Source organism: Sapajus apella, unplaced genomic scaffold, assembly GCF_009761245.1.
Source record: "Sapajus apella isolate SASKATOON/1434 unplaced genomic scaffold, GSC_monkey_1.0 scaffold1, whole genome shotgun sequence".
NCBI lineage: Eukaryota > Metazoa > Chordata > Mammalia > Primates > Cebidae > Sapajus > Sapajus apella.
The window spans coordinates 63,257,418-63,383,151 of NW_022436941.1; the positions used below are offsets into that span (position 1 = coordinate 63,257,418).

Sequence of the window (125,734 nt, forward strand, 5' to 3'; positions counted from 1 at the left end):
GCCTGTAATCCCAGCTACTCAGGAGGCTGAGGCAGGAGAATTGCCTGCACCCAGGAGGCGGAGGTGGCAGTGAGCCGAGATTGCGCCATTGCACTCCAGCCTGGGTAACATGAGTGAAACTCCGTCTCAAAAAAAAAAAAAAGAAAGAAAGGAACAACCAGTATCAGCCTTTCTAAAAAATACCAAAAAGTAAAGAGCATCAACATAATCAAGAATTTACATCAACTAATGGGCAAAACAGCCAGCTAACATTAAATGGCAGTATCAAACTCACATATATTATTATTAATTCTAAATTTAAATCGACTAAATCCCCCAATCCAAAGACACAGACAGGCAAATAAGGCCAAAACCCATCGGTATGTTGCATCCAGACACATCTCACATACAAGGATACACAAAGACTCAAAACAAAGGGATGGAGAAAGATTTACCAACTAAATGGAGAGCAAAAATAAATAAATAAATAAAAAGCAGGAGTTGCTTTAAAGCAACAAAGATCAAAAGAAGCAAAGAAGGATATTACATAATGATAAAAGGATCAATGCAACAAGAAGAGCTAAAGATCCTAAATATATACGCACCCAATACAGGAATACCCAGATATATAAGACTTAGAAAGAGACTTAGACGCCCACACAATAATAGTGGGAGACTTCAACATCAATATTAGACAGATCAATGAGACAGAAAATTAACAACGATATCCAGGATTTGAACTCCGATCCGATCCGATCCGGAACAAGTAAACTTAATTAACATTTATAGAACTCTCCACTTTAAATACAGAAAATATACACTCTTATCAGTACCACATCACATCTATTTACAGGTTTCAATGAAATATTGGTTGGCTGCTTGTTTGTTATTTTCTTCCCTCATTTTTTTTTTCATGTCCCTATTATTAAGCACAATTATAGGCATCCCCTTTTTTTTTTTTTTTTGAGACGGAGTTTCACTCATGTTACCCAGGCTGGAGTGCAATGGCGCAATCTCGGCTCACCACAACCTCCGCCTCCCGGGTTCAGGCAATTCTCCTGCCTCAGCCTCCTGAGTCGCTGGGATTACAGGCACGCGCCACCATGCCCAGCTAATTTTTTGTAGTTTTAGTAGAGACGGGGTTTCACCATGTTGACCAGGATGGTCTCGATCTCTTGACCTCGTGATCCACCCGCCTCGGCCTCCCAAAGTGCTGGGATTACAGGCTTGAGCCACCGCGCCGGGCCCAGGCATACCCATTTTTAGACTGCATTCTAGCCCGGGCAATAAAGCAATACCCCCGTTCTCTCTCCCTCTTCCTCTTTCTCTTTCTTCCTCTCCTTCATTCTTTTTTTATTATTATTATTCTTTTTCTTTCTTTCTTTCTTCCTTTTTCTTTTAGAAAAAATAAAATAAACATAATTTTTTGTTAAGCAAATCCACCTATCCCTTGAAATATTTCTTCCTATTCTGATTAAGTTATTGCTAAATTAAATTTAAAAAGCAGTCTGAGACTTAGTATCTATTATAAAATTAAAAATTAAATGAAAATTAAAAAGAAAATTTGCATAAAATTTCTTTGGAAACCTTAAAAGCACAACACAAATGCAGGCAATTATTATTACTGCTGTTATTAAACACGGTGAAGATCAGATTATAGTAGCCAATCTTAAATATACCATGTATATATTTTTAAAATTTTTTTGAGCTAGGTCTTGCTCTGTTGCTCAGGCTGGAGTCCAGTGGTGTGATCTCAGCTCACTGCAACCCCACCTCCCAGGTTCAAGCAATTCTTGTGCCTCCGCCTCCCAACTAGCTGGGACAACAGGTGCGTGCAATCACACCTGGCTAATTCTTTGTATTTTTAGTAGAGGTGGGGTTTTACCATGATGGCCAGGCTGGTCTTCAACTCCTGACCTCAAGTGATCTGCCCGCTTCAGCCTCCCAAACTGCTGGCATTACAGGCGTGAGCCACCATGCTCCGCCAACCATATAGTATTTAAACAAATCATCTTGTTTAAAGGTCTTCTCTCTGCAACCTGGCAGGACCCTGTTAGGCTATCATCCTGACAGAATATCACAGTGAGAGAGACAAAGCTCAGAGCCACTTCCTAAAAGCCCAGGATCTTAGAGTTTAACACAATAATGACTCCAGGTACGTGAGACAGATGCACCTATGAAAACCAGTCCTGGATGTCAAAGGAGAAACTGAGACCAGGGCGTGCTCTCAATCCTGCGTGTGAAAGCTACATGTGGTTAGCATCAAGGACAAGTCTCAGCAAGATTTTGCTGGGGAGTGAAACTAGGGTGAGAACCTGTGGCCCAGCAGGGCCAGATTTGCGGATTCCAGGAAGTTGTTCTGCATCTTGGGCCTCTCATGAACGCTGCTCTCCTTCAGACTTTAGAGTTGCCTGATTCCTCCAATTAGAAATGTGTGATTAGGAGGAAGGGCTTGGGCAGAGTGGCCAATTAGATTGAATGTTGGCTCTGTCACTTATGATCCTACTTAAGTTACTTCATTTCTTTGGGTGCCTGTTTTCTTTTTCTTTCTTTTTTTCTTTTGTTGTTTTGTTTTTGAGACAGAATCTCACTCTGTCACCCAGGCTAGAGTGCAATGGCACGATCTAAGCTCACTGCAACCTCTGCCTCCCAGGTTCAAGGGATTCTCCTGCCTCAGCCTCCTGAGTAGCCAGGAATACAGGCATGCGCCACCACACCCGGCTATTTTATTTTATTTTTTTTAGTAAAGATGGGGTTTCACCATATTGCCCAGGCTGGTCTTGAACTCCTGAGCTCAGGCAATCCACCTGCCTTGGCCTCCCAAAGTGCTAGGATTACAGGCAGGAACCACCGAGCCTGGCCCAGTTTTCTCTTATAAAATGGGGAACATTGTGAATACTCAAAGGGCTAAAGGGCATGGGCTTTGCCACTGGGACCCCCTCAAGGGTGCTTAGTACTGATGGGGCTGGTCAGAAGCTGTTGTTTACCTGGAATCCCTGGGGCACCTACAGGGAAACACAAAGGCCTGTGGGAAGCTGGTAAGGAGAGGAAGCAAGAGTCAGAGGAACTTGGAGAACTGAAAGTGTCTGGATTTGATAAGAAAGGTAACCAAGGGCCACACAGGCTGAGAGAGAAGAGTTATGACAGGTGGGTTCCTGGCAGTTTAAGGACAGCTGGTGGGAATGTGGAAGAAGGAGGGTCTGGGAAATCTCTGGGAAGAAGAGTAGGGCAGTAATTCCCAGCTGCTCGGGTCACAGAAACCAGTTTGGCCCTGCTGTTCAGCTTTAGTAACTGTTCATTAGCATATGAAGGAACTGCCTGCAGAAGGCACTCAGGGTCTTTGAGCTGTGCTGTGCGTGCTGGGCCAGGGGTGGGGGCGGGGGAGAAATGGCTCCGAGATCAGTCTGATTTCCCGAATCCAGATCCACCACCGATTCCGGACTCAAGAAGAAGGGATTGAATCTCGGTTCCTTTCCCAGCTAAAGCCAAAATTTGTTCTATTTACAAAACTTCCCGAGTCCTCAGCTGCTTCTATAATTTGTCTAACATAGAGAGCATAATAATTTTGGAAGGAAAAAAATTATCATAACAGGTATGAAGAACACGATGAATGTATTAACTCTAACTTAATCTTCACTCTATCTTATGAAATATAGACAATTCATATCTTCTTGTTAGAAATAACATGATTCAGGCCGGGCACGGTGGCTCACACCTGTAATCCCAGCACTTTGGGAGGCCGAGGTGGGCAGATCATGAGGTCAAGAGATCAGAACCATCTTGGCCAACATGGTGAAACCTCATCTCTACTAAAAACTACAAGAATTAGCTGGACGTGGTGGCGTGCACCTGTAGTCCCAGCTACTCAGGAGGCTGAGGCAGGGGAATTGCTTGAACCCAAGAGGTGGAGGTTGCAGTGAGCTGAGATCGCGCCCCTGCACTCTAGCCTGGTGCCTGGCAACAGAGCAAGACTGTCTCAAAAGAAAAGAAATGAAATAACATGACTCAGAAGGGGCTTCAGGAAACAGATGCCAAACTTTTGACCTTAAAACACAAGCATTTCTTGCCGGTAGCACTAAATGCTTGTGTTATCAGAAGCTTCCCTGAATTTTCAGCATACAAAGAAAAATATTAGGTGCTTATTTCTTTGGGGGGAAACTTCAGGCCACTTTTTGGCGTTAGAGCCTAATGATGGCAGGCATTCAAGTTTTAGTTCTCAAAACATTGCAGCCAGGCACTGCCTGTGAAACTGTCCCACCCACCTTGTCTGAGAGCTAGAAAGAGGCCGTGGAAGAGTGGAGAGTTGAAAGTGCAGAGAATCTCAGCTTGGCTCTGCCAGCTCTAACGCCCAGTCTCTTACAACCACACTTCAGCCCAGCTACTCTGAAAGGAAACTCACTTTAGAAATGCAAATGACTCACCAAGGAGTGAGGAATTTTAGTGGACAACTGAAGCGTGTAGCTTTGAAGACTGTTTGGGAGACCTCTGTGTTCTTCCGGGAATACCTCCCAGGGCTGTTGCTGGAGCCAAAGGAGACCAGAACTCTAAATGGGCTTGGTAAAGTGTAAAGTACTAAAGGAACTTTTATTTTTATTGCAAAACTGTTGAGTCCTGAACAACTTGGGGTCCACTGAACTAGTCTATGGAAAAGAAGAGGTTGTGCCAGGGGTAGTGGCTCACGCCTGTAATCCCAGCATTTTGGGAGGCCGAGGCTGGCAGAGCACGAGGTCTGGAGTTCAAGACCAGTCTGACCAACATGGCCAAACCCCATCTCTACTAAAAATACAAAAATTAGCCAGGCATGGTGGCGCACGCCTGTAATCCCAGCTACTCGGGAGGCTGAGGCAGGAGAATCGCCTGAACTCAGGAGGAGGAGGTTGCAGTGAGCTGAGATCACACCACTGCACTCTAGCCTGGGCTAGAGTGGGCGACAGCAATAGAGCAAGACTCCGGTCTCAAAAAACAACAACAACAAAAAAAAGCAAGACGAGGTTGTGTTAAGACTCTATTTCATTGGCCAGGATAGACAATCTTGGTCTAGTGCTACTCCTATTCTTTTTTTTTTTTCAATTGTTAGTTTTTATTTTTTTATTTTTTATTTTTAATTTAATTTTATTTTTTTGAGACAGAATTTCACTCTTGTTACCCAGGCTGGAGTGCAATGGCGCGATCTCGGCTCACCGCAACCTCCGCCTCCTGGGTTCAGGCAATTCTCCTGCCTCAGCCTCCTGAGTAGCTGGGATTACAGGCACGCGCCACCATGCCCGGCTAATTGTTTGTAGTTTTAGTAGAGACGGGGTTTCACCATGTTGACCAGGATGGTCTCGATCTCTTGACCTCGTGATCCACCCGCCTCGGCCTCCCAAAGTGCTGAGATTACAGGCGTGAGCCACCTCGCCCGGCCTAGTTTTTATTTTTAATAGAGTATAGTGGCATGATCATAGCCCACTGCAGCCTTGACCTCCTGGACTCAAGTGAATCCCCCACCTCAGTCTTGAGGTACGCACCACAATACCCAGCTAAACCTTCTATTCTTAAAATCTGATTTTCAATCTCTGTTCTCCATCACTCCTCCACTCTCCACCCATATTGAGCAGGTCGTTTCTTGGGAGTGGTCCTGTGCAGGATTGAGTTTAGCCAAGGACACTGCGGCTGCACAGCTCAAAGAAAATAGACCTGCTCACTCCAACAGGAAAGTCCAGGAGGTCAGAGTAAAAGCATCAAAGACCAAGTGAGTAGTGGATGAGCCAAAAGAGGAGAGAGCCATGAGGAGGAGGATGGGAAGAGAAACCTAGATGCGAGATACTACAGAAGCACAATGCAAATTGCGTATTACTCAGTGCCCAGCAGGCTCCCCAGACAGTCCTCAGAGCTACAGCTGGCTTGTCAGATGCTAAAATCACTTTTTCGTTGATGAGTCATATGTGACAAAGTAGCAAACATAAGAATCATGTTTGCTCATTTCTGCTTGCTGGTGTAATTTCACAAAGCCCCTGACTCTTGTCTACACACAGCTCTCTGGAAAGATGCTTTGAAGACAAAACAGGACGCCTCTTGCCTGAGTCATTATATTCCTTAAAAGATAAATGACCCCAGTGTTTGCCTTTGCCTACACATAAGATAACCTCTGACAAGGTCAGTGATGATGCCTCTGTAATCTATAACCAGTTGTGCTCTGACACCCAGACCTCAATGTGATTCTGCTTTAATGCACCCTCTGAGCAAGTCTGATGTGACTTTGAACACAGTGAACCCCTACTGCCTGTATACGAGCCACAGGCTGTGAGACTGCGCCCCAGTAGCCTCGCAGAACTTGCTCCCGGACCACAGGCCTTGGTTTATAGGCCTCCACAAGACTTCTGAATAAAACTAACTTCAAATCTTTAAAAGCTTAATTTTTTTTTTCATCGACAGTCATTTACATCCTCCAAGGGAGTTTTACATTAGAATAACTGAGTTGGACAGAATAAAATAGGCAATTTAGCCACACTGGCAAAGAGCTGGGACTCCTGGGCAAAACTGCTTAGGGTGGAATCTCAACTCCACTGTTTATGAGCTGCGTGACCTTGGGCAAATTCACCTCTTTGTGCCTCACATTTTATTGTCTGTAAATCAGGATTGATAATAATAGTACCTAGTTCTTAGATTTTTTTTTTTTTTTTCAAGACAGAGTCTTGCTCTGTTGCCCAGGCTGGAGTGTAATGGTGCAATCTCGGCTAACTGCAACCTCCACCTCCCGGGCTCAAGCGATTCTCCCGCCTCAGCCTCCTGAGTACCTGGGATTACAGGCATACGCCAGCATGCCTGGCTAATTTTTTTTTTTTTGTAGAGATGGTGTTTCTCCATTGCCCAGGCTGGTATTGAACTCCTGACCTCAGATGACCCACTTGCCTTGGCCTCCCAGACTGCTGGGATTACAGGCGTGAGCCACTGTGCCCAGCAGTTCTTAGATTATTATACAAATGATGGGAGTTAATATTTGTAGGGTGCTTAAAACAGGGTCTGGCACACAGTTTCATTAAAGCAGGTTTTTTTAAAAAAAAATTAATTAATTATTATTATTATTATTATTTTAAAGATGGGGTTTCACCATGTTGGTCAGGCTGGTCTTGAACTCCTGACCTCAGGTGATCCGCCCGTCTTGGCCTCCAAAGTGCTTGGATTACAGGCATGAGCCACCGCGTCCAGCCTAAAGTAGGTTTTTAAAACCTATTATTGTGGCCAGGCATGATGGCTCACACCTGTAATCCCAGCACTTTGGGAGGCTGAGGCAGGAGGATCACCTGAGGTCAGGAGTTTGAGACCAGCCTGACCAATGTGGAGAAACCCTGTCTCTAGTAAAAATACAAAATTAGCCAGGCATGGTGATGAATGCCTGTAATCCCAGTTACTCAGGAGACTGAGACAGGAGAATTGCTTGAACCCAGGAGGCAGAGATTTCGGTAAACTGAGATTGCGCCATTGCACCATTGCACTCCAGCCTGGGCAACAAGAGTGAAACTCCGTCTCAAAAAAACAAAAACAAAAAACCTATTCCTGTTATTATTTCATTAATACATCTCCACGACTAGATAAAAGCTTGGAGAGCAGAGGCTCGGTCTGGGTTTGCTCATAATTGTGTATCCAGTGCTCAGCACAGTGTGTGGTAAGTATCCAACTATTTGTTGTATAAACAAAATGGGCAAAGGGAACCTCCCGAACCATTCCCAGACTCATACCACAGAAATGGAGGATGGGAGCTCCATCCCCATGCACCCAAAAAACTAAAAAGTCACACCTGCTAACAGTCAACAATGCTGGAGAAGTAACCTCACCAAGCAATGCCGTGACACCGTTCCCGTCCTCAGACCCTTGAACTTCTCCTTGTCGTCACCACACAGGATGTGTTCACCACACAGGGGCCCAGCTCTTACTGGCTTGCAGGGAGGCTTGGCCTCTGCCCGGGTCCAGGTGCGGGCCAAGTGTCGCCTTGTCCTTGGTCTCCACACTCTGCTGAGGGAGAACCAGCAGCAGTGGGGAGAGCTCCCAAGCTGGTGGGCAGAGGGCCAGCTTCCCCAGACACCTGGATCCTGTCCTTCCAGGCTTGGGCTGAATGGATGTGTAACAAAGAGAGCACTGCAGCCCAAAGCTTGTTACTATTATAAAGATATCGGCTTCTCTAACCAACTGTCAAAGTGAACAGCATCTGCAGGGCCCCGCTTTGCCTTCTGCAACGGACGGCTCTAGTTGAAGCCAAAGTAATAACGTCCCACAGTTTGCCACATCCAAGTCACCTTTGACAAAAAGGCTTCTGCATTGTCTGTAGCACCTGGAAGAAATAAATACCAACAATTGGACATGCATTGATTTTAAGATTTACTCCAATTTCACCATGTTGATGTTAAAATATGAAAAAAATGCATCTTGAAGTGGATGAAAACAGCAGCATGACTACATACAGACAAAGCAGGAAGGAATGGGAAGCAGTCAGGAGAGAATGTCCACACGTTCCCCAACACATGTTCCCCCATGTACCCTCCCCTCCCTCTTTTGACAGTGAGGGAGCTGCCAGTGCACCCATCCAGCCCCTGTCATGCTACATGTGCACCTGCTGTCATCCCTTCTCAATGACCTCAGGACATGACTCTAGCAAGCCGCACCCCTCTCCTCTGCATGGCCAACTTTCTCCTCTACTGGTTTTCCATTTTCTATTGCCTAAAACTATGAAATAATGCCTTTCTTCTTGATCCCTCTCCAATCCCTTTCGTTTTTCTTTCTTTTTTTTTTTTTTTTGTTGTTTGTTTTTTTAAAGACAGGATCTCACTCTGTCACCCAGGGTGGAGTGCAGTGGCATGATCACAGCTTATTGCATTCATGACTTCCTGGGCTCAAGCAATCCTCCAACCTCAGTCCCTGGAGTAGCTGGAACTGCAGATGTGTCCCACCATGCCCAGCTAATTTTTATTATATTTTTTATTAATTAAAAAAATTTTTTTTTGTTGAGATGGAGTCTCCCTCTGTTGCCCAGGCTGGAGTGCAGTGGCACAATCTTGGCTCACTGCAACCTCCGCCTCCTGGATTCAAGCAATTCTCTACCTTAGCCTCCCGAGTAGCTGGGATTACAAGTGCCTGCCACCATGCCCAGTTACTTTTTGCATTTTTAGTACAGATGGGGTTTCACCATCTTGGCCAGGGTGGTCTTGAAGTCCTGACCTTGTGATCCACCTACCTCAGCCTCCCAAAGTACTGGGATTACAGACTTGAGACACCATGCCCAGCCAAAAATAATTAAAAAAAAAAAAATAGAGACAGGGTCTCACTATGTTGCCCAGGCTGGTATCGAACTCCTAGGCTCAAGCTATCCTCCTGCCTTGGCCTCCCAAAGTGCTGGGATTACAGGTATAAACCACTGTACCCAGCCTAATTTTTAATCTTTTGTAGAGATTGGGGGTCTTGCTATGTTTCCCGGGCTGGTTTCAAACTCCTGGTCTCAAGCAATCCTCCTGCCTTAGCCTTCTAAAGTGCTGAGATTACAGGCATGAGCCACCACACCCAGCCTCAATTCAATTTTTTTTTTTTTTTTTTGAGACAGAGTCTTGCTCTGTCACCCAGGATGGAGTGCAGTGGGGTGATCTCAGCTCACCGCAACCTCCGCCCCCTGGTTCAAGCAATTCTCCTGCCTCAGCCTCCCAAGTAGCTGGGACTACAGGCACACACCAACACACCCAGCTAATTTTTGTATTTTTAGTAGAGGCAGGGTTTCACCATGCTGGCCAGGCTGGTCTTGAACTCCTGACCTCATGCGATCCACCTTCCTCAGCCTCCCAAAGTGCTGAGATTACAGGCGTGAGCCACTGCAACTGGCCTTCAATTCCACTTCTTGACTACACTTTATACAAAATTCATTAAATGAGATGTCTGCTCTTGCTATCTCTTCATCCCTCCCATTTTTTTCCATCAAATGCTGATAGGGACACCAGGTTTTCTCCCCACTACTCTATGTGTCTTAGCAAATGGTTAACCTTCAGTCCTTATCTTGCTCCCCTCTCGGCAGCAGCTGACTTCCAGGATACTGCTTTCTCTGGGCTCTCCTCCTGCCTCCTTAGCTACTCCTTCTCAGTTGATTTCACAGCCTCCTCCCCCACACACTAGAGTGCCCTGAGGGTCACATCTCTTCTCTACCTGTGCTTACTCTCTAAGTGATCTCACCCAGTCCTGTGACTAAGTATGATTTTTTCCCTTTTCTTTTTTAATATTTATATTTTTTTATAGAGATGGGGTTTCACCATGTTGGTCAGGCTGGTCTCAAACTCCTGACCTCGTAATCCGTCTGCCTTGGCCTCCCAAAGTGCTGGGATTACAGGCGTGAGCCACCGGGCCCAGCCCTGTGACTAATTATTGTCTTTACTTTGTTAACTACTGTCCCCGGCTCTGACCATTCCCCTGAACTCAGCGCTTATATCTCCTAATAGGCATCTCAAACTAATGTCTCCAAAGCCAGGCTTTTGAATTCCAACCTCAAAGAGGTTCTTCTCAAGAAGTCTTCCAAGTCTTAACAAGTGGCAGCCATCCCAGCTTGTCTGGCCCAGAGCCTTGGAATGCAAGTCATCTTGACTACACACTTTGTCTCCCATCCAACCCATCAGCAAACACTTTGGGCTCAACCTTCAAAATAGCTCCAGAACAAGATCAACTTTTGCAATTTCCTCTTGCTCTCACCCTTGCCCAAAACACCAGCCTCTCTTTCCCAGATTTCAATAGCCTCCCAACTGGTTTCCTTTTGCCCACCCCTGTCTCCTGCCTTCCAGCCCTCACACAGAAGCCTGAGTGATCCTTAAGAAGACAAGCCAGACCTTGGCCCATTTCTGTGCAAACTCTTGAAGGCTCCCATCTCAGAGCAAAAGCCAAAGGCCTCCTGCTGGATTAACTTCTGGCCCTCTGTGCTCCCCTCCTCCTACTCTTCCCTAACTGCTCTCTCCAGCCACCTTGTAGCTTCTAAATTATATCAGGCACGCTCCCACTTTAATTTTTTTCTTCTTTGTTTCCATCTGTGCCTGTCTGCCCCGTCCTCACCAAACCTCTTAAGACCATGAAGCATTTGAAGTCAGGGGTTGTATCTTATTCATCTTTATATCCTTAATCCGTAACACAGTGCCTGGCACATTAGATGCTCAAAACTTGTTTGCGGAATGACTGAATGAACTCTCCACTGCTGACAAGCTGACTCCCCAGGACAGGCTAGGCTCATTATTGGCAAAGATGTGCTGCACCATGCCCTCCAACCAGCATGCCCTGCCCCTCATTTCTACACACATGAGACCACACTTCAATAGCTAACTCTTTTTTTTTTTTCTGAGACAGGGTTTTGTTCTTGTTGCCCAGGCTGGAGTGCAATGGCGCAATCTCAGCTCACCACAACCTCCGCCTCCCAGGTTCAAGCGATTCTCCTGCCTCAGCCTCCTGAGTAGCTAGGATTACAGGCATGTGCCACCATGCCTGGCTAATTGTACATTTTTAGTAGAGACAGGGTTTCTCCATGGTGGTCAAGCTGGTCTGGAACTCCTAACTTCAGGTAATCCACTTGCCTTAGCCAAAGTGCTGGGATTACAGATGTGAGCCACCGCGCCCGGCCATTCATTAGTTAACTCTTATTAATAAGATTATTTTGGCTCACTAAGCATTTATTGTCTCTGAGAGATGATAAAAGTACAGGCTTTAGAGTCAGGCTGAAGCTAGGTGGAAAACCTGGCATTGACCTTTCCCAGCAGGGTGATCTTGAGGCAAATGACCTAGACCTTCTAGCCTCTTACTTCCAAGAGGACCAGGCCTCACCCCAGACCTCCTGAATCAGCATCTGAATTTTAACAAGATCCACAGGTGATTCATACACACTTTAAAGTTTGAGAAGCTATAATCTAAGCCTCAGTCTTCTTGTTGGTAAAATTGGGTGAGCAGCAGCAGAGCAAGGCTAGGATTATGCCTGCAATCCTAGTACTTCGGAAGGCCGAGACAGGCGATCGCCCAAGGCTGAGAGTAGGAGACCAGCCTTGCCAACACGGTGAAACCCTGTCTTTACTAAAAATACAAAAATTAGCCAGGCATGGTGGTGCGGGCCTGTAATCCCAGCTACTTGGGAGGCTGAGGCAGGAGAATCACTTGAACCAGTGGGGCGGAGGCTGCTGTGCACTGAGATCGCACCACTGCACTCCAGCCTGTGAGACAGAGGGAGACTCCATCTCAAAAAAAAAAATTGGGTGAACTGTAAAATGAGAAAACAGTAACTTAGGACAGTATCCGTGGAGTTATGATCTGTGTCTCTTTGTTCATAGAACCCATCACTTTCCCTTTCATAACGTGCATTTTAATGTGTTATAATTGCCTTGTTTACCATCTCCCTCATCCGAATGGAAATTCTGTGAGATCAGGGACCATATTTATTATGTTCATTGTATATCCAGTGCCTGTCACTAGAGTCACATAGTAGGCATCTGACTGACTGAATAAACAAATGAACCAGGTCCAGGACTATTGCCTACTCATTCTCTGAGATGACCCAGGAGGCATACATTGCTTTATGTAATTTGCTCAATAAACCAATGACTTTATTCAGCCCTTTTGTTTTATAGATGAAGAAATTGATTCTCAAGGTCATTAAGCACTTTTTTTTTTTTTTTGAGACAGAGTCTTGCTCTGTCGCCCAGACTGGAGTGCGACAGCACGATCTCAGCTCACTGCAGCCTCTGCCTCCTGGATTTAAACGATTCTCCTGCCTCAGCCTTATGAGTAGCTGGGACTACAGGCACGTGCCACCACACCTGGCTAATTTTTTGTATTTTTAGTAGAGATGAGGTTTCACCATGTTGGTCAGGCTGGTCTTGAACTCCTGACCTCAAGTAACCCACCGGCCTCAGCCTCCCAAAGGGTTGGGATAACAGGTATGATCCACTGTGCCGGGCCACAACATGTTAATTTAATTTAATTTTTTTTTTTTTTGAGACAGAGTTTTGCTCTTGTTGCCCAGGTTAGAGTGCAATGGCACAATCTTGGCTCACTGCAACCTCCACCTCCCGCCAGGTTCAAGTGATTCTCCTGCCTCAGCCTCCCCAGTAGCTGGGATTACAGGCATGAGCCAACATGCCCAGCTAATTTTGTATTTTTAGTAGAGACGGGTTTCTCCATGTTGGTCAGACTAGTCTCGAACTCCCAACCTCAGGTGATCTGCCCACCTCAGCCTCCCAAAGTGCTGGGATCACAGGCATGAGCCACCACACCTGGCTGTTAATTTTAAGTGAAGACTCTAAAAGGCATCCTGTTTTTCTGTTCTCCGCTTTGCATTCCTGTGGTCTTCCATGAGAAAAAAATATCTCCCAGAAGCTACTGGTCTGAGAAAAATGAGAAAACATGTGCAGCAGACCTAACCCAACTCATAGCCTGAACACAAGCCCAACCCAGCCCAGCAAGGCTCTCAGAGTCCCAGCGGAGCCACGGGCCCAGGAAGGATCCACCAGGTGATCCACCCGCCTCAGCCTCCCAAAGTGCTGGGATTACAGACGTGAGCCACCATGCCCGGCCCATATCCACAAATTTCTAAGCACTTCAGCTTGAGCCTTGTGTCATGTTAGTGATATAATACTTTTCCTGTGTTTGATTCTCATCCTCTTTAATAGAGTTATGTCTCATGTACACATCTGGATTGTAAGCAGAGTTTCTGAGTCTTATTCTCCTCCGATTCAGCCTTCAGTGGCTCACCGGCATGATGGGAGCACACAGAAGCTCAGCCCAGTCCTGCCTGTGGGCTTCTGACTTTGAGTAAAGATTAGAGGCCATGCAGTGCTGGAGGTCCCTTGCACACTATAGTACAAGCCCTTCAAATTCCTCCTAGACTGAAAGAAGGGATTCTGATTTGCTGCTAGTGACGTCACCCTTCTGGGAACCTTCCCCTGCAGATGTGCCTCTGCTCTGTTTATCTTAGAGCCTCATTTCACAGTGGCAAGAAGACACAACAGGAAGCAAATGTCTGAAGCTGTTCCCATCCACTCCAGCTTCGCATAGCCTGTCTTTGACACACAGCAGCTCACAGTCAACTATGTGGGATTCATTCACAGGAACATTTTCCCACCAGAGTCCTTGCTGTAGGTGGAGCAGTCTTTTGTTCTAGCTGGTTTGCTGTCTGTGTGGAATTGCTATCAGAATGGCTATTTGCTGTTGGTGACTAAGAGCTGCACCATCGGTACGTTAGGAAGCAATTATCTGAAAACAAATTCATTTCCTGAGTCATCCAGCCAATTTAGCCTGTGTCCCTCTTTCCCCTTCCACTCCCTACATGTCACCCGTTAAACAGCCGAGACATCCTATTCATACCTCCTGCTCTGTTTGTCAGGAGATTATAAAACTGGTTTAGAGGGATCAACAGAGTTATTACCTTTGCCTGTGTCACTCAGTCTGTCCTATTCTAATCCTGGATTTATTTTCGAAAGACAAATGGTTTTCTGGATTTATTTATTTGGCTTTCACTCCTTTGTGTGCTAGGTGACTAATACTGCATTCATGAGCTCAGCATCCTTGCTTCCTTCTTTCTGCCTTGTTTTAAAGGTATGAAGACTTTCACATCTTCTTCGTATTCTGTATTCGTTTCCTGTGACTGCAGCAACAAATTACCATAAACTAGATGGATTAAAACAACAGAAATATATTCTCTCACTGTTCTGGAAGCCAGAAATCTGACGTCTGTATCACTGGGTGGAAGTGAGCTGTCAGCAGGGCTGTGGGCCTTTGGAAGGCTCTAGGGAGAATTTACTTCTTGTCCTTTCCAGCAACTCGTGGCTGCCGGCATTCCTTGGTATGTGGCTGTATTACTGTTTTTTTGGTTTTTTTTTTTTTGAGATGGAGTTTCACTGTTGTTGCCCAAACTGGAGTGCAATGGTGTGATGTTGGCTCACTGCAACCTCCGCCTCCCAGGTTCAAGAGCTTCTTCTGCCTCAGCCTCCCAAGTAGCTGGAATTACAGGCATGTGCCACCACGCCCGGCTAATTTTTTTGTATTTTTAGTAGAAACGGGGTTTCACCATGTTAGCCAGGCTTGTCTCGAACTCTTGACCTCAGGTGATCCGCCCGCCTCAGCCTCCCAAAGTGCTGGGATTACAGGCTTGAGCCACGGTGCCCACACTGTATTACTCTAATCTCTGCCTTGCTAGCCACCTCTCTCTTTCTGTGCATCTAATCTCCGTTTGCCTCACTTGTGCAAGGACACTTGTGATGTTCCAACCAGATAATCCAGGATAATCTCCCATGGCAAAATCCTTAAATTAGTCACATACACAAAGCCCATTTTTCCTTATACAGCAACATTTACAGGTGCTAGGGATTAGGGCCTGCTATCTCTGGATGACCGTTATTCAGCAACCACACTCTCCATTCCCTGCCCTCCATGACGCACAGAATATTTTGTGTGCAGATTAAAAAGTTGGTGAGGATACTGGGAGCGTTGGCTCATGCCTGTAATCCCATTACTTTGGGAGGCTGAGGTGGGCAGATTACCTGAGGTCGGGAGTTTGAGACCAACCTGACCAACATGGAGAAACCCCATCTCTACTAAAAATACAAAATTAGCTGGGCATGGTGGTGCATGCCTGTAATCCCAGCTACTGGGGAGGCCAAGGCAGGAGAATGGCTTGAACTCAGGAGGCAGAGGTTGCCGTGAGCCAAGATCGAGCCATGGCACTCCAGCCTGGGCAACAAGAGCAAAACTCTGGCTCAAAAAAAAAAAAAGTTGGTGAGGAAGATAAGGGAAGAAAGAACAAGATAAAGGAAGTAGAGGATAGTCGAAGAGAGGAATTTTTTTTGCCATTATTTCCTTTTGGCAATAGAGTGGCCCTCCTGGCATGGGCTCCTGCTTCCTGGGAAATATGGCCTGGCAGGAGGTACCCTGCTCTGGCAGCCAAAAGAGGCACAGACATTCTTTTCCCCTCCTCCTTGGTAGTTGGGGCACTGTCATATGACATCGGCTACACCAATCAGACATTCCTACCCAGGATTTTTGACTTTTGAGGGTGTTGGTACCTGTGTGTGAGGAGATTGACAGATTGTTTCCGGGGTGACAGGGTCAAGAGTCCAGGAGCAGCAATGGTCCGTGTCCAGTGGTAGTGGCAGTGGCAGTGGCAGTGGTAGTGGCGGTGGTAGTGGAGGTGGTAGTAGTGGTGGTGGCAGTGGTAGTGGCGGTGGCAGTTGCCTCCCACTTGGACTGTTGCAGCGGCAAGGTCTGCCTGGGTTCTTCCTCTGCTTTTTGGTCTCCCAGACCCCTGGTTCTCCCACATTCCTGCATATTCAGTGAGCTGCTGAATACCCCGCCAGGATTTTCCTTTTCTGTTTAAGTTAGCCCCCAATTTTGCCTCTGGTGTTTGTAACCAGGGACTCTCCTGACTTAGAAACTATCAGCAGAAAGGCTCTGTTTTTTATTATTTTTTGAAAGGCTTTACTTATTTATTTTTGAGACAGAGTCTCACTCTGTTGCCCAGGCTAGAGTACAGTGGTACAATCTTGGCTCACTGCAGCCTCTGCCTCCCGGGTGTAAGCATTCTCCTGCCTCAGCCTCCTGAGTAGTTGGGATTACAGGTGCGCGCCACCATACCCAGCTAATTTTTGTATTTTCAGTAGAGACGAAGTTTCATCAGATTGGTCACTTTGGTCTTGAACTCTTGGTTTCAAATGACCCGCCCCCCTCAGTCTCCCAAAGTGTTGGGATTACAGGCGTGAGCCATTGCACCTGGCTACTATTTATGTAATTTTAAAAGGTCAACTAATATAAGGGAAAATTAAAGGAAAACATTTGTATAAAATAATTATTTGGATACAAAATAATACTATACATAATTAAAGGAAATATTTATATAAAAATGTGTGCTCCAGCATGTAAATGCATGTGTGTGGCTATATTAGAGGACCCCACAAATTTACAGCAGGGCCTAACCATGTCTCATTGAATGGAAAACGCAGGTCACAGAACCAGGCATAAAGTTTGATTAAAGGCCTCTGACAAACGAAAGATACAGGTGCATATATTCCTACTCCTAGATGCATACACAGAGCAGGAAACAAGAAGAATGCTCTGTAATGTGCTGGCTGAGGTTACCTCTGAAAGAGAAAGTGGCTGGGAGTTGTGAGGAGGAAAGAAGGACTTTCACATTTTGCTCTTTTTCAATTTTTGCATCTTTTATTTTTACTTTCAGAGACAGGGTCTTGCTCCATCACCCAGGCTGGGATGCAGTGGCATTATAGTTCATCACAGCCTCAACCTCTTGGCCTCAAGCGATCCACTTGCCTCAGCCTCCCACAAAACTGGGACTACAAGCACGTGCCACCACACTTGGCTAATTTTTGTTTATTGATTTTTTTAAAATTTAATTTTATTTTTTTGAGATGGAGTTTCGCTCTTGTTACCCAGGCTGGAGTGCAATGGCGCGATCTCGGCTCACCGCAACCTCCGCCTCCTGGGTTCAGGCAATTCTCCTGCCTCAGCCTCCTGAGTAGCTGGGATTACGGGTACGCGCCACCATGCCCAGCTAATTTTTTGTATTTTTAGTAGAGACGAGGTTTCACCATGTTGACCAGGATGGTCTCAATCTCTTGACCTCGTGATCCACCCGCCTCAGCCTCCCAAAGTGCTGGGATTACAGGCTTGAGCCACCGCGCCCGGACTTGTTTATTGATTTTGTTGTAGAGATGGTATCTCACTATGCTGTCTGAGCTTCTCTCAAACTCCTGGCCTCAACCGATTCTCCCACCTCAGCCTCCCAAATTGCTGGGATTAGAGGCGTAAGCCACTGTGCCTGGCCCGATCTTTGCATCTTTAATGAAATCGATGCATTCCTTTTGTAATAAAAACTATGAAAGTGAAGAAGGAAAGCAGTTGGATTAGCATTGTGTGCCACAAGCATGTGGTAAGTAGAAGAGAAAAAGGGAAGAAAGGCAGGACTGGGCAAGTTTAATGATGAAGACAGCAACTCCACAGAGGAAAATACGCCGAGTGCTTCCACCATGGTCATTCAAATGAGTGGCAATTAGTGGCTGTGTGATCCTGAGCAAAGTCACCTGTCAGGTGTGTTATCCTGAAGCCATGGCGCTTATTTATAGCATCACACGGTTGTTTGTGTTAATACTACTACTGCACATGGGGTAGAAGTCCTTATCTATGGAGCGGGCAGCTGTCTCCAAATAGCCAAGTATCCAAGCCGTCCTGCCCATGTCATCCAGGGCTGTCTGATTGTAATTGGCTTGCAATGTGGTAATCTGCAAGCCAAATACCTGGAGGACTTTTATTCTTTGGTTTATTCAACTGACATTAATTGACTACAAAGCTAAATAGAATAATTATTTGCTCACCAAAATGCATGTTTTGAAAATGGCAGTGGATTTAAATTCCTGCTCTATGACTTAATAAATATTCTCTGAGTTTTTTTTCCTTATCTGTAAAATGATAATGTATATTTACCACATACTGTGTGTGAGGAGAAATAAATAAGATAATGTATTTCAAACACACGTTAGAGTCCCTATTACACTTTAGGTCCTTATTATTATGATTATTTTAGAGATAGGGTCTTGCCCTGTCACCCAGCTGGAGTGCAGTGGTATGATCTACAGGTGGGACTGTAAATGTGAGCCTCTGTGCCTGACTAATTTGGTGTTAATTAGTGTTGTGATCTCCAATTTTATAGCACAGGCATTGCTCTGATCTGAATGGTGATGTCCCCACAACATTCATCTGTTAAAATGGAACCCCCAATGCAATGGTATTGGAAGGCGGGTCCTTTCGGGAGGTGATTAGATCATGAGGACTATGCCCTTGTGATGGAGATAAGTGCCCTTATAAAAGAAGTGTGGCTGGGCGCAGTGGCTCAGGCCTGTAATCCCAGCACTTTGGGAGGCGGAGGTGGGTGGATCACCTGAAGTCAGGAGTTCAAGACCAGCGTGGCCAACATGGTGAAACCCGGTCTCTACAAAAATACAAAAATTAGCCAGGCATGATGGCGGGTACCTATAATCCCAGCTACTCAGGAGGCTGAGGTGGGAGAATCGCTTGAACCAAGGAGGTAAAGGCTGCAGTGAGCTGAGATCATGCCATTGCACTCCATCCTGGGTGACAGAGCAAGACTCCGTCTCCAAAAAAAAAAAAGTTATGAGGGAGCCTGCTTATCCCTTTTGCCATTTGAGGGCACATAGAAGGTGCTATCTATGACAAAGTGAGCCCTCACCAGATACCAGATCGGCCAGTGCCTTGATGTTGGACTTCCCAGCCTCCAGAGCTGTAAGAAATCAATTACCGTTGATTCTAATTTACCCAGTCTGTGGTATTTTATTATGGCAGCCAAGTTGACTAAGACAGACTTCAAAGTGCTGGGCACTGATATTATAGTTTTTTCTTTTTCCATCTGTCTTAGTTCAGGCTACTGTAACAAATTACCATAGATTGGATGGCTTATAAACAGATATAAATATATATATCTTATTCTCACCTATTATTCCTCAATAGATATATATCCTATTCGTTATATATCTCTGGAGAACCCAAATTAATACAATTATGAGTGACAGATTGAAAAGATTATGGATCTCTGTTATGGTCCACTGAAGATTCAAAATTATTTATTTTATTTTTATTATTATTTGGAGACAGGCACTCACTCTGTTGCCCAGGCTGGAGTGCAGGGGCATGATCTCAGCTCACTGGAACCTCTGCCTCTTAGGCTCAAGCGATCTTCCCGCCTCAGCCTCCCAAGTAACCGGGACTATAGGCGCACAGCACTATGCCCAGCTCATTTTTGTGGAGATGGGGTTTTGTCATATTGCCTAGGCTGGTCTTGAACTCCTAGGCTCAAGTCATCTGCCTGTCTCAACCTCCCAAAGTGCTGGGGTTACAGGCGTGAGCCACTGCACCTGGTTTATCCCAAGTTTTTGGTTTAGTAGGCAGTTAACTTGGCTGAAATCAAACTCCAAATTTTGTCTCCCCTGTGGTGAGCTGCAGCCTCTGTTAAGTTATTTTAGCCTTTGCTGGGCACTATGGCTCACGCCTGTAATCCCAGCACTTTGGGAGGCTGAGGCAGGTGAATCACAAGGTCAGACAATCGAGACCATCCTGGCCAACACAGTGAAACCCTGTCTCTAGTATTACCCGGGCATGGTGCACACCTGTAGTCCTAGCTACTCGGGAGGCTGAGGCAGAAGAATAGCTTGAACCCAGGAGGCGGAGGCTGCAGTGAGCTGAGATTGAGCTTCTGCAGTCCAGCCTGGTTGAAAGAGCGAGACTCTGTCTCAAAAACAAAACGAAAGAAAGTTATTTTAGCCTTATTTGAACTGCTTGTAGTCTACCCTATGCATACATAGTTGGAGGTCTGCCAGAGCCTTGGGTAGCCTCCCCCTAGAGCTGGGAACAGCGTTGTCAGGCGTGCTATCCTGAGCCAATATATACACACATATGAATGAATTGGCTCATGTGGTTATGGAGGTTGAGAAGTCCCAAGATCTTCTGTTGGCAAGCTGGAGACCCAGGGGACCAATGATGTAAATTCCAGCCCAAGTCCAAGCCCAAAGGCATAACACTAATGTTCCCAGCTCCAAAAGAGTCAGCCAGAGAGAACAAATGTTATATTCAGCCTTTTTGTTATATTCAGGCCTTTAACAATTGAATGAGGCCCATAGACTTGGGGAGGGCAATTCGCTTTACTCAGTTAACCTATAAAAATGTTTTGTTGTTGTTGTTGTTTTTCAGAGTTTCACTCTTGTCGCCCAGGCTGGAGTGCGATGGCGCGATCTTGGCTCACTGCAACCTCCGCCTCCTGGGTTCAAGTGATTCTCCTGCCTCAGCCTCCCGAGTAGCTGGGATTACAGTTGCCTGCCACCATGCCTGGCTAATTTTTGTATTTTTAGTAGAGATGGGGTTTCACTACATTGGCCAGGCTGGTCTCAAACTCCTGACCTTGTGATCTGCCTGCCTTGGCCTCTCAAAGTGCTGGGATTACAGCCATGAGTCACCATGCCTGGCCAGAAATGTTAATCTCATCCAGAAACATCCTCAGAGTTAGAGTCAGAATAATGTGTAACCAAATATCTGGGCATCCTGTGGTTCAGTCAAATTGACACATAAAGTTCACACATAAAAAAAATCCAGACTGCCCTGTAATCCCAACACCTTAGGGGGCCGAGGCAGGCGGATCAAGAGGTCAGAAGTTCAAGACCAGCTTGACCAACATGGTGAAACCCTGTCTCTACTAAAAATACAAAAATTAGCAGGGTGTGGTGGCGCATGCCTGTAATCCCAGCTACTTGGGAGGCTGAGGCAGGAGAATCGCTTAAACTTGTGAGGTGGAGATTGTGGTGAGCTGAGATCGCACCATTGCACTCCACCCTGGGCAATAAGAGCAAAACTCTGTCTCAAAAAAAAAAAAAAAAAAAAAGTCCAGACTGTAAGGCTCTTTGAACTGACTGCACCATGGACTACACCATGGTCAAGCCATGGTGACCCCTGTGACCTGTACGTACACTTTCAGAAAAGAAGAAGAATGACTATCTCCTACACTGGCTGATTAACAGACTTTGCAACATTCTGCCATTGTTCATGCTGCAAACGTTCCTGCCTCAACTGATAAGCCAACCTTGTGACACTGGATGTTGGACCTTGTGATATCTGCCCCCAGCGACACCCCCCTGGCTTGCAAAAACTGCCCCGAACTGTAACTTCTGTAATTTTACACTGCCTACCCCAAACCTATAAAACCAACTCCTATCTCAATGCCCTCTGCTGACTCTCTTTTTGGACTCAGCCTGCCCACACCCGGGTGAATAAACAGCCTTGTTGTTCACACAAAGCCTGTTCTCTAAGACCAAGTTAATTCCGTGGCTGCAGTTGTCCTCCAAAATCGCTGAGGCCTCGATCTATTGACTGCTGAGAAAGGAGGACTCTGCCTATTCCTAAATGAAGAATGCTGCTTTTATCTAAACCAATCCGGCCTTGTATATGACACCATCAAAGGATTTAAAGACAGGGCCCAAAAGCTCACTAGGTGGTCTCTTCATTCAGAGCATGCTTAACACAGACTCTTATGGCAGATGAGTGGAAAGGCAAGGGAAGCTGGCTAAAATGAAGATTCTTGAGTTCCACTGGTGACCAGCTCAATCAGAGTCTTTGCCCTTAGAAATCTGTGTTTTTAACAAGTTTCTCAGGCCATGCGTGGTGGCTCATGCCTGTAACCCCAGCACTTTGGGAGGCCAAGATGGGTGGATCGCCTGAGGTCAAGATTTGCAGATCAGCCTGACCAATATGGTGAAACCCTGTCTCTACTAAAAATATAAAAATTAGCCAGGCATGGTGGCGGGCGCCTGTCATTCGAGCTACTCAGGAGGCTGAGGCAGGAGAATTGTTTGAACTGGGGAGGTCGAGGTTGCAGTGAGCTGAGATTGCACCATTACACTCCAGCCTAGGTGACAGAACAAGACTTTGTCTCAAAAAAAAAGAAAAAAAAAGTTTCTCAAAGATTTCTGATTTACATTAAAATCATATTACTCTTGCTTGAGATTCTGGAAAGATTCATTAAGTTTATTAGATATGGACTTAACACTCAAGCTGAAGGATATTAGAATCACAGGAATAGCCATGGGAAATGGTCAGGGTCTTACTCCTGGGGCTACATGGGCCATTCTCAAGAGGAACATGTGTGATCTATGTGTTGATCTACTATAGGGCAGAAACCAATTTGACCAAGTAATGCTCCAGGGCACACCCCGTTACTCACCCACACCTCTAAATAATTTTACCAACTTTTTGTTCAAAGTCCAAGTGGTGGTTGGACTGCCAAAGGGCAGTGCTGGTTGTCATTGCTTTTGGGTGAGTCATGCTACACTGCTTACTAATTCCTCTTTCTCCTCAGACCGGCTTCCTTCCCATCTTCTAGGGGGTGAGGATTGTTTTTAATCACACTCCACAAATGTGAACCTCTTCTTTTCACCACACTTCCAGTATCTCTCTCTCTCTCTCTCTTATTGTGCATGTGTCTGTTTGCACATGTGTGTGTATGTGTGTTTCTGACTTTTGGACAATTTTTATAAAGTTCTATATGATGTCATGATTTGTGTGTGTGTGTGTGTGTGCATGCACAGTGAGGCCAGGTTTTAAAATATATACATTTATTATTTAAAATATATATAAAATTATTGAAGTATCACCTACCTACAAAAAGTGTACATTAGCCAGATGTGGTGGCTCATGCCTGTAATCCTAGGACTTTGGGAGGCTGAAGCAGGTGGATAACCTGAGGTCAGGAGTTTGAGACTAGCCTGGCCAACATGGCAAAACCCTGTCTGTACTAAAAATACAAAAATTAGGCAGGCATGGCGGTATACACCTGTAATCACAGCTACTCGGAAGGCTGAGGCACCAGAATCACTGGAATCTGGGAAACAGAGTTGCAGAGAGCCAAGATTGTGCCACTGCACTCCAGCCTGGGTAACAGACTCTGTCTCCAAAAAAAAAAAAAAAAAAAAAGAAAAAAAGAAAAAAATGTACATAAGTTTGCAGTTTCACAAATTTTTACAAAATTTATATCCATAGAACCACAATTCAAATCAAGAATCAGAATCTACCAGAATCTTGGAAGATTCCCTCTTGCTGTCTTCCAGTCATGAATTCCCACAAGGGTAATGTGAACCAAAAAGCAAATTATAAGCTCCCTGCCACATGGCTGAACAGACCCCACTCCTCTCCACCAAGGGGATTTCCAACGGGAGTCTGATATGCCTCATTATAATCTCCTCCCCTTGGAATTCAGGCACAGCTGACCAGCATTAATATTAAAACAGAGATCTTATGAGTGACAAAGCAGACTCTTTGTAGCAATAAAATACCACATTCCAACCTGATTCTAGTACAGCATCACATGACAGATAGCAGGCCCTGAGAGGAATAAAATTTTTTTACCCCAGAACATATTTCTTTGACACATTTTTATTTATTATTGATTTTCTTTTATGTCAGACAGGTAATGTGCCAACATCCTAACAAGGTTGGAGGGTGGCATATCTGACACATGCACGTGAACGCCCCATCAATTTACTCTTCAACTACAAAAGGACCAACTTTGATGACATATTTTTAAATGGCTCTGCAAAGCTGTATCCTGTGCTTGTGGGGAAAATTTACTTTCTTTTTTTTTTTTTTTGAGACAGACTCATGCACTGTCGCTCCAGCTGGAGTACAGTGGTGCAATCTCGGCTCACTGCAAACTCCACCTCCCAGGTTCAAGGGATTCTCCTGCCTCAGCCTCCCCCGTAGCTGGGATTATAGGCATGCACCACCACACCCAGGTAATTTTTTTTTTTTTTTAATTTTTAGTAGATACGGGGTTTCACTATGTTGGCCATGTTGGTCTCAAACGCCTGACCTCGTGATCCACCTGCCTCAAGTGCTGTGATTACAGGCGTGAGCCACTGCGCCCAGCCGAAATCTACTTTCTACAGAGAATCCCCTTCCCTTTCCGAGTCTTTTTCTGATCCTGAAGAGATTGGCTGAGAGACCAGCACCTTTTAAAGTTCTAAATAGAAAACATTTGCCATCTGTTGCCTCTAAGGGTGGCCACCTATGAGACTTCATCTACATAATAAGAACCTTGCAAGTCTCCACAATTCCTTATCTTAACCACTCCTTTCTATTGATTTCAGGTCTCTGGATAATAACTCTTTCAACAAATTGCCAATCAGAAAATCTTTCAATTGGCCAGGCACGGTGGCTCATGTCTGTAATCCCAGCACTTTGGGAGGCTGAGGCGGGGGTCGGGGGTGATCACGAAGTCAAGAGATGGAGATCATCTGGGCCAACATGGTAAAACCATGTCTCTACTAAAAAATACAAAAATTAGCTGAGTGTGGTGGTGTGTGTCTGTAGTCCCAGCTACTCGGGAGGCTGAGGCAGGAGAATTTTCTTGAACCTGGGAGGCAGAGGTTGCAGTGAGCCAAGATCGCGCCACCACACTCCAGCCTGGCGCCTGGTGACAGAGAGAGACTCTGTCTCCAAAAAATAAAAAAAAAATAAAAAGAAAATCTTTGTATCTACCTATCATCTAGAAGCACGCTTCCCCCCTCCCCCGCATTGAGTTGTGCTGCCTTTCTAGATTGAACCAATATATGCCTCACATGTATTGACTGATGTCTTATGTTTCCCTGAAACATATGAAACTAAGCTGTAACTGAACCACCTTGGACACATTTCTCAGGACCTCTTGAGACTGTCCCTCGGCCGATGGTCACTCATATTTGGCTCAAAGTAAACCTCTTTAAACATTTTAGAGAGTTTGACTTTGTTCGTCAACAGTAACAACTGTTCTAACTTCTAGAATAATAGGTTAGTTGTTAGCTGGTACAGCAGCTCACATCTGTAATCCCAGCATTTGGGAGGCTGGGGTGGAAGAACTCCTTGAGCCCAGGAGTTTGAGACAAGCCTGGGCAACATAGTGACATCTTAGCTCCACAAAATTTTTTTTTAATTAGTGGGGTGCGTCTGGGTGTGGTAGCTCACGCCTGTAATCCCAGCACTTTGGGAGGCTGAGGTGGGCAGATCACGAGGTCAGGAGATCTAGACCATCCTGCCCAACATGGTGTAACCCCGTCTCTACTAAAAATACATAAATTAGCTAAGCGTGGTGGTGAGTGCCTGTAATTCCGGGGAGACTGAGGCAGAAGAATTGCTTGAACCCAGGAGGCGGAGGTTGTAGTGAGCCGAGATCACTGCCACTGCACTCCAGCCTTGGCAACAGAGTAAGACTTCGGCTCAAAAAAAAAAAAAAAGTAGGCCAGGCATGGTGGCTCATGCCTGTAATTCCAGCATTTGGGAGGCCGAGGCAGGCAGATCACCTGAGGTCAGGAGTTTGAGACCAGCCTGACCAACATGGAGAAACCCTGTCTCTACAGGGTTTTGTATTTGTAAAAATACAAAATTAGCTGGGTGTGGTGTTGCATGCCTGTAATCCCAGCTACTCGGGAGGCCGAGGCAGGAGAATCACTTGAAGCCAGGAGGTGGGGGTTGCGGTGAGCAGAGATCTTGCCATTAAACTCCAGCCTGGGCAACAAGAGCAAAACTCCATCTCAAAAAAAAACAAAAACAAAAACAAAAAAATAGTGGGGTACGGTGGTATGTGCCTGTAGTCCCAGCTACTTGGGAGGCTGATATGTTAAACAAGGGGTGGATTATTCGTGCCTCTCGTTTTTCCACCATATAGGGTAACTTTGCCATGGCATTTGTAAACTGTCATGGTGCTAAAGGGAGTGTAGCAGTGAGGACGATCATCACCATCTTGGTTTTGGTGGATTTTGGCCAACTCCCTTACTGCAACCTGTTTTATCAGCAAGGTCTTTATGACCTGTATCCTGTGCTGATTTCCTATCTCATCCTGTGGCTTAGAATGCCTGACTGTCTGGGAATGTAGCCCAGTAGGTCTCAGCCTTATTTTACCCAGCCCCTACTCAAGATGGAGTTGCTCTGGTTCAAACGCCTCTGACGATCATAGCTCACTGGAATTTTAAACTCCTGGGCCTCAGGTGATCCTTCCACGGTGGTCTCCCAAAGCACTGGGATTATGAGTATGGGCCATCATGCCCAACCCTATCCATTTCTTTTTCTCTTAAAACAGGGTTTCACTCTGTTGCCCAGGCTGGAGTACAGTGGCACAATCTCAGCTCAATGCAGCCTCAATCTCCTGGGTCAAGCAATTCCCTCACCTCCTTCTACTGAGCAGCTGGGACTATAGGCACCTGCTACCATGCCCAGCTACTTTTTTGTAGATACGGGGTCTCCCTGTGGTGCCCAGGCTGGTCTTGAACTCCTTGCCTCTGGCCTCAGCCTCCTGGCCTCAGCCTCCCAAAGTGCTGGGATTATAGGCGTGAGTAACCACACCTGGAACCATTCTATTTTTGTTTGTTTTTGAGATAAGATCTTACTTTGATACCCAGGTTGGAGTGCAGTGATGTGATCATCGCTCACTTAGCCTCAACCTCCCTGGCTCAAGTGATTCTCCTGCCTCAGCCTCCTGAATAGCTGGGACTACAGGCACACGCTACCATGTCCAGCCAACTCACATATTTTTTTGTAGTGTTGGGGTTTTGCTGTGTTGCCCAGGCTGTTCTCCAGCTCCTGAGCTCGAGCAATCCACCCGTCTTGGCCTCCAAAAGCATTAGGATTACAGGCAAGAGCCACCGCACCCAGCCCCCATCCTATGTGTAATGGGCATCTGGGTGTCCAGTGTTTGGCTCTTGCAAACAGTGTGAAGCATAGTTTTCATTCTGAGTCTGGTTTTAAGAGGGAGTGTTAACTATTCAAGTTAAAAAAACAAAGACTGCTTGTGGTAAACAATAGAAACAAATGAACATTCCACAGACGCCTTTGTTCACCCTAAAAATGGCTCCCAGGGTTGGAAGCCCATATGCGAAAGAGGCAAAAAGAAAGGGAGCCCAGAGCAGAGAGTGATTGACAGCAGCCTGCGTCCCTGTTTGCTTCTCCAAGGCAACCCCTTGCCCCACCTCCTAATTGGGCCTAAATCAGTAGCTTTTCAAAACACCTGCTGGGTATCCAAATTGACCTGTTTAAGGGCTCTATGATGAACTCATTGTCATGTTGTCAATGAACCAAGATGCAGGTGGGTCATCTCCTTAGAACAGTTAAAGCCCTGTGAAGGCTCTCCAGAGTTCTGACCTTTCCTGCATGGGTCAGAAAACGTGCAGCTCCATAGAATCAGGGATTTCTGCTGAAAGGGGTCTAAGGGAGGATCTAGGCCCACTCCTTACTCTACAGATGAGGGAATTGAGTCCCTGAGAGCTGACGTGCTCAAAATTACATGTAGAGTCATGAGTGGGGCTGGATGTTGATTTAGAACCACATCTTCAACTTCAGGGGTTTTGCTTGTTTTTCTTTTACTAGGCTACATTGTAACATGACCTTACCTCTCCACAGCATTTTGCAATATGATGCAGATTGCCTTATTTTCTGACTTCTTCCATTTATAGTAGTTTTTCTCTGGCTAAAATGTTACTACCCTCTTCTGTGACCTCCTCATTTTTGTTACTGTTTTGCTTTCTATTTTGTCCATCAGTGTGCAATCAATGACATGTATATGGCCTGAATAACAGAGGTGGGAACTCATGTGCTGATATCCCTTAGAAACTAGGAGTTTTCAATAGTCAAACAATTAAAGAGTAATTACTTTTTTTGTTGTTGGTCAGGCTGGAGCGCAATGGCACGATCTCAGCTCACCACCACCTCTGCCTCCTGGGTTCAAGCAATTCTCCTGCCTCAGCCTCCTGAGTAGCTGGGATTACAGGCATACGCCACAACGCCTGACTAATTTTGTATTTTTATTAGAGACGGTTTTTCTCCATGTTGGTCAGGATGGTCTCAAACTCACAACCTCAGGTGATCCACCTGCCTCAGCCTCCCAAAGTGCTGGGATTATAGGCGTGGGCCACCACACCTGGTTTTATTTTCTTTTGAGACAGGGTTTCACTCTTGCTGTGCAGGCTGGAGTGCAATGGCACCATCTCAGCTCACTGCAACCTCCATCTCCCAGGTTCAAGTGATTCTCCTGCATTTGCCTCCCAAGTAGCTGGGAGTATAGGCCTGCGCCACCATGGCTGGCCAATTTTGTATTTTTAGTAGAAACAGAGTTTCACTATGTTGGTCAGGCTGGTCTCGGACGCCTGACTTCAAGTTTTTCTCCTGCCTTGGCCTCCCAAAGTGCTGGGATTACAGGAGTGAGCCACTGTGCCCAGGCTGAGTAATTACTTACATTTTTGTTTCATTTTGTCCTGTTTTGAGACAGAGTCTCACTCTGTTGCCCAGGTTGCAGTGCAATGGCACAATCTCGGCTCACTGCAACCTTCACCTCCCAGACTCAAGTGATCCTGCCACCTCAGCCTCCTGAGTAGCTGGGATTACAAGCGCCTGCCATCATGCCTGACAAATTTTTGTATTGTTAGTAGAGACAAGGTTTCACCATGTTGGCCAGGCTGGTCTCAAACTCCTGACATCAAGTGATTCACCTGCCTTGGCCTCCGAAAGTGCTAGGATTACAGGCGTGAGCTACCACGCTCAGCCTCTAATATATATATATTTTAAAAATTCACAGGAAATGAATGTTAACAGTGTTTTTTTAATGAGGTTGATAGAATTATGAATAGTTTTCCTTATTTAGAATTCTCTGAGTTTTTACAATCAGAAAAAAATCCTATAAAGAAAACAAGAGGAAAATAATACTTTTAAAATGGCACTCCCCAAATCTGAGCCTGATATCAACTTCTAGTGGGTCTGGGGTTAATTTTAGGGGCTAGATTGTCAAAACAAAGAAAGAAACACAAACACACACACCAGCTCTCTTATTAAAATGATAAGCAGCTGGAGTTTGGTTTTTGTGCCTCCATCTTATCACTATACCTAACCAATATGGCGCACACTAAATATTACGTATCCCATTCCATTTTCAGAGTCTACGTATTGCTCAACAAATGTGCACGTGCTGCTCAGGCTTCAGAACGTTTTGCCCATGAAGGCAGCAGGATGGTGACCAAATTATTCCAAATATGGGGCCAGATTCTTCTGAAGCCCATTCTCCTGGTTGTAAGAAAGGTAGCTAAGATTTTCTTTTTCATCTTGAATGTATTAAGAACTTACTGTTTGCCAAATGCTAGGCCAAACATAAAGGATAATGGGAAGAAGCGCATCCTGGGAGCTCACCATCCTGAGGGGGGACACAGGTAAGAAAAATTAAATTAGAGTCCAAAGGACGGTGTGCTGGGATGGATTTACAAACAGGATGCTGTGGGCACTCTTGTGGTAGAAGGACCCAGCCAAGCCAGACCTGTGGGAGACTCAGGGGAGATCCCCAAGGGTGGTGCCTGGTGTGCTTTGCTGCATGAGAAGAATCAGGTGCGCATCATCCTCAGGTCAGGGCATGCTGGCCAGGGCATAGTGCCAGATCCTACCCTCTGCTCCTGCTTTGTCTCTGCCCTAAAGTTACCCATTCAACCAAGTCTTTTTTTTTTTTTTTTTTTCAGAAAATTATTTTAATAGTTACAAAACTTTTTTTTTTTTTACAGAATCAGTATAAAATAGCAGTTGATTTCTCCATAATTATCAGAATTATTTATATTTGAGGTCTTGGCTAAGTGGGGCTGAAATCAACAAAAGGTCTTGGACTGTTGGCTCAGAAATCATCCTAGGAAGCCCGCCCTGTTGATACCTGTCATGCTTAGCTCTTATGAGATGACCCAGTCCTTTAAAAAAAAAAAAAGTATCTCTCTTTATTCATTCTTTGGAGGCTTGAAGTGAATTCGGCAGCGTTCATTAAACACCTTCCAGCTCCTGTCATTTACCACTTCTTCAACATTCAGTTCTGACTGCATCCATTTCAACTTTGTCTGCTCTTTTCTAAGTTGCTTTAATAACGTTAAATCGTCTAAATTCTTTTCTCTCTCTTCTCGGAGATTTTTTACTACTTCTGACGTCTGGGCTATACAATTTTTTATGACTTTGTCTCTACTGGCATGAGCTGCCATCAATGACTCATAAAGCTGTTTACAGGTTTGGCTGGCATCAATTTTCCCTACAAAGGAAGCTGTTGGAACTATAGTGTTTAATTCATGTACTATTCTGTCATCAATTGTCCTCATCACCTTGAGTAATTCCTGGAACTCGGCGAACTCCTCACAGTTCACACCGCCACTGGGCGCCGCCATATTGGACCTCAACCAAGTCTTTAAGCCCTTGTTGCCCAGGCTGGAGTACATTGGTGCGATCTCAACTCACTGCAACCTCCACCTCCCGGGTTCAGGTGATTCTCCTGCCTCAGCCTCCTGTAGGCACGCACCACCACACCTGGCTAATTTTTGCATTTTTAGTAGAGATGGAGTTTCACCATATTGGTCAGGCTGGTTTTGAACACCTGACCTCAGGTGATCCACGTCTCCTCTCACCCCCGGCCTCCCAAAGTGCTGGGATTACAGGTGTGAGCCACCATGGTTGGCTGCGAGATGCATTTTTTTTTTTTTTTGTCAGCATCCAGAGGTCCACATTGCCTTCTACCTGCTGCTGGGAATACTAGCCTAGTCTCTGATTTTAAAATAACCCAAGAGGCTATCTTTTAGGTAAATAAAGACATTAGAATTTTCATACTTTTTCAGACCTGTGCTCTATCCTACACAGCATTCAAATCCAGCAGGATTTATATGCCTGATTTTAAGAGGTGATCTCAAAGCTTAGGAATCAACCCCCATTCTACTTAACCCGTTATGGCTTTATCATCCCTGAACTTACCTAACATCCTACTCTCTTCTTTTTTGAGATGGGGTTTTGCTCTTGTCCCCCAGGCTGGAGTGCAATGGCACGATCTTGACTCACTGCAGCCACCACCTCCCAGGTTCAAGCAATTTTTCTGCTTGGCTTCTGAGTAGCTAGGATTACAGCCCACCAAGCTGGGCTAATTTTTATATTTTTAGTAGAGATGGGGTTTCACCTTGTTGGCCAGGCTGGTCTCGAACTCCTGAACTCAAGTGATCCGCCCACCACGGCCTCCCAAAGCGCTAGGATTACAGGCATGAGCCATCACGCCTACCCCTAATATCCTACTCTTATATTTATATTTGTTCTAGCAACAGTTTTGAGTGATATTTAATATTTACTAAAGACAGACAAAAATCACTCATAACCCGGCTACCCCATCTCAGGTGATGTACACCCATCACTGACCTTTGAATTTGTCATCACAGCCCTGGAAAGATGTCAGTCAAGATGTCAATAGTGCCTAAAGGGCACAGGATGGAATTTTTTTTTTTTTTTAAATTTAGAAAGGCTCAACTTAAAGCTTACATTGAAAAAAGTAAATTATTCTTAATTCAGAGCACAAACCAGTCAAATCTGCCAGTCATCAACAGATGGCATTTTTCACACATTATACATGCTGTAGTCTAAAACAAAATTTGCAAATTAACTATAGAGTAAAAATTTGAGCCCACGCACTGCTTTTTATTTTTTCACTCAATGTATATTAAATGACTTTCAAGTATATTCTGGTTACTAGTTTAGGTCCAGTGGACACAGCAGTGAACACAACCACCATCAAAGCTTTTATGTAAATTAATGTTTTGGACAACACAGACAATAAAAAAGATAAATGAAATTTTGGTGCATTAAATTGTAATAAGAGCTAAGGAAACAATGCAGGTAAATGGTGGGTTAAATTTTAGACTGTTGCTGGGCGCAGTGGCTCATGCCTGTAATCCCAGCACTTTGGGATGCTGAGGCAGGAGGATCACCTGAGGTCAGGAGTTTGAGACCAGCCTGACCAACGTGGAGAAACCCTGTCTCTACTAAAAATACAAAATTAGCTGGGTGTGGTGGTGCATGCCTGTAATCCCAGCTACTCCAGAGGCTGAGGCAGGGGAATCGCTTGAACCTGGGAAGCGGAGGATGGAGTGAGCGGAAATCACGCCACTGAACTCCAGCCTGGCAACAGAGCAAAACTCCATCTCAACAGCAACAACAACAACAACAACAATTTTAGTCTGTGGCCAGGAAAAGTGTCACTAAGGTGTCTTTTTTGGCCAGACAAGGTAGGTCACGCCCGTAATCCCAACACTTTGGGAGGGTGAATCGGGAAGATCGCTTGCCCAAAATTTTGAAACTGGCCTGGGCAACATGGGCAGATTCCACCTCCACAAAAAATAAAAACATTAGCCAGGCATGGTGGCATGTGCCTATAGTTCCCAACTACTTGGGACTCTAGTGAGAAGAGCATCTTGGGTCCTGGGAAGTGGGTGTGAAGAGGCCAGAATATGCAAATGACTGAAAAGGTCAGTGTGGCCAGAGCTGGGAGAAGGAGGGACTGGAGGAGGAGATGAGGACAGAGAAGGGGTTGGTGAAGATGACATGTGGCCTCGTAGGTCATTGTAGGGCTTTGGCTTTCACTCTAAGTAAGAGTGAAAGCCATTTGAGAGTTGGTTGCAGATATTATGACATTTTACCTATAAAAACTTCAATATGCATTTCTTAAAATAAGGACACTCTACATAGAGATTCATTAGGAGAACACTGCTTTTTAAAAATTATTATCATTGGCTGGGCACAGTGGTTCATGCCTGTAATCCCAGCACTTTGGGAGGCTGAGGTGGGTAGACCACTTGAGGTCAGGAGTTCAAGACCTGGCCAACATGGCAAAGCCCCGTCTGTACTAAAAATACAAAAATTAGCTGGGTGTGGTGGCACTGGCCTGTAATCTCAGCGACTCAGGAGGAGGCTGAGGTAGAAGAATTGCTTGAACCCGGGAGGCGGAGGTTGCAGTGACCTGAGAGTGTGTCACTGCACTCCAGCCTGGGGGACAGAGCAAGACTCTGTCACACACAAAAAATTATTGTTATTGTTTATTTAGAGATAGGGTCTCGCTCTGTTGCCCAGGCTGGAGTACAGTGGTGCAATCATCACTCACCACAGCCGTGGCCTCCAGGCTCTAGTAATCCTCCCACTTCAGCCTCCCAAGTAGCTGGGACCATAGGCATCCGTCACCACACCTGGCTAATTTTTTTCTTTTTAAAAATTTTGTAGAGATAGTCCCTCACTATGTTGTCTGGGCTGGTTTTGATCTCCTGACTTCAAGTGACTCTCCTGCCTCAGTTCCCATACAGGTGTTGGTCCCAATGCCAGGCCTGAACATTACTTAATAATATCCCTAAATCATCTAATATACATTTTACATTCAAATTTCCCAAGTTGTTATGTAAATAATTTTGGAAATCGCCAGACATGGTGGCTCACACCTGTAATCCTAACACTTTGGGAGGCCAAGGCGGGCAGATTGCTTGAGCTCAGGAGTTCATGACCAGCCTGGGCAACACGGTGAAACCCCGTCTCTACTAAAATACAAAAAATTAGCCGGGCGTGGCAGCGTGCGCCTATAATCCCAGCTACTTGAGAGGTTGAGGCAGAGCTGCTTGAACCTGGGAGGCAGAGGTTGCAGTGAGCCGAGATCACGCCACTGCACTCCAGTCTGGGTGACAGAGCGAAACTCCGCCCCCAAAAAGAAATTTGGAAATCATATCTGTTGATTAAAGAACGTAAATAAATATACATGCCTGCCACTGCCTTCATACAGACTTTCCAAGCTCAGATTTCTTTTTTAACTTCACCCTAGAACGCAGCTCAGGAAGGCGGTGCAGTTTGCCTAGTGAACATTAGGGGGCGCCACAAGCCCATTATGCTATTTGCCAGCGCTGGTGACTTCCCTAGCCGAGGAGGGGGTGCCCGGGGTTCTGGGCAATTTTCACGGCGTCACACAAGACCTGTGATTTCAGGGTGCACGCAGAACCGTACAATGTCACCACTTCTGTAAGGAAAAGTCATAAAGACTTCAAAGCAGAATTCAATTTTATTCCATTAAAAGCCAGCTCAAGCCACACAGTACTTTTTCAGGGTGATTTTCAAAACTGTGCTGTGAAATCAAATTAACAAAGAGTTATAATTCATCGAGCTAACCACTTAAAGAAAATGACCCTAATCATTTGTGGAAAGCAAACTGAGAAATGATTGAGAAATTTCTTTTCTTTAAAATTTTACTTTTTTGAGATGTAGTCTTACTCTGTTGCCTAGGCTTGAGTGCAATGGCGTGATCTCGATTCACTGCAACCTCTACCTCCCACTTCAAGTGATTCTCCTGCCTCAGCCTCCCGAGTAACTGGGATTACAGGTGTCCCCCCCAAAAATCATGCCCAGCTGATTTTTGTAGAGACAGAGTTGCACCATATCGGCCAGGTTGGTCTCAAACTTCCGGCCTCAGGTGATCCGCCTGCCTTGGCCTCCCAAAGTACAGGCCTGAGCCACTGTGCCCAGCTTAATTTTTTATTTAAATGAAACAGAGAGGGGGTCTCACTATGTTGCCCAGGCTGGTCTCCAACTCCTGGCTCAATGAATCCTCCCACCTTGGCCTCTAAAGTGCTGGGATTATAGGCTTTAGCCACCACACTGGCCTCAAATACTCTTTTTCAAAAATGGATTTACAAGTCAAATTGTCAGTAGACAACCATTATGCAACTATTAAAAACAAATTTTAAAAAAATCAAAGTAATATATGAACATGATTGAAAGAAAAAAAATTTGAGGAATTACAAAGGGTTTTAAGAAAAATAATTGTTGGCTGGGTGTGGGGGCTCATGCCTGTAATCCGAGTACTTGGGCAGGCCAAGGTGGGTGGATCATGAAGTCAGGAGATGGAGACCATCCTGGCTTAACATGGTGAAACCCTGTCTCTACTAAAAATACAAAAAAAAAAAAAAAAAATAGCTGGGCATGGTGGCAACTTCCTACAGTCCCAGCTACTTGGGAGGCTGAGGCAGGAGAATTGCTTGAACCCAGGAGGCTCGGGTTACAGTGAGCTGAGATCATGTCACTGCACTCCAGCCTGGGCAACAAGAGTGAGACTCCATCTCAAAAAAAAAAAAAAAAAAAGAAAAAGAAAAATAATTATTTTCCCTCATATTTTCCGGAAACACTTTTTAAATAATATCTGGTTTTATCTCGAGTTCTTTGGGACGTTACCACAGTAAGCATTTTTTTTTTTTTTAAATAAATAGAGTCTCGCTCTGTCATCCAGGGTGGAGTGCAGTGGTGTGATCTCTGCTTACCCCAACCTCCGCCTCCTGGGTTCAAGTGATTCTTCTGCCTCAGCCTCCCGAGTAGCAGGGAGTACAGGCTCTGCCACCACACCCAGCTAATTTTTTGTATTTTGTAGAGGTGGGGTTTCAACATGTTGGCCAGGATGGTCTTGATCTCTTAACCTAGTGATCTGCCTGCGTTGGCCTTCCAAAGTGTTGGGATTACAGGCATGAGCCACTGTGCCCAGCCACCATAGTAAGTTTTATTTCTACTTCTTGATTCTTAGATTTAGAAAGTATCTGTTGACTTTTAACAATGAGAGATTAGACGTTAGTTCACTTGAGCTGAATCTCACCTTTCCATCCCCTTTCTTCCCAATTTTGTTGACAGCCATATTGTTTCAAATTATTTTAAATGGTTATTTTCATTACTCTAAATAATATACTTTAATTTCTATTTCTTTGTTTGGTTTTTTTTTTTTTTTTTAATGAGTTTTGCTTTTATTGCCTAGGCTGGAGTGCAACGGTGCGATCTCGGCTCACTGCAACCTCTGCCTCCTGGGTTCAAGCAATTCTCCTGCCTCAGCCTCCCAAGTAGCTGGGATTACAGGCATCTGCCACCATGCCCGGCTAATTTTGTATTTTTATAGAGATGGGATTTCACCATGTTTGTCAGGCTGCTCTCGAACTCCTGATCTCAGGTGATCCACCCACCTTGGCCTCCCAAAGTGCTGGAATTACTGGTATGAGCCACCATGCCCAGCCTCTATTCTTATTCTACCAATTTTAGGTACCAACTGTAGACCCCATACAGTGTTGGATAAGAATATTAATATTTCCACCCCTCCTTTCACCTCCTCCCCCCCCTTCCAGCTTCCAGTCTTTGCCAGCTGTAGCTTTGCTTCATGATCAGAGTTGAAAACATGTTCATTTGTTCTATAATCAAGTCCTCCTTATTGAGTAGCATCTAAAAGCTAAAGTAAATGATAATACTGTTATGCCTATGTGTAGATATTGCTTTCAGAAAAGCCAAGTGGTGAGCTCCGATTATGTTTCCTTCTTCCTAGATACAATGTCATATTCCTTCTGCCACTACAAGAGAATATTTCTGGCATTAACTCTCTTTTCTTATACTCCCTCAATTGCTCAAAATCATAATTGCCATAATTTAGCTTGCTTTATACAAGGATTATGAATTTCTTGCAGATTTTTTTTCCTCTTGCAGATTTAAACTTCCTTCCTTCCCTCCTTCCTTCTTTCCTCCCTCCCTCCCTCCCTTCGTCCCTCCCTTTTCTTTTCTCTTTTCTTTGTTAATAGAGATGGAGTCTCAATATATTGCCCAGGGTGGTCCCAAACTCCTGGACTCAAGTGCTTCTCCGCCTCTGCCTCCCCAAATCCTGGGGTTACAGACACTATCCTTTTTTTTTTTTTTTTTTTTTTTTGAGACAGAGTCTCGCTCTGTCGCCCAGGCTAGAGTGAAGTGGCACGATCTTGGCTCACTGCAACCTCTGCCTCCTGGGTTCAAGCCATTCTCCTGCCTCACTCTCCCGAGTAACTGAGACTACAGGGTCGTGCCACCATACACAGCTCATTTTTTTGTATTTTTAGTAGAGATGGGTTTCACCATGTTAGCCAGGATGGTCTCGATCTCCTGATTTCGTGATCCACCCGCCTCGGCCTCCCAAAGTGCTGGGATTACAGGTGTGAGCCACTGCACCCGGCCAGGATTGCATTCTTGATTTGGCTCTCAGCTTGAACATTATTGGTGTATAGAAATGCTACTGATTTTTACACATTGATTTCGTATCCTGAGACTTTACTAAAGTTGCTTATCAGTTTCTTGGAGACTTTTAGCAGTCTTTAGGGTTCTCTAGTTATGAAATCATATCATCAATGAAGAGAGACAGTTTGACTTCTTTTCCTATTTGGATGCTTTTAATATTTATTTATTTTATTTTAAAAACAGGGGAAAGCGCGAACGCAGTCACCCACTACCACAAATTATGCAGTCGAGTTTCCCACATTTGGGGAAATCGCAGGGGTCAGCACATCCGGAGTGCAATGGATAAGCCTCGCCCTGGGAAAACCACCTTCGTGATCATGGTATCTCCCCTGCCAGTAATATTTATTTATATTTTGCTTGATTGCCCTGCATAGGTCCCTTTCATTGTCAATCTAATAATATGTTTATGTGAACAAAAGTCTGCCTTTTTCTTTTTTTTTTTTTTTTTGGAGACAGAGTCTTACACTGTTGCCAGGCTGGAGTGCAGTGGCACAATCTTGGCTCACTGCAACCTCCACCTCCCGGGTTCAAGCGATTCTCCTGCCTCAGCCTCCTGAGTAGCTGGGACTACAGGCGTGCACCACCACACCCAGTTTATTTTTGTATTTTTAGTAGAGACGGGGTTTCACCATGTTAGCCAGGATGGTCTTGAACTCTTGATCTCATGATCCACCCACCTCGGCCTCCCAAGGTGCTGGGATTACAGGCGTGAGCCACCGTGCCTGGCCAAAAGTCTGTCTTAATAATTATGACCATAAAAGAAGGACAATGTTACTCAGGAGGCTGAGGTAGGACAATTGCTTGAATCTGCGGGGCAGAGGTTTCAGTGAACTGAGATTGTGCCACTGCACTCCAGCCTGGGTGAAAGAGTGAGAATCTGTCTCCAAAAAAAGAAAAAGAATGACAATGTTTAGTTTTCCAGAGTTATGTATCAATTTTATGTATCTTACCTCCATTCAAAGATTGATGATTAGTTGGTGTTTTCATATTATTTAGGCATAGAATCTTATTTGAGATCAATGATAGTTGGTCTTTACATCACAGCTATAAGTAATATAAGAACTATAATTATTAAGATCTATAGTTAATAGGTCGTTTCTGATGCATTTTTTGATCAGTCATTACAGTCATTATCCAACTTTTGTAGGGTGCCTACTTTATGGTTTGCAGTTTTTGTTTTTTTGTGAGGTTTTTGTATTTTTTGTAGAGATGGGGTTTCACCATGTTGGCCAGGCTGATATCGAACTCCTGGCCTGAAGTGATCTGCCTGCCTCAGACTCCCAAAGTGCTGGGATTACAGGCATGAGCTACAGTGCCCAGCCTATGCTTTGCATTTTGATAGAATTATTAGAGGATATTAAACCAAATAGGACCCTGCCTTCAGGAGTTTACTTTGATCTCTTTAAATTTTTTCCTAATGTAATTTGTTTTTTTAAAAAATTGTTCATTATGACTCACAGAGCTGATTTCATGACTCACTAATGAATCATACATGTAGTGTGAAAAACATTGATAAACAGACATTTGTGCCTTCTGCTGTGTTGGTGACTTCAGTATGTCTGCTTGATCATGAAAGAAACTAACTGGTCAGTTAGATGGATTGTATAGAAACTTCCTGAAGTGGTAGGAATATATCTTACATTTTCATTTTTGATACTTTTGATGGCAAGAGCTTTTAAGAGTTCCAGTTATGATCTGAACTAGTAAAGATCCGATGAGGTTTTTCCTTGGCTAGCTCAACTGTCAGGTTAGTGTTGACAAAATATTTTTATGGAATTTTCTTGGAATGCATCTTTTTTTTTTTTTAATTAAAAACAAGTTTTTTTTCTTTTAGAGACGGGGTCTTACTATGTTGCCCAGGCTGGAGTGCAGTGGCTATTCACAAGCGCCATCCCAATACTGATCAGCACGGGAGTTTTGACCTGCTCCGTTTCCGACCTGGGCCAGTTAACCCCTCCTTAGGTAACCTGGTGGTCCCCCATTCCTGGGAGTTCACTATATTGATGTCGAACTTAGTGTGGACACCCAATCGGCATAGCCCACTACAGCCTAGAACTCCTGGGCTCAAGCGATCCTCCTACCTCAGCCTCCCAAGTAGCTGGGACTACAGGTACGCGCCACCGTGCCTAGCTGGAATGCATCTTTTACCTCCAGACCAACTGCCACAACCTGGTCAGGTCCAGCACTGCAAACCTCACATCTCACCTGTGGAGAGGCAGTTCCTCTCACCCCCTCATTCCCTCTGCAACACCGTTTCTGGCCTCTAATCTCTCCAATTATAGCGGTGGTCTATGGATGAACTAGCAGAGGTTTGCTACATTTCTGTAAGAATATCTTTTTTTTTTTTTTTTTTTTTTTTTTTGAGAGAGAGGAGAATCGCTTGAAGTGGGAGGTGGGGGTTGCAGTGAGCCGAGATTGCGACTGTGCACTCCAGCCTGGGCAACAAGAGCAAAACTGTCTCAAAAAAAAAAAGTACCTTGACCTGAGCTGGGCACCATGGCTCACACCTGTAATCCCAGCACTTTGGGAATCTGAGGCAGATGGATCATTTGAGGTCAGGAATTTGAAACCAGCCTGGCCAACATGGTGAGACCCCAGTCTCTACTAAAAATACAAAGATTAGCTGGGCGTGGTGAGCATGTACCTGTAATTGCAGCTACTCAGGAGGCTGAAGAAGGAGAATCGCTTGAACCCAGGAGATGAAGGTTGGAATGAGCTGAGATTGTGCCACAGCACTACAGCCTGGGGAACAGAGACTGTCTCAAAAGAAAAAAAAGTACCTTGGCCTGGAACATAATACTTGCTCAAAATGTATTAGCTATTATAATTATTGCTGGAAGTAGAAATTTAGTTTCAGTAAAATCAGCATCATCTGATGTGCCCAATTAAAATTGCTAAATTGGATTTTTGACTTTTTTGTATTTAATTTGCAGATTCATTTTTATATTTGTATAAGCATCAGGTAGTTATACCTATGATTTTGTAAGAGTATCCTTATAATAAAAAGGATCCAGTCAACATTTTTTTTTTTTTTTTTTTTTTGAGACAGAGTTTCACTCTTCTTGCCCAGGCTGGAGTGCAATGGCATGATCTCGGCTCACGGCAACCTCCACCTCCTGGGTTTAAGCGATTCTTCTGCCTCAGCCTCCCAGGTAGCTGAGACTACAGGCGTGCACCCCGCCTGGCTAATTTTTTGTATTTAATAGAGAGGGGCTTCACCATGTTGGCCAGGCTGGTCTTGAACTCCTGACCTCAGGTGATCCACCCACTTTGGCCTCCCAAAGTGCTGGGATTACAGGCATGAGCCACCACACCCTGCCTCCAGTCCACAATTTACATGCATGCCTTCCTCCAGATTTTCTTGAAAACCTGGTCTATAACATAGGTATTTTGGAAAAGAAGATACTTTGTTACTCTGTGCGGTTAAACAATATTTAGCAAATAATTAGCCTTTGCAGGGTTGCTCTTACAGAGGGTAAACTGTGGGCTTGCTTGCAGGGAACAGAAGTGGAGAGCGGGTTCTGGCTATAGCCTGTAGCTGATGCTCCAGGGCCTGATCCTTCCCCAGTGTGGATAGAGTGTCGAGCAGCGAGAGCAGTGAAAAACCGAGTCCTTGGGAGAAAAGCTTTGCGTTGACAGTGACTGGAGCTCCCCCTTAGGACTAAAGCCTGGGGATTTCTAGACCTAAGAAAGGGATCTGGGGAGGACAGACAGACATTCCCATTCAAAGAAGAGTGGGGTCACCAGGTTGTATTGAAGTTGGACATATAAATTATGCATCCACTAAATTTTCTATTGATTATTTCTCTTCCTTATAAAGCTGAGTTAGGCGGAGGAAGTAGAGTTGTCAGGAGACTTAACCTGGCAGCAGCCATAGCAGCAGCAAGAACCCCTTCTGTGCACTGTGTCAACCACTTGGTGATGGATATAGTGTCGGTCCAGGAGTGCAGGGGTGACACTGCGGTCTCAGCCCTTCTCTGACTCAGCAAGGGAAGCTATGTCCTATATCACTCCTATTGGCCAGATTCTCTCTCTCTTTTTTTTTTGAGAGGGAGTTTCGTTCTTGTTGCCCAGGCTGGAGTGTAATGGCACGATCTTGGCTCACTGCAACTTCGGCCTGCCAGGTTCAAGCCAATTCTCCTGCTTCAGCCTCCCAAATAGCTGGGATTACAGGTGCATGCCATGGCTAATTTTTGTATTTTTAGTAGAGACGGGGTTTCACCATGTGGGCCAGGCTGGTCTCCAACTCCTGACCTCGTGATTCTCCCACCTCAGCCTCCCAATGTGCTGGGATTACAGGTGTGAGCCACCACGCCCAGCCTATTGGCCAGATTCTCAAACCCTTATTGATCTCACCAACAAATCAAGACAAAACCAGGACAGGAACCCGCAGAGGGGTCACGTGAGATGGAAAAACACATTACTTTTTTTTTTTTTTTTTGAGATAGAGTCTTGCTCTGTTGCCCAGGCTAGAGTGCAGTGGTTTGAACTCAGCTCACTGCAATCTCAAGTGATTCCCCTGCTTCAGCCTCCCAAGTAGCTGAGATTACAGGCACCTGCCACCATGCTTGGCTAATTTTTTTGTATTCTTTAGTAGAGATGGGGTTTCACTATGTTGGTCAGGCTGGTCTCAAACTCCTGGCCCCATGATATTCCCGCCTCCGCCTCACAAAGTGCTGGGATTACAGGCATGAGCCACCATGCCCAGCGGCACATCACTTCTTTTTGTTTGTTTGTTTGAGACGGAGTTTCACTCATGTTACCCAGGCTGGAGTGCAATGGCGCAATCTCGGCTCACCGCAACCTCCGCCTCCTGGGTTCAGGCAATTCTCCTGCCTCAGCCTCCTGAGTAGCTGGGATTACAGGCACGCACCACCATGCCCAGCTAATTTTTTGTATTTTTAGTAGAGACGGGGTTTCACCATGTTGACCAGGATGGTCTCCATCTCTTGACCTCGTGATCCACCCGCCTCAGCCTCCCAAAGTGCTGGGATTACAGGCTTGAGCCACCGCGCCCGGCCAGCACATCACTTCTTCAGGAATGCAAGCATTGCGTTGTCTGGAGAGGAAAGGAAAATTCGGTTGAGTGATGAATAAATTATTTGAATTGTCTGGGAGGAAGACTCTTCCTGTTCTGGAAGGCACAAACCCTGTCAGATGCTGGTTAAGGAAGATAGCTGATGCCAGCTTCTGCCAAATCCTTCTGGACTCTGTTTGAGACGGGAAAACTGAAAATGACCTGTCCCTTCCCAGGTTTTAATACCTCTGGGATACACGTCTTTTTTCCTTTGGAGAATTATCTCTGCTCTGTGGAAGGGAGCTGATGTTTGGGTAGTCATTTTTCTATTTTGGTCATTTGTGTGATGTCTTCGGTACTGCTCATGTCTTAATATCTGAGTGAGTGGTAATTTTTAAAGCATACACACACACACATACATATATACTTTCCCCACTGAGGGAAATATATACTTTCCTCACTGAGGCTGGAGTTCAGTGGCACGATCTTGGCTCACTGCAACCCCTGCCTCCTGGGTTCAAGTGATTCTCCTGCCACAGCCTCCTGAACAGCTGGGACTACCCACATGTGCAACCAAGCCTGGCTGATTTTTAAAATTTTGTAGAGATGGGGTTTTTCCATGTTGCCCAAGCTGGTCTTGAAGTTCTGAGCTCAAGCAATTCACCTGCCTCAGGCTCAGAGTGCTGAGATACAGGCATAAGCCACCGTGCCTGGCCCCTTAGAGCCAATGTTAACTGCAGTCCTCCAATAAGAATCACCCCTTCCCCAAATGGCTCCAGGACACCTCTAACAGGTACTTTGTATGAGGAAAGAAAACCAAGTGAACATAAATCTCTCTCTTATCCTAGGCCCACAAAATGAGCAAATCCAGGTTCTGGCTAGTGGCCAACAGTTACAAATTTCACAGTTTGGATCCTTTGGTCATGAATTTTCTCTCCTGTCTTCTCTTTCTTTTTTTCTTTCTTTCTTTTTTTTTTTTTAGATGGAGTTTCCCTCTTGTTGCCCAGGATGGAGTGCAATGGCACATTCTTAGCTCACTGCAACCTCCACTTCCCGGTTCAAGCACTTCTCCTGTCTCAGACGCCACAGTAGCTGGGATTACAGGTGCCCACCACCAGGTCTGGTTAGTTAGTTTTTTTGTATTTTTAGTAGAGATGGGGTTTCACCGTGTTGGCCAGGCTAGTCTTGAACTCCTGATCTCAGGTGATCCATCTGCCTCAGCCTTCCAAAGTGTTGGGATTACAGGCCGTCTCCTGTCTTTTAAACTGGTAGTTGGATAGGGATGCAATCTGTGCTTGAGGGAGATAGAGACCCAGGACTCTGTCCACCCTTCTTGAGAACCTGACAGAGGCCTCCAAAAGGTTAGACTCACATGCTGCACAACCTGAAGTCCATGCCAGATCAGAGGCCAAAGTCAAACCACTGCTCCTCCAGAGCAAGCCAGCTAAGTAAATGTCCCCTAAAAGAAACTGACCCCAGGCATGAGATTCAAATGCTAAGTAAATGTCCCCTAAAAGAAACTGACCCCAGGCATGAGATTCTTTCCTAAGTTAGGTCATCTGAAAAGTGGTTTATTGAAAACCATGTGGACTCTGACTTGAACGAATAACCTTCTGAATAATATGCAGTTTGTGGGATGAAAACTCATTGCTTTAAAAATGAATCTTGGCAGAGTTTTCTGTGTTAGCACTATTTTTCTTGGCCTGAGTCTGTAATACGTGCAACTTGAAACATTCCTTATCCTGTTACAAATCAGGTAGAGAGTGACTGAGAACTCAAGAGATCAGTTCCAAATGAATGTGAACAATAGCTGGACACAGTACTCTTTGTGGATGTCACAAAGTGGATCTGATCTTACATTCTTTTGATGCTTTGTTATTCCTCTGTTATACAAAGAAATAGACACCACGAGAGTTTACCAAGTACAAAGTGCGTGAAGTGTTACATAAAACTACGCTTACAGAACAGACAAATAACGAGTAAGGAGATTGAATCAGTAATAAAAATCTATGTAGCATCACACACGGGACGCAGTTGGGGGGATAGGGGAGAGACAGCGGGGGTGGGGAGGGATATCATGGGGAGAAATGCCAGATATAGTATGCAGTTAAAATAAATAAATTAAAAGAAAAACAAATCTCCCATGAAAGTAAAGATCAGGACCTGGTGGCTCTACTGCTGAATTCTATCAAACATTTAGAGAATAACTAAAATCAATATTTCTCAAACTCTTCCAAAAAATTAAAGAGGAGGGAATATTTTCAAACTCATTTTATAGGCATTACGCTGATACCAAAGCCAAAGATACTAAAAGAAGAGAAAATTGTAGGTCAATATCCCTCATGAACACAGATGCAAAGATCCTCAGCAGAATACTGCAAATCAGATTCAACAGCACATTATAAGAATCATTTAGCCGGGTGCAGTGGCACTTGCCTGGAGTGCTAGCTAATTAGTAAGGCCGGCTAATCTGGAGGCTGAGGTAGGAGAATAGCTTAGCTCACGAGTTCAAGTCCAGCCTGGGCAACATAAGGAGACCCTCATCTCTAAAGAAAATAGTTCACTGGCCGGGCACAGTGGCTCACGCCTGTAACCCCACCACTTTGGGAGGCCAAGGCGGGCGGATCACGAGGTCAAAAGATTGAGACCATCCTGGCCAACAAGGTGAAACTCCGTCTCTACTAAAAATACAAAAATTAGCTGGGCATGGTGGTGCGTGCCTGTAGTCCCAGCTACTCGGGAGGCTGAGGCAGGAGAATTGCTTGAACCCAGGAGGCGGAGGTTGCGGTGAGCCGAGATCACACCATTGCACTCCAGCCTGGGTAACATGAGTGAAACTCCGTCTCAAAAAAAAAAGAAAAAAAAAAGAAAAATCTTCTCAATAGATGCAGAAACAGTGTTTGACAAAATCCAACGTCTTTTCATAATAAAAGTTCTCAGCAAATAAATATAGAAGGAATGTATTTCAATACAATAAAGTTCATATATGACAAGTTTACAGTTAACATCATATTCAGTGTCGAAAAGTTCAAAACTTTTCCTCTAAGATCAAAACCAGAGAAGGATGCCCATTTTTACCACTTTTATTCAACACAGCTGGAGATCCTAGCAAGAGCAATTAAATAAGAGAAAGAAATAAGAGGCATCAAAATCAGAAGGAAGAAGTAAAATTGTCTGTTTACAAACAACATGGTCTTATATATAGAAAACCCTAAAACATCATATTATACCCCATAATATAAAAAATGTTTGTCAATTAGAAAATCTATAGTAATAATTTTAAAAAGCCCAAATCACAAAACCTAAATCTACAGACCCAGGTCTTATGTGTTAGAAATTTATAGTTCCAACCCAACAGAAGTTGCTATCCTCCTTCCTTCCCTCTCTCATCCTGTTTTCTTTCCTTCCTCCCTTCAAGATAATTTTACTAAGTCTGAGTGGAAGCAGGAAGGAAGATGAAATAAGTCATATTCTTTATTGGGTTTTTTTTTTTTTTTTAATTGACAAGACCTCTCTCTGTTGCCCAGGATGGAATGTAGTGGTGTGATCTTGGCTCTCTGCAACCTCCACCTGCTGGGCTCAACCAATCCTCCCACATAGTTGAGACTACAGGCACATACCACCATGCCCAACTAATTTTTGTATTTTTTGTAGAGACAAGGTTTTGCCATGTTGCCCAGGCTGGTCTCAAACTCCTGAGCTCAGGTGATCCACCTGCTTTGGCCTCCCAAAGTGCTGGGATTACAGGCATGAGCCACCATGCCTGGCCGAAAGTGCCATTTTAAAACACCTTTTTTTTTTTTTTTGAGAGAGTTTCACTCTTGTTGCCTAGGATGGAGTGCAATGGTGAGATCTCGGCTCACCACAACCTCTACCTCCCAGGTTCAAGTGATTCTCCTGCCTCAGCCCCCCAAATACCTGGGATTACAGGCATGCACTACCATGCCCGGCTAATTTTTTTATTTTTTAGTAAAGATGGAGTTTTTCCATGTTGATCAGGCTGGTCTTGAACTCCTAACCTCAGGTTATTGGCCTGCCTCAGCCTCCCAAAGTGCTGGGATTACAGGCATGAGCCACCACGCCCAGCCTTTAAAATACCATTTAAAAAAGGCTTTGGAACAGTAATTCTGGTAGAAATCCTGTTGTCAGTGTGAAGGTGGGTTAGCTTCTTTGAACACAGGCCCAGTTTTATTTACAAGACAAACATGGAACAGAGCAAATGTCAGAACAAAGCCGGGAGACATGTCACCACTGGCCCTATCTCTCATTAATCAGATATTTGTGGCTTTGAGTTGTGAAACTCCACCCCCGCTGCTTCCTATCAAGGACTGTGCCCTAGATGGTGGCTGAAGTCACTCATCTCTCTACATCCTGCAAGTATGTGCAAGGCAGGATTCTGAAAGAGGCTGACTGCTGGCTCTCAGGTGGACACATTACTACCACTGCTGCCCTCAGTGGCTGCTGGAGAAGGCAGTCCGTGAGCTGCACAGGAGAGAAAGCAGAGAACTGAGGGCAGTGGTGATGCTTGCCACCAAGTACCCATGAAGCGGAAACCAGAGTTTTCACTCTGACCCTCACTCCTCACTTCTGTTTTTGTTTGGAATTAATGAAAATACCGCTTATGTCTTTTTTCAGCATAGCTCCTGTCTCTGTCTTCGGGTTTGTGGGGCACCAAGATATGGAAATCCTGGGCCTTGTTGTGCTTATTTAAAGCCATGAGGCTTGAAGACAATCATGACTGTAGCTGGATTCAATATTCTAAAAGATGAAACTGGAAAAAATCTGCAAAAGCACAGCCTTTACAGCCACACAATGCAACGTGTGGAGAAAAACAGGATACCTCTTTTTCTTAAAATAAGTGGGGGTCCTTCCCAGAAGCTTTTAGGACACCTCCCTGCTGTCTCTTTGGCCTGAATTAGGGCACATCCCCACTCCTGGATAACCAGGGGGCCCGGGGGTGGGATTACTCTCAGGTTTATCAGGCCCATTCTTGCATCTGGGGATGAGGTCAGCCCTCCTTGAAATACACAGGCTGTGTGGGGAGGCGGTGACTTCGAAATACTTGCTAAAGATTAGAGAACTGTTAGGAAGAGAAAAGAGAAGAATGGGTGTTGGCTTGGTAACCAAAAATATCCACTGTAACTTTCTTTGTTTCTTTCTTTTTCTTTGTCCTGCCTCAGCCTCCAAAGTGCTGGGATTACAGGCATGAGCTACCGCACTGGCTTTTTTTTTTTTTTTTTAAACAGTCTCACTTTGTCACCCAGGCTAGATTGCAGCAGCACAACCACAGCTCACTGCAGCCTCATCCTCTGGGGCTCAAGAGATCCTCCCATCTCAGCCTCTTGAGTTGGTGGAGCTATAGGTGTGCATCACCACACCCAGCTAATTAAAAATATTTTTAGTTTAGAAATACTAGTCAGGCTGTCATTATGTTGGCCAGATGGCCTCAAACTCCTGGGCTCAAGTGATCCTCCCACCTGAGCCTCCCAAAGCGCTGGGATTACACGCATGAGCCACCATGCCTGGCCCTTTTCAGGAAATTTTATCAGGTGTTCCTTATTCAATTATGCAAAATATTAGTCTGTTTTTATGCTGCTGATAAAGTTATACCCGAGACTGGGCAATTTACAAAGGAAAGAGGTTTAATTGGACTTACAGTTCCACGTGGCCGGGAAGCCTCACAGTCATGGCAGAAGGCAAGAAGCAAAAGTCACATCGTACGTGGATGGTGGCAGGCACAAAATGAGAGAGCTTGTGCAGGGAGACTCCTGTTTTCTTTTGTTTTTTTTTGAGATGAGTCTTACTCTGTCGCCCAGGATGGAGAGCAATGGCGTGATCTCGGCTCACTGCAACCTCCACCTCCCCTATTCAAGCGATTCCCCTGCCTCAGCCTCCCAAGTAACTGGGAATACAGGCACCTGCCACCACAGCCAGCTAATTTTTTGTAATTTTAGTAGAGACAGGTTTCACCATGTTGGCCAGGCTGGTCTCAAACACCTGACCTCGGGTGATCCACCCGCCTCGGCCTCCCAAAGTGCTGGGATTACAGGCACGAGGCACCACACCAGGTGAGACTCCTGTTTTTAAAACCATCAGATCTAAGACTTATTCGCTATCATGAGAACAGCATGGGAAAGACCTGCCCCCATGATTCAATTACCTCCCACTGGGTCCCTCCCACAACACTGGGAATTCAAATGAGATTCAGGTGGGGACACTAATCATTCACTAACAGTAATGATAGCAATAGTGATTGTATTTTACCATGTGGCAGGTGCTGTGCTAAGGATTTATGGCTATTTTCTCATTTTAGTTCTTAAAACAGTGTGGCAAGTGCAGGTAGTGTCCTTCTCATTTTACAAATTAGAAAACTAAGGGTCAAAGAAGATCAGTGGCTTGCCTGAAGACACAGAAGTAGTCAAGATGAAGATGAAATGAAGATGAAAGTCAAGAAGAAGAAGTGTGGACCCTGTGGATGCAATGAATGTTTAACCATGACTCTCACTGCCTCTCATGTGTACCGCACACCTATCGTGCCAGACAGCTTGTTGGCTTCTTCACTGCTGCTGACCTTTATATCAGCCCCTTTTTGTGGCCACAGTGGACCCTTGTCATAGCCTCAGACAGCTCCACTTCTGACACCTGGCACTCTTCCTTTTTTTTTTTTTTTTTCTGAGATGGATTCTTGCTCTGCCGCGCAGGCGGGAGTGCAATGGCGCGATCTCAGCTCACTGCAACTTTTGCCTCCTGGGTTCAAATAATTTTTCTGCCTTAGCCTCCTAAGCAGCTGGGATTATAGGCACCTGCCACCATGCCTGGCTAATTGTTTCATATTTTTAGTAGAGACTGGGTTTCACCACATTGGCCAGGCTGGTTTTGAACTCTTGACCTCAAGTGATCCACCCGCCTTGGCCTCCCAAAGTGCTAGGATTACAGGCGTGAGCCACCGTGCCCAGCCCCCTTTTGCCTTCTTTGTCCACAGCCCTCTCATCTTTTCTTTTTCCTCTCCTCCTTCCCATCAAAGCCTCTTTTCGACCCCTGCCTCCTGCCTCCCAGCTTCCTGGCCTGCCAGTATCTCTTGCTTCACTGCCTGTCTAACTTGCTTGGACTTCTTGGCCAACCATTTCACGTCCACTGTCACCCATCCCCACTATTTCCTCATGCCTGGACCACCTGGTGCCCTGACCTTGCTAACCCCCACCTGGGAGTCAAGCTGACCTGAAATTCCAGCACTGGAGTTTCTATCTTAATGCATGGGAAGAAGAGTCCTAAGTACCATTTCCAACCCCAGCGCGGTGCCTGGGGCTCTCTGTCAGTGATCCCTGGTCCAAGGTGCTCCACAGTCCCTCCCCTGCTGCTGTCACTCCCCATAGAGAAATGACTACTCTCTTGTGCTCTAGTGAGTAATAATGCCCTCAGGGGTGAATTCGCCATGAGCAACCTCCCTAGGGCTCTACAAGGCAGGAGCTGGGTGAGAGGCAGGCTGAGGAATGAGTGTTGCTCCCTTAGGAATGTGGCCAGCAGGTTCTGGGGTGTAGGGAGGCTAAAATTTTCAGGAGAAACAATAAAAGAGAAAATAATAACAAAATTAAATAATAAAAAAATTAAAATAAACAAATAAAAGCCAGGACAAGCGGCTCACACCAGTAATCCCAGCTCTTTGGGAGGCCAAGGCAGGTGGATCACTTGAGGTCAGGAGTTCAAGACCAGCCTGGCCAACATGGTGAAACCTTGTCTCTACTAAAAATACAAAAATTAGCTGGACTTGGTGGCTCGTGCCTGTAATCCCAGCTACTTGGGCGGCTGAAGAAGGAGAATTGCTTGAAGCCGGGAGGCAGAGGTTGCAGTGAGCTGAGATCGTGCCATTGCACTCCAGCCTGGGCGACAGAGTGAGACTTTGTCTCAAATAAATAAATTAAATACAGGTATTGATCGACCTACGACCTATGCAACTTACGACCATTCGACTTTACCACCACAATCGCTAGCCACGACTGCTCTGCATCTGGCAGCGCAAACGTTGCCCAGCTGGGAGTACGACAGTGCGGACCAGCTTCCGGCAGTACTACCATCTCCGCGTGCACCATTTCAACTGTACATATAGCCTACTCAACTTACGACCAAATCGTGTTATGACCGGTCTTCTGGTCCCAAAAGTGGTCATAAGTCGAGCACTGGCTGTAAACAGGATCGGCAAGGTTGTTCACATCTGTAATCCCAGCACTTTGGGAGGCAGAAGCAGGTTGATCACCTGAGGTTGGGAGTTCTAGATCAGCCTGACTAACCTGGAGAAATCCTGTCTCTACTAAAAGTACAAAATTAGCTGGGCATGGTGGCACATACCTGTAATCCCAGCTACTTGGGAGGCTGAGGCAGGAGAATCACTTGAACCTGGAAGGTGGCGATTGCAGTGAGCCGAGATCGTGCCACTGCACTTCAGCCTGGCAATAAGAGTGCAACTCTGTCAATCAATAAGCCAATCAATCAATGCCGGAGAGCAACTCCTACATGAGGTCGCTCATCCTTGCATCTGGGCTGATGGTGAGAGGTAAGTCTGGGAACCAAAAGGGGCATTGGGAGAGGTCACAGAACCTGAAAAGCTGCAAATGAAGATGATGGAAACCGGAGAGAGGGCTGGGAGCTGAGACACTTTCCAGGGCTCAGGCTTGTGTCGGCAGCTTCATGTGAGCACAGCAGCAAGGCAGATAATCCGTCCTCAGGCTGAAGCTGCATTTATTCTGGGTTTTTGTCTTTCAGCAGCAGTCCTTCTCCTTATTTTCTTACTTCTTCAACACTCCTTCCTTTTCTGGTCTTCATTCTTTTCCCCCTACAAAACTATTCAGAGCTTCTGCGCCCTAAGCTACACAGCAATCTGAACTCACCTCCATCCTTTCCCAGCACCTCCTCGCCATCCCTTCAGATCCAGCACCTGGAGCTGCTGACCTTCTTAGCTTCCTGTCAGCTACGCTGCTCCATTCCTCCTTCCCATGCCGCTGCTCTCAAAGGTGCTGATAATGTCACACCTGGTGTCCCCAGGTGCAATCCGATGCCCTTGCCTGGGTACATCCTGTCTGAGCCATCTAGAGCATGTGACAGCCTCTCTTGGAAATGTGTCTCCCTTGGTTCTTACCACACCCTTTCTTCTGGTTTTTCTCCTTCCTTACTGACTATGGGTTCCCTTTAGGACTCTCCTTTCTCTTCTACAGACCCTTAAATGCAAATGTCCCCCTACATTCTGGCCCTGATGTTCTGCTCATTTTGCTCTGTGTTTTTTCCCCGTTCAGTCTCATCACCTCCATGGTTTTAACTCATTCGTGTGCTGATGACCCTCCAAAATATTACCTTCAGCCCCAGGGTTGGGACCAGGTTGTAAGATTTAAGGGAGTGCTAAAAAGATTGCGTAATAACAATAATTAACATGTTAATATCATATTGGAAAAAATAAAAAGTAATGCAAGAAAAATCCATGATAAACAAAACATCAGAATTTTCAGTAAAGACAGAACCAATAAAAGTGCTGCACAGAGCCATATTGGAGCCTGCCCAAAAGGAAAAATCAAGATTTAAAAAAAAATTATTATACTTTAAGTTCTGGGATACATGTGCGGGGCGTGCAGTTTGGTACATAGGTATACACGTGCCACGGTGGTGTGCTGCACCCCTCAACCCGTCATCTACATTAGGTATTTCTTCTAATGCTATCCCTCCCCTAGTCCCCCACCTGCCCCCAAACAGGCCCAGTGTGGGATGTTCCCCTCCCTGTGTCCATGGGTTCTCATTGTTCAAGTCCCACTTATGAGTGAGAACATGTGGTGCATGTGGTGTTTGGTTTTCTGTTTCTGTGTTAGTTTGCTGAGAATGATGGTTTCCAGCTTCATCCATGTCCCTGCAAAGCACATAAAATTATTCTTTATGGTTGCATAGTATTCCGTGGTGTATATGCACCACATTTTTCTTTCTTTCTTTCTTTTTTTTTTTTTTTTTGAGACAGAGTCTCGCTCTATTGCCCAGGCTGGAGTGCAGTGGTGTGATCTTGGCTCACTGCAGCCTCTGCCTCCTGGGTTCAAGAGATTCTCCTGCCCCAGCCTCCTGAGTAGCTGGGACTACCGGCGCATGCCACCATGCCTGGCTAATTTTTGTATTTTTAGTAACGACGGGGTTTTACCATGTTGGCCAGGGTGGTCTTGAACCCCTTGACCTCAGGTGATCCGCCTGCCTCAGCCTTCCAAAGTGCTGGGATTACAGGCGTGAGCCACCACTCCTGGCCTAAAATCAAGACATATATGGAATGAAATCTCAGTGAACAGACTCTGGTCTAAAGGTGATTCCTATGTTTGTTCTTCTGTGAATGGGCTGGTGAGAGCTATGGATGTTCTTTTGACTTGAGGGATAGTAGCATTTTTGCACTTTTCTCACAAGTCATTGTAAAAGTCTGACTAGAGAGTAAAGAAACACGCTGCCTACATACTGACCCTGTACACACCTGCCTCTGCCTGTCCTGTGCAGAGACGGAGCTCCTGCAGGCAGCTGCATGGGCAGGTGGTGGTAACGGGACTCACCCTGCCCACAGGCAGCCGCCTCTTCCATCCTGTCCAGAGCGGATAACAGTGGCTTAGTGGCTCAGCAGCAGTTGGTAGCTTTGCCTCTTAACCTTCAATATCACAGATGACTTCGTTCCCACAGAAAATAGCCACCTAAATTATGTGAAAAAACATTACACATACCCTGTATTTCATTATTATAAAATAAAATCCTTTTCTGCTCTTTTTGTTTTGTTTTGTTTTGAGACAGAGTCTCACTCCGAAGTGAGGTGAAGTGCAGTGCCATCGATGTCAGCTCACCTCAACCTCCACCTCCCAGGTTCAAGCAGTTCTCCCTCAGCCTCCCAAGTAGCTGGGATTACAGGCCCGTGCCACCACACTTGGCCAAATTGTGTATTTTTAGTAAAGACAGGATTTCACCATGTTGGCCAGGGTGGTCTTGAACTTCTGACCTCAGGTAATTCACCCGCCTTGGCCTCCCAAAGTGCTGGGATTACAGGTGTGAGCTACCGTGCCCAGCCTTTTCTGCTTTCTTAATTTCTTCTAATAAAATGTGAGTCCCTCAAACTTGCTTTTTCTTATGGATTAATCTAATGACTTCTGTAGGCTTAAACTTTAAAATGTTAAATCTTCTTAAGTAACCTCCTGACCCCCTCCTCAAAAAAAGGAATCTCAGAAAGATCATAATGAGATGATATTATCTCTTTTTCACAGGCACAGAGAATGAGACATCAAGTCTACATCTTTAATTCCAAGAATATGATCCCACAAAATATCAAAATGACATCATTAACAAAGAATTTTTTTTTCTTTTTTGAAATAGGGTCTCCCTTTGTTGCCCAGACTGGGTTGCAGTGGCACAGTTATGACTCACTGCAGCCTCCACCTCCCAGACTCAAGTGATCCTCCTACCTGGGTCTCCGGAGTAGCTGGGAGCACAGGTGCACATTGCCTAGGCTGGTCTCGAACTCCTGGGCTCAAGTGGTTCTCCCCCCACCTCAGCTTTCCAAAGTGCTGGGACTACAGGTGTGAGCCACCACTCCCAGCCTCAATCTTTTTTTTTTTTTTGAAATGGAGTCTCGCTCTGCCGCCAGGCTGGAGTGCAATGGCGTATCTCACTCACTACAGCCTCTGCCTCCTCGTTTCAAGAGATTTTCCTGCCTCAGCCTCCCAAGTAGCTGAGACTACAGGCGCCCAACCACCATGCCCAGCTAATTTTGTAATTTTAGTAGAGACGGGGTTTCACCATCTTGGCCAGGCTGGTCTCAAACTCCTGACTTCAGGTGATCCACCTACCTCAGCCTCCCAAAGTTCTGGGATTATAGGCATGAGCCACCACACCTGGCCTAATAATATTATTAATTATATATTAACTCTAATTATTTATATCTATATTAACATCAATAATTGTTCATATTTATTTATATGTTTATGTATTTATTAATAAATTAACATTACTGATATATTATAATATTAATATAATTAATATTACTGATATAATAATGTTTATATATTAGGTATAAATATACATATATATTTCAGACAGACTCTTGCTCTGTCACCCAGGCTGGAGTGCTGGAGTGCAGTGGTATGATCACAGCTCACAGCAGCCTTGACCTCCCCAGCTCAAACGATCTTCCCACCTCAGCCTCCCAAGTAGCTGGGACTACCACCAGGCCCAGCTAATTATTTTTTTATTTCTAGTAGAAATGAGGTCTCCCTACATTGCCCTGGCTGGTCTCAAACTCCTGAGCTCAAGTGATCCCCCTGCCTTGGCCTCTCAAAGTGCTGGGATTACAGGCCTGAGTCACCACACCTGGCCTGAAAAGTATCTTTTTTTAATTTTTTTATTTTTATTTTATTTATTTTATTTATTTATTTTTTTTTTTTGAGACGGAGTTTCGCTCTTGTTACCCAGGCTGGAGTGCAATGGCGCGATCTCGGCTCACCGCAACCTCCGCCTCCTGGGTTCAGGCAATTCTCCTGCCTCAGCCTCCTGAGTAGCCGGGATTACAGGCACGTGCCACCATGCCCAGCTAATTTTTTGTATTTTTAATAGAGACGGGGTTTCACCATGTTGACCAGGATGGTCTCGATCTCTTGACCTCGTGATCCACCCTCCTCGGCCTCCCAAAGTGCTGGGATTACAGGCTTGAGCCACCGCGCCCGGCTTGAAAAGTATCTTTAACCTCTAAATAGAAGTTTGTAATACGCTGTCCTACTTGATAATTTGCCACTCTAGTAATGTTATCATTGATGTTAACATACTATTATAATGATAACATTGATAATGTTATTATATAGACCATTTTCCTAAATGGTCTGTATAACTGAGGCAGAATGGGGTCTGGAGGCAGGGAAACTAGGGCTGTTTCACTGAGACTTCCTGGAATGAAACTGAAAGAAAAAGCTAAGTAACCAAAGGACCAGAGGTTACTCCCTTTGCAAACCCCCACCTTTTTTTGTGCAGAGTTGTCGCAGATGGGAAACTGCCTGTAGGCAACAAATCAGAATGATTGCCTGTCTAGTCTTGGTTGCAACTTTGTAACTTCACTCCAGCCTCTGAATGGTTGCTGTCCCCAATCAATCAGACTGATTGTGGGCAGAGTCTTCGTTTGCATAGAAGTATAACTTTGTAACTTCACCCTAGCCTCTGACTAGCTGCTTTTTGCAACCAATCAGATGTTTGCACAGGTGTGAGCCCTTTGTAACTTCAGCCTCTGGTTGGCTGCTTTCTGCAACCGATCAGATTGATTGTGGGCTACCACTTCATTTACATGAGGCGAGCATGAAGTGGCCAATGGGAAACTTCTAGGGGGTATTTGGACCCAAGAAAATTCTATATCCAGCCACTTGAGCTGCTGCTTGCCCACTCTGCTCCCACACTGTGGAGTGTACTTTCATTTTCAGTAAATTCCTGCTTTTGTTCTTTTGGCGTTTCACTCCTTCTTTGCTTTACTGGGCATTTTGTTCAAGATGCTAGGAACCTGGACAACTTGCAGTCACAACCCTCTACCAGGGACATGAGCAGTGAGGCCACAGAGGGCTACCTGGGGCTCAGAGGACTGAGGCTGGTGGAGACTTGAAGGGTGCCCACCCACTGTAGCAGCTGCAACCCAGCCTCTCCTGAGGGGACTGAGTTCAGTAACAGAAGCCACCAGGTTCTGAGCACTGTCTAGCAGCACCCAAGGACCAGGATCCAAACAGCCAAGAACACAAAAACCACCTGGAAAGATTCACTAAGTCCTTCCAGTAATGGGGCCTTGGGGTGTTTAGGACATTTTGCAGAAACTTAGGTGACATCTGAATGCTGTGGACCTGGCTGTTGTGAGATTGCTCAATTCTGTGGTCTGAGAGAATTCAAAGGAAAATGCCTGGTTATCTCTAAGTAATCTCTGAGCTGAATTGCCAGAAAACAGGCTGGATGGGAAGAAAGGAGGTGGGTAGAGAGCTAGCCCAGAAAAGCATTGTGTGTGTGTGTGTGTGTGTCTGTGTGCATATAGTGACACATCATTTTTCAGTAGCATTAGAGAAAAAGTCTTGTTTCAAATACAGCAATGTTCACATAACTGAAGCTTACCCTTCTGTGCTGGTGTAGATGAAGACTGTCCAACCCACAGCCCAGGACACCTTTGAATGTGGCCCAACCCAATAAATTCTTAAACTTTCTTAAAACATTATGAGATTTTGGGATCGAGCCAAGATGGCCGTTTAGGAACAGCTCAGGATTGCAGCTCCCAGTGAAAGCGCAGAGGGTGAGTGGATGCCGCATTTTTATTGCCCACAGACTAGGAAATTCCCAGGCAGAGGAGCTCCACGGGTTGCCAGTGCGGCTGTTTCGGCCAGCGTGGCTGTGCCGGCCGGCGCTGCTGCTTTGCCCCGCGCGGCTGCTTTTTCGGCACCCCGGAGCAGCGGTTCTCCGTACAAAATACACCAGTCTGGGTGCCCTTTTGGCTAGCAATTGGAGCCACGGGAAGTCACCCATTTGCCTGTTTAAAAAGAGGACTGAGCAGGGAGCCAGGACAGTAGATTCCAGGGCAAAAAAAGCACCATGAATCTCAGTGCTGCTGTTTAAGCCAGCACAGTGAGTTGTCCCACGGGAAAAAACACACACCGCGGCACCTCTTCAACAGGCGACTGGAACACCAACTTAAAAAAAAAAAAAAGGCTCTGAGGCAGGGAGCCAGACGATCAGGCTCGGCTGGTCCCACCCCCACAAAATAACAGCAACCAGAAACTCTGGATTGAGAGTTTCACAGCAAGTGCAGCTGAACCCGGGATGGTCCAGCTCTGTGGGGGAGGGGCGTCCGCCATTACCGAGGCAGCCCGCCACGACGGAGGTAGTTGTCCAACGCTGAGGCAGCCCGCCGTTGCCAAGGCAACCCGCCACTGCAGAGAGACTTTGCCTTAACAGAGGCGGGCCACCCTTGCTGAGGCAGTTCTAACTACACCCATATAAACAGAACTGCAGGGAAGTTCACTCGGCAGCTGGGCAGAGCCCACAGCAGCTCAGCAAAGCCTCTACAGGCAGACAGTGACTAGGCTGCCTCCTTGCTGGGCAGGGCAGCTCTGAAGGAAAAAAAAAAGAAGGCAGCAGCATAACGGAAACTCATAAAGCCCTAAATCCCTGGGACAGAGCACCTGGGAACAAAAAGCAGTTTATGAGTTCTGCTGCAGCAGACCTAAACGTAACTGCCCAGCAGCTCTGAATGAACAACGGAGTTCATAGCTCAGCATTTGAGCTCCTATAAAGAAGAGACCGTCACCCCAAGCAGCTCCCTGATCCTTGTATATCCAAAGAGCCACCTCATAAAGGAGAGATCAGATTGACACTTGGCGGGTATCCTTCTGGGACAAAGATAGCAGAAGAAGAAAACTGGTAACAACCCTTGCTGTTCAGCAGCTGCTGCAGGTGATCCCCAGGCAAGCAGGGCCTGGAGTGGACCTCAGCAGACCTACAGCAGAGAGGCCAGACTGTCAGAAGGAAAACCAAGAAACAGAAATAACCTCATCATCAACAAACAGAACGTCCACTCAGAGACCCAATCTGAAAGCCAGCAACTACAAAGACGACAGGTGGATAAATCCATAAAGATGGGAAGAAACCAATGCAAAAAGGATGAAAACACCCGAAACCAGAACACCTCTTCTCCTACAAGGGATCACAACTTCTCACCAGCAAGGGAACAAGGTTGGATGGAGAACGAGTGTAATGAAATGACAGAATCGGACTTCAGAAGGTGGGTCGTAAGAAATTTCTGTGAACTAAAAGAACATGTTCTAACCCAATGCAAAGAAACTAAGAACCTTGAAAAAAGATTTGACGAAATGCTAACGAGAATGGACAAAATAGAAAGGAATATAAGTGAATTGATGGAGCTGAAAAACACAACATGAGAACTTCATGAAACATGCACAAGTATCAACAGCCGAATTGACCAAGCAGAAGAAAGGATATCAGAGGTCGAAGATCAACTCAATGAAATAAAACGGGAAGGCAAGAATAGAGAAAAAAGGGTAAAAAGGAATGAACAAAGTCTCCAAGAAATGTGGGACTATGTGAAAAGACCTAATCTACGTTTGATAGGCGTAACTGAATGCGATGAAGAGAATGAATCCAAGCTGGAAAACACTGTTCAGGATATTATCAGGAAAACTTCCCCAACCTAGCAAGGCAGGACAATATTCAACTCCAGGAAATACAGAGAACACCACAAAGATATTCGTCAAGAAGAGCAACCCCAAGGCACATAATAGTCAGATTCACCAGGGTTGAAATGAAGGAGAAAATACTAAGGGCAGCCAGAGAGAAAGGTCGGGTTACCCACAAAGGGAAGCCCATCAGACTCACAGCAGATCTCTCAGCAGAAACTCTACAAGCCAGAAGACAGTGGGGGCCAATATTCAACATCCTTAAAGAAAAGAACTTTCAACCCAGAATCACCTATCCAGCCAAACTAAGCTTCATAAGTGAAGGAAAAATAAAATCCTTTGTGAACATGCAAGTACTCAGAGATTTCGTCACCACCAGGCCAGCTTTACAAGAGCTCCTAAAAGAGGCTCTACACATATAAAGGAACAACCAGTACCAGCCACTCCAAAAACATGCCAAATGGTAAAGAGAATCAACACAATGAAGAATCTGCATCAACTAATGGGCTAAACAGCCAGCTAGCACCAAAATGGCAGTATCAAATTCACACATAACAATATTAACCCTAAATGTAAATGGACTAAATGCCCCAATCAAAAGACACAGACTGGCAAATTCGATAAAAAGCAAAAACCCATCGGTGTGCTGTATCCAGGAAACACATCTCACATGCAAGGATACACAAAGGCTCAAAATAAAGGGATGGAGGAAGATTTATCAAGCAAATGGAGAGCAAAAAAAAGCAGGAGTTGCAATTCTCATCTCTGATAAATTAGACTTTAAAGCAACAAAGATCAAAAGAGACAAAGAAGGACATTACACAATGGTAAAAGGATCAATACAACAAGAAGAGCTAACGATCCTAAATATATATGCACCCAATACAGGAGCACCAAGATACATAAGGCAAGTTCTTAATGACTTACAAAGAGACTTAGACTCCCACACAATTATAGTGGGAGACTTTAACACCCCATTGTCAATATTAGACAGATCAACCAGACAGAAAATTAACAAGGGTATCCAGGACTTGAACTCAGACCTGGACCAAGCAAACCTGATAGACATCTACAGAACTCTCCACCCCAAATCCACAGAATATACATTCTTCTCAGCACCACATCACACCTACTCTAAAATTGGCCACATAATTGGGAGTAAATCACTCCTCAGCAAATGCAAAAGAATGGAAATCATAACAAACAGTCTCTCAGACCACAGTGCAATCAAGTTAGAACTCAGAATTCAAAAACTAACCCAGAACCACACAGCTTCATGGAAACTGAACAACTGGCTCTTGAATGTTGACTGGATAAACAATGAAATGAAGTCAGAAATAAAGATGTTCTTCGAAGCCAACGAGAATGAAGACACAACATACCAGAATCTGGGACACATTTAAAGCAGTCTCTAGAGGAAAATATATAGCAATAAGTGCCCACATGAGAAGCAAGGAGAGATCAAAAATTGACACCCTATCATCAAAACTGAAAGAGCTAGAGGAGCAAGATCAAAAAAACTCAAAGTCTAGTAGAAGACAAGAAATAGCTAAGATCAGAGCAGAACTGAAGGAGATAGAGACACAAAAAAACCCTTCAAAAAATCAATAAATCCAGGAGCTGGTTTTTTGAAAAGATCAACAAAATAGACAGACCACTAGCCAGATTAATAAAAAAGAAAAGAGAGAATAACCAAATTGATGCAATAAAAAACGATAAAGGGGATATCACCACAGATTCCACAGAAATTCAAACCAGCATCAGAGATTATTACAAACAACTCTATGCACATAAACTAATAAACCTGGAAGAAATGGATAAATTCCTGGACACTTGCCTCCTGCCAAGCCTAAACCAGGAAGAAGCCAAAACCCTGAACAGACCCATAACAAGGTCTGAAGTTGAGGCAGCAATTAAGAGCTTACCACCCAAAAAAAGCCCAGGTCCAGACGGGTTCACAGCCGAATTCTACCAGACATACAAAGAGGAGCTGGTACCATTCCTTCTGAAACTATTCCAAACAATACAAAAAGAGGGAATTCTTCCCAAAACATTTTATGAGACCAACATCATCCTGATTCCAAAACCCGGCAGAGACTCAACAAGAAAAGAAAACTTCAGGCCAATATCCATGATGCACATAGATGCAAAAATCTTCAATAAAATACTGACAAGCTGATTGCAACAGCACATCAAAAAGCTTATCCACCGTGGTCAAGTAGGCTTCATCCCGGGGATGCAAGGCTGGTTGAATATACGCAAGTCTATAAATGTAATTCACCACATAAACAGAACCAAAGACAAAAACCACACGATTATCTCATTCATGTGCACGTGTCCTTGTAGTAGAATGATTTATAATCCTTTGGGTATATACCCAGTAATGGGATTGCTGGGTCAAATGGAATTTCTATTTCTAGGTCCTTGAGGAATCACCACACTGTCTTCCACAATGGTTGAACTAATTTATACTCCCATCAACAGTGTAAAAGTGTTCCTATTTCTCCACATCCTCTCCAGCATCTGTTGTCTCCAGATTTTTTAATGATCGCCATTCTAACTGGCGTGAGATGGTATCACAATGTTGTTTTGATTTGCATTTCTCTGATGACCAGTAATGATAAGCATTTTTTCATATGTTTGTTGGCCTCATGTATGTCTTCTTTTGTAAAGTGTCTGTTCATATCCTTTGCCCACTTTTGAATGGGCTTGTTAGTTTTTTTCTTGTAAATCTGTTTTAGGTCTTTGTAAATTCTGGATATCAGCCCTTTGTCAGATGGGTAAACTGCAAAAATTTTTTCCCATTCTGTTGGTTGCCGATTCACTCTGATGACTGTTTCTTTTGCTGTGCAGAAGCTGTGGAGTTTGCTTAGGTCCCATTTGTCTATTTTGGCTTTTGTTGTCAATGCTTTTGGTGTTTTGGTCATGAAGTCTTTGCCTACACCTATGTTCAACCATGTTAAATGTATCTGTACACATATATGTATACCTCTAGAAATACGTAGTTTTGTTTTTGTGTTGTATATAGATATATGTATACATCTATATTAAATCATTATCTCTACCCAAAACATTTTCATCACCCCAACATATAGTCTAGATGCATTAAATTGTCTCATTCTTTTTCATTCTTATCTTATAAATGTGCCATAATTTATTGGTTGACATTGAGGTTTCCAGTTACTTCCTAGTGCAGATATTGCTGAAAGAAATATTTTGGGCTCTTGCCATTTTATGCATATGAAGATGTTTCTGTGTATATTCCCTGGAATTTAGGACAATGTAAACTCTTTCTTTGAGATTGTTATGCTACTGATTTCCTTATTTTTTCTGGATGTTTTTCTGAAATAGATGTTGAAAATGGAATTGGTGGGTTGTAGAGAATGCAAGTCAAAGTTTTTTTGTTTTTTTTGAGACGGAGTTTTGCTCTTGTTACCCAGGCTGGAGTGCAATAGCGTGATCTTGGCTCACCGCAACCTCTGTCTCCTGGGTTCAAGCAATTCTCCTGCCTCAGCCTCCCGAGTAGCTGGGACTACAGGCATACGCCACCATGCCCAGCTAATTTTTGTATTTTTAGTAGAGACGGGGTTTCACCATGTTGACCAGGATGGTCTCGATCTCTTGACCTCATAATCCATCCGTCTTGGCCTCCCAAAGTGCTGGGATTATAGGCGTGAGCCACCGCACCTGGCCCAAAATTTTGGATAGAATAAAATTTCTTTCTACAAAGGCTATATACATTTATTCTCTTCAACTGAGAATGACAGCTTCCATTTCTCCCTATCTTCACCCATATTGAATGTAATAAATCTTTTATTTTTGCCAATCGGGGTAAAAACTCATTTTAGCTGTTGAGATTGAACATATTTTCATATGATTATGAGTCATTTGTATTTCTTCTGTGAAATTCCTGTTCATACCTGATCTTTAAAAACTATTTCTTTTCCATGTTATTAGGTATGATCTTTCTTGTTATTTACAGGCACTGTTTGTTATTATGGCTATTAATATTTTGTCTGTTATATATGCAAGCAATAGTTTCTTCTACTCTATAGTTTGTCTTTTTAAAGTTGTTTATGGTTCTTTTTTTGCCAACTGGAAGTTTTGAAAGCTTATCTGGTGAAGTTTATCCATTTTATGGTTTCCTTGCTTAAGGAAGTCTGTGCTATCGCAAAGTTATAACCACATTCACTTACGTTTTCTTTTAATATGTCTGAAGTCTTGTTTTTCATGTTTTCCTCTTAAATAAGGATCCATTTTTTCCCTCTTAAATAAGGATCAATTCTTTAATGCTATTTATTTGTATCCTTTCACAATTGATATGGAATGCCTTCTTTATCACAAAGTACACTGTCATGAAAATGGATCTACTTTTCAACCCCTTTCTACTTTATCAATGTATTTGTCTTTCCTTGTACATTTCTGAGTGCCGCTCTCTGCTTTTCATTGTTCTGTCTCTCTCTCTTTTATATGTGGGTGTGGGTAGTGCCTTTGCCTCCAGCGGCATGGTTCCTTCTCAACAACTAACTCTAGTCTGCTGGGAGCTAGAAAGCAGTGGATAATCAGGCTTGCAGGTATTGTGGCCAAGAAAGAAAAAAGACGGCAACATATCCTACAGATGTCCTATGAGCATTCTGAAAACACAAGGTTTATCTGCCTCCTCAGAAGCCATTTTTTTTTTTTTTTTTTTTTTTTCTGAGACAGGGTCTCACTTTGTCACTCAGGCTGGAGTGCAGTGCAATCTTGGCTCACTGCAACCTCTACCTCCCAAGCTCAAGCAATCCTCCCACCTCAGCCTCCCGAGTTGCTGGGACTACAGCCATGCACCACCACAACTGGCTAATTTTTTTGTATTTTTAGTAGAGATGGGGTTTTGCCAAGTTGGCCAGGCTGATCTCGAACTCCTGGCTTCAACTTATGTGCCTGCCTCGCCCTTGCAAAGTGCTGGGGTTACAGGCGTGGCATCCCTGTAATCCCAGCACTTTGTCTTCTCAGGAGCCTTTTTTGCCTCTTCCTTGAAATGAGGCTGAACATGCGTTATTTGAAGAAGTAACTTTGGGATAAGCACAGGGTCTCACTTCTGATGTGATCAGAGGGATTCCTTATACTCAAGTGCATTTGTCTTCTTGACTGAGGCCCAGGCAGGGCACCCACAACCTGTAGTCACTGCAGAGATATTTAAGAGGGCCAAATAAAGAGAGAATGATTTGGTCAAAGGCCAAGTGTGAAGGACACACCTATGTGATGAAGACATATTTTAGAGAATCACAAGCGCCAGCTGTAAAGCCATGTGATTTGACTGTGGACTTCTGGAAAGTCACAGGAACAGACTCCACAGGCATCCTGAAAGAGGGATTCAGAAAGAGGGTTTCATCCCTGAAAGAGGCCCAGGCATCTGTTGGGCCTCGAACCCTTTACTCTTCTTGGAGCTGCCAGCAGAGCAGGCAGAGTCTTCACGGTGTTTACCAAACTTGTCAGGTCACAAGAATCACCTGGAGCACTTGCTCAACATAGAGATTCCAGATGCCAGCTTCAGACTCCAGAATCAGCATCTCCAGAGAGGGGACTGGGAACCTTTGTGCTCTACACCCACCCCAGGTGACCCTTTCAGTCTGGCACATCAGGGAAACAATGGTATGAGGACTAAGGCAATCTTTTTTTTTTTTTTTTTTTTTTTAGACATAGTTTTACTCTGTTTCCCAGGCTGGAGTGTAGTGGCGTAATCTCGGCTCACTGCAAACTCTGCCTCCCGGGTTCAAGCTATTCTCTTGCCTCAGCTTCCCGAGTAGCTGGGATTACAGGTGCATGCCACCATACCTGGCTAATTTTTGTATTTTTAGTAGTGATGGGGTTTCACCATCTTGGCCAGGCTGGTCTTGAACTCCTGACCTCATGATTTACCCAACTCAGCCTCCCACAGTGCTGGGATTACAGGTGTGAGCCACGGCGTCTGGCTGACAAAGGCAGTCTTTAAAGCCAACTGAACTCAGCTTGGCAGCAATGCTGCCCTTGCAGGTAACTCACACATCCAGAATGAAGTGAAGGGAAGTCATTCCCAGCATGGGGCTTGCCAGGGCCTGTAGCATCTTTGAGAGCCCAAGGAAGTGCTTATAAAATCAGACTTGTTTAAAGTGAGCCTCACACCCCAGGGTGAACTCACGTATAACACTTCTCAGATTTGCGGTAGAACAATGATTCCCAATTGAGTAGACAATGGAGTGAGGGAGGAGAAAGGAATGGTATAGCTGAAAAATACTGTATTTTCCAACTAGTATAGTTGGAAAAACATTCTCATTAGAAATTGCTTTGATTTGTTTTAAATCAAAGTTAATTTACTTTGAAATGTATGAGATGTTAAAACGGTGTGAGATTTCAATGTTTCTCAAAGAAGAATATGAGTGTAAGATGTTTGAGAGGACCTGTGGATGACTGGGATAAACCAGGAACTACGAATCAGATTTGTTGGGGGCATCTGTGGAATAGAAGGGACCTCCTAAAGCTCACCCTCTCCTGGACCCTGCCTCCCGGTTGGCCTTCTCCAGCCCATCCCTCCTCTGCCATCTTTCTAAAACTCACACTACAAGTCAATAATCACCTTGAAATTGTTGAAAGGTTCACTGCTGCCCATGGGATAAAACCCAAACAAACCTAAGTGTGGCCTTCAAGATCCCTCTGTCTGGCCCTACCCTAAACTTCCAGCTGTACCTCCTGACCTCGCTCACAACGTGTACGTTGTTCCCCCAACAGCAGGCTGCTGAAGTCACCGACACACAGCCCCGCTGTGGAAGCTTTGCTTGTGCTGTGCCTTTCTCCACTGATCTGTCTGCAGATCCAGCTCCTCACCCAGACGCCTTTTCGTTCAGCCTCTCCCATGTCGCATGTGCCTGGCAGAATCAATTGTTTCCACTTCCCAAAACAAGATGTTTGTTGATTGACAGAGTCAGAGTCAGAGTGGGGTCTTGGCAGGGGCTGTGGAGTATGAAAATTGTCTGTCCATTTGTCCGGTTCTGCCCCAAGACAGGCACAGATGATTAGGGGATTCCTTCCTTCCTTTCTTCCCTCCATCTTTCTTTCCTTCCTTCCTTTCTTTCCTTCTTCTTTTTTCTTTTTCTATCTTTCTCTCTTTCTATTGTGTTAAATAGACAAAACATAAATTTTAGCATTTTAAAGGTAAAGTCATGGACATTAAGAACATTCACAGGGCTGTATAATCATTTCCAGCATCCATCTCCAGAACTTTTTCACGGTTCTCAGCTAATACTCCATACCGATTAAACAATAAGTACCCCTTCTCATGTCCTACAGACCCTTTTTTTCTATTTTTTTGTCTCTATGAATTTGACTACTCTGGGTACCTCATATAAGTGAAACTTGCAATATTGATTCTTTTGCATCTGGTTTACTTCACTTAGGATACATATTCAAGATTCATCCATGTTGTAGCAGTTCTCAAAAGTGTATTTTTTTTTGTGGCCAAATTATATTTCACTGTGTGTGTATACCACATTTTGTTTAGCCATTCACTCACTGTTAGACATTTGGGGTGTCTCCACCCTTTAGCTATTGTGAATAAGTCTCTAAGAAACTTGGATGTACAACTAGCTGTTTGAGTTTCCACTTTCAGTTATTTTGGGTGTACACTTAGGAGTGGAATTGCTGGATCACATGGTGATTCTATACTGTATTTAATTTTTTGAGGAACTGTGTCATACTGTCTTCTATAGTAGCTGCAACACTTTACATGCCCACCAGACATGGCAAAGGCTCCAGTTTCTCCACATCCTTGTCAACATGTGTTCTTTATTGTCGTCGTTTTTTAACAATAGCTATCTTAATGGGTGTGAAGTGATATCTCACTATGATTTTGATTTGCAGTTCCCTCATGATTGGTGATGTTGAGTCTTTTTTGTTAAAAACTTCCGTTTTATTGGGGTAAAATTTATATATGAAAAACTGCATCCATTGTAAATTCAATGAATTTTGAAATATGTGTATATACCATCACAATAAAAATATGTTACATTTTGGCTGGGCACAGTGGTTCATTCCAGCTGTAATTCCAGCACTTTGGGAAGCCGAAGCAGGAGGGTAGCTTGAGGCTAAGACCAGCTGGGCAACATGATGAGACCCCTTCTCTCAAAAAAAAAAAAAAAAATTAGCCAGGCGTGGTGACATGTACCTGTAGGCCCTAGTTACTTGGGAGGCTGAGGTGGGAGGATTGCTTGAACCTAGGAGGTTGAGACTACAATGAGCCATCATAGCGCCACTGCACTCCAGCCTAGGCAACAAAGCAAGACCCTGTCTCAAAAAACAGAAAACAAACAACAAATACTCAGAACATTTCTGTTATGTATTCACCCCACCTCCAGGCAACCTGTAATTAGTTTACATTTTCTAGATTTCCATGTAAATGGGAATTCTTTGTGTCTGGTTTCTTCACACAAGTGTAATATGTTTGAGATTCCTCCAAGTTGGTGAGGATATCAGCAGTTTGTTCCTTTTTACTGCTGAGCAGCATTCCATTGTTCAGATTCATCACAATTTGTTTATCCATTCATCCACTGAGACATTTGGGTTGTTTTCAGTTTTTGGCTGTTATGAATTAAAGCTATTGTAAACATCATTGTGTAAGTCTTTGTGTGGAATATGTTTACATCTTTCTTGAGAAAATACCTAGGAGTAGAATCGTAAGGTCATGAGATAGGTGTATGTTTCACTTTATGCCAAAGAGGTTGTGTCATTTTATATTCACACCAGCATATAAGAGTTCCAGGCCAGGCACAGTGGCCCATGCCTCTAATCCCAGCACTTTGGAAGGCTGAGGCACATAGATCACTTAAAGTCAGGAGTTCGAGACCAGCCTGGCCTACATGATGAAACCCCATCTTTACTGAAAATATAAAAATTAGCCAGGCATGGTGGCCCGCACCTGTTATCCCAGGTATTTGGGAGACTGAAGCAGGAGAGACTGATCCCGGGAAGTGGAGGTTGCAGTGAACCAAAATCATACCACTGCACTCCAGTCTGCACGACAGAGCAAGGCTCCATCTCAAAAAAAAAAAAAAAAAAAAAAAAAAAAAGGGTTCCAGTTGCTTCACATCCATGTCAGGGTATCCTTCCATTTGAAAATCTCTCTGACTTCTGGCTGAGCTCAGAGGACCACCAGTTCCTATGAACTATGCCTGTGGGTACCAGTGACAAACATAAAGAAAAAGGGCAAAGGGGAGGAGGTGAATTTCTACAACATTATGTTGCATAGATAACATCGTACAATGTTTTTCTAGATCTCAGATTATGGAGAGTGCTGATGTCAGTGGGCAGCAATTTGCAAAGGCAATACCTGCTCCATTGAGGCTAGTGTCTTAGTCTATAGCTTGTGTCACTATAACAGAATACCTGAGACTGGGTAATTTATAAAGAAAATTTTTATTTAGGCTGGGTGAGGTGGCTCATGCCTGTAATCCCAGCACTTTGGGAGGCCAAGGTAGGGGGATCACAAGGTCAGGAGTCCGAGACCAGCCTGGCCAACATGATGAAACCCCATCTCTACTAAAAATACAGAAATTAGCTAAGCATGGTGGTGGGTGCCTGTAGTCCCAGCTACTTGGGAGGCTGAGGCAGGAGAATAGCTTGAACCTGGGAGGCGGAGGTTGCAGTGAGCCGAGATCGCGCCACTGCACACTCCAGCCTCGGTGACAAATCGAGCCTCCATCTCAAAAAAAAAAAAAAGAAAGAAAACCTTTATTTAGCTCATGGTTCTGCCGGCTGGAAAGCTTAAGAAGCATAGTGCTGACATCTGTTCTGGCTTCTGGGGAGGGCTGTATCGTAACATGGTGGAGAAGATCAAAGGGGAAGCAGACACAGGAGAAGAGGCAAAAACCCAAGGGCATCATGGCTTTATATTTTTACATTTATTTATTTATTTATTTTTGAGATGGAGTCTTGCTCTGTTACCCAGACTGGAGTGCGCTGGAACAATCTCAGCTCACTGCAATCTCCGACTCCCAGGTTCAAGCGATTCCCCTGCCTCAGCCTTCCAAGTAGCTGGGATTAAAGGCATGTGCCACCATAACTGGCTAATTTTTCTTTTTTTTTTTCTTTTTTTTTTTTTTTTTTTAGTAGAGAGGGGGTTCTCCATGTTGGCCAGACTGGTCTCCTGACCTCATGTGATTTGCTCACCTCAGCCTCCCAAAGTACTGGGATTACAGGTGTAAACCACCATGCCCAGCCAGTGTAGTGGCTTTATAATGATTGAAGAAGAAACCTTAGACAAATTACATTGAAAGAGTTATGCTGAGCAAAGAGCGATTTAGGATTTGCCAGTGGGGCAGTCCCTGAAGCACATAGGTTCAAAGAGGCTCCAGCACAGCTGCCTGGTGGAAGATTTATTCACAGAAACAGGAAACTGACAGAGAAAACAGAAGTGAGGTACAGAAATAGCTGGATTGGCCACAGCTTGGTGTTTGACTTATTTGAACATGGTTTGAACAGCTTACTTCCTTGGATTGACCAAAACTTAGTGACTAGCCCAAGAGTAGGATATAGTGTGTTTATGCATTCAGTAAGGTTACAGTTTGTTACGTATGAAGAAACCTTTAAGGCCAACTTAAAACATATAAGGAGGCAGCTTTGGGCTAAACTTTTTAACAATAACAACCTACTCTTGAAGGAACATTCCCATGGAATTAATCTAGTATAGAGAGTGAGAATTCACTACCGGGAGAATGGCACCAAGTCATTCATAAGGGATCCACCCCCATGACCCACACACCTCCCAATACACTCACCTCTCAACACAGCCACATTGGGAATCATGTTCTGATGGGGACAAACTCAAACCATATCAGCTAGGATATGCCCAAATCTCAGATTCAAACCTCTAAAACTGATTCCAGCTTAACTGCATGCAAAGACTCATTGAACTATGGCCTGATCACTGAGTGCCACCAAGTCCTGCTTCTCACTTCCTATCAGAGAGAAATGCTGCATTTTCCAGTTACTGCCTACCAACCAATAGGACTAAATGTGAATGGGTCAAGAAATGCTCAAAGTCTAAGTGATTCCACATGTATATTAAAGTATTTGAAAATTCTAGTTAAAAGGTTATTTCGTAAATAGCAGGATGAGGCTACTGATAGCATCAGAGGCAGTGTTATCTTAAGAAACAAAGTTTATTTCTTAAAATAAGCAAATAGCGATTTAAGTTAAATGGAAAGCAGAAACCCGAATCACCCTTGACATTTGTTTCATAAACCTTTCATAAGGGTCACTTTGTAAGCATGACTATTCTGACTTTAAAAAGGCAAAGATTTAAATCAGTATAGAATACTAAAAATAATCTCAAAAAATATGTTGACATAAAAGAATGAAAACTGTACTTGATTGCACAGATTTTCTGAAAGTGGCTTGTTAGTACATCAGCACCCCTGCTGGAGGAGGTAAAATTTTCAATTAAAATGGAACTTTTCTTTGGTACAACTTGAAACATTCTATTTCATGTTTCCTCAAGTATTCTCCCAGAGTCATTACCCATCTTTTTCTTTTTCTTTTTTTTTTTTTTTTGAGACGGAGTTTCACTCATGTTACCCAGGCTGGAGTGCAATGGCGCGATCTCGGCTCACCGCAACCTCTGCCTCCTGGGTTCAGGCAATTCTCCTGCCTCAGCCTCCTGAGTAGCTGGGATTACAGGCACGCACCACCATGCCCAGCTAATTTTTTTGTATTTTTGGTAGAGACGGGGTTTCACCATATTGACCAGGATGGTCTCGATCTCTTGACCTCGTGATCCACCTGCCTCGGCCTTCCAAAGTGCTGGGATTACAGGCTTGAGCCACCGCGCCCGGCCTCTTTTTTTTTTTTTTTTTAACTTTTTTTTGTATAAAATTAGAGACAAGGTCTCACTGTGTTGTCCAGGCTGGCCTCAAACTCCTGAGCTCAAGCAATCCTCTGGCCTTAGCCTCCCAAAGTGCTGGAATTATAGACCTGAGCCACCAGGCCTGGCCTCTTTTTCTCATTTCACATATGACAGTGGAAAGGTATGTGCTGACTGAGTATAGATCCCAGGTCTTTGAGATGTTTTCACAATTCTTCTTTTGGCATATATATATATATATATATATATATATATATATATACACACACACACACACATGCCAGGCTTGGTGGCTCATGCCTGTAATTCCAGCACTTTGGGAGACTGAGGCAGGGAGTATCACCTGAGGTTGGGAGTTCGAGACCAGCCTGACCAACATGGAGAAACCCTGTCTCTATTAAATACAAAATTAGCTGGGCATGGTGGCTTATGCCTGTAATCCCAGCTACTCAGGAGGCTGAGGCAGGAGGGTCACTTCAACCTGGGAGATGGCGATTGTGGTGAGCCAAGATCATGCCATTGCACTCCAGCCTGGGCAACAAGAGTGAAACTCCGTGTCAATAAAATAAAATAAATAAAATAAAATAAAATAAAAATGTATATGGCTGGGTGCGGTGGCTCACACCTGTAATCCCACCACTTTGGGAGGCCAAGGTGGGTGGATCGCTTGAGATCAGGAGTTCGAGACCAGCCTGGCCAACATGGCAAAACCTCATCTCTACTAAAAATACAAAATTAGCTGGGCAGGGTGGCAGGAGCCTTGCTACTTGGGAGACTGAGGCATGAGAATCACTTGAACCTGGAAGGCAGAAGCTGTAGTTAGCTGGGGTCATGCCACCACACTCCAGCCTGGGCAACAGAGTGAGACTCCATCCCAATTTATATATATATACAACTGAAAAATCTTCAGAAAACATGGACAGTTTTATAAAAGTATAATACTTGAACAGTAAGTCAAAAATTATGATTGTAATGAATTTTCAATCATTACATACAGATTTTGGTGATAGCCTCATTCTTCATCACTCCCTGTAGCCATGGCTTTGTCATGTGACATTGAAATTCCTTTCATTAAAGAGGCAATGTGTATTTTTCCATCGCCTTAAAACTGGGATGGCCTGTGTCTTGCTTTGGTCAGTAGAATGTGACTGTGGTGAGAACATGCCAAGCCCAATCTTACACCTGCTTTCTCTTATCTCTAACACCTCGGCCATTGCCATGGGAATGTGCCAGGATTAGTGTACTTGAAGATGAGAGACATATGGAACCCAGTAAGCCACCCCAGCCATCCCAGTCCAGGTCTTCCTAAATCAGCCAATAGATCCCCAGATATATCAGCAGGACCACCTAGCTGGCTATCCCAGAGCATTAGCAATAAATGCTTGTTTTTACCTGCCTCTGGGGTTTTGTGTACTGCAGTTTGCTATGCAGCAAATATTTAACAGAGGGCTTTACATCAAAAAGAGTTTTTAAAACTCAAAGATACCATTAAAAAATAAAATGGCTTATTGTGGGTGTGGTGGCTCACGCCTGTAATCCCAGCACTTTGGGAGGCTGAGTGGGGTGGATCACATGTGGTCAGGAGTTTTGTATTTGTAAAAATACAAAAATTAGCCAGGCATGGTGGTGCATGCCTGTAATCCCATCTACTCGGGAGGCTTAGGCAGGAGAATTGTTGAGCCTGGTAGGCGGAGGTTGCAGTGAGCCGAGATCATGCCACGGCACTCCAGCCTGGGTGACCGAGCAAGACTCTGTCTCAAAAAACAAAAAACAAAAAACCACACACACACACAAAACAGCTTACTGTATACTCTCCTTTAGCTTTCCTATGAAAAGTGATGAGTTTCCAGATTGTTTTTTAAATAGATTCAACACCATACTCAAGCAGCTGTTAACTGTGGTTGCCTTCCAGGAGATGACAGAAATGGAATGGGGGATTTTCACTGTATATCCTTTTGTTCTTTTGAAATTTGAACCATATGAGTGATATCTATTAAAAAAATACAATAAAAATCCTACATGAATACAGAACATTGACTTGTATTTCTAGAGGAGAGGAGGGACAAGGCAGAGTAAATGACAAAGACAATTGTAAGGCAAACCTTCAGTGGATATAGTCAGATATTTAGGGTCAATATCTAGGGGGTTATAGCTAGAGAACACTAATAACTTTACTGAGCGACCTGATAATATACAGGCCAATTCTGAAAAACTTTAGCATTTTAACAAATAAACTGTGGTTTTCCTCTTGCTGATCAAAAAATAGTGGTTAGAGATTTCTTCTAAAAACGAGATCCATGGTTCTCAAAGTTTGGTGTGCATAAGAATCACCCCTAGTGCTTGTTAAAAATGCACATGGTCCAGGTCTTATCCCAGACATTCTGGTTGTAGGTTGGGGATGGAGGCCAATAATCTGCATTTTAACAAGCAGCTCAAAAGATTTTTGTGGACTCCATTTCCGAAAGCACTCAATGTAGTCACTGCTGAGTGGTTCAGTCAACTGAACCACGCAAGCAGCAAGCCTGTGGGTACCAGCCTCAGTCTCACCCTGCAGGAGAGATCATTTAATTTAATAATTGTAAGAAAATGAATAAGTGAAATTAAGGATCCAACAATGTGGGCCAAATGCAGAAATTAAAGAAATAAAGCTCCAGTATGTTTTAAAAAGAGCTTATGGGATAATTTATCAGATTTTTAAAATAATAGAATGTGGGTTATGCATATTCAGTAATTTCAAGATTAAGAGCACAAACATAACTATGCAATAAAATCGAAGTTTTTGTTTTGTTTTGTGAGAATAATATTTGCTGCCAGATGAGAAAATAGGAATTCCAGAAGAAAATAAATGAATAGCCCTTTGGGCTTAAGTATAAAGACTATCAGAGTAAAAGGTCGTGCTCTGGTTATGTTGACAGAATGCTCTACTGAATGTTCCGGTAGAAACATTTCTGGTTTCAGAATATAGCTAATTTAAATTTTTTTTTTTTTTTGGAGACAGAGTCTTGCTTTGACACCCAGGCTGGGGTCACTGCAACCTCCACCTCCAGGGTTCAAGTGATTCTCATGCTGCCACCTCCTAAGTAGCTGGGATTACATGTGTGAGATACTGTGCCCAGTCATGGATAAAGATATTTTTATGTTTTTGAGAATTTCAGAGTTCCATAAGATATTCTGGGAGAATCTTGAAGATGTCAAATATATGATTTTTTTTTTTTTTTTTTTTTGAGACGGAGTTTTGCTCTCGTTGCCCAGGCTGGAGTGCAATGGTGCAATCTTGGCTCACTGCAGCCTCTGCCTCCTGGGTTCAAGTGATTTTCCTGCCTCAGCCTTCCAAGTAGCTGGGACTACAGGTGTGCGCCACCACACCCAGCTAATTTTTATATTTTTAGTAGAGACGGGGTTTCACCATGTTGGCCAGGATGGTCTCCATCTCTTGACCTCATGATCTGCCCACCTCGGCCTCCCAAAGTGTTGGGATTACAGGCATGAGCCACCATGTCCAGCCAATTTTCTAACATTTTCATTTCCTGCTTGAATAATATATTGAGGCATGAAATATTAATTGTGGCTAGGAGATGGTCAGAAAGATTTGTTTGTTTGTTTTTTCGGGTTATTTGACTTTTGTTTTAATATGGGTTGCTTTTTTGCTAGGGAGGCAGTACATAGGAAAGAGAGAAGTAAAAAATACTTAAGGGAAAAAAATTGCCCCAATTGCCAAACACAAGTTTAAACATCTTGGTATATTTCACATTAGTTTTTGCCTTGACTTGGATCTATTTTTCCCCACCTTGTTGGTTTCATACTGCGTGTATATCATCGCATTTTATTTCTTAAAAAATTAAACATGATAAACACTGCTCTGTGCTGTTACATACACTTAAAACATCTCATTGTTAAAGGGTATTATAGTCTCTGGAGAAGTCCTTTAAAATTACACATCTGGAGGGTTTTTGTCTTCTGCTAATATACATATAAGGCTGCTATTAACAACTGGAAATCTATTACTTTTTTTGATGTTATTTATAATGATTTCTTGATAGATTCGCAGAAATCATACAACTGGATCAAAGGTTATGAACATTTAAGAATGATGACATTTTGTCAAATTGCTTTCCTAAAGTGTGTCCACTGACATTATCTTACCCTTTCTGGTATTTATATTATTTTCTCTATTTCCTTCATTCCTTCTATAATATTTATTAGGGACCTGTTTTAGCCATCATAGAAAAAGATCATTGCTAATTGGACAGAAGCCGGTCTTATCTTGTTTTAAATTGCAGCTGAGTTGCAACATTGATTATTGCTGAGTTGTAACATTTTCTCCTACATATTAGCTAACAAATTATAGTTTTTCTTTAATCATTTAGTAGTTTTCTTTTTTAAAAATCTACTTGTAAGAGGGCTTCTATAATGAAGAATTTATTCCAGGTTTACTGAATGAGCTCTGCAAATGTGTTCGCAGAGCTGACTAACAAAGTCTTTGGTTTTCCCCAGGCACAGTGGAGTCATGGCTTCTCTGATCATCCCTGGGCTGACTAATTTGCCTTGGGTTTTCTCATTCCAGCTCCATCAAGATTGAAGCTCCTGAAGGCTAACCAGCACCCTAGTATTTCCCTGAGGTCACCACTTTTCAGCCAGACCCAGAGACAGGAAAAATATCCACAGCTGTTTCTGGTAACCAGGCGCTGCTGCTATCTGCTGGGCACTATCTTTAAAAAACAGGAGTTGCTACTTGAAACCTCCAGTGTCTTATGAAATGGTTTTATGTATGAGATTAGAGCCATTTAAGTATCTTTTTCCCTGAAAGGAACCAAAGAAGGGAGAAAGAAGAGAGGACACATACAGCATAATAGATATCACCTACAACAAATTTTGATTAAGAATTTATGCCACCACTACATTAAAAATTGCCCCAATGTTCTCAGAATAAAAAAAGATTGTCTCAGAAAATGATTTTAAGGATACGAAAATTGATTTTCTGGATCCCTGGACCTGCAATCTAGCCAAATTTTGCCTCAGGGCTACCTTTGAGGGCCCTGCTATTCAAAGTATAGTCTGAAAGGAGCAACTTCAGCTTTACCTGGGAAGTTGTTATACAGGCAGATCCAGCCTCGGACCAATTGCAGCAGAGTCTGGTAATGTGTATGCATGTTAAATTTGAGAAGCAGATCACAGCTCACTGTAACTTTGAACTCCTAGGCTCAAAGGATCATCCTGCCTTAGCCTCCTGAGTAGCTGGGACTACAGGCATGTGCACCATACCTAGTGATTTTTTTTTTTTTTTTTGAGATGGAGTCTCACACTGTTGCCCAGGCTAGAGTGCAGTGGCATGATCTCAGCGCACCACAACCTCTGCCTCCCAGTCTCAAGCAATTCTTCTGCCTCAGCCTCCCGAGTAGATGGGACTACAGGCATGCACCACCATGCCTAGCTAATTTTTGTACTTTTAGTAGAGACGGGGTTTCACTATGTTGGCCAGGGTGGTATCAAACTCCTGACTTCATGATCTACTCACCTTGGCCTCCCAAAGTGCTGGGATTTACAGGTATGAGCCACCACGCCCAACCACACCCAGTTAATTTATACATTTTTTTTAGAGACGTGGTCTTGCTGTGTTGCCCAGGCTGGTCTCAAACTCTTGGCAACAAGAGATCCTCCCGCCTTCACCTCCCAAAGTGCTGGGATTACAGGTGTGAGCCACTGCACCTGGCCAAGAAGCACTTTTTTCTTTTCTTTTTAAAAAACTTTTACTTTAGGTTCAGGGGTACATGTGCAGGTTTGTTATATAAGTAAATTGTGTGTCTTGGTGGTTTAGTGTACAGATTATTTCATCACCCAAGTGATAAGCACAGTACTCAGTAGGTGGTTTTTGGTCCTCTCCTTCTCATCCTTTATTCTCAAGTAGGCCCTGGTATCTGTTGTTCCCGTCTTTGTGTCCAAGTGTATGCAACGTTTAGCTTTCACTTCTAAGTGAGAACATGCGGTATTGTTGATCTAAAAGGAAGATGAGGCAAAACTAATATAAGTAGAGAGTTTATTGGGCTAAACTTGAGGATTGCGACCCAGTGTATATTCAAGTTGTCCTGAATGTACAATCTGATTAGCAGCAGTTACATGCAGATGTTTATAAAGGAAAAGGGACGTCCGGGCGCGGTGGCTCACGCCTGTAAATCCCAGCACTTTGGGAGGCCGAGGCGGGTGGATCATGAGGTCAAGAGATGGAGACCATCCTGGCCAACATGGTGAAACCCCGTCTCTACTAAAAAATACAAAAATTGGCTGGGTGTGATGGCATGCGCCTGTAGTCCCAGCTACTTGGGAGGCTGAGGCAGGAGCATTGCTTGAGCCCAGGAGGCGGAGGTTGCAGTGAGCTGAGCTCACGCCACAGTATTCCAGCCTGGCGCCTGGCAACAGAGCGAGAGTCTGTCTTAAAAAAAAAAAAAAAAAAAAAAAAAAGAAAAGGGGCAGTTCCCAAGTTGTTTATAAAAATTTACATTAAAATAACATAAACTGTTGATTTGCTACATCTGTTGTTCTTTGTATCACAGATTCCAGGAACACGAAGATAACAGGGAAGGCAGGAACCAAATGGCTTTTTTTTTTTTTTTTTTTGAGATGGAGTCTCTCTCCATTGCCCAGGCTGGAGTGGCACCATCTTGACTCACTGCAACCTCCACCTCCTGGGCTCCTGGGTTCAGATGTTCTCCTGCCTCAGCCTTCGAAGCAGCTGGGACTACATAAGCGTGCCACCATGCCTGGCTAATTTTTGTATTTTTAGGAGAGTTGTGGTTTCACCATGTTGACCAGGCTGGTTTCAAACTCCTAACCTCAAGTTATCCTCCCGCCTCAGCCTCCCAAAGTGTTGGGATTACAGGCATAAACTGCCAGACCACCAGGAACAAAATGACTTTAAACAATTGCCCTCAGGCATGGGGGGCAGTGGGTGGGAGGAGGGTATGTGCCGGGGGCATGACTGAAGTCCCTTACTCCTGTCTCTCTGGGCCTGATAAATTCTGCACACCTTACATGGCTCAGACTGCTGAGGGATTTTTTCTTTTCTTAGTATCAACCCTGGTTGACACATTAGAATCTTCTGAGGAGCTTGAAAACAATGTCAATGTCCAAGCGCCACCCCTGGAGACTAGCAATGTAATTGTTTAGACGCTCTCCAGTGATTCTATGGGCAGCCAGAGTTGAGAACTGATTTCCTTTCTAAAACTTGTCACAAACAAGGCAGAGCTGCTAAAATTCTAAATCTGAGGTATTTTTTTTTTTCTGAGACCGAGTCTCACTCTTGTAGCCCAGGCTGGAGTGGAATGGCGCGATCTCAGCTCACTGAAACCTCCGACTCCCGGGTTCAAGCAATTCTCCTGTCTCAGCCTCCTGAATAGCTGGGACTACAGGTATGCACGACCATGCCCAGCTAATTTTTGTATCTTTAGTAGAGATGGGGGTTTCACCACGTTGGCCAGGATGGTCTCGAACTCCAGACCTCAGGTTATCTGCTGCCTCTGCTTCCCAAAGTGCTGGGAATACAGGCGCGAGCCACTGCACTCGGCCAGATGCAGCTTTCAAAGCTAATCTCCTTACAGTTTATGAATCATTTCCTGAAGCGATAAACACAGTCTGCTGGGTTGAAACCATACATGCTGTGTTATCTGAATTCTGAGATGCTATTGAATCTGACCTTTGGTTTTTCGTGTGTTTCCAGAAACTAGCATGCAATCAACAGTCCCCATGACAAGAAACTCGGAGCTTGAGTTTCACTTCACAGGGATGCCACTGCTGTTCTGAATTGTCTCTTGGTGTTCTGGTCTGAAACTTTGCTTAGCAAGAGCCTCTCTCCTTTACACAACAGCTGGCTGAAAATCAGACCTCACACAGAGATTCTTGATCTGTGGACCTCACCATACTTGATGACTTGATCAGTTTCATTTCTCTTTCTCTTCTCTTTTCCCCTCCCCTCCCCTTCCTTCTCCTCCCCAGACAGGGTCTTATTCTGTCATCCAGGCTGGAATGTAGTGGCGCCATCTTGGCTCATTGCAACCTCTGCCTCCCAGGCTTAAGCCATCCTTCCGCCTCAGCCTCCCAAGTAGCTGGAACTACAGGCATGCGCCATCATGTGTGGCTAATTTTTGTATTTTTTGTAGAGACGGGGTTTTGCCATGTTGGCAAGGCTGGTCTCAAGCTCTTGGGCTCAAGCCATCCATCTGCCTTAGCCTCCCAAAGTGTCGGGATAATAGGTGTGAACCACTGCACCCTGCCGTTGAATCAGTTTCTGCTTCACAAATTGGAACACCTCAGCTCTGAAACAGCCAGAAACTCAGAGTAGTGCCTGCCGCTGTAAGCTAATTCTTTACCCATTTGCTTTTGTGCTTTTGTAATCATCATCAGTTTCTCTGTTTTCTTCAAGTCAATAAAGTTGGAAATCTTGGATAAGGGCAGTGGTTTTCAAACTTCTTTTGATCAGAACATCTTACTATACTTAAAATTACTGAAAACCAGCAAAGAGCCTTGGTTTATGTGGGTTGCATCCATTGGTGTACTGGAGTCAACTTGTACCTGCTCACAAGAATTCAGTATTCAGGAATTTTTTTCAAGCCAACTGTTAAAACTGTTGGGAGTTTAAAACTGGCGAAGGAAGAAGTATTCACATCATGAGAACTGGCAAATGCTACCGATCAGGCTGTGTGTGTGTGTAGATCCCATTTAGCAGCACATCACTGATTTTTTTTTCTTCTTTTTCTTTTATTGAGACAGAGTATTGCTCTGTTACCCAGGCTGGAATGCAGTGGTGCCATCTTGGCTCATTGTAACCCCTGCCTCCCAGGCTCAAGTGATTCTCGTGCCTCAGCTTCCCGAGTAGCTGGGATTACAGATGTGCACCACCACACCCAGCTAATTTAAAAAAAAAATTTTAGTACAGATGGGATTTGTCCATGTTGCTCAGGCTGGTCTTGAACTCTTGATCTTGTGATCTGACTGCCTTGGCCTCCCAAAGTGTCGGTATTACAGGCTTGAGCCACTGCACCCTGCTGCCAATGATTTTATCTACTGATATTTTCGATATTAGACATTAAAATAGAGAACTTTTGAAAACCTTTATTTCAGCTAAAAATGACAATAAACCTACTACATGTTAAAATAAATACTATATTTTCCGTAATTTTTTCCCCAAAACAATAATTTAAGGACTCTGAAGAGTTACATTGTTTTCCATTTGTGCAATCTCTTTAACGACTGGTGTAACAGGAGACAGTCAGATTCTCATCTCTGCTTCTGCATTCAATCTGTTGCACTTTCACATGTTGTGTAGCTTTTGGGAAACTCATCTGTCCACTTGTGAGAGCATCAGACCAAAAAAGGCAAATAATATCTTGGTGTTTTAAGAGAGTTTTGACCTTGCAGATCTGAAAGAGTCTCAGGAACTCTGAGAATAACTGCATTGGAGAATTTCTCCTCTCTTCTCACGTTGTAGCTCACTTAACCACACCTCCTTCACAAAACACAATTAGGTTTATCCTGTGGTCAATTACTCTCCATGCACATTTGGTCCAGTAATTTTGAAAGGCATAGCCACACAACATGGTATTTATGCCAGGAAATTACCACTGGTGACCTGTTTGTTTTCCCCCTTAATGTTCACGACAGCACCTGGCTGAAGACAAGCTACTAATGGATGGTCCAGGCCCCAGAAACGTAAATAGCTTGGCCATCAATGCTGCTTAACTTTTTCCACTTGTTTCTGTAGCTCAACTTCCTCAAAGACATGCCAATAGTTTACTTTCTTAAATTCAGAAGTATAACCTAAAATTTTCCAAGTGTATATTCAATAGCCAAGCATTCCATTTCCTTAAAAATGCTATTTTTGGCTTGATGGAAAAAACATTTTTTTCTTTTTTTTTGGAGACATGGTCTCACTTTGTTGGCCAGGCTGGAGTGCAGTGGTGTGATCATGGCTCACTGCAGCCTCAGGCCTCAGATGATCCTCATACCTCAGCCTTCTGAGTGGGTGGGACCACAGTGCCACCATGCCAGATTATTTTTTAATTTTTTTATTGAGACTGGGTCTCACTATGTTGCTCAGGCTGGTCTCAAGCTCCTGGCCTGAAATGATCCTTCAGCCTCAGCCTCCCTAAGTGCTGGCATTATAGGTGTGAGCCACTGTGCCTGGCCAAAAAACATTTTTGTATTAGCAAAATTTAAGTATTTTTTGAACTAAGTCTATTCCTTGAAACACATGTGAAGAGTCCAGACCTCGGAAACTTAAAAAGCTTGTGTGTTAACTTATAAAAATTCTGTGTTAACAAAATCCTTGTTTAGTGAAAACAATTTTCATTGACTATGAATCTAGATATAATGTACAAAAAATCTTTTGATTTTCAACCCTGAGAAGTACTTAGTCACCTCACTTTAAATTTCCCCTCTTCCCTTCTGCCTGAGGGAGTGCTAGATGGCAAAGGACTGTCATTCAGCCAGAGAAGACAGCACAGCCCTTCTATGGATTTCCTTTCTGCTCTGACATTTAATTTTTCTCTCACTAGGGAAGAACTGCAGACACTACCCATGACATCTATAACTCAGAAAGATGAACATATTCTCAATAAGCTTAAATTTTCCTAAGAAGGGATTAAGAGAGAGAATCACTCAATGTCTTTGGCAGAAATGATGCTGTTTTTTTTTTTTTTTTTTTCCCTTATGCATTTGTTCTCCCAGATCCATTCTCCATGCTCAAGGAAGCTGATCTTTATGGATGAATTCACCACTGAGTTTTGGGTTAAGATTAGGATCAAGAGGAGGCCTCACAAGAGATCAGAGGGTAAGGGAGAGGGGTCAGTGTGCTCCCTCCTCTACCTGGGCCTTGGGGCGGTAATAGCTTCCCCTGATTGCTAGTCTCGGGGGGTGCTTCACCACTCCCTGTTGGTTCCCTTAACCCTGTCCATACCTCTGCAAACCACCTCTTTATTAAATGCTCTTCAGTTAACCCCTTAAAGTATGCCAGGACCAGAAAGATACAATACTAATTTATTCCAAAGAGATATCAAGCAAATGTTCACATTAATTAATACAGGTTACATTTTTAAGAGTGAACACAAAAACAGTGACATACTATTTTACAAGTACAGTAATGACAGCATATTTTAATATATACAGACTAATAAACAATGACAGTAAACCTCCACTGATTTAGATAAAATGAATGGAATCACTAAATTAATAAAACCAGTGCTAGCTTCTACTTACAATACAGTTATATTTCATGTAAGTTATTCTATGGTATTTGGAAATAGTTTTTTTTTTTTTTGAGACAGAGTCTTGCTGTGTCACCAGCCTGGAGTGCAGTGGCATGATCTTGGCTCACTGCAACCTCCGTCTCCTGGATTCAAGTGATTCCCCTGCTTCAGCCTCCTGAGTAGCTGGGACTACAAGCATGCGCCACCATGCCCGGCTAATTTTTTGTATTTTAGTAGAGACAGGGTTTCACCATGGCCAGAATGGTCTCGATCTCCTGACCTCATGATCCACCTGCCTTGGCCTCCCAAAGTGCTGGGATTACAGGCGTGAGCCACTGCACCCAGCAAATTTGCTCTTTTTAAATAGGTAAACATTTGCCTTGCAACCTTCTATTTTGTTTAAAATACTACCATTTTTTCACAAGAAAGAAAAATATGTTTGAACCTAATTTCCAAATTACTTTGTGAATTCCATGAAGATTTTCTACACTTGATACTTAGGAGGTTAAAAAATGCTTTTAAAATAATAGAATAATTTTCCTAGATTTCAATGCCAATTCCATTTTCTTCTGTTATTTCTTTTCTTCTTCTTCTTTTTTTCTTTTTTTGAGATGGAGTCTCACTCTATTGGCCAGGCAGCAGCGCAGCGGCACGATATTGGCTCACTACAACTTCTGCCTCCTGGGTTCAAAGAAGTCTCCTGCCTCAGCCTCCTGAGTAGCTGGAATTACAGGCATGTGCCACCATGCCTGGCTAATTTTTTTGGTATTTTTAGTAGAGATGGGGTTTCACCATGTTGGTCAGGCTGGTCTTGAACTCCTAACCTCATAATCTGCCTGCCTTGGCCTCCCAAAGTGCTGGGATTACAGGTGTGAACCACCGCACCCAGTCTTCTGCTATTTCTAAGCAGACTGACATAATTGATTCTTAAAACCTGATTTGAGCAATCTATTGAGCAAAACATTTGTAAATAAATAGTGCCCAATTAAATCAGACTTATTTAACAAAATATATGTCTTGTCTTGGATTATGTTTTCACTTTAAGTTATAACCACAAGAAATAGTAACCCAAAGTTTCAAAGTTCTTTAGCTGACAGGCCTTGCTTGTGTGAAACATTTATTACACATACATCACACTCTATCTGTCATCTACTTTGCTTCTGAGGGCAGGTCTCAGTCTTATTCCACTCTGTACACCCAGCACCTATCTGAGTGCCCAGAGCACTTAATGGGTACTTCCATATCAGAACTGACCTTTCAAGACAACTACTGAATGTGTTTACACCCAGTAGACGGGCATCCAGAAGTCCATGCCTTCTTTCATTGTTTTTAAGATGGGTAGAGAAGTTTTTCACGGTCATTACCTCCTAGGATATCACATTCTGCTTTGCCAGTTTCTCATAAACATGATCGGTTCACAGCCGATCCCATGGGGAAGGAGCAAATGTGGTGGCCCCAGTCTCACTGCTTTCTGCGAGGCTCAGCGGGAGGGTTTCTGGCCAATCTGTGTCTGACATGGCCCAGGCATGTGTCTGCTGCTCTGAGTCCTCCATCAGGGGCAGACGCATGCAGCTCTCAGGAATAGGCTACTCTGAAAGCCAGTGTACCTTCACTAGAGGACTTAGGTTCAGTTTGGCTTATGTATACCATGTATAAAATGTAAAAAATACTACCCATATCAAAACAGGGGGTTTTCATCTGTTTCCATAATTTTAGGAATTCAAACTTGGATATGTTTAAAACTGAAAACACTAGAACTTCTACACACAGATAATACTAAGTCTTATCCCTCGATAACTTAAACCTTGCTGTCAAACAATTTCAAAATACACTTATTTGCAAAAGTGGTACAAGCCCAAACTATGAAGTCTCTCACTGTTGATAAACATCTTCAAATGTTCAGGGCTAAACTCTACCACCCTAGACTTAAAATCAGAGAATCAGAGATTATTTCTCTAATTGCTGGGAGGGAAGAAAAGAGGGTTTCAAACTGCCTATTCTAAACTGCACTGCAATAATATATGTGTACGTATACATCTACATACATATACACGTATAAATATGTATATGTCATCTAGCTATATCCAAAAGTGACATTCAGTTATTACTGTAGCATTGGCAATATACCCTTGGAATAACACGGTCTTCTAATCCTGTTATCTTTCTGATAATTAACAAAAACAGATGCTGGATGGCTCCCATAAAAAGCAGGCATGCAAGTCGTACATCTGTTGTTTTAGGGGGTGAAGTCAATACAGTTTGGGCAGGGACTAATAGAATACTCAAGTTATCCACTTTTATAAACGTTTCTTTTTAACCTCCCAGCAGTCCCTTTTCCTAAGTTAACAGCTTTTTGTATATGCTGTTATTCAGGTTACTAGAGCAGGTATCTATTTTACTTGCCACCAACTGCCCACTGCTATTATAACTGCTGGGATCATAACTTTCTCTGCAGCATAAGATACTGTAGAGGTACCTCTGGCACTCAGAGGAAGCGTAATAGTAAATCAGGGGGTCGATGCAGCAGCTTATGCTGCTGACACAGACACAGAGGAGGTAGGCAAAGTAGGCAGCCTCTGTGGTAGAAGTGTGAAAAAGGAACGAGTAGTGCGCAATCAGGAGGATGTTTGTGGGTCCGAAGCAAATGATGAAGATGCAGAAAACGGCAGCTGACAGGAACAAAGCCCGGGACTTCTTGCTGCGGTTGGCAATTGTGGAGGAGCTAAGACATCGAATGATAGACACATAACAGACTGTGGAAATGAGCAACGGCACAAAAAAGAAGACGGCAGAGAAGGCTGAGAAGTAGTAGGCAAAGTAGCCTTCAAGCAGAGTTTCGTTGAGTACATCATGACAGGTGGTGATGTTGAGCCCGGGCACCTGGATGGTTTGCTCCTTGAGGAGCAGAGGCACTACCCCTGCAATGGCCAAAGCCCAGATGGCCAGACAAGTGAAGGAAGCCCTTCCCAGAGTACGCCAGGAGAGGGACTGGATGGGATACACCACAGCCAGAAACCGGTCAATGCTTATGACTGTCATGAGCATGATGGAGGCGTACATGTTACAGTAAAACGCTGCAGTGACGAAGCGACACAATTCAGACCCAAACTTCCAATCACTGCCGGAAAAGTAATAGCTGATCTTAAAGGGGAGCACAGACACAAAGAGCACGTCTGCCGTGGCCAGGTGCAGCATGTACACCACCGCCGGCTTCTTGACCTTCATTTTCAGGATGAACACAATGATGGCCATGATGTTTAGTGGGAGGCTGACCACAAACACACCCGTGTACACGGAAGGGACAAAGAGTGTCAGCCAGGAGCTGGTCAGATATCCGGAGGCATCTTCTGAGATGAACGCAGGCAGTGGTTTTTGAAGAGGATGGCTTTTATTGATGGAGATTGATCTGTATTCAGTTAACCCGCTTTTGTTTTTCTCCTCATCCTCCCAAAATGGTTCATATTTATCATCGGGATTCCTGAGAAAAAATGACCGAAGACCTAAGGTGGCATTTGTTGCTTCTGACCCTGAAAAATAAAATAAAAAAATTTGTAAATATAAGAAGTGAATGCATCAACAAGGCAAAAGCAACAAGTGGACAGCGTGTTTTACTTTTGTTTGTTTTATGTTTTCTTATCAGGAGAGTGGGTGGTAAAGAGCAGAAGAGGCATAGATAGACTTTGGTGGAGAGTAAGCCAACTGAAAATACTGTGCAACATTTGTCTTGATATAAGCAAACACTTCTAAAACTCTGCCCCTCAAAGAGACACAGGTGAATGAGAGTTACCCCGAAGACATCAGGAAAGGCTGAGTACTTGACATAAATGAATCAATCAGTGATTTCTACACTAGCCACTGTCTATATAAACAATTCACTCCCAGTTTCGATGGCTTCTCTTTCCTCCATATGTCTTCACATGCACATTTCCTCCATTTAGTTTGTAGCCATCCATGAAACTTGTCCCTTTTCAATGGAAAAATCCACATAGAAAGTTGAGGAAATTTCTTTCTTTCTTTTTTTTTTTCCTGAGACAGAATCTCACTCTGTCGCCCAGAGTGGAGTACAGTGGTGTGATCTTGGCTCACTGCGACCTCTGCCTCCCGGGTTCAAGCGATTCTCTTGCCTCAGCCTCCTGTGTAGCTAGGATTACAGGCGCATGCCACCAGAGGGGATTTCTTAAAGGTTATAGAGTTAGAGGCAAGTTCATAATGGGACTCAGGACTCCCAATTCTACGACCATTGTCCATGACAGTAGTTTTCCCCTATAGTCTTCAGTTTGCTTACACAGGAGAATGTAGAAATCTCTCACTATATCTGGGTCCAAGCCACAATCCCTGGGGTTACCTCCTAACATAGCCACAAGGTGCCCATCACCTCAGTCATTCTTATGCCTCTTTCCTGAGCTGGGCAGCAGAGCGGCAGATGTTCTTGGCCCCTTGTGCCAAGCCAACCAAGGTTTCTGGAGTATCAACCAGATATCAAAATAAAGGCTCAGCTGTACACGTCCTTTCCCACCAAAAAGGTCCATTTGAAATGCTCATCAAAGAAAAGCAACATTTAGCCGCTGAAATTCAGTCAGCTCTTGCTCCCAATGAGCTTTGCTAAAATTCTGCCATTGAAGAGAAACAGACAAAAAAGCCTTTGTTGGGTCTTGGGAAGCTGAGGAGGGAAGACAGAAGAGACAAACCACAGAGGAAAAAAGGCAAAGTCTGTGTTACTGGAAGTGCTCACAACAAAGGCTGGACACACAAGTCACTTAGAAGTAATGTTAGAGGATTTAAATATTGGCAGAGGCTATGTGTGCTGGGTCATGCCTGTTATCCCAGGAGGTTGAGACCAGCTGAGGCAACATGGCAAGACCCCGTCTCTACAAAAATTAAAAATTAAAACAATTAGCCAGGCATAGTGGCACTTGCCTGTGTCCTAGATACTCAGGAGGCTGAAGTGGGAGGATTGCTTGAGCCTAGGATTTCAAGGTTACAATGAACTACGATCATACCACTATACTCCAGCTTCGGTGACAGAGTGAGACCTTGTCTCTTAAAAAAAAAAAATTGGCAAAAAGTTGGATAGATACAGTGAATTTTCAAACTTTTGGTTTTGTTTTTCAGCAGTGGAACCTTTCCTGGAAACAAAACTTATAGAGAGGGGCATGATGCAACAAAAGAGAGCTTTCTGCTTCTGGCATGGCTCCTTAAGTTCTGTTAGAGCCAACCATCCCTTCGATAACAACGTTAAACTCTAAATTCCTTCTCCACCTCGTCCGCTTATGAAATCAATGACCTGAGGCATTTAGATTGCTCAGGTGGTGGAAGGGGAGAGTGGAGAAATCGAGTGGTGAATCTTGGAAGAAAGAATGGCACTTGGTGAGTTTCTTGTTTTCAGTGACTTTTAGCTAGAAAGAAGGATGATGTTGGTGCCTGTGATACTATGAAATACGTATTTGGTGATATGGTTTGGCTGTGTCCCCACCCAAAAATCTCATCTTGAATTGTACTCCCATAATTCCCACGTGTTGTGTGAGGTCCCAGTGGGAGATAACTGAATCATCGAGGAGGTTTCCCCCATACTGTTCTCATGGTAGTAAGTCTCATGAAATCTTATGGTTTTATAAGGGAGACCACTTTCGCTTAGCTCTCATTCTCTCTTCCCTGCTGCCATCTAAGACATGCCTTTTACCTTTCACCATGGTTATGAGACCTCCCAAGCCACATGGAACTGTGAGTCCATTAAACCTCTTTTTCTTTTCGTTTCTTTTTTTGATTTGGAGTCTCACTCTGTCGCCCAGGCTGGAGTGCAGTGGTACGATCTTGGCTCACTGCGACCTCTGCCTCCCAGGTTCAAGCGATTATCCTGCCTCAGCCTCCCAAGTAGCTGGGACTATAGGTACGTGCCACCATACCCAGCTAATTTTTTTGTATTTTTAATAGAGATGGGGTTTCACCATGTTGGCCAGGCTGGTCTCAAACTCCTGACCTCAGGTGATCCGCCCACTTTGGCCTCCCAAAGTGCTGGGATTACAGGAATGAGCCATCATGCTTGGCCTTTTTCTTTATAAGTCACCCAGTCTCAGATATGTATTTATCAGCTGCATGAGAACAGACTAATACATTTGGTCTTCCCATTTCCTGATATTCAGCTCCTAAAATCCTTGTAATTTAAAAAAGGTTATCTTGAGGCTGAGTGCAGTGGCTAATGACTGTAATCTTAGCACTCTGGTAGATTATCTGAGGTTGGGAGTTTGAGACCAGCCTGGCTAACATGGTGGAACCCTAAAAATAAAACTAGCCGGGTGTAATCCCAGCTACTTGGAAGGAGACCAAGCTACTGCTGTAATGGCAGCTACTGGTGGTGGAGACCCCTATATGGCTTTAGAATGGGAGCTGGTATTTCAACTCCACCCCTCAAGTTCTAAGGAAGTGAGGGGGCTGAAAGTTAAGTTGAATACCAATGGCCATTGATGTAATCAATCATATCTATGAAATGAAGGCTCTATAAAAACCCCAAAAGATGGATTTAGGGGTAGGGATTCTGGATAGGTGAACACATGGAGGTTCCTGGAAGGTGGTGCCCAAGAGAAGGCATGAAAGCTCTGTGCTCCTTCCCACAAACCCTGCCCTATGCCTCTCTACCATGTGGCTGTTCATCTGTATCCCCTGTAATATTCTTTATAATGAATGGATAAAGGTGAGTAAAGTGCTTCCCTGAGTTCTATTAACCAAGCTAGCAAATTAATCAAATCTGAGTAGGGGGCCTTAGGAACTCCCAATGTACAGTGTGGCCAGAAGTTATGACTGGCACCTGAAGCAGAAGGCAGTTTTTGAGACTGAGCCCTTAATCTGTGGAATCTGACTCTATCTCCAGGTAGATAGACAGTGTCAGAATTGAATTATATTAGAGGTAGATAGTGTCAGAGTTGAGTTTTATTCGAGGACACCCAGCTGGTGTCCACTGGAGAATCTGCAGGAGAACTGGTTGCTTGGTATATGGGGAAACAAGCTCCAGCCATGTGGAGTCAGAAGGACTGAATGAAGTGCTGTGTAAGAGAAAACAGTTTGAGGAAAATAGCTTTTCCTATACAACAGCAGTGTCTATATAAAATAAAGCATGACTAAAGCCCAGATGGAAAATCTGTAGTCTTTCTTTTTTGTTTGTTTTATGTTTTTATTGCTTTTTTTTTTTTTTTAATCTGTAATCTTTTTGGCCTACAGAACCAGAGGACAGAGTTCAGGGCAAACACAGTCACTGCAAAGTTAGGAGAGAATCCTAGAAAGGAAAAGTCAGAGAGAGGGAACCCTAAATTTCAGTGTAAATTCTGTCCCAGGGTTTGGGTGACCCATGAACTATGCATGTGTAGGGAAGATGAGAAATACCTCTGCTAAAGATAAAAGAACTGAAGTGATATTTGAGCTTCTGCTCAAGAGAGAAAGAGTCTAACATTTGAGTAGAACCAAGTTAACTGGCTGCTAAAGCAAAAACACCAACACTCTTTGAAGGAATATAACAAAATCCAGAGGATTTTTTTCCTGTAATTTATACAGGAAAACAGTTTATTGAACTTATAATTCCATGTGGCTGGGAAGGCCTCATAATCATGGCAGAAGGCAAGGAGGAGCAAGTCAGTCACATCTTACATGGATGGCAGTGGGCAAAGAGAGAGCTTGTGCAGGGAAACTCTTGTTTTTATAATAATCAGATCTTGAGAGACGCATTCACTATCATGAGAATAGCATGGAAAAGACCTGTCCCCATGATTTAGTCATCTCCCACTGGGTCCCTTTTATAACATGTTGGAATTACGGGAGCTACAAGATGAGATTTAGGTGGGAAACACAGACCAAACCATATCACCAGATCCAACCTCCCTATATACAAAAGTGATAAACTCTGGACCTCTTGTTGCCTTTCTCTCACACTATATAAACAACCAACTCAAAATAGATTAATGGCTTACACATAAGACCTGAAACTGTAAAAATACTAGAAGAAAACACAGAGGAAAAGCTTTATTACATTGTTCTGAGCAATAGTTTTTTGTAATGACCATAAAAGCACAGGCAAGAAAAGGAGAAGTAGACAAGTGAGACTGCATCTAACTAAAAAGCTTCTGCACAGCAAAGTGAACAATCAACAGTGAAGAGAAAACTTATGAAACGAGAGCAAATATTTGCAAACCACACATCTGATAAAGGGTTAATATCCAAAATATATAAGGAACTCATATAACTCAACAGCAAGATAACAAATAACCTGATTTAAAAATGGGCAAAGGACCTGAATAGACATTTTTCAAAAGAAGACATACAAACAGCCAACAAGAATATGAAAAAATGCTCAACATCACTAATCAAGGAAATGAACACTAAAACCACGCGAGTTATCACTTCACACCCATTGGAATGGCTAGTACCAAAAAGATGAAAGTAAGTGTTGGTGAAGTTATGGGGAAAGGGAACCCTTGTATACTGACGGTGGGAATTTAAATTGGCATAGCCATTAAGAAAAACAGTTTGAAGTTTCCTCTAAAACGAAAAACAGAACTACCATATGATACAGCAATTCCACTATTGGCATATATCCAAAGGAAATAAAATCAGGATGTCAGAGAGCTAGCTGCAATCTCATGTTCACTGCAGCGTTATTTATAATAGCCCGGTTATGGAATCAAACTAGGTGTCCACTGATATATGAATGAATAAAAAATACGGTATATATACACAGTGGAATAATATTCAGCCTTAAAAAAGAAGGAAATTCGCCATTTGCAACAACATGGATGAGCTGACAGAACATTATGTTAAGTGAAATAAGCCAGGCACAGAAAGACAGATATAGGATGATCTCACTTACATGTGGAATCTAAAACACTTGAACTCATAGAAGCAGAGAATAAAATGGTGGTTACTAAAGTCTGGCGTTGGACGGGTGGGTAGGGTAGACTGGGGAGGCAGTGGTCAAAGGATACAAAATTTCTTTTAAAAAGAATAAATTTAGGCTGGGCCCAGTGGCTCATACCTGTAATTGCAGCACTTTGGGAGGCTGAGGTGGGTGGATCACCTGGGGTTGGGAGTTTGAGAACAGCCTGATCAACACGGAGAAACTCCGTCTCTACTAAAAGTACAAAATTAGTTGGGTGTGGTGGCACATGCCTGTAATCCCAGTTACTTGAGAGGCTGAGACAGGAGAATTGTTGTACCCAGGAAGCAGAGGGTACGGTGAGTCAAGGTCATGCCATTGCACTCCAGCCTGGGCAACAAGAGCAAAACTCCATCTCAAACAACAATAACAACAACAAAAAGGAATACGTTAAAAAGAAACTCTTTTGTACAGCACTGTGACTATAGTTAATAACAATGCGTTATATACTTGATAGCGGCTAAGAGAGTAGACTTTAAGTGTTCTCACCACAAAAAATGATAAGCATTTGAGGTAATATATGCTATGAGTTTGATTTAGTCATCCCACAAGGTATGCATATTTCAAAACATTGTTATACAGTATAAATATATATATATTTTTGTGTGAAATAAAAGAAAAACAGGGCCATCAGGCATGCTGGCTCACACCTGTAATCTCAGCATTTTGGGAAGCCCAAGTGCGAGGACAGCTTGAGCCTGGGAGATTGAGGCTGCAGTGAGCTATTATTATACCATTGCACTCCAGCCTGGGCAACAGGGCAAGGCTCTGTCAAAAAAAAAAAAAGAAAAAAGAAAAAAAGAGAAAAAAAAAAGTGACCCAGTCTTAAGTAAAAAGACAATCAGCGGAAACCAATTTCAAGTTGACTCAGATGTTGGAATTAGCAGATAAGGATTTTGAAGAATTTATTATAACCTGTGCAATCAATCTACTTACATATATATATTTCATTGAAATGAAAATAGGAAATATCAGCAAAGAATTACAATATCAGGAAATTCTAGAAATAGAAAATAAAATACAATATGTTGGCATCTATTTCCAAAATGGAGAGCAAAGCTAGAGTAGTACCAACTCAGAGACAAAAAGACAACAGAGTAGAGCCTGGCAGTGTAGGGCTGAGGTCAAGCTACCTAAGCAAAGTTAGGAGACAGTCTCCAGATAATGAAGGGGTGGCCCGGCAGATCTGTCACAGGGAAGGAACGAATGTCTCCAGTGATGAATGAATGTGTCCAGATCGATTCTTAACGTTTTTTTTTTTTTGAGACTAAGTTTTGCTCTTGTTGCCCCAGGCTGGAGTGCAATGGCCCAATCTCGGCAAACCACAACCTCTGCCTCCCGGGTGATTCTTAATGGTAGGAACTGTTCCCGTTAATCTCTGAACCTCCAGCACAGTGTCTTGCATGTGGTAGGCACATATTTGTATTCTAATATTGACTCTGGTCAGGGATCACTTAACCTCTCTGAATTTAGCTCAGAATCATTAAAATGGGATTCTAATGCTTGTCTGGCCTACAAATCTGGCCACTGGAGCACCCCGTGTGAAATAGGATATACATTCACTTTGGAAACTTTAACAATTAAGCAGTTTAAGAAATTACTATTATCCTTCCTCTCCCACTTCCATGTAGTGTGCTTTTATACCCAATTATTTGCTCACTTAATTATTTTAAATTAAAATAAAATTTAGGTTCATCTTGCCTCCTACCTAGCAATGTTTATAGTTTTTTAGTACAGTGAGGGAATGAACAAGTTGTAAATTCTATAGCTCTAAGGTTCAGACCTATAAATCAAATTTTGAATTCACAAGCTTTTCTGGAAGTATCACTCTCTTACCTTTGCAATGCATGTAACTTACTCTGTGTTCACTTTGCCCCAGTCACACAGAAGCCTTGGCACCAATTGCCCCTGTGGATGTGAAGCTATCCTCAAAATCATGATGAGTGTGTGGGAAGTGAAAGAAAAGAATGAATGGCTACCGGCACTTTTAAAATATTTTAGATTTTTGTTTGTGGTTCTGGCACTTTAATATCACAAAAAAAAACCCCATGCATACACAAAAATGCCGATCTAGAGAAACCTTTTATTTATTTATTTATTTATTTATTTAGAGATGGAGTCTTTCTCTGTCATTCAGGCTGGAGTGCAGTGGTGCGATCTAGGCTCACTGCAACTTCTGCCTCCCTGGTTCAAGTGATCCTCCTGCCTCAGCCTCCCAAGTAGCTGGGATTACAAGTGTGCACCACCATGCCCAGCTAATTTTTGTATTTTTAGTAGAGATGGGGTTTCACCATGCTGGCTAGGCTGGTCTCGAACTCCTGGCCTCAAGTGATCCACCCGCCTTGGCTTCCCAAAGTGCTGGGATTACAGGCATGAGCCACTGCACCTGTGGAGGAACCTTAAAATAATGCAATTCTCCTCTGCAGTTTTGGACGCCTGCCCAGATTATGGACTTCTGTGATGCACAGAGGGGGAAAAAGTGCACATGAACATGCACACTTACATACATGAATCAAGATGATATGAGAGACTAATACAATGTGAATAAATACTCATAACTAAGCTCCCCAGATACTATCACTTAGTCTGAAAATAAAACTGTCACTAGACTTTACTCAATATTTAGTACTTGGGCAATAAGTACTTGTTTAGCCCTCAGGCAGTACAGTACTTCTGACAGAAACATTATACTTGTGGAAACATGAAATTTTTATAGGCTGGAGTTCAGGAAGAATGTATAATCCCTTGGTTAAATATCACTGCCTAAGGTGTTACCTTTTCTTGCCAATATACGTTTGATATTCTGTTTTTTTGTGAAATTAAAGAGTGTCAGAAAAAAAAAAGGAAAAAATGTAATACATACCAGCATCAAAGAAAGAACAAAACCAGTGCAAAGGTGACTAGATAATTCCAAGTAGCTCATGACCCTTAGGCTGAAATTTGAATTTAAGTATCTCACTTTTCCTCTAGTCCTAGCACAGTGCAGGTCAAAGAGAAAGTGCTTGTCAGGGTGCCAAAAACTCTCATCATTCATCTTTGTGTGTTTTTTGTTGTTGTTAAGCTATGGTTTCACAAAAAAGGCAGCAGAAGTCCTAAATTCAGTTCTCACACTATTTGCTAAGTTTTGCTTAATTTAGCCTTCTCTAAATTGCTCTAGAGTAGTTTTGTTATCAAATACAGCAAATTATAAGTTTAAATACAGACTCTTTATTTAACTCTGGAGATTTTAAAAAATTAGTGAGTTCGGTAACACTTTTTCTGACCTTGATGAGATCTGTCCTGGAAGCAGAGGGGTGACTAGAGGCTCTCTGAATGTCCCATTTGATCCTGGGATTGACACCACCCCAGCATTCCATGATACACCAAGCCTTGGTTTTGACTCATAGTTCTGCCCTACGGGGCTCATGCTTTTTGAGAATTAACAAAGCAGAAGTCCCAGGACTTTGCCCACATTCTCACAAGGAGCACATTTGAAACAACACTACAGGCTAAAGATAAGGACGACAGAAAAATAACAGAAACACAATGAAAAGGAGGACGATAGAAAAATAACAGAAACACACTAACTCTCTAAGTGGAAAACAGTGGCATTACTTCAGATTCAAACACCATTTTCCAATGAAAAGAACTGGGGCTCCTTAAAGAAATGGCTAGTTCCAGATCTGGAGAAGGAAATACACAAGATAAACACTGAATAGCTTCAAAGAATATCAGGGTTAGTTCAAAAAGACTAGAGTCAATCTGAAAGGGCTCCTATTGACCAAAGAAGTGACAATTTGATCATCAAAAGAATAACGATGGAAATGAATTGAAACATTTCATACATGCTAAGCTCCACGGGTTGAAGATGCAGTCAGCTGGATCCAGTATGTAGAAAAGTAAGAGAGATGGCTTGGTTTCTTTGACAAATAAATAGCAATAAAAAAGGGGTGGGGTGGACAGTTACAGATTAAAATATAATGGTGGACCTTATTTGAACCTGATTCAAACAAACCAGCTGTTAAAAGGTATTTAGGAGACAATAAGGAAACTATGAACACTGACTGACTACCAGATGATATTAAGGAATTGTTAGGCTGGGCACGGTGGCTCACACCTGTAATGCCAAAACTTTGGGAAGCCAAGGCAGGAGGACTGATTGCGCCCAGGAGTTCCAGATCGCCTGGGCAACGAAGCGAAACCCTATCTCTACTAAAATAAATACAAAAATTAGCCGGTCGTAGTGGTGTGTGCCTGGACTCCCAGCTACTTTGGAGGCTGAGGCGGAAGGACTGCTTGGGCCCAGGAGGTTGAGGCTGCGGTGAGCCATGATTGTACCACTGGACTCCAGCCTTAGCAACAGAGTAAGACTGCGTCTCGGGGAAAAAAAAAAAAAAAGGAATTATTTATTTTTAGGTATTATTGATGTGGTTATGTGAAAAAAAATAGTTCTTATCTCTAAGGATGTTTACTGATGTCTTTATGAATGATATAATATGATATCTGGGATTTGCATTAAAATTATACAGCTCGGGGAGGAGGAAAGTTGAGGGTTTAGATAAAACTAGATTGGTCATATGCAAATAATGTTGAAGCTGGGTGATGGGTATGGGGAGTAATTATACTGTTCATTTTTGGGTATGTTTGAAAACTTCCATAATAAAAGTTAAAAAAAAACAAATATTTTTTGCATGTTTATTTGCCACTAGAAGTTAAGGGCAAGGGCTTTTGCTTTTGTTTTTCTTTTGTCATGTTTGTGTGAAGATAGCCTTATATTTAGAGAATTTATTTGGTATCAACTCTTCAAAAGCTTTTCTAGAATATGGAAGCATTGGTGTACAAAAAAAGTTATCATTTTTTTGAGCATCTACTATATGCCAGACACTTCACTTGCCTTAGTTGATATAACTCTAATATTTCTATGAAATGAGCATTACAACTACCATTTTATAAATGACAACATGGAGGTACAGAGATGCTAAGTAACTAATCCAAAGTCACACAGCTATGAAGTAGAGGAGCCGAGATCTGCCTAGCTCCAAAGGTCATACCCTTTGACCACACCACACTATTCTCTCTTTAAAAACGTGATTCATGACCTACTCCTAAACGAATACCATCTTTTTCTCTTAGCATTTCACCAAACAAATGAATCTGCTCATCCTTTTAGCTACAGTAGGCAGTATGTGGACATGTGAATGAATAGCTTAATGTGATGATGCCCAAAACTGCTGCTTAGGAATTCTGGAGTCCTGGTGAATTTGGCTGCACACCAACTGTACACACCAATAACCTGGCCCTTACAGACAGGACAGAGATAGCAGGGAGACATTCAAGGACAAAACAGAAAAACATCTTTAAAACACTGTTCTAGATGGAGCAGATGCAAGAGCAGTAAGTGAACAAAAATCTCTGCTACAGAGAAAGCAGAATTAAAGGTAATATATACATATATATATATTTGATATGGAATTTCACTCTGCCTCCCAGACTGGAGTGCAGTGGCATGATCTTGGCTTACTGCAACCTCTGCCTCCCAGGTTCAATTGATTCTCCTGCCTCAGCCTCCCAAGTAGTTGGGATTACAGGTGCCCACCACACACCTGGCTAATTTTTGTATTTTTAGTAGCGACAGGGTTTCACCATGTTGGCCAGGCTGGTTTCCAACTCCTGACATCAAGTGATCTGTGCCTCAGCCTCCCGTGCCCAGCCTAAAGGTAGACTTCTTGATTGACTGGGGGGGTCAGAAGAAGCTGCCAGTATGACGCCTCCTCTCCTCCCATTCCACGTCCAGGAGCAGGAACTCCTCTGGAAGCATAGGAAAGCAAGCCTAAGAGGAAGCTGGGAGAAGGGAAGTTACAGGGAAATAAACGCAGGTGTACCCAACACCACAGCAGACATGAAGGCTACATAAGGAAGGTGTGTGGGCTCTTGCCTGGAGCAACCTGGAGGCCAGAGCCTGATGTGGGGTGAGGATCCAAGCAGGTCTTGCCTGGAAACAACTTTCATTCCCTGGCTTTCCCCATTCCTCCAGGTCTGTTCTCTACCAAAAGTTACAGGCCCTGAGCTCTCTGTCTTGGGAATGCTGCTCTTTACTCTGCAATAAGACATCTAGCTAAAGTGAAAACTAATTAATAGTCAAGGATATTAACGATCACCAATTCCTCCACAGGGTTGGGGATGGGGAGAGCTTGCTACCATACAAAGTACTATTAGTACTGTACAAAGCAGCCCTATTCCCCAACCCTATCCAATTCCTCCTGCAGTTTGTAAATCTGAACTCAAATATTAGGTTCTAGATATGATAAGAACAATAATGAACAACAGTTCCAGGAAAACAGAACTCTTCTTGAAAAGCTAATAAGGACTTGGATTTGGCTACCACAGGAAAATTCACCATATCTGCTGCATTATGTTTTAAATATGGTAGAGATTTAGTAATGGCTATGAAATCAATTCACAGGATTGCAATAAGCATTAAAAATGAAATATAGAGTAGAAAATATCAAAATGCAAAAAAATGCACAAAAAGGTGACTGCTGTTTGGTAAAACTTTTGTTTCATGTTTACATATACATTATGATTGCCCACACACATTTATTGAAAACACACATGCCTACCATATCACAATGTAAAGTGTTATTTCTACAGTCCTTTTTAAATTTTTAAATTGTATTTTAGGTTTTGGGGTACATGTGAAGAACATGCAAGATTGTTGCATAGGTACACACATGGCAGTGTGATTTGCTGCCTTCCTCCCCTTCACCTATATCTGGCATTTCTCCCCATGCTATCTATCCCCAACTCCCCACGCCCCCCGCCCGCTGTCCCTTCCCTATTTCCCCCCAACAGACCCCAGAATGTGATGCTCCCCTCCCTGTGTCCACGTGTTCTCATTGTTCAACACCCACCTATGAGTGAGAACATGCGGTATTTGATTTTCTGTTCTTGTGTCAGTTTGCTGAGAATGATGGTTTCCAGGTTCATCCATGTCCCTACAAAGGACACAAACTCATCGTTTTTGATGGCTGCATAATATTCCATGGTGTATATGTGCCACATTTTCCCTGTCCAGTCTATCATCGATGGGCATTTGGGTTAGTTCCAGGTCTTTGCTATTGTAAACAGTGCTGCAATGAACATTCGTGTGCATGTGTCCTTACAGTAGAACGATTTATAATCCTTTGGATATATATCCAGTAATGGGATTGCTGGGTCAAATGGAATTTCTATTTCTAGGTCCTTGAGGAATCGCCACACTGTCTTCCACAATGGTTGAACTGATTTACACTCCCACCAACAGTGTAAAAGTGTTCCTATTTCTCCACATCCTCTCCAGTATCTGTTGTCTCCAGATTTTTTAATGATCGCCATTCTAACTGACATGAGATGGTATCTCAATGTGGTTTTGATTTACATTTCTCTAATGACCAGTGATGATGAGCATTTTTTCATATGTTTGTTGGCCTCATGTATGTCTTCTTTTGTAAAGTGTCTATTCATATCCTTCACCCACTTTTAAATGGGCTTGTTTGTTTTTTTCTTGTGAATCTGTTTTAGTTCTTTGTAGATTCTGGATATCAGCCCTTTGTCAGATGTGTAGATTGCAAAAAATTTTTCCCATTCTGTTGGTTGCCGATTCACTCTAATGACTGTTTCTTTTGCTGTGCAGAAGCTGTGGAGTTTGATTAGGTCCCATTTGTCTACTTGGGCTTTTGTTGCCATTGCATTTGGTGTTTTGATCATGAAGTCCTTGCCTATGCCTATGTCCTGTATGGTTTTGCCTAGATTTTCTTCTAGGGTTTTTATGGTGTTAGGCCTTATGTTTAAGTCTTTAATCCATCTGGAGTTAATTTTAGTGTAAGGTGTCAGGAAGGGGTATTTCTACAGTTCTTACTGTTGGTTAGCAAAAATGGAAATACTGTACTGGTAAACACTATTCTACAATACCATAATACTTGATTTTTAATTCATCTTAGACTTGAAATATAAATAGATTACATAATGTCTTTTACTAAAGTTATATAAATTTGTTTTCAAGGGCAAATTACAGATTATTCCCATTGTTTCAAAAGGCCACTAACTTTTGAAAGCAAATAATGTACATAAGACTGTCTGGGCCCGTTAAGTGGCTTCCTCCAAGTACCATGACAAGGTCAGTGTGGGAGAGGGTATTTGGGGAAGTGAAAGCTCATATCCAGGGAAAATAATATCGGTCTACAGAGAGAGCTATTTATGATGTTGTAGGCACAAGCAAAAGAAAGAAAAAAGCAGAATGAAAGAAATCACACAAAAATGAAACAAACAGAAAATTATGAATGGTAAAACTATGGAATCCTCAATACTAGCAACATAGTAAAAAATAAACCAAGGCCCTGGGTCCTAGTAACTCTTCTAACAAGGGTGTTTTTGTGAGTATCTACAATGGAAGGGGAGCCCAGGTACTCGTGAAAACTAGTTAAAGACTGGGCATGGTGGCTCACGCCTGTAATCCTAGCATTTTGGGAGGCCAAGGTGGATGGATAGCTCGAGCCCAGGAGTTTGAGACCAGCATGAGCAATGTGATAAAACTTCGTCTCTACCAAAAATACAAAAATAAGCCAGGCGTGGTGGCAGGTGCCTATAGCCCAGGCACTCCGGAGGCTGAGTTAGGAGGACTGCCTGAGTTGGGAGGGAGAGGTTGCAGTGAGCCAAGTTTGCGCCACTGCACTCCAACCTGAGTAACACAGCTAGACCTTGTCTCAGAAAACAACAACAGCAGCAGCAACAACAAAACCCATCTAGTTAAAGTTCCCTGGACACTAAGACCACATATTGTGTGATTCCATTGATATGAAATATCAAAAATTGGTAAATCCATAGAGACAAAAGGCAAACTGGTGGTTCCTGGGGGTGGCGGGAAGGGAGAATGGGATGTGATTGCTTAGTGGGACCAGGTTTCCTTTCCAGGGGATGACAGTGTTTTGGAAGTAGGTGGGGTTTGGATGGTACATTGTATACCATAAATGAACTACATACCACTGAATTGTACACTTTAAAATGGTTAATTGTATGTTATGTGAATTTTACATCCATTTTATTTTTATTTTTAAAAATATAAACAATTAAAACTTTAAATTTTTATTTATTTAATACTTTGGAGACAGCATCTCTCCTGCTCTGTTGCCTACGCTAAAGTGCAGTTGCATGACCATGGGCACTACCATCTTGAACTCCAGGGCTCAGGCTGTCTCCCAGTCTCCCGAATGCTGGGACTACAGGTGCACACCACTGTGTCTGGCTCATTGTTTTTGTTTTGTTTTGCTTTGAGATGGAGTTTTGCTCTTGTTGCCCAGGCTGGAGTGCAATGGCATGATCTCGGCTCACTGCAACCTCCGCCTCCTGGGTCCAAGCGATTCTCCTGCCTCAGCCTCCTGAGTAGCTGGGACTACAGGCATCTGCCACCATGCCTGGCTAATTTTGTATTTTTAGTAGAGATGGGGTTTCCCCATGTTGGTCAGGCTGGTCTCGAACTCCTGGCCTCAGGTGATCTGCCACACCCGGCTTACCTGGCTAATTTTTATTTTTTTGGTAGAGATGGGGTCTCACTATGTTGCCTCGGCTGGTTTCAAGTGATCATCTGGCCTAGGGTTCCCAAAGTGCTGGGATTACAGGTGTGAGCCACTGCACTTGGACCCTGAAAACCTGCTATGCTGACACGTTACATAAAAATAAAGGCAAAGCCACTAAGAAATATTAGATAGATAGAAAGATAGACAGACAGACATATAGTAGGGGAGAAAATTACTTACTGGCTCATAAGAAATCTGACTTTCAGGCTTTATTGAGCTTTCTGGTCTGCTTAGGGTAGAACTACTGTTCAGTTTTGTGTCTTTCTGTTTAGGCTAACTAGCAATATCTCCTGTAACATCTGATTAATTAGCATATTCATGAGTAGGGATCTATTCAGAGCCCCCCTTACCATCTGTTAAATGTAAATGGTAGGATGCCACAATCCATGCATAAATGCTTACTAAATACCTCCCTGTGCTGGGTCTGGGCTACCAAGGCAATAGGGCACAGACTTTGTCTCTAGGAGTACTAGGGAGCACAGTGGGTTACTTCTCTACTGTAAGATGGGCTGGGAGTTTAAATGGCTTCCTTTCTACAGGGGGTGGTAAAGAAAACCTGCACTTCGGAGAGACAGGCCTGTAGTCAACTCCCAATTCCATCTCTTTTTTTTTTTTAGATAGAGTCTCACTCTGTCACTCAGTCTGGAGTGCAGTGGCACCATCTCAGCTCCCAGAAACCTCTGCCTTCTGGGTTCAAGAGATTCTGGTGCCTTAGCCTCCCAAGTAGCTGGGATTACAGGCACATCACCATACCCAGCTAATTTTTGTATTTTTAGTAGAGATTACTTCAACATGTTGGCCAGGCTGGTCTCAAACTCCTGGCCTCAAGTGATCCACCTACCTTGGCCTCCCAAAGTGCTGGGATTACAGGCATTGGCCACTATGCCCAGTCCCAATTCTACCTCTTTCTTAACTTGTGACTTAACCATTCTGGGTCTCTTTTTCCTAACCAGTAAAATGAGGACGACATCTGCTCAATGGGCTAAGTAAGACAGTAAGTGTAACGTCCCTAAGCAGGGTGTCCGCTGTAGTCAGTGTTCTGTAGAGACTAGCTGTTTTTAATTAAACGTGAATGTGGGAGGTATGGGATATGGGGAGGGCATTCTGGACAGAGGGAGTGGCATGCAGACAGAAGCCAGAGAAAGCATAGCTCTGTGAAGGGGGGATCTAGAGGATGGGGCTGGGTGAACTGGAGGGTGAGTAATAGGAGGTGGCTGGAGAGAGGCTGAGAACCCTCTTGCAAGGGGAGAAACACTCCATTCCATGCCATGGAATTGGGTTTGACTCTGTAGGTAGGAGGGCAGCAAGTGGAATTGTCCACCGAGTCCTCTCTGTCATAGTGTCATAGTTACCACCAGTTATTCTTGAACACTTTAACCCTCTAAAGCCTTATAAAATTCATAAACATCACCTTTTATTCTTGGATGTGGCCCCCCCTCCCCCCTTTTGAGACAGAGTCTCACTCTGTTGCCCAGGCTGGACTGCAATGGCACACTCTTGGCTCACTGCAACCTCTGCCTCCTGGGTTCAAGCGATTCTCCTGCCTCAGCCTCCCGAGTAGCTAGGATTACAGGTGTGTGCCACCACGCCCGGCTAATTTTTTGTTGTTGTATTTTTAGTGGAGATGGGGTTTCACTGTATTAGCCAGGATAGTCTTTATCTCCTGACCTTGTGATCCGCCTGCCTCGGCCTCCCAAAGCGCTGGGATTAGAGGCGTGTGCCACTGTGCCCAGCCAGGACATTGGCCCTTTTAATGATCATGTGTCCTCTCACTTAAATTGTCTGGACAAAGGAATGTAAACTGGTTCATAAATTGACAAATTTCTCAACAACTATCTGCTGAGTGAACATTTGTTTCAGTCACCATGGGGATAAATAAAACTTTATCATCTTAGCTGGGAAAATGAGACACACACACAAAGTGACAAGGCAGGAAATGCCAAAAAGAGTGGGAACAGAAAGTCGGAAAAGTACTTTGGCAAAGCTCAGCTTGGTAGGCAGGGTTAGTCCTGGGAGGGCTTCACAGCCCCTCTTGGCACACAGAGCTGGAAATCCTGGGCAATAAACTATCACAGCAGTGGCTATCAAGGGTGGAAGACACTCATAGTCCCAGCACCACTACTTTATGACAGACAATGTTTAGAACTGCCAGTGCATGGTGGTAATAAAAAGTAAACCTATCTCTGGTTGATTTTATTAGTCATTTTAAATTTTCTAAAGACAAAGCCCCAGGATGGGTGGACAGACCCCACCCCACGACCACTGTCTCTTGAGTGTTAGTTTCAGAATCAGCAAAAGGGGATTAATATCCACCTTAACAAGGTGTTTTGACAAGGTGAAATGAGACAATCTAAGTGAAAATTCCTTCTGGCCCAGGGAATATTGCACATAGCAAGTGCTCCTTTTCTTCTGTCATACTCCTTTCTTCTTTCTCTCCCAAAGTGGTTCCAGAATTCAGTGCTGATAAACTAGCCAAGTTTGTCCACCTGCCTTTCTGTCTACACCAGCGCTGTCCATATTAACATGCACCACTCCTGCCATGAGGACATAAGAAGCATGGCAGAAACCAGCACCCTTTAACTTCACTACCCAATGAGGCGACACACCTTGCTGGGAGGTGACTGTGAGAAACGGTGGCTACAATGGATGCAGCATTTCTATAAGTCCTGTTCTCCACTCCACTAACCAAATCTCAAACAAAACACTGTATTCTCAAGAGCTTGTCCCAAAACTAAATCGAGCAAATTACACAATGGAATGTGAAATCACGTAGCATCGCACACAATTTTTCAGGAGTTCTCAGTGTTCTTACAAACACACTCCGCAACAATGCTCACTAATTTACAGGCAGGCAGCCTAGTGACTGTTAAAACACTGGGCCCCTGTCTGGAGCTCTTAGTTTTCCCAAAAGCATCTCAAAACACTGTGAACAAAGAGAGGAGAGAACATGCTATGTCTTTGTCACCTCTTAATCTTGATTTTGTCTACACGTTTTGTGAGTGTGGGAGTAACAGAGTGCACATTCTTTCAGCGATAACAAGAAAACCCTCTACAACTTCTGCGTGGAAAAGCAAATGGCTCAAAGCTTATAAAATACTACTGTTATTAGGAAATTCAAAATCACTTTTCTCACTTCCCAATTAGTCCTTTACAGGCTAAAAACAACTCATCTGCCCTGCTTTTGGAGACAGGGATATAGAAAATATTTGACCAAATAAATTAATCAAATTTATTTATTTGGTCAAGTAACCAGATACTTAAAAATAAACTACTAGTGGGGAAAATATTCTACATGAGCAATCTTCTCCCTGCAGCGGATCAGAAATCGCATTAAGAAATACTGGGATCCCACAGTGTTCCAGGGAGCCCGGTCCTGAGGAGGGATCTCTTTCTGCAACTCACTTATAAGGAATGGGTTCTATTTAACAACAAAATCCTCCCCACTCCCGCCCCCTCCTCTACCACGCGGAGCGTCTGCTATTGTCACCATATATCTCGCACTGTGAGCAACTCCTGGACACAAGGCCGGGCCGGGGGCCGCCGGTACTGATTCTCTGCTAAACGTGCCAAAAGACTGCCTGGGCTTTTCTCTTCATCACTTTTCTAGCCTGTAAAATGTGCAAAAAAAAAAAATTCCAACAAAGCAAAACTTCAGCGGCAGCAGTTCTCCACTTTATATTGAAAAGATCGGAATGTTTATTGGTGGAGCAACGTGAGATCTTTTCTTTTAGGGGTGGTCCTGGGAGAAAGAGGCTACACAATGATAACAAGTGCAGCGCGGGACTGCAGGCTCCCCCAGGAGGCTTCCGCTCCATCCTCCTCGGTATCCAACACCCCGTGGCAGGCGAGCCGCATCCTCCAAGACCGAGTCCAATGGGGCCCCCGAAGGGGGTGGCACGCCCCACCTAAACGTAACTGGGGAAAACTCTAGACCTTAGCCCAAATGCCAGAGTTTGGCTTTCGGTGGAAACTGAGGCGGGGTGAGAAGGCGCAACCGGGATCCCCGCAGTCTCCCCTCGGCGTCCCACCGCCCGCGCGCCCCATTTCCGCGCAGCACTCACCTGGCCTGCGGGCCCGGGTGCGGGCGGAGGACAGCGGGCCGCACAGACTGAGGCCGGCGGCCACCATCAGCAGCAGCCGCCGCGGCCCCATTGTCCCGCACTGGGCGCGGCCCTGCTCCGGGAGGCTACCCCGCCTCGGGCGGCTCGGCTCTACCCTTTCTCCTGACTTCTGCGAGTCAGGCAGCCGGTTGGCGCGGCGGGCAGAGCGCGGGCTGCCCGCGAGCAAGGTCAGGGTCCGAGCTCCCCTCCGCGAGCGCTGTGTCGGGGGCGGGACGCGGGGCGGGGCGGGGCGGGACCGGTGCGCGCGGGCGCGCCGGGAAGAGCGGGGAACAGCGCCCCCCGGCGGGCAGTGCGAGTCTCGACGCGGCCGCCGCTCGCCGCCCCCTCCCCGCGGTCCCTCCGCCGTCGGCCGCTAGCCCCTCTAGCTCTGTGCGCGCCGCCCCGCCCGGGGGCCCTGGCCGCCGGCCACTGCCGGGCCGGGGAGTCCAAATGAGACGTTTTTTCCTCTGGGTGCCGTTGACCCGCGAAGCTGTCAGTGACTCAGACTGGCGGGGTCCTTGGAACGGGGCCGCGCGGCTAGCCGGCTGCTCCCTGCGGCCATCTCGACCCTCCTGGGATGTGGAGACGTCGGCAGTGGACGCCCCGGCCAGGATGCGTCCGCGCCGCGCAGCCCCCGCAGTCCCGAGTGGCCTCCCTTCCTCACTCCCTGCATGCGGGGCGTTGGCAAAGTTCGTTTTTCGCTGAAAGTCTGCAAGGGATTTCTGCTTTTGTGACGTGGGGATCGTGGATTTAAGTTTATGCGGTAGTGTTGCCCCTAAGTGAGAAAGGGCCCTTGGGTTTGGACAGAATTCTTGTTTTATGCGTCTCTCTTTATTTCGCGAAGTTGAGCGTTGCATACGCCGGGCACTCCTTTCCCCGACGCGCAGACTGCGAGTGGAATAGGAAGAGCGGCTTCTCCCGCATCCTCTCCGCGTGGCCTTGCAGAGGTCTTCCCTCTCCCGCGCCGCCCTCCCGGGTCACCTGCGCAGCCGGGGCGGAGGGCGCGCGTCTGCAGGTGAGGCCAGCGTTCTCGGGCCGCGAGCGCCCAAGAGCGAAGTGGCCTGGTAACTTTGCAAGTGTCTTTCACAGGTTCTTGGACGGTATTAGTTTGTTTTTGAGGCAGGATCTTGCTCTGTCGCCCGGGCTGGAGTGCAGCGGCGCCAACACGGCTCACTGCGGCCTTGATCTCCCCGGCTCAGGGTACCCCTTCGCCCCAGCTTCCGGATTAGTTGGGACCACAGAAAGGCGCGCGCCTCTAAATCCGGCTAATTTCACGCCTGGCCTCAAGCTATCCTCCCGCGTCAGCCTCCGAAAGTGCTGGGGTTACAGGCGTGAGCCACCGCTCGGGGCCTGATATGACAGGAGTTTGGCTAAATTCAAGACACAGCGGGGGGACACTCGCCTGGTAGTCTGCTAAGTGGACGTTACGGCCGGGGTGGGCAGGAGGAGCCTGCAGCTTAATTTGCTTTGCCAGCGGCTCCAGTGGGCACGCCTTTCAGACGCCCGGAGGAAATGTGCCTTCCGATAGCTGTTTCTAGGAAAGCTCAGCCGCAGCCCCTTCTTTCCACCCAGAGCGCTGATGAGCGGGCGAATTTGGAGTTCTGTGGTTGTTGAGCTGCAGCTGAAGTCGATGGTCAGGTTTTCAGGCCTTTTTAAAAAGTGAATTTTGCATGAAGAATAGTATCATTCCCCCACTAGAGCCCTGACACAGTCGTGGAGAAAGTACCATCAGAGAAGATTTTGTTCTTCCCTATATTCTCCCATCATCCTGGCAGCACAGTAAGTACCTGTTGTACACAGAAGTTGCTCACTAAATTACGGAAGTACCCAGTTAACACTATTTAAAATCTGTCCTAATTCTATTTTCCTCTGGAAGCATTCCCAAGAGTAAATGTGAACCGTTAAAATTATACAGCTTTTCATTCACGATTAAACTATTTTTCATTACTCCTAAGACGCCATTGATCTTACAATTCATCATTTTAACCCATGTACCACAAGCAAGAAAAAAATGTGACACACCAATGACTGTAAGAAGCACTCCAATGTCAGGGTTGTTTATGAAAAAAAGGCATTTTAGAATCAATAAAACAGCGTAAAATATAAATACATGACAAAATTTCTGATAGTTGTAAGGCATGAAAAGTAAATTACCTCCTGCCTTTTCTCCGTTGTTGACATCTGACCACTGTTTCTTTTATTTTCTCCCTCTCTCCCTCTCTCTCTCTCTTCTCTCTCTCTCCTTTCTTTCTTTTCTTTCTTCTTTCTTTTCTTTCTTTTTCTGAAGCGGAGTTAAACTCTTGGTGCCCAGGCTGGAGTACAATGGCGATATCTCGCGCAGTCTCAGCTCACTGCAAACTTCGACTCGAGTTCAAGCGATTCTTTTGCCTCAGCCTCCCCAGTAGCTGGGATTACAGGCGCCCACAACCAACCCCGGCTAAATTTTTGTATTTTTAGTAGACAGGGTTTCACCATATTGACCAGGCCGGTCTCAAACTCCTGACCTCAGGTGATCCACCCAACTCGGCCTCCCAAAATGCTGGGATTACAGGCGTGAGCCACCACGTCCTGCCACCTGACCACTAAGTTTCTGTCCACCATTGAAGAAATCATATCCACATACGGATTATATATATGTATATCCTTAAAATAATAATGAAATACTATGACCACACTTTAAAATTTTATCTGTGTTATTGGTGGAAAATGTTATTTTTAACCATTTTACAAAACTATAAAGTTTAAAAAGATGCTTTGGGGTGTAGTTATTAGAACAAAATGTACTTCTGGTGACAAAAAGAGGTACAATGAAGGCTGGGTGTGGTGGCTTATTCCTGTAATCCCAGCACTTTGGGAAACCCAGTGGGCGGATCACTTGAGGTCAGGAGTTCCAGACCAGCCTGGCCAACATGGAGAAACTTCATCTCTACTAAAAATACAAAAAGTAGCCGGGTGTGGTGGTGTGCACTTGTAATTCCAGCTACTCGGGAGGCTGAAGCAGGAGAATTACTTGAACTGGGGAGGCAGAGGTTGCAGTGAGCTGAGTTTCTGCCGCTGTACTCCAGTCAGAGCAACAGAGCAAGACTCTTTCTCAAAAAGCAAAAACAAAAGAGGTACAATGAAATGAAACAATGAAATGCTTAAATTCTTTGTGCATATTGACTAAAGGATTCCTTCTAGGAATATTTATACCAGTTGTATTTTTTGAAGCTTGTTTAGTACCTGTTTATGTAATTCTTTTAAACATACTATTTCCTGGTATACATGTAGTACATTTTAGTCTTATAAAACTATTTTATCCGTAGTATTGTCCCCATTTATATTCCTAACATCGTGAATTGTTTGGGTTTATTTTCCCCCTTTATCTGACCAGAGGTCAGAAGTGACTATTTTTCAATGCCCAATTTTTTGTTCTGGAACTTTTATTGTTTATTTGTAAACACAGATCTTTCGTTCATTCTTTTCTTCTACCTTCTTTGAGTTTACTCTTTAGTATAATTTATTTAACTGATTATTTTTCACCTCTTCTCCTTCAAAAGACCACTCAGTTATATTTGCAAGTTTTGATATGTGCGTATATGAAATTCGGGTCTAATTATTTTGTCAATTTCATTCAATCTTCAAACCATAAATTCTTGGATATTTTGACTAGCTTTTGGTGACTGATTTCTAATTTTATGGTCTGTTAGTGATGTTCTTTTCTGTTTTATCCTCAGACTTTACATAGTTCCTATGTTTATGTGCTCTTAAGAGCTTTTTGAAGAAGATAATCCACTACTTCATTTGTTCCACGCCACTCATGCCAAAACCCCTTTGTCAGTTTTAGAGCAAATATGTGTCGGTTCCCCAGACTACCTAACTGGAGATGATAAACATGTTCAAAATCTGCCTATCAAGAGTTGCTAAAAATATTTCTCAGAAATGAAATCTCAGCTTTGCAGCTTCATTCATATTGGAACCACTTGATATTAATTTCCAATTTTCATTTTCTCTGTTTTAACTTTCCTGGTACCAAATAGTATGAGTCATTAGCCATCCTGCCATAATGTTTATGGTATTTAGTAGCGTTTTCAAACAAATGTGGCATTAACATGGTAAACATTTTAACAATTAGATGATAAGAAAGCAGTTTCATGTAAGCTGTTAGATGATCTGCCTCCTTCAGGTATTCTGGTTACCACTCTTCTATTTGAAGTGCTCCAAAGACAATAGTATATTCTAAGAATGTGCACAGTAATTTCCTTTTGGAAGCTAATGGTGGGGATACCAGAGCTCATATGAAACTATTCAAAGTAGGTTGAAGCACTACAAGATTCTGTGTATATATTGCCATATTTGTTTTTTTTAAGCAAAGAGAATGTTTGTAATCAGGTTACAAACTAACCAACACAAGAACTGTTTCTGTCTTTCATTGTTACAAACCTGTATTGTCAGTTTCAATTTAGAAGTTAATATCTCATAATGGATCAACAACTATATTTCCATCATAGATAGAATGGTAGGCTATCCCTATGGTTTAGGGTGCTAAGCAAAGGTCAAATTCAGTATTTATTAAAAGACAACAAAAACCAAAAGCTTTTATTCCAGTTAAGTAAGGTGAACACATTATCTTCTAGTTCTCCCTCTTCACTGATTTCCTTTTCAACGTTATTTTAGCTAAAAGATTTATACTCTAAGAAAGACAGTGAGGCAACCTAGTAAATCCGAACAGGATACTTTATTTGGAGATTGAATTGAGAGGATACTCACTTTTAGACTGAGATAATCAGTAAAAGCGCTATTCATATGAGCACCAATCTAAAGTAATAGTGAACTCTTGAGGGGCAGTGAGGTGATTGGGTCTGTCTGCTTTTCAATCCATAGCTAGAACCCATGTCTGCACCTGTCATTTATTTACAAATCATTGCCAGCCTCCGGATTTAGAGTCACTGAAACACAGCTTCTGTCCTCTGAAGCTTAGGGGGCCTCTATGGTAACCCGTTACCAGGTTTGGTTTTAGTAACATTGGCAATTGATTTTTCAAAAAGCTAGCCAGCAGTAAGAACATCTAGGGCTCACTGTAATTTTTCAAAATAAAGACAGCTTCCACCATTCAGTTCTGTGGTTTGCCTCTTGGAATGTTTGAGGAATACTACAAATCCCTACTTAATGACAAAGTCATAAAAATCACATGATGAATAGTATCTCTAATTTGTGCCCAACCACACACAAACACCAACATATAATTATAGTTCGGATCATTCATATCAGACAACTGTCACATCAAGCTGGTCTTTCTTCAACACTAACTTCCAGATTAAAGCATAGACATGTTTTCACTAGACCGTATCCTTTGAGAGCACCTAAAGTGTTGCATAAGTACTTTTTGCTTTTAAGATCAAAACAATCAAAATACAGGAGTCAGTTTTGCAAAAATAAGTTATAGTTCCAACTGCTCAGTGTTTACAAGCAAAATCAAACAAAAAACCAAAACAACAAAAAATCTTTTCCATTGAGTAAGAAAATCTGTGGGCTCTGGGAGGAAGTTGGAGTCCTTAGTGGCTCAGGGTTATCAGGAATTCTCCTCTGGCTTGAGGGATAGGTTAGTCCTCTTGATTGACACAGGCCTTCCTTGGCTCCAGCAAATCTCTCTAAACTGAAGTCTGCTACACCCATGCCCCCATGGCCTCTTGTTTTTGCTCCTTCATCACGAGCCTCCTTCTTGGGGTCACCCACTCATTCAAACCGCTTAAAGATCTCACACAAATAGCAACTGGTGATATCTTCAACAATAACCCCATTTTGTTGAACAGAGGAAACATTTACAGCGGTCCTTGAAGGTACTGACATGATGCAAGTATCTTTATGCATATGAATAACATTCAAGTGTATCATTCAGTGTTGGAGTAAGTTAACAAGCTCCTTTCAGAGATGCTGGGAAAGGCTGGCTTTTGCCTGCAAACATTGCTTCCTAATTTTGGCTCCTTCTATACATTTTCACTAAAAGACTTACCTGGAGCAAGAAGGAAGCCTACCCGGCCCCCACCCCACATTGCCCCTGGCTCCTGTTCCCCACTATCCAATGCTAGCAGTAGGACAAGAGGGAGGTTTCTTTTCTTTTCTTTTCATTTAAAAAAAATACAGTCTCTCTCTGTCACCCAGGCTGGAGTGCAATGGTGTAATCTCAACTCACTGCGACCTCTATCTCCCGGGTTCAAGCAATTCTCCTGCCTCAGCCTCCTGAGTAGCTGGGATTACAGTCATGTGCCACCATGCCCAGCTAATTTTTGTATTTTTAGTAGAGACGGGGTTTCACCATGTTGGTCAGGTTGGTCTTGAACTCCTGAGCTAGTGATCCACCCGCCTTGGCCTCCCAAAGTACAGGTGGGAGCCACCACACCCGGCCGGGAGGTTTATTTTCAATGTAAAACTTAACCATATATTTGATCCCTTTTACCAGAACCTGTGTTAAGGCCAATGCATTAAAATACATACTCACAAACTGTTAAGATAGCATTGTTTTACGCCATTCATCTCTTTGTCAAAAATACATATATAGCTTGAAACCATCACTAAAGTAGCAGATTCCACTTGTTTAAAATTTGAATTTTCCAAATTCTGTTGGTCTTAAAGTTCATTTGTGCCACATGAGCATAAACTAACTTACTTTCTCAATATTTTGCAATTTGTGAAAAAATAAATCCTGTTGAAGGCATGAACAAAGTGGCAGGGAGGTTCTGGCCTGAGAGTCTGGATTCCTATTGTGGAGACTGCTAAACTGTCAGCAGGAATCATACTCCTTTTCTTCCTTTTAGTAACATACCCAATTCCCTCTCCGCCTCTCTGTATTCAGGGGCTACATGGCTGCCTAGTTAGGGACTATCTTTAGCCAGCTGTGTCCATGTGACTCAGTTTTGGCCAATATGATGTAAGTGGAAGTGAAAGTGATATATATAACTGAAAAGGCTTGCCCTGAACTTCTTTCCCATCCTCATCTGTCTTGGGGAATTGGTACAAGGACAGAGCCAACTGACCCATCTATAAGTCTTTACCTTGTGGATCTGCTCACCTTTGAGCTGAATTTGAGAAAAACAAACTTGTGCCCCTTGTTTTAGCCACCAGGGATTTGTATCTTTTCTTTACAGCAGCTTGCTCTATACCCTAACCAGTACAGCAAGAGGTGTATTATTTCCTGAGAACTCCCACCAAGAATCTTCCCCTACCCAAAAAATGACTTTGATTTATTAAGACAACTTAAAAGCCAAATTAATGTAATTAAGTAACATTTATTTTACATAAAACAATTTCAAGAGAATACATTTAAAAACCATCTAGATACTGATTTTTTAGCATTACAAAAAATTGAGAGGCACAATTGAAGTATTCAAATAAATTGTGAGGGGTGGAGGCGGGGACTATGCTCACTATCCATGTTGTTCCTTAGTCACTTAAAGGCTCCGCGTGCAAGAGTCTTTACATGAGGCAGTAGTGCACTTTTATTTAGTAGGAATAAATCACATAAAATATATACTTTTATACAGAAAGTGTTATTGTGTTGTCATTTTCAATTACTTATAAAAACTTCATTTTGAATTGCACAAAAGTTCTCCTTAAAATTGATAACTCCCAGAAGACAGGGTTTAGAACTATCTGTCTAAATAATGCATTACAAATAATTAAGTTTCCATTTATCCACAGATTAAAAAAAAATCTATGAAGAGTTACATTACTCAAGTGGGACATTTAAAATTGTTTTATAGGAAAATAGGTTTACATGTTTGTCCCTAGTCAGCTAAATCCCCACCACCACCCAGCCAACTTTAAAACAGATCACAGGATGTCCAAAGTTTTAAATCAGTGTACCTATACCACAGTACAGTGTGGATGTGTTTACATTAATTCATTTTATGTATGAATCTATTATAGTATCAAATTATCAAAAAGGCACATGGGTACATTCTTCAGAACAGTTTTGACCATTTTAAAAAATCACACATTTATAAGTAGTGATTTCAATCATGTTTAAAAACAAAAATATTAAACAAATTCATTTCCTAATCCAGATGATATAGAATCCATGACATTTCTGCAGGCACTTCACTTTCCGTAGAATTTCTTGTTCAGCAGGTATATGAGAAGGTTTACATTCACTTTAACCTTATCAAACATTTTCATTACAGCTACTCCTTCATACTGCATCTGAAGTAAATCCTGAAATTGTAAAAGGCATCATTAAATCTTAGCTTTGGCATTTTGTGCATTTAAAAAATATATTAGAAGAATTTGTTGACAAAAGGCAGATTCAATTGACCTGATCACCTAGATGGGGTCTAACTATGTTGCCCAGGTTGGCCCCAAACTCCTGGCTTAATCGATCTTTCCACCTCAGCATTCTGAGTAGCCAGGACTACAGGAGCATGCCATGGCACCATGCCATACATGGGGGTTCTAAAACATTAGTGTACATCAGAATCATCTGGTTTAAAACACAGGCTAGTTAAAATAAAGGTTGCTTGGGCTCCTTCCCCAGGAATTTCTGATTTTGTAGCTCTCTGGTGGGACCCATTAGTTTGCATTTTAATAAATTCCCAAGTGATTGTGACTTTGATGAAAGAAAATAGTTTTTTTAGAATTGATAAGGGCCGTATGAAAGAAAATGATGATCATTAAGTTAATGTCAGATATATAATTATAACTTCAATTTTTAATTGAAAATTTCAAAACACAAAGTTCTGGCTAGATGCATATTCTTTTTTTTTTTTTTTTTTGAGACTGAGTCTTGCTCTGTTACCCAGGATAGAATGCAGTGGCCCAATCTCGGCCCAATCCCGGATTCAAGTGATGCTCCTGCCTCAGCCTCCCAGGTAGTTGGGATTACAGGCGCCCACCACCGAGCCCAGCTAATCTTTGTATTTTTAGTAGAGACAGATTTTCACAATTTTGGCTAGGCTGGTCTAAAACTCCTGATCTTGTGATCTACCTGCCTCGGCCTCCCAAAGTGCTGGGATTACAGCGTGAGCCCCTGCACCCGGCCTAGATGCATATTCTTTAGAAAGCAGTGTTTTCTGGCTGCATGGGGTGGCTCATTCCTGTAATCCCAGGAGTTTGAGAGGCTGAGGTGGGCAGATCACTATGAGGTCAGGAGAGTGAGACCAGCCTGGCCAACATGGCGAAACCCTATCTCTACTAAAAACACAAAAATTAGCTGGGTGTGGTGGTACACACTATAATCCTAGCTGCTCAGGAGGCTTGCTGGAACCTGGGAGGTGGAGGTTGCAGTGAGCTGAGATTGAGTCACTGCACTCTAGCCTCAGCAATTGAGAAAGACTCTGTCTGGGAAAAAAAAAAAAAATCCAAAAAAATAAACATAAAAAGCAGTGTTTTCTAAAGTGAAGTGAGCAAGAAAATTCCCTGGAGAGGCAAAAAGAATATTAGAACTCCTATTTCTATTTATTTTTTTCTCATTGTTTGGACATTTAATTTTTGTATATATTTTATAAAGCACATTTTAGAGTACAACAGCAGAAGCATGTATACTTTACAAATAAGTATGTATATAGGGAGAAAAGTGCTCATACTATTTCCTGATGACGTTGTGTGACCAAAGTTTGGGGACCATTGTTCTAAGCAGTGGTCTGTACTTCTTGATCTAGACTACTTCTGTTTCTGTACCAAGAACACGCCCTCATTCTTAACCTGGACTATCATTCTGTTTTTCACTGCCAGCTTATAAACAGAGGAAATCAACTCTCTTTTAGAAATAAGTAACTGGGTCACACTGCCATATACACGAAACTAGGCTGTAACATTTCATAGTAATACAAGCATAGGAAGCCTTTCCTAATGGAAGATATCATTCTTGAACTGTCCTGGCACATTTTTTTGTTTCTCGCAAGTTAACGATAGAAGTTGGAGTCACCTTTGAGAGAACTTTGACTCTTGACAGCTTCCTCCTCCAATTTCTCAATTACCTCTAACTCCACTCAAGTAAATCCCTACATTATTCAGATATGCTTCTAGAACTAAAATTCTATAGGGAATTGAAGTCCTTTCATCAATAATGCTTTTAGCTATTTAGAGTGTAGAGGAGATTCACTTTCCTCTGGGAAATGCAACATCTGTTAAAGAAAGTCTCTTGGAAAAGAATTAAACCAATAAAGTTAGACTGAAAAGGAATGGCATATGTAGGGGAAGTAGCTGGATCCCCAAAGGAGGGAGCAGAGAAAACATGGCTGCACTCATAATTTGAAAAGCAGACCTTAGTTTCAGCTCTGCCATTTGCTATCTTAAGACCTTGCAACATGACATAACTTCTCTGAAGTTCTGTTTCTTTGCGTGTAAATTGGGGATAATACTGCCAATTTCACAGGGGTGCTACTGGGAATGAGACGTGAGATTACGGAATATGCAAACCCTTTGTAAGCTACCCTTGTCTTGCAGGATCTACTGGAATCCTTTGAGACAGGCAGTGACTAGAGTGATGAAGAACTTGGATCCCAGCTGCCTCTTCCATAATCAGCTCTCTTGAACATCAGTTCTTCTTCTAGGAGAGGAAGAAGGCCCACCCTGCAGCACCTGATAAATACCTAACATTATTTTTATAAGCAGAACATGTATCACATAAGTCATACCTTCCTGTTACATATAAGACCTATAGTTACAGGATGTAATTCTATCCTACAGCTTTGTTTAGGAACTGAAGGGAGAATGGGCGGAAGACAACCAAGAGACATAGAGCTGTAATGTTAGAAGGGACTTTCCTTAGTCCTTTCAAACTTTAGTCCTGTTCCCGGTCCTTTACTCACAGTAAAGACTTGGCTGTCACATTTCTCCTTGGCAATTTACACATTCATGCAGTTGACTGAAAGCTGCCTATCTAAATAGAAGTCTGCCTTTACATCTGACAGCTATCAAATGCAGGGCTGGCTCCGTGGGTGTGCAATCTGTGCAGCTGCACAGGGTCCCACTCCTCCTGTGGTTTTATTCTCTTCTGTCATCATCCTAAAATCCCTAATAATTTTAAAAACAGGGTGCTACATTTTTATTTTGCTCTGAGCCCTGCTAATGATGTAGCCAGTTCCGATTATGTACTGCTGACTTGAACAATCCAAGGCATATTAGTCACCTGCATACAGCTAAGGATTAACATTTCACAATCCATTATGTGTATAAATGAATGGTGTGAACAGCTAATCTTATTGTATATAAAATCCTTAGCAGAGGAACAAGTGAAGCTTGGTTTTTGTCCCAGTATGAAGTCTTATGGAATTCCTGCTTTCTCTCTAAACACAATATAGGGTGTCTCCTGGTCATCTGTGACTCATCGGTCCAGTTGATATTCACTGGCCCTGTATCATTTCCTTCTTGGCAATACATAATATGTCTTTTACTATTTCTACAGAGGAATCACTAACTAGAGGGTATCACCACAAGCACTTTCTTTTCTCTTCCTGTATTTGTCTGTTACACAAGGTAACTGAAGACCCTAATTAGCTAAATTGTTAAATGGATACATTTAGCGACATTTAAAGTAAGTTAGAAAACAATACTGTTTACTTAATTATGCTTTCCATAATTACATAACAGCTTTCATCTTATCTTGAAATTCTAATTTACTCCATTCTCAATGTTCTTATCAAATCAATTCAGCTCCATTTTTCTTTTTAAAATTACAAGGGCTGCCAGAAAAGAAGGGCTCTGGCATATGCTCCCATGATGGGGAGGTAATTCCAGTACATGGAGCCATGGGCTGAGCAGACAGTGAGGCCAGAATTCACATCACTTTCAGGCTCTTAGTGAGATGATTCATGTAAACATAGGCAAAATACCTGGAAACCATTTTATAAGTAGGTCGAGGCCCAGGTAAATAGATGTTATTTCCATTTAAAAAGTGTTACATCAAGAAAGAAAAATTCAATTACTTCTTTAAATTGATTTTGTGCTAAAGATTAAGAAGTTAGGGGTAGATGAACATTTGTTTGCACTGCCCTCCTTTTTTTTTCTTTTTTCACAGAAACTGGATTTCTCAGTTTTCATTTATGTGTACTTGGCTTAAATGTGGCTCTTATGAGAAAATAATGATAATTCATATTGCAAACATAATTTTTCTATTATTTATAGATACCTGTTTTGCATAATGCCTTTCATTCCTGCGATTCCAAACATTTAACAAATAGATTTAATAAACTGATATAAAAACTATTCTAGGGGCCAGGTGTGGTGGCTAATACCTCTAATCCCAGCACTTTTGGAGGCTGAGGAAGGCAGATCACTTGAGCCCAGGAATCTAAGACCATCCTGGGCAACACGGTAAAACCGTGTCTCTACAAAAAATACAAAAATTAGCCAGATGTGGTGGTGCATGCCTGTAGTCCCAGCTACTTGAGAGACTGAAGCACAAGGATCGCTTGAGCCCAGGAGGTTGAGGCTGCTACAGTGAACCATGACTGTGCCACCGCATTCCAGCCTGGGCGGTAGAGTTGTCTCAATGCCCCACCCCCACACCCTTCCCCCACAGAAAAAGAAAACCCATTCTAGGAAAGAGGGAGAAATGAGATCATGAAAGCTGCAGTCTTCAGCATACATAGTCTTAGAAAGAAACACAAGTTTCCAATAAAAGGAAAATTTATAGCATGTATTGAATAGCTCTGAATACTTACACTCTTTTGTCTAAGCCTTAAACAGGAAACATGGCTTAGAGAAACTGACTACTATGGTTTGCCAGCTAGAAGCACGTTAATTTGCAATCATTTGAAAAGTCACAGCTTTTAAACATCATCAACACTTAACAAATATTGGCAAATAAGGCTGGCACTGGTCTTCTGTTAAACTTTATTGTTGTTATGAAGAGGGTGAGCCAGGATAGCAATGTATGATCCACATATAAAATTTAGCATCAATGTGGATAAAGAAATCCCAGCAGCTTACCTGAATATTGAGTTGCACCTTTTCCATCTCAACACCAAGGAATTTTGATCTTACATCGAAAATGCCTACATCTTCAGTAGCGATAATATCAAATGTAACATTCTTAAACCTGTGAAGAAAGGAACATTCATATATGTGAAATTACAAACACAGATGTGCTTAACGCTGCAACAAAGTAATGGAATCCCAAATAATCATTTTTAGTGAATGGCTTGTTAAGAAAATCCTAAGGAAGGATTGTTTAAATCCTTGTTTAAAATCCTAAGGAAGTCACCAAAAACCTCACGTCATCTTTCCGCCAATTCTGCTCTCCAAGCACTAGGTTTGATGGCTGTTGTTGAGATCTGTAGCTCACAAAGTACTGACATAGGTGCTTTATGACAAAAGAAATAGAAGATATGGTCCTTCTCTTAAGGAGCATAAGATAGTTGAAAATATGTGAGTCACAGAACATGAATGTTACTGATCTATAGCCAAATGAGTATTTCAAATGGTAACTTTTATAGAAACTTCAGGCTGGGCATGGTGGCTCATGCCTATAATCCCAGCACTTTGGGAGGCTGAGGCAGGTGGATCACTTGAGGTCAGGAGTTCGAGACCAGCTTGGCCACATGGTGAAACCCCGATCCTACTAAAAATACAAAAATCAGCCAGGCATGGTGGCAGGTGCCATGTAATCCCAGCTACTCGGAAGGCTGAGGCAGGAGGTTGCTTGAACCCGGGAGGCAAAGGTTACAGTGAGCTGAGGTCATACCAACTGCACTCCAGCCTAGGCGACAGAGCGAGACTCCACCTCAAATTAAAAAAAAAAGGAACTTCAAAAGAGGAAGAAGCACTTTCTTCTGAATTGGTGTTGTCAAGAGGTTTCATGGGATAAACAGAAGCCAGGCTTCAAAGGAAGGCAAGAGTTAAAGAAGAGGCAATGCCAGTGAGTCTGGCTTCCCTTGAGATTTCAGGACAAGGGAGTGAGGGAGCACTGGGCTTATGATCCCTTTAAAATGAGGCAGCACAAGGTGCCTGATGTGGGGCCGTGAAGGTGGTTTGTTTTCTCCACCACATTGAATATGCACACTCACAGCATGCTTTGGAAATGGCTCTGACCCAGGGGTTGGCACAGTCTATTTTAAATTGGAGAGGTGCTGTTTTGTGATGGTAGATAATTCGTCCATCAAGACCAAAGGACAGTCTTTTATTCTCATTGCTATGACTCAGTTCTGGAGGTTCACAGATCCAAACACACTGGACAAGCCACGGGAAAGACAACCACTGATCAACACTACATATGATTGACAGCACCAGATGCTGAGGCCAAGGGAAGAGGAGCCATGAGAATTTGTGTATTCTTCCCTTGTCACCCATCAGTAATCAGGGTTAAGCCTTGCTCGACCAAATGGAGCTCTCTCCAAGGGCACAAGAAATCAAATGGGCGTGTGTGTTCTGTGCAGATTCCAGGTCACACTTACTGGTTTGTTTGAAGATCATCTATCCCTAGCAGGACACCCTTCTCATGCAGTTTTGCTGCAGTGTACTTCACTGGCTTTGCTCTCTTCGCCCCTTTGGGTTCTCCTTTTCCATCTAGTTTAATTGATCTCTGAGCATTTCTGACAAAATAAGAAAAGACCAGTTGTTAGGATGGCAAATGCAGATGCCTCTGGAAGTGCAATTGCTATACCCAGAGTGACACTGCTGTTCATACCTGGGCCTCAGAGCACTGACTGTACACCTTTTTATTTTGTGATATTAGGTAATTTTGTCCATAGAGTAAAACTTCACTACTAAACCGTTTGAGGGGAAAGGGATTTCCCAAGTGACTGAAGTTTGCATTACAGACTAACATTTTTAATAAAACTTACACTCTATTTTCTCAGGCATATTGAACTAAGTGGCTATCTTTAGTCATCTCAGAAGTAGCTTTAGTGCAATAACATGAACTGTGTATTCCTACATAAAGATATTACTAGGACTGTTTTAATCTATTTAACAAACACTATGTGGCCAGCATTGTTCTAAGTGCCTTATAAATATTACCTCACATTTCCATAGTGCTTTGAAATTAATAAATGCTTTAACTATATACTAGATCATGTAGCTCTCATAACCATACTTGTGAGTCTGGTACTGTTTGTTTTTCAGGGGGGAGAGATTTTTTTCGAAACGGAGTCTTGCTCTGTTGCCCAGTCTCGAGTGCAGTGGCGTGATCCTGGCTGCAACCTCTGCCTCCCAGATTCAAGTGATTCTCCTGCCTCAACCTCTAGCTGGGATTACAGGCACATACCACCACACCTGGCTAATTTTTGTATTTTTAGTAGAGAAGGAGTTTCACCATGTCAGCCAATCTGGCAAGGCTGGTACTCTTAATTCCACCTTAAAGATGAGAAAACTGAGGCTCAAAGTTCACTGAACTGGGCTGAAGCTTACACAATATAAGAGAGAATGAGAGCCCAAATCCAAATCGTCCGACTGTGGATCTTGTGTGCAATGCCTTAAAGTAAATCCTAACAACCTCATTTCTACTGAAGATAAGCTTGACCAACTTCTTCCTTGCAGAAGGAAGAATAGATACACCATATAAATATATAAATTATATACAAATATATATTAAATTGATATATAAATTATGTAAAATATATAAATTATATATAAATTTATATAAAATATATACACTATATAAATATATATTTATAAATAAATAAATAAAATAAAATAAATAAATAAATATAAAATATATATAAATATATATATAAAATATATATATAAATATATATAAAATATATATATATAAATATATATATAAAATAAATATATAAATATATAGTGTATATATTTTTCATTCCTTCCTATTTATATGTATTTAGTGTATGGTATATGTACATTACATACTATATAATGTATATATTTAACATATTGTATAATTGTAAATGTATATGCACATTTTATAGTGTGTGTATATATACTTAGTCTACTCTGTGTGTGTGTGTGTGTGTGTGTATATATATATACATATATATGTATATATGTGTGTGTGTGTGTGTGTGTATAGAGAGAGACAGGCCCGAAGCAATTAAATGTGGTTACATCGCTTTATCAAATCTTTTGTGATTTCAGCAATCCAACTGAGTGTTTAGTCCAAGATGTGAAACCAGTTTGTCAAAGAGATGTCTGCACTCCAATGTTCGTTGCAGCACTACTCACACAATAGCAAAGTTATGAAGTTAACCCAATAATCTACTAACAGATGAATGGGTAAAGAAAATCTCATACACACACACACGCACTCACACACACACACACACACACACACACACACACACACAGAGGAATACTATTCAGCCTTACAAGAAAGAAATTCTGTCATTTGGGGCAATGTGGATAGAATTGGAGGACATTATACTAAGTGAAATAGGCCAGGCACAGAAAGGCAAATACCACGTGTTCTCACTTATTTGTAGAATCTAAAAAAGTTGAACTTATAGAAGCAGAATAGAATGGTGGTTACAGAGGCTGGAGGGTGGGGGAAATCGGGTGAGGATGGTCAAAGGACACGAAATCTTAGGAGGAATCCGTTTTTTTTTTTTTTTAATCTATTGCACAGTGTGGTGAATATAGCTAATAATAGTGTATTGTACATTTGAAAACTCCTAGGAGTAAATTTCAGGTGTTCTCATCACAAAAACTAAGTAGTTGAGGTGATAAATATGTTAATTAATTATTCCACATTGTAATAATAAATGATAACATCACCTTGTACCTCATGAATATATAAATTTATAGTCAATTTGCAATACAATTTAAAAGATCTATGATTAATGCAACAGATTTTTCCATACAGCACCATTTCCTCCTGCCAATTTGATAAGGATTATATAAAAATATTGTTGCATATTTAAATAAGTAATCAAAATTTATTCTAGTAGTAAGAATAATTACTAAGCAAAGGATATTCATTAAAAATGTTTATACTGCATATAAAAATCTATAATACTTATGTTAATGGATAATAGCTGCCAAATTTTGACAGTTGTGTCAATAATAATTTTTTTAAACCATTAAACAATTTAAAATCATTCAGCTGCTCTGTGCAATTAGTAAATATCTGGCATTATCAATTATATAAAATACATTCCAAAAAAAGATTTTAAAAATAATACCGTTTTTAAAAATCTTTGACTTAAAAAGACAAAAGAAATAATGAAAAGTGCTTCCCCAACTACTAATGCTATTTGCTTAATATACAACAGGTAAGCCACTTTAATTCTAGTGCTGGTGGGGAACTGAAAATCTTCCGTTTACTCCCGACTTCTTAGTTCGAAATGACAAATAATAAAACTGAGACTAGTTTTTGGTTATAAGACAGCAAAAAATTTTCTTCCAAACCCAACCCAATAGACTAGAAATGTAGAATTGACATCTCATATAAATTATGACATTACAAAGGAACATGACATGATTTTAACTTACTTCCTCTTTAAGTTGTCTAAACAAGTCTTTATGTAGGTGTCATAATAATTGATTTGCTCTTCATAAAATGCTGCCTTCTTGTTCAGTGCATTCAGGGTCTGCTGAAGTTTTGCCAATTCAGCTTTTCGAAGCTTACGATAGATTCTTTGATTTCGAATATCCTAAAACAACAAGTAAGGGCTATCATGTTTAAGCAGAAGTTTGCTTTATGATTTTGCCAGTTTGGGACAAAAAGAATATCAAGTAATAGTAAGTTGCTATTTGTAACTTGACTGGTAGCTTATCTCAGGTACCTTATTTTACTCTCAACACCACAGGGTTCCCATCTTTTTTTTACTTCAGAACTGAAAAGTGTATATATTTCACGTTAAGAGACTTGTTAATGTTAATTTTTCTCTTGGTGGAAAAGCAAAAAAGTTATTTTAAAATAATCACACATTTAGTTTAAGGAAAAATTGTGTGTGTGTGTGTTTTTTTTTTTTTTGAGACAGAGTTTTGCTCTTGTTGCCCTGGCTGGAGTGCAATGGCATGATCTCAGCTCACCACAACATCCACCTCCCGGGTTCAAGCGATTCTCCTGCCTCAGCCCTCCCAAGTAATTGGGATTACAGGCATGTGCCACCATACCCAGCTAATTTTTGTATTTTCAGTAGAAACGGGGTTTCTCCATGTTGGTCAGGCTGGTCTCGAACTCCCGACCTCAGGTGATCTGCCCGCCTTGGCCTCCCAAAGTGCTAGGATTACAGGTGTGAGCCACTGTGCCTGGTAAAAAATTGTGTTTTAAAAGGGGCACAAAGCAGCAGAAATGCAATTTCTTCAGACTGTTTGTTTTTGAGATGGGGTTTCATTCTGTCACCCAGGCTGGAGTACAGTGGCCTGATCTCTTGGCCTGCTTCCAGGCTTAAGTGATTCTCCTGCTTCAGCCTCCTGAGTAGCTGGGGCTGCAGGCCTGTGCCACCATGCCTGGCTAATTTTTGTATTTTTAGTCGAGATGGGGCCTCACCATGTTGGCCAGTCTGGTCTTGAACTCCTGACCTTAAGTGATCCCCCTGCCTTGGCCTCCCAAAGTGCTGGGATTACAGGGATGAGCCATTGTGCCCAGCCTCTTCAGACTATTTTGAATATTCCTCTTTGAATGGTACTTTAAACTAAAAATGTTTACATTTAATTGTTGAATTCATTTTTGAAATGAGAAATGAACAAACTTTTTCATCTGACAAATATTTCTCAAGGTTTGAAAAAAACAACACTGGGCTGTCAAGATGGAGTGAAAAGATTCAACATCGATAACTATTACTTGGATTTAAATAGAATTCCTAGAACATTAAGTTGCATAAGCTGCTTATAGCTTACAAGAACTATGCTAAATTTAAACTTGCAGATAAGTTTTTTTTGATAATTCTAATTGGTAAGTTATTAAAATGTTTGACTTAAGAAAATGGTGCCTGTTTAATATTATTTTGCTTTTGTAGACAAATTAAAAATCATTCCCCTAGGAATTCAAAGAAATACCCACATACACATACACTCCCCCCACAACTTTCCCATGCCTTTAAGTAAAAATTCTTCATTAAATAGAATATTTAGAATAGAATATTCTTTGTTAAATAGAATTCTTCATTAAATATAAATTCTCATATAATCTTCATTAAATAGAATATCATGCCTTCATGATAGCCTTTTTCTTTTTTAAAGCAAAAGCACATATTTCTCTACCCCATATTCCCAAAGAGAAATATTTCTACCCCAAACCTAAAGAAAGACATGCTATTTCCCTTGAGTCACTTGGGCTAGAAGGAATAAGCCTACTGCTAGAATTGAACATAACTTTCTACAGAGTAACAAAGCTGAGTGCATTTCCCTCCCAGAAGGTGAGAAAATTTATTTTTTTTCTGGTCATTTAACTGCCTTTAACCTCTGGATCTGTATTAATTTGCATGTTTGAATAAAAAGAATGAAATAGCCTTCTAACCCAAATATATACTTCCTTATCCTTGACAAACAGATCTCAGCCACTTCCTCTGATGTTTCATTGCCCTAAGTTGAGATCCTTTGCTCAGGAAGTTTCTCAAGTGTAAAAATATGGGATAAGAAAACAGAACCTTTAACAGAGAATCGCTTGAATGGCATTTAGGCTAAACTGCTTAAACCTCAGGGACACAGAATTCCATCTCAATGGCAGGTTCTAAGAGCAACTGAGCTATATGACAGCTAATATCTCAGGAGAAAACTCTTCCAAGAGTTATTTTAAAAACTAGCTTAAAAGTATAGACCAAACTTGTCAAGTACATTTTTGAGTATTTCTGATTTGTTTCAACTCTCTTAATGACTTGAAAGTGTTGTGATTATTTTCTCTTAAAAGTCATCAACTGCTTTGAAACTTTAAAAATCTGTAACATTGAAGACTGCATGAACCACAGCATATGCAACTATGAATCCCTCATGCCACCTCACAGAGTGCCTAGCACTTGACCGATGATTAGCAAATGTCTGCTAACTGAGGAAAAAAGAATATTGTTTCCAGAAACCTTGGCAATCTCATTGAGAATGTCTTGGTATTTATTTTTGGATGACACATGTCCAGTCTGTTCCAATGTCCGAAGATTCCTCTGGATTTTCCTCTTCTTCTGTTCAAGAGGCAGCTGTGCATCTTCAATCATAGACTGGCTATGCTTCATTTCTTCTGGAGTCCTGGAATCTATCCTTGCGCGGGTCACCATGTCCGAGGCATGATCTACCTCCTGAAAAGAGAATATCAAGATGCTGATTTTTCTCTGATCCCCTAAGCTCACATTTCAGAAGCTGCACAATGCAAGTTAATGTCAAAATGAAAGAAGTCCTCCAGCCAAAGTTCCAAGACTAGAACCAGAACATGTTCTTCCTGAGTTTTGAAGTAGGTCTTTGAAAGGAATTACTTCATCTTTCTGATAGCAAGCCTTATTTGGGAAAAATTATAAATAGCTACTTGATTGCCAAGGTGACAAATCACCATAGTAATGGACATATTTTAATGGGTAACTGCTACTTTGTAATTCCCCAGATAAAAGGATTTCAATTCCTGAACAGTCTATCTGAGGAAACTAAACTAGACTATCTATTGAAATGTGGCTATGAGAACCCTGAATGTTCAGAACACCAACTATATTCTCACACATCAGCCATGTCTATGGAGAGTCCTAAACGAAACCAACAGTAAGGCAGTCATAAAGCTTTATTCTTATAAGGGAATCACAAACCAGCAACTCTGAAAAACCTGCAAAGTTTCTTTGAGCCAAAAGGAATAAGAATATTCTAGCACATCATAAGTTCCCAAACAACGAGTAAATGAATGAATGAATAGAATACTATTTGGATAGCTGGTTCAAGGAAACAGTAATAAAAAGAGACTATTGATCTTCCCATTTTATCATACTAGACAATTGACTGACCCAATAGCTGAAGTCAAAGTAAGGAAATGACTATTAGTTAGGCACAGCAATGTTAGACATACATACAGGTCAACACAATGGGCGCAGGAATATTATTACCAGGTTAGCAGTAAATAACAAAAGCAGCATCCAACATTGTTGAGCACTGAATGTGCGCAGATACGAATGTACCCACTTAACATGTTTTAACTTACTTAATCCTGCCTGTGAACTGGGTACTATTACTATTCCCATTTTACAGTTGAGAAAACTGTGGCACAGAAATGTTTCTAAGTGCCCAGAGTTGCACACCCAGCAGGTGCAGAGGTATACTTGATCTCAGAAGTCTGTGTTCTTGGTCACTTATTCATGACACGTTTAAGGAAAAATGAAAAATAGCAGTAAGAGTCTTTTACACTAACCTAGTATAATATTCTACCCACATTGTTTAAAACATATTCACACATTAACAAGCATGTGATTTGAAGTTTTTACATTTTTTATTAAAACATTTTAAAAATTAGACATGGAGGTCTCACTGTGTTGCCCAGGCTGGTGTGGAAATCTTGGGCTCAAGTGATCTATACATCTCAGCCTCCCAAAGTACTGGGATTACAGACGTAAGCCACCTTGCTC

General features: G+C 43.1%; 2 protein-coding genes, 2 long non-coding RNA genes, 2 other non-coding genes and 1 pseudogene across 7 annotated transcripts in view; all 7 read right to left on the minus strand.

Moving 5' to 3' along the window:
- Positions 1 to 23,973: 23,973 nt before the first annotated feature.
- LOC116554521 lies at positions 23,974 to 24,077 on the minus strand. Its single transcript, XR_004270224.1, has one exon. It is a non-coding gene; the product is annotated as a small nucleolar RNA U13 (small nucleolar RNA).
- Positions 24,078 to 30,034: 5,957 nt separating this feature from the next.
- LOC116562755 lies at positions 30,035 to 30,722 on the minus strand (annotated as a pseudogene). Its single transcript, XR_004274093.1, has one exon. The product of XR_004274093.1 is annotated as a coiled-coil domain-containing protein 58 pseudogene (transcript).
- Positions 30,723 to 37,584: 6,862 nt separating this feature from the next.
- Positions 37,585 to 37,748, minus strand: LOC116554604. Its single transcript, XR_004270247.1, has one exon. It is a non-coding gene; the product is annotated as a U1 spliceosomal RNA (small nuclear RNA).
- A 10,788-nt stretch (positions 37,749 to 48,536) lies between these two features.
- On the minus strand, positions 48,537 to 69,462 carry LOC116551656. Its single transcript, XR_004269029.1, has 3 exons — positions 69,448 to 69,462; positions 66,721 to 66,723; positions 48,537 to 48,638 (listed from the first exon to the last, which is right to left on the minus strand). It is a non-coding gene; the product is annotated as an uncharacterized LOC116551656 (long non-coding RNA).
- A 958-nt stretch (positions 69,463 to 70,420) lies between these two features.
- Positions 70,421 to 82,344, minus strand: LOC116551660. Its single transcript, XR_004269033.1, has 3 exons — positions 81,556 to 82,344; positions 81,058 to 81,059; positions 70,421 to 70,460 (listed from the first exon to the last, which is right to left on the minus strand). It is a non-coding gene; the product is annotated as an uncharacterized LOC116551660 (long non-coding RNA).
- A 418-nt stretch (positions 82,345 to 82,762) lies between these two features.
- On the minus strand, positions 82,763 to 104,642 carry F2R (coagulation factor II thrombin receptor). Its single transcript, XM_032277943.1, has 2 exons — positions 104,289 to 104,642; positions 82,763 to 85,247 (listed from the first exon to the last, which is right to left on the minus strand). Exons 1-2 carry the CDS (start codon positions 104,377 to 104,379, stop codon positions 84,058 to 84,060), a joined length of 1,281 nt encoding a protein of 426 aa, XP_032133834.1. The 5' UTR covers positions 104,380 to 104,642; the 3' UTR covers positions 82,763 to 84,057.
- A 6,930-nt stretch (positions 104,643 to 111,572) lies between these two features.
- IQGAP2 (IQ motif containing GTPase activating protein 2) overlaps positions 111,573 to 125,734 on the minus strand; it is a 307,815-nt gene continuing 293,653 nt past the window's right edge. Inside the window, exons 32-36 of the mRNA XM_032277951.1 lie at positions 124,220 to 124,432; positions 121,692 to 121,852; positions 118,697 to 118,834; positions 117,234 to 117,342; positions 111,573 to 112,517 (exon numbers count right to left, since the gene is read on the minus strand). Coding sequence (XP_032133842.1) covers positions 112,404 to 112,517; positions 117,234 to 117,342; positions 118,697 to 118,834; positions 121,692 to 121,852; positions 124,220 to 124,432 — 735 coding nt within the window. The 3' untranslated portion in view covers positions 111,573 to 112,403. The remainder of the gene's footprint in view (positions 112,518 to 117,233; positions 117,343 to 118,696; positions 118,835 to 121,691; positions 121,853 to 124,219; positions 124,433 to 125,734) is intronic.

Excerpts from the sequence above, each read along its gene's own strand:
- F2R (XM_032277943.1), bottom strand. The coding sequence starts at position 104,379 with ATGGGGCCGCGGCGGCTGCTGCTGATGGTGGCCGCCGGCCTCAGTCTG. Across the intron at positions 85,248-104,288 it reads CACCCGGGCCCGCAGGCCAG|GGTCAGAAGCAACAAATGCC; the intron begins GTGAGTGCTGCG and ends TTTATTTTTCAG.